General features: G+C 40.0%; 2 protein-coding genes across 23 annotated transcripts in view; both read right to left on the reverse strand.

The window, feature by feature from the left end:
* The window catches only part of CFAP298 (cilia and flagella associated protein 298), a 17,724-nt gene extending 12,637 nt beyond the window's left edge, over positions 1-5,087 (reverse strand). The window contains exons 1-4 of one of the 7 annotated variants that reach the window (XM_054048110.1): positions 4,999-5,087; positions 4,294-4,434; positions 2,451-2,618; positions 1,023-1,090 (exon numbers count right to left, since the gene is read on the reverse strand). In XM_054048110.1, coding sequence (XP_053904085.1) covers positions 1,023-1,090; positions 2,451-2,618; positions 4,294-4,432 — 375 coding nt within the window. In that variant the 5' untranslated portion in view covers positions 4,433-4,434; positions 4,999-5,087. The other 6 variants (XM_054048119.1, XM_054048127.1, XM_054048135.1 and 3 more) reach the window with 6 other exon arrangements.
* Positions 5,088-8,301: 3,214 nt separating this feature from the next.
* Positions 8,302-115,108, reverse strand: SYNJ1 (synaptojanin 1). Of its 16 annotated transcripts, none has more exons than XM_054048259.1 (33): positions 115,040-115,108; positions 113,397-113,542; positions 91,348-91,434; positions 89,256-89,523; positions 85,592-85,817; positions 82,566-82,649; positions 81,786-81,847; positions 80,888-80,984; positions 77,658-77,827; positions 75,906-75,987; positions 72,281-72,433; positions 68,770-68,926; positions 67,510-67,533; positions 60,420-60,611; positions 60,207-60,291; positions 56,674-56,814; positions 56,029-56,221; positions 54,720-54,878; positions 51,441-51,597; positions 50,928-51,045; positions 50,584-50,799; positions 48,202-48,280; positions 45,713-45,872; positions 43,010-43,222; positions 41,347-41,484; positions 40,673-40,711; positions 32,454-32,501; positions 30,684-30,722; positions 30,514-30,584; positions 25,004-25,112; positions 22,085-22,308; positions 13,604-13,627; positions 11,350-11,433 (listed from the first exon to the last, which is right to left on the reverse strand). In XM_054048259.1, the coding sequence occupies exons 2-32, from the start codon at positions 113,518-113,520 to the stop codon at positions 13,607-13,609; spliced, it is 3,936 nt and encodes a 1,311-aa protein (XP_053904234.1). In that variant the 5' UTR covers positions 113,521-113,542; positions 115,040-115,108; the 3' UTR covers positions 11,350-11,433; positions 13,604-13,606. The 16 variants fall into 16 exon arrangements, with proteins under 16 accessions (XP_053904143.1, XP_053904122.1, XP_053904207.1 ...); XM_054048250.1 differs by having other exon boundaries at positions 68,770-68,935; XM_054048168.1 differs by lacking the exon at positions 13,604-13,627 and having other exon boundaries at positions 8,302-11,433.
* Between the last annotated feature and the right edge of the window lie 6,194 nt (positions 115,109-121,302).

Raw genomic sequence — 121,302 nt, forward strand, 5'->3', positions numbered from 1 at the left:
TATCAGATATGACTTCACACCAGAGACCAAAAAAAATCCACAGGATTCATTGACACCCAAGTCTGAAGAAATAATGCAGCACTAATGCCACTATAGATGTAGAATAGCCCCCAACCTAAAACAAGTACCAATTAGCATGTTCATTTTAAACCTAATGGGACTAAAAAACAGTAATATAAATTCCCATTGTTTGCAACATTTCTCCGTCAGCTTATGTATTTTAGAAGAATTTCAAAGAGCCACGGTTTACAAGGAAAAGTATACGAATAAAAAGTCATTACTGCATTTGTGCTTCTATGTCAAACAAGTAGTGTGTCAACATAAAATATACACCTATTTTTAAAGTGGAATTGAATAATTTAGGCCTCAATCCTGCAAAGACATACGAGTATGTCTAGTTCCATTGAACTCAATGTGACTACACACGATTAAATTTAAGCATGTGGGTAAGCTCTGGAAGGATTGGGGCTTAAATCATCTATGATAACATAGGACTGGAAGGAACCCTGGGTCGTCGAGTCCAATTCCTTGTTATTGCAGACCACCTCATTTCAATTACTTTAACATTTACTCAATTATATGTAAAACTACAGCACACTACATTAATGAGCAATAGGTATTTTAATCTACACATTTCTGAATGTAGTTAATTTTTCATTAGAAAACTTGACAAGCATTCACTCAAAGAATGTATCAATAACAAATAAAAAATGAAGAGCATGTGGGTGGAATGAAATGTGGTTTAATCATTTAATGCAAAATTTGTGATGCCAGCATTCACTCAGAGTTTAATATCTGATCCTGTAACTCTCTGAAAAAAAATCTTGCCACAAGTCATTAAGAAAATGATTAATAGGAGTTCCACAGTTTTTATCAGACTATTCAAATTATTTCACATTGCAACTGGAAATTACTGTCCTTTGCACTCAAATGAAAAATTAATCAGTTATTTTTGACAAACAGAAGAGCCATGTAGCATCCATAACATTTTTGAAAGATTCAGTGTCACTTTAAAATCTTACCTTAGATATTTGTGCTTTAGCTTCCTCTACTGTCTTTTTTAAAACTTCTTTCATTTTTTCATTTGGAGCTTAAAAACAATAGATGCATCTTTAATACAATACATTAACATTTTTTGCTATAAAAATCTGCCTAAATATGCCACATATTATCATCTACTGTAAGCAAGTTAATTTAAAAACTACTAAATCACAAATCCAGAAGGCATCCTACTTAGTTTCACTCTATTTATAAGTCTACAAATTCATAATCAAGTTTCTTGATTGTACTCTAAAAACACTATTTTACAATTGAGGGCAAGATTTATGACATGCACCCAGAAGGTCACTTTGATAGGGCTTTGCCTTTTAAATTGTCTTGTTATACTGAAACATCATGTAAAGCTTGACTCTCCTGTATTAGCTCTGGCTCATATTGTATGTATTATTTTCTGTCAGTCTCTACTGTGTAAAATCCTGAGCTATGCTTTTATGGGAACTAGAGCTTTGAATTTCTTGACCTTTAATGTTAAATGTGGTTACTTTAAAAAACAGAAAAAGAAACAAAAATACAAATAAAAACAAAAGGGTCAGTCATTGCGCCTTCCTTCTGTTAAAGGTCATTATGGTGTTGGGCATAGAAACTGAGAACAAGGAAATGGTCTCTTCTGTGATCTCAATGATTACACTGCTGGCACCTTGGCAGTGAGAAAACGAGGAGGAAGCTGCCTGATTTCAATGAAGGTAGATGAGGGAAAAGGAGAGAAAAGAGAGGGGGAAATCTTCGTTAAATAAGGCCCGAGGCCATTTAATGAATGAGGAGAAAAAGAAATCTTAAATAACTATCCATTCACTAAATGAGGCTGGGGTCCTGTGGAAAAAATAGTATGTGATCATGTTATTAATAGCTATATCTAGGGGCTGAATAATCGTTGCACAGGCAACCTTAATTCTGAAATTTCCTAATTTGTGAGTACTTGACTTTGCAACCCTATTGTTCTTTTAACAATTTTTGTATGATGTTATCTAAAATATATGTTGAGGAAAAGCAGTATAGTGTTATTTATTCTTGATTAATATCAGCATTAAGTCAAGAATAAATCCAAGACCTGATGTGGCAAGTCCCATTTCTTGTGAGATTGCAGCCAAACAAGTAGTTTCTATGGGTTTAATTGCTGCCTAATACTACTTGAACTGCTTTTATAAATAACTTTATAATTATGTACTTTACAGGAAATGGACTGGCTGACAGATATTCCAATTGGCATAATTTTAACTATATACTAACATCTACTTGTTTTTCTCTTATTTAAGAGTTTTGAGATTAAATTATAGGTTTGTTGTTATGAATTCAACAGCATTTAGTCAAAATATCAAATAATTTTAAGTTCCTCAAGAAACTATGTCTTAGTTATGCTCATGCATATCTCTGTATGTTTAAGATGCAGTTACCATGTCCATTCCTTCGTCCAATTTCATCCTTTTTAAAGACACTTCCACCACTTGGTACACATTTATCTGCCCATTCATCCTTTAATTTCAAATCTTCAATCTGTTCATCTGCCAGTCCTTGCATATTAGGAGGCAAGAAGACACCATGTTCTGCCAGTTCCTCCATTTCTTAAAAAACAAGGTCAGAATTTAGAAGCAGAAAACAATGTTACGTCAAAGGCATTTATTTGAACAACAGGCTAAGTTTCAGCTTTTAGAAAGCTGCAGAGGGACTTTTGTAAGCACATATACAGTAGTGCCACCTGCTGTTTTGCTGCCACCACCTTTTTCTAGTGATAATTCCTAAATCTCCTTTGCTTAATTTCACATTTTTTGAGTAGTTAAACGAACAAATTTGAAAAATGGCACAACTATACTTTATTATAATATACAGTTTAATAATTTTTTTTAAAATCTGATGCGGGAAGAGAATCTAAAACACCAAAGTATTGAAATTTGGTTTTGCCAACTTTTAGACTTCATGCTTGTGGAAAATGTTGTTGCATTATGATATCCTGATTTTTATATTGAAATGCTGTCTCTACGTTAAGTCAGGCCTGAGAAGTTTTGAGAACTGTTTTAATGACTGTAATGTAACGAGGCATCAAAATAATATACATTGAAAAAAGAAACTGGTTTTAACCCTACTTTGAAATACCAAAAAGCAACACAGAACCTATGACTGACAACAGAATTACGCCAGCTAAGAGAAACGCATACAAATGGGTACAAGCACTGATCCAGAAGCTAGAAGTGAGGACAGCACATGGCTGCTGTTCCCTACTCATTAAGGAGCATGGATGGCAAAGATAAATGGAAGCTGCTTGTTCCTCTGGCCTGGCCAAAGTATCATCATCAGCGACTACCATGAGGGTCCCTTTCTGTGGTTAATTTTTAAGCTGCCTGAAAAATAGAAATCCCTTTTAATGAAAAACAGTTTAAAACAAAACAAAACTGCCCTGAATCAGGATGAAACATCAAAAATGCAAAAAATGTCCAGGATGGGTTTTTTGACAAAAAATTCATTTCGGAAGAGCCAGGGAGTTCAGTCCTCCCCATATGCTCTGGGGTCAAAGAAGCTGTCTCTCCAGCTCCCAAAGCTATGGGGGGGATGGGGAGGGAGGAGAGGGTGGAAAAGAAACCGAGCCCCTCATTTTGATTTTCAGCAAAACCTGACATTTTCCTGCCAAAAATTTCAATTTTTTTGTTTTGAAAATCATTCCGATGAAAATTTTTGATCAGCTCTACTCTGTTCCCAGGTCTGCCACTGGCTTCCTGTATGACCTTCGCCAACTTAAAAAGAACAGGAGTACTTGTGACACCTTAGAGACTAACATTTATTTGAGCATAAGCTTTCGTGGGCTACAGCCCATTTCTTTGGATGCATAGAATGGAACACACAGAAAGAAGATATTTATACATACAGAGAACATGAAAAGGTGGGAGTAGCCATACCAACTGTAAGAGACCAATCAATTGAGATGAGCTATCATCAGCAGGAGAGAGAAAATAAATCTTTGAAGTGATAATCAAGATAACCCATAGAAGGTGTGAGGATATTTTAACATGGGGAAATAGATTCAATTAGTGTAATGACCCAACCATTCCCAGTCTCTCTTCAAACTAAGCCAACTTAGTTACACTCTCTGTGCCTCAGTTCCCCAACTGTGACATGAGGATAGCAGTACTTGCCTACTGCACATTAATAGCTATGAGGCTTTCAGATACTGTGGTAATGGGGACACATACGTACAAAAGATAGAATTCCCTGGTCGCTTGTGTGGTGTATGGATTTGGCTAGTACCTGAGCAAATACGCTGCACTTTGAGTCTGCTATTGTAGATCCTGGTGACTTGCTGCGTTAAGTCTTCCATGGAGATGCTGCATGTTGTTTCCAGCAGGAATTGGCTCTCGTCGCCACGCTTCACATGGAGCTGAACCATTTCTGCAGAAACAGAAAGGAGATGGGAGTTGCTGGCTCCAATCTCCTGTCAGATCAAACAGAGAGAGAGAGATCAGGGCAAAAGCACTGAGAACCAGGCAATGGTGTGCTACCAACATTTTAACAAGGGACAAGCAACTTCCCTGCTAGCTGTAGCCAGGAGTGGGGAGGAGGACGAGGGAGGGAAATCTATTAGTTTTATGATTAAACAAAAATGTTCTTGTCACAATCAAGAAGTGCTGCAGGTGCGTATGGGGGGGGGGGGGACTCTATGGGAGCCCGTGGGGTGCCGCGTGCGGGCAGCCGGGGCCCATAGGGGTGCGGGAGGGGGGGGGTAGGGGGGCGCACTTCACGGTGCACGGGAGGGGGGTTACCCGGCCTGGCTCCTCCCCAACCTCTCACCCGTCCCGGGGCCCGGGACTCGCTCCGCAGCGGCACGAACCGGCCGCGTGTCCGATCCGCCTCTCCGCAGCAACAACCGCCGCGTCCCTAGAAACCAACCGCCGGGAAGGAGGAGGGGGCGGGGCGGTGCTTTGACCCCGGGGGAGTGGAGGGGGGGGGGCGCACCTCGGGAGCCTCCGCGAACGGTGGGGCCAGGCCGGCTCCGCACCTCAGCGCATGCGCCGGGGAGCGCGCCCGCCCCGGAATCACCGCCGCCAGGAGGCGGGGCCGCGTCGCGAAGCCGAGCAGAGCTGGTTCTTAAAGGGCCAGTCCCGGCCAGGCAGAGCGCGGAGGCAAAAGTCAGCAGCGGCAGGAACCAGCCCCGCCCGCCGGGGCGAAGGGGAGGCCCGGCCCGGCCCAGGCCCCTCGGGCCCCCAAAATACTCCGGCCCAGATCCCCCAAGCCCGGCACGGCGACCTCCCGCTGCACCAGCCCCACGCGGGGGGATCTGCTCCCCCAGCCCAGGTCCCCCGTGTCCTCTGCCCCGACACCCCGGGCCCTGCAGCCCCTCCCCACATGCTCCTGCCCTGGGGGCTCCCCAGCCCCAAACCCCGCTACCCCTCCCTCCGGGGAACATCCGTTATCCCAGAGCACCCAGGGACGCTGCCCTAAAGTCCCGCCCCGTGCCCGGACCTGCGATATACCCCAAACCTAGCAGCCGCCTCCAGCCACTGCGCTGCCCAGCGCCCGCCCGCTCTCCCCGCGCCCGACACGGCCCCGCATGTAGCAGCAGTGCTCGGGCACCCTCCCTGCTGTGCCCCTTTCAGAGCCTGATGTCTTCCGCACCCCCACCTTTCACCGCACCTAACTACTTGCTTACAAAATCAGACATACAAAAGTGTCAAGCCTCCCGTTACTGAAAAACTGCTTACTTTTTCAGTTTTACCATATAATTATAAAATACATCAATTGGAATAAAAAATATACTTCCATTTCAGTGTGATACTTGAGCTTGTTTTTCATTTCTGAGCCCGGTCGTTCTGGGAGGCAGTGAAGCAAGAGCAACAATTAAAGGTTTTTTTCCACATTGCGTCTATTCCTGTAGCCTAGGGGTTCCCCAACTGGGGGTCAGTCTCAACCCCCAACCCTCAATTCACCTCCAGCATTTATAATAGTGTTAAATATTAAAAAGTGTTTTTAATTTAGAAAGGGGGTTGCACTCACAGGCTTGCTGTGTGAAAGGGGTCACCACTACAAACGTTTGAGAACCACTGCATCTAGCCTGTTGTAAAACGAGGCAAATACTGTATTTAAATCAGTTGCTGTACTCCTGGCAGACCTCTGCACATCCCCAAGGGTACACACCTCTGGTTCAGAACCACCGCCCTGTGGCACCTGTGCACATCTACCTAAGAGGTAGCCAAGCCATGATGATTGTCAGTGGGGTTTGGGGTGTTGTGTTCACGGCCACTGCTCAAGCCACAGCCTGGGGCAGTGGAGGAGGCACCACCCTACTGCTAAATACCACCCACAAGCAGCACAGCAAATCCATGTGGAGTTAGTGTGTTCACAATTGGTATTTAGTGTGTGTGTATATATATATATATATATATATATATATATATAAATAAAATATGTATGCTCTTGCATACTTTGAGGGGTGTGATGCCCCAAGCACCCCAGCGACAAACTGCCCCAACAGGACAGGGGTCCCATCAGCCCAGGCTAGAACAGACACCTTGTCTAGAAGTTGCCTGTGTTGCTAACCTTGGCTGCATTACCAACTCTTGGGATTTTATCATGGGTCTTGGGATAGTGGGTGTTTAGCTTAAAGGCCCAGGGACCACAGCCAGGGCTGAAGCAGCAGTGGAGTGGACAGAACCTTTGGCTGCATCTACTACACTGGGAATTGTCAGCTCTTTGGCCCCTGCTAGTTTAATAGCAGCACTACCAATAGTGGAATGACTGGTGTAGACCACACCACTGACATTTTTATTTCTCTATGCAGCATGTGATGACACTGTGGGGAAGAAACACTAGAGTCCTGGCTACAGTAGTACTTTTACTAGTATAAGACAAGTGTGAATATAAAGCCTTTTGCGATATCATTTTTTCTTGATGTTTAATAAAAGATGTCAATACTTTTTAAAATGGCAGAAGGAAGCCCAGACAGCATGGTACTGGTAATAGTCAAGAGGGTAATTTCAGGGGTTTCTCTTTTTGCATGCATGTAGTATAAGGTGAGAGTTACCCTGCCTATAGTGGGCAGGGATGGGGAGTTGCCTCAAAACATAGAAAGGAATAGAACTCTAAAGAAATAGCACATCTCCTAGTGCCCTCAACACACCAGTCATGGCTGCAGCCATCCAAAGTGATTGTACAGCAGCCAGTCTCAATCTAGCTATGACAGGGATCAATGCCCATTCACTGTGAATAGACAGCGGATCCTGGTGGGAAAAATATCTACTTCTAATGCACTCCACACCAAAATAGCTGCACCTCTAACATAATTTACAAAACCTGGGAGAGGGTGCCTATCTGATCCAAAATCATTGCAAATTTGGGCACTTATTTTATACTTCCAGATCTATTAAGTTACCATATGTTTTAAAAGGACCCTACTAATTCAGAAAAGTAGATTTTAAAGTTATCAATTCAAGCTGAATCGGAAATGTAAGAGAATGGAAGAATGATTTGGTGGTGAAGGGGTCGTTTAGTGAGGGCAGTGGCTGTTCCTCCTCATTCAGAAGTAGAGGCAACAGCAGCAATGGAAGCTGCTTGTCCTCTGGCCCAGCTAAAAAGCAGCAACAGGAGGGATCGCTGTGTGGGTCTCTGTTTGTGGTCGACATTATCCTTTAATTTAGGAGAGGAAGGACAGTCCTGTGGTTAGGGTTTTAACCTGGGACTTCGGAGACTGGTCTTAATGTACAGCGCTACTTAATGTACAGGGAAGGGTCTTGCGGCCTGCAGCATGCAGGGGGTCAGACCAGATGATCATAATGGTCCCTTCTGACCTTAATGTCTATGAGTCTATGAGTCTATGAGCTCCCGCAGCACAGCTGAGCCACAATAGTACTTTAGTGAGATGCTACTATGCCAATGGGAGAGCTTTTCCCACTGGGGTAGTTAATCCACCTTCCTGAGAGATGGTAGTTATGTTGACAGGAGAAGCTCTCTTAACATACTGCTGTCTACACAGAGGGTTAGGTTGAGATAACTACGACACTCAGGGGTGTGGAATTTTCACACCTCTGAGCAAAGTAGTTTTAAGTCAGTGTAGACCTGGCCTGAGATCCAACTCTCTGCTTTGCCTGTGATCTTGGTCCAGTTACTTACTCTCTGTGCCTCTGTTCTCCAATTGTGAAATGGAGATAACAGTACCTCACAGGGGTACTGTGAGAATAAATGCATTACAGATCATGAGGCACTCACATATAGTGATAATAGGGGCCATGTAAGTACCTAAAATAAAAGAGAATCAAGATAAACTAAACTTCTTAAAGACAGGTGTATTTACTTCAATAATACATCACTGTATTTCACAGGATAGATACGGAATGTTGTATGCCACTGAGTTTTAATACTGCAGTTTTGTAAAGTATACAGTCATAAATATTGTGTGCCACAAGCAGTAAAATTGTAACACATTAACAGAGCAATTTACTACAGGGAACACAATTCATGAAAATACGTTTAGCATTTCTAATTTTACTTCTCAGTATTTTAGTACTTTTGGTAGTAATTATTTCCAGTAATACACATTACAGTGGTTAGCTATTTGTACTATATATTTTAGCATCTTTTTGTGCAGTGTTTTGTCAAACTCCTTAATCCCATACAAGTGTTGAGGTGCTGCATATTAAGTACATTTTAGACAGCAGTTTGTAAGCACTGTAATTAAATATTCATCAAGGAACATATTCATCACAAAACTGCAATTTGCACAAGCAAAGTTTCCAAAACAAAATTGTTTTGCTAATGTAAGACTGTATACCAAAACCACCAATCACATAGATGTTAATAGCCACAGTTTAAACTAGTTAATTCACATATTGAAGCACAAAGTTTAATCACAGGTACTGTGTTTAAAATTTACAAGAACTTTTTAATGACCTGAACAGAAGAAAAGCACAATATAAAACTCACTACTGTAACTTCTATCCAACAGCATCTCCTAATTATACTGTTAAAGGAAGAATGGATTATTTCTGGAGTATTTTGATAGTATTAGAGAATTTAGAAGTACTATTGTCATATTCTTTTGCTGCTATAAATGTAATGCTAGTAAACTATGATTCACTTACAAAGGGTGCAGAAATAGCATAATTTGTTTGCTAATAAGCCAGTAAGTGCAGGTGTGTGTGGTGGCTCACCCCCAATACATCTCATAATAAAATTTTGATTCATTCCATTTTTGATGAATGTACACAACTTTTTTATATAAAAGTCATGTTATAAAAGATACTGTGAATGGTAAGGAACATTACCATTTCTTTAGCATACATAAGTGTTGCTAAAGAAATCGGTGTTATTTTAAACTCCTTCAAGATACCAAAATACCACATTTTATGTAAATACCGTGAACTCCAGAAAACCATAGAAACAGGACCAGTTGCATGTTTACAGTATCCTATGTGAAAAGATGTAACCTCCACTGACTTCAAAGCAGCACAACAAATGTGGCCTTTACAACCTCTGGGGGAGGGAAGAATGCTGATAGAACAATACCGTTCAGCTCAGAGGGTTGCTGCTCTCCTGCTTTCTCTGCTGAAGGCAAGGTTTTGAAAATATAGCAGTTAGTAGAGAGGGACAAAACTGGGCACAATGGTGCCGAGAACACACTCCTGAAGTCACAGCATAATTGCTTATTTCCTCACCCAGATCCTTACAGAGGACGAGAAACTCTTCTGGAATGACTGGGACACAAAAATGAGATAGCAGGAGATAAACTAATTGAAATACATTGCTCTCCATTGAGGGAGCCGGTTTTTAAAAATCAAAGCAAAAGATGAAAAATGGGATTTATTTTTTAAGGGTGAAGAGAGACTTTTGTAATATCAGTAGTTTCCAATTTCTGGAAAAAAAAAAGCCTTTAAGAGAGTGATGAATAAATGAATGAAATTGAATACTAAATAGCTATTTTAAGTTTAATCAACAAATGGTGGAAATTACTAGACACAAAAGTCAATAAATTTAATTTACTATATTAGTACATGAGGTCTTGTTTGTATTTTGAAAGTAACTATTTTAATTTGTGCCTCAAATTTAAATATAATTAAGCCTTACTAATCTCCATAACCTCTGTTATAAATTACTTTCTAAATAGTACCTGTCCACATTCAATATTTTGATTAAACTTTGGCTGGTCTTTGGTAAATATTCATAAATATCAGTTACCAAACTGTAAAAAGGGACTGGAAGGGTCTAACATCTGGAAGTCTCTTGAGCATTTTGAATTTCCTCTGAGGAAGAGAAAGGAAACTGCTTCATAAACAAAAACTAATTTCCAAGAGTGTTATACATTCTATTAGGATTAACTAATCCTTTCAATATGATTACATCTAAATTTATAGTAATTGTGGACATTCTTTTGTGCACTACCATATATACATATTCAAAATTTGTACACAAACAGTGGTTGCTATGAATAGAGTTAAGATTCAGTGCATTTGACAATGAATATTGCACATGGAATAAATTCAATGCCCAATTATTCTTTTGGATACACCTAGCAACAAACTTAAAATCTCTTGTATTTTAGAATGTCTATCTTTCTGTAAAATCTTGTGTTGGTGACACTTTAGGTGCCAACAAAGCAAAAGGATCTGCAGGGGATATGGTCTGGGTTATTCTTGATGGTACAGGAGGTGCAGGTGGTCTTCTTGCTGGCAGCGTATAGAAGGAATCAGTAGAATTCCAGTCATTATCAAAGGTAAAGTCTGAGCCAGGAAATATATTTGGTTCAATGCCCACTAAATCTGGAAAACCAGTAGGTTTCCTGGAACTGACTCTCTTGAATTCTGTAACACATTCAGAGGACGTCTTTAGTTTTACACTGGAATCCTCCTCTTCCTCAAATGTTACCCATCCTTTTGGTTTTGCATTTTTCACTATTGAAGATTTACTTTGCAAACAAAACTTGTCTTCAAAAGCACTGATAGAGAACATAGGCTTGCCTTTACTAGGATTTGGAGGATTTAGAGAGGGGAAAGGGTTATAAGCAGCAGGTCCTTCTATTAAAAGCTGTGAAGTTACTTCAGGTTCTTGGGTTTCAGTTCTAAATGGGTTTCCAGCATTAACAGTTCTTTCAGTGAAAGGATTTGTGCTGTTCAGTCTGGTAGCCAATGAATTTGGAGAGCTGCGTACATGTTCCTGGGATTTGCTATAGGCTGGATTAGGAGGCATTGCTGGCATGCAATTTACAGTATCCAAAGTGTTAACATTGCTTTGTGTTGCACAAGGCAACCAAGTCAACTCCTTTTGGTTTAAAGTTGGAACAGGTGATATTCGAACAGATGTCTGAACCTTTGATGCAGCAAGCAGATTAAATGACAGATCTTCAAAAGGGTCATTGTTTAACTGTGTTTCAAGTTTAATGCCATAGACTCCATTTGCGTTAATCTGTAAAGAAAACAAGGTGTTCAGTAGTAGCATTTCAGTTTGCTTTTAAGATCTTTATACTATCTCCCATTTCTCATTTGTTCCTATGGCAAGAGTAGAAGCTTTGGGGCTTAAACAGAAGCTTCAATGCAGTTTAGTTATAATATATACAATGTACACATAGTAATGATGATTATTTGTTTTCTAGGCAACATTCTTTTAAAAATCCCATTTGCCAAGTGCACAAAGACAAATACCTCCTTAGTTCTTGTAAATATAAAAGTTTGACTCTTATTTGCTGATGCAACTTGAATACATTTCATGCACCTATCTGAATCAGACAAAGCACTACTACTGTACATCACATTTAATAAATTATAAAAATTACACTTTACCATTTGAAGAACTGGGGCAAATATGGTATATTCTAAACAACTGATAACACAGCACAGAAAAGGTTTTAAGTGCTGTGGGATCATTCTTTATTCACAATTTATAAAAAAGGGTGATGTTATTAATATTTAAATATCACAATGAATGGAAAATTAGTGTTAGTAGTATATATTTGACTTTTAAAAAGCCTAAATTAAGGCATTCATTTCTCTGCACATGAAGTGATGATCACCAGCCTTTAAAAAAAAAAACAGAAAATTTATTTTAAATAGCAAGTTTTAATTGTTTAGAATATGACCAAACGAGAATAATAAAAATTTTCTCCATGCAACTTCCTCATCTTTTAAAAACTTATGAAAAAACATTCCTACTTTTATAATTTCCTTGGGTGACCAAGGGTGTGCAGTATAACCTTCACATTCTCTCTAACACTATCTAAAAAAGCTCAAATTATGCTCCATAATTAACTAACGTGAAGGAATTATGTTCAAGGTAAAATATTTGTTGAGATTCTCAAATTCATAAGCAACTCAAACTTTTAACATAGCTGTGTCTGCCTTAATTTGGAATTTTCAACCTGAAAATTCTTTTGTTAGTGAAAGTTTTGTTGAACTAGGACACTAACTGCAACCATCAACTAAAATTTAGCTTACAAAGAATCTACATTTGTTTATCTCACAATCTGAGTTATTTATTTACTATAATTACTTTCAGGCTGTTCTGACTCTTGAGAACTGTTTTATAAAGCAACATACTCGGTAGGCAGCAATGTACAATTATGGGATCATGTGCTTTATAAGGCTAAGGCCTACTCTACTATTAAAAGTTTTGCCAGTATAGCTGCACCAGCAGCTTCTGCCAGGATAGCTTATCCCATTTAGGCAAGCAAAAGAAGCTATACCAGCAAAAGCGCTTTTAGACTAGAGCTTTTGCCAGCATAGAAATTTTGCAGACAAATCACACCTCAGCTGACACTGCTCTGCCTGCAAATGTTTCTAGTGTAGATCTGGCCTAATACAGATATCAATCTGTAATTAAAAAATAATGCATCATGAACTACACTACATAAATTGCAGGAGTAATTTGGGAAAAAATAGCATTAGACTATATACATTTAATAATTTTCATGGGGAATGTAGAAAAAAGGTAAAGCTAACTATAAAAGATGAATGTAAGCAGTCAACTACAGTTCAACATAGGTCTGCTTGAATCCCATGTTGATCAGGCAAGTAATTTAATTTTATGATGTCCAAAATCAACAACAACACAATTACTCTTTAATTTTAACTACAAATATTTAAGTAATGTTGCTCAGAGGTCTTCAAAACAAATTCTCGTCTATCACTGATTCACATATAAGGACTGAATTTTTTATATTGAGGCAAGGAGTATATTTTACTTCCCAGGATAGAAAAGGTAAAATCTGTTTCTCATGAAAAGACACTTTCTGAAAGCTTCATCAAGTCTAAATTTGAGGTAATGGTACACGTTACTTCAAAGATCTATTTTGCCCTACAAAATAAACAAGTTGTGTAAGGCTTTAATTGGTTCATAAAAGATGATGAAGTCAAATTTTCACTATAGTGCTAGCAAATACAGCTAAGAGACTCCTTCTGTCAATATTCATCTATTAAGAAAGGAAAAAGCAAACTTTATGGCATGACAGTTATTTTAGTATGTGGACAAGTGGTTTTTAATGTGGATGAGACTGCAGATGTATGAAGCAAAAAAAGACTCATACATCTTTTCTGCTAGAAGAGATGGAGATCACATACAAGATTGGTAAGTAGTCAGGTACCTGTTACCCTGATGGTTGCTCCTGCTTGTGAAAGAAAAAAAAGACATCAAAGGAAAAAATTAGAGGAAAAATCCAAGGTACCTCACCAACCTCAATAATCCTCATTATCCAAAATGTTTTAAATACTATATTACGTGTGAAGAAAAATATGTCTGATGTTCTGTATACAACAGATACAAGATGAGAATTATCAGTGGACTTAATACCCTTAATACCCTGAATTTTAAAATTTTGTTGAAGTAGAACTTCAACTGGAGCATAAGATTTTATAAATTTGATCATGAAAGCTCAACAACATATTATCACATGCTATGGAGCAGTCTATGATTATTTTAAAAGACCTTTTCCAAGCACTTAGTCCACGTAGTTCATTTTGCAAGAGAGGGCCTATAGCATTTAAATCTCACATTCTATCAGAAAATGTCATTTTACATTTAAAATGATCAGTTTTACTTTAGTTCTAAAGGTACTTTTTTATATTGCAACATTTTCATTACCCCTATAATTATAGAACCCATGCAATTCATATTTTTACAGTAGTTTATTTTATAAAGACAACAGGAGTTTTAAGGTTTTCAAATGCACAAAAAATCAGTAATCTTTAATCAGAGAGTGGGTGAGGTTTTTACCCACAAAAGCTTATGCCCAAATAAATCTGTTAGTCTTTAAGGTGCCACCAGACTCCTTGTTGTTTTTGTAGATACAGACTAACACGGCTACCCCCTTGATACTTTCAAAAGGCTTGAACTTCAACTTAATATTTTCAATCCTAAACTCCTTTCAGAAGACTATATGTTGATAAATAAAGGGGATAGCCATGGTTTCCATTCTATAATTAAATTCTACAAAGAGAAGAAAAATGAAAGATGAGAACAATAACTTAAGATCGAAATAGACATCTGAATTTTCCCTTGTGATTAATACAGATAAAACTTTAGAATAAGATTCGGTAAGGACATTCACTGCACATATTTCACAAAGAATGTCAAGTTTTAAACTACATCAGAAAAGTTAAAAATATGGCTTTTGAAAATGATGTTTCAGAATCAATATTTAATCAGAACATTTAATACATTCTGCAGTACTTCTTGTGGCAGCTCAGGTGCCTCTATCACAATTTCATATCTACTTCTGAATACAGAATTGCAGAAGCTCTGATGTTCTGAGACATTTGTTTAACCATTTAAGTATATTTGTAGTCTATACATGTTGTGAAATGGAGATAAACTGTCATAACTACTATGAAAAAAAACAAAAAACAAAAAACACAACAACCTTCCGAAGTGTGATAATCAAGTTTTGGTTATTTTTAAAACTATTTTTTTGTTATAAGTTTCCATCAGAAAAAAAAATTAGCAGCCAAAGGTGCACAATGCAAGGAGTGATTCAGAGGCAGGGAGACGTGCAGGAGAAGGAAGAGGAAAGGTGGTATTTATAGGCTTTCAAGTACAATTTAAAATCTTTAACCCATCAAAGACCCATGCAGCCCCCGTCTAAAGCATGAATAGGGATCAATTTAAGCACATGCTTAAGTGCTTTTAAAGTTGACACAATCTTTGATGTGAAAAAAATACCTAGAATGTTGGCATAAATGTAAAGGATCAATTTCTTGTTCCATAGAAAATTTCTTCTAAAAAAATGTTTCAATGCCTATTTGTTGATTTTCAGTCCAAGTAAGCAGTCCAGCAGCTGAGAATTACTGTACATTTAAGAGACCAAATTCACTGCTGGTGTAAGTGGACACAAGTACACTGATACCTTTAAGGCAGTGGAGAATTTGGTTCAATATCTGGTTACCTGGAAGCAAAGTCCCTAATTGCTAACATTGATCTTTAGTATGTTATAGCTTAGGGAAGAATTTCAGCCTTTTGTGCATACACAATGTACTGCAAATGTGCTTTTAATTTTTGTGTGTGTAAGAAATGTCTAAAAAGAGAAGGTTACTCACCTTGTGCAGTGACTGAGGTTCTTCGAAATGGCTGTCCCTCTGGGTGCTCCACTTTAGGTGTCTTGGCGGCCTGTGCTTCTAGTCGGAGACTTTGGGTTGGCTGAGCTCAGGCCGCCCCGAGTGGCTACCCCAGGCGTGCAGCCAACCGCCACCCAGTTCCTCCTCTACCCCCAGAGGATCGGGTTGAAACTCTGAAGCAGAGGGGAGGAGGACGGGTAGTGGAGCACCCACAGGGACAACCATCTTGAAGAACCTCAGTTACTGCACAAGGTGAGTAACCTTCTCTTCTTCAAATAGTGTCCCTGTGGGTGCTCCACTTCATGTGACTGAAGAGCAGTGCCCCTTGGTGGAGAGGAGGGGCTTCAGAGTTGATTTATGTATGGTGGAGAGCACTACAGACTGAAGTGAGCATCTGCAGCTAACTGCTGTTCCAGGGCATAATGTTTGGTGAAAGTATGGGGTGATGCCCAGGTAGCTGCTTTACAAATATCAGCGATGGATACATGTTTGAGAAAGGCTATGAATGTGGACATAGCTCTAGTGGAGTGTGTGCGAAGTCCAGAAGGAGCTTGCAAATTGTAATTTTGGTAACATAGCTTGATACAATTAGAGATCCATTTAGAAAGTCTCTTGTTTGGAAATGGTTTGGCCTCTTGATCGTTCTGTTGTGATACAAATATAGCCTGGACGATTTTCTGAATGTTTTTGTTCTCTCTACATAGAGCACAAGCACTCTGTGGATGTCTACCATGTGAAGGGATGCCTCCATGTTGTAGGCATGTGGCTTGGGGAAGAATACAAGTAAGTAAAAGGGTTCATTGAGATGGAAGAGGGAGACAACCTTGGGTATGAATTTAGGTGTGGGCGTAGGATTACTTTGTCCTTGTGGAAAGTGGTATAAGGTGGGTGAGCCATTAGGGCACCCAACTCTCCCACCCTTCGTGCTGACATGATAGGTACTAAGAAGGCAACCTTCGTGTATAAGTGTAGGAACAAGCAGGTCGCTAGTGGTTCAAAGGGTTTGCCCATGAGGGCATGGAGAACCAGGTCGAGGTCCCACACAGGGGTCAGGTCCCTTAATCTGGGATGAGTGTTCTCAATACCTTTGAGAAAATGCTTAGTCAGTGGATGGGTGAAGACCATGAGTCTGTTCACCTTGTCGTGAAAGGCGGTAATTAGGCTGATAAGTGCACTTTCAGTGAGCTAGTTGAGAGGTCTGATTTTTTGAGTGTCAATATGAACTCGAGGATAGTGGGTAACGGGGCCAATTGTGGAATGATCTGCTTGTCTCAGCACCAAATGGAGAATCTTTGCCACTTGTGTGCGTATATTTTTCGTGTGAAGAGACGTCGGCTGTTAAGTAGAATGTCTTGGACCTCCTTGGAGCAGCATGTTTCAAGTTCTGTCATCCCTGGATTAGCCATGCTTTAAGACAAAGTGTTGGGATGTTGGGGTGACTGAGGTGTCCTGCATCCTGTATCAGTAGGTGAGGCAGAAGGGGAAGGGTTCATGATCTGACAGACATCTGGGTCAGGTATGAGAAACATGTTTGTCTGGGCCATGTTGGTGTAATCAAGATGACCCTGGCTTTGTCTTGTCTGTTCTTGTGTAGGACATGACTCAACAGGGAGATCGGGGAGAAGGCATACAGGAGTGGGGCCCCCCATTTGATGAGGAAGGCATCTCCAAGAGATTTGTGTCCCGGTCCCACTCGGGAGCAGTATTGTGGGCATTTGGCATTGTGGCGAAGAGGTCTAACGAGGGGAATCCCCATTGTCAGAATATAGTTCGCAGAGTTTGTGGGTCAAGTTCCCACTCGTGCATCTGTGAGAAGTTCCTGCTGAGGTCATCTGCTGTGGCATTCTGGTTTCCAGGTAGTTAGGATGCCGTGATGTCTACGTTGTTGGAAATGCACCATTGCCAGAGGTGGACTGCTTCTGTGCAGAGCAGGTAAGATAGGGCCCCTCCTCGACGATATATATAAAACATAATCGCCAAGTTGTCCGTGAGAATCAGTTTACTTGTGGATCGGGGGAGAAAGTGATGTCAGGCGTTTCAAACTGCTTGGAGCTCCTGTAGGGACCATTGGCCCTGGATGGTACTGTCGGCCAAGTGTGCCCCACATCCTACCAGAGAGGCGTCCGTGGTGATAGTGACTGATGGGGTTTCCCTTTCAAAGGGAACACCTGAGTGGACGTTTGTTTTGTCCACCATGTCAGTAAGTCTTGCACTCTGCTGGGCATTGTAAGCCATCTGTTGATCGAGTGTCTGTGACAAATGTATACAGTGCATAGCCAGGTTTGTAGACATCTCATATGCAGCCTGGCATGTTTCACGACAAATGTCGTAGCCGACATGTGTCCTAGAAGTTGTAGGCATGTTCTGGCAGACATTTGTGGACTGTGTCTTACTGTTGTGATTAGGTTTGTTAAGGCAAGAAACCGTTGTTGGGGTAGCCGTGCTGATGTCATGACACAGTTGAGGTGTGCCCCTATAAAGTCCAGTTGTTAGACTGGGGTCAGGGTGGATTTCTGTAGGTTGATTTGTAACCCTGGGTTTGTAAATAGGGTTAGAGTGGCGTGAACTGCCTTGTTGTATATTGGTGCTTTTAACAGGCAGTCTTCTAGATAGGAGAATATGGTCACACCCTGCTTGCAAAGATGTGCTGCTGCCACAGCCAGTACTTTGGAAAAAACCTTTGGAGTCGTAGAGAGGCCAAAGGGAAGTACTTTGTATTGATAGTGTAGGTTGCCACGAGTGAATTGTAAGAATCTCCTGTGCGCTGGGTGGATATTGACGTGAAAATAAGCATCCTGTAGGTTGAGGGCTGAGAGCCAATCTCCTTTCTCCAATGCTGGAATTATGGTTGCTAGGGTTACCATTTTGAAGCACTGTGTTCTCACGAACTTGTTCAGTTTGCGGAGGTCCAGAATGGGCCTCTATCCACCTGTTTTCTTGGGAGTGATAAAGTAATGCGAGTAGAACCCCTAACCCCTGTGCTGAATCGGTACTGGTTCCACAGCACCTAATTGTAGGAGATGGTGTAGTTCCTGCTGTAACAGGTGCTCATGAGATGGGTCCCTGAAGAGGGATGGAGAAGGTGGTGGGTAGGTAGAATGGAAAGAAAGGGGATGGAATAGCCCTTCTGTATAATCTCCAGAACCCACTTGTCTGCGGTGATGGTTCTCCAGACTGGGTAAAAAAAGAGCGTAAGGCGGTCCCCAAATGGGCTGGAAATTAGAGGTGACTCTGGGATTGGAGAATGTGGGGCTCGTGTGTCCTCAACCAAACACTTCAAAACGTTTGCCTAAAAGTGGATGGCTGAGATGTAGACGACTGGTCCTGCATTTGACGGTGTGTTGTCTAGAGCTGCTTGCGGAGTTGATCATAATGTCGTTGAAGCTGAGTGTGTGTATGGGGAAGGACGGAATCGTTGGTTGTAGAATCTGCCCTGTTTCTTTTTGTTTGCAGGGATATAGATACCAAGCATCTTTAATGTTGCACGGGAGTCCTTCAGGGTGTGTAAGGATACGTCTGTGCTCTCTGCAAACAATTTTTGCCCCTCAAAAGGTAAGTCCTCTACTGTCGTCTGGACCTCTCTGGGGAAGGTCTCCATGAAGCCCTCCACATGACAACGGATGTGGCAATTGAGTGAGCCACCGTGTCAGCAGAATCCAGAGAAGCCTGCAGGGCAGTTCTGGCGATGAGGACGCCTTCTGCTATATTGGCTTTATATTGTTCTTTTTTGTCAGGTGGGATGTGTTCAATAAAAGTTGACACCTGAGAAAAAAAATATTGCATGTGTACTTGGCCAGTAATGCAGAGTAGTTGCTATGCGAAACTGGAAGGTTGACAATGAATAGGCTTTCTTGCTGAAGAGGTCTAGGCATTTCCAATTTTTATCATAGGGGGTGGGTTTGGTTTGATGTTGCCCCCTTTGATTAACTGCCTCTACCACCAATGAGTTTGGAGTAGGATTGGTAAAGAAGAACTCAGCTCCTTTAGCTGGCATGTAGTACTTCTTGTCAGATCGCTTACAAGAAGGTGGGGCCGTGGCTGAAGTCTGCCTATGGTTTTTGCTGCATCCATGACGGCAGCATTAATAGGCAGTGCTATCTTGGCTGACGGAGAAGCTTACAATATATCTGTCAGCTTGTGTTGAGTCTCTGGTAACTCAGCCAGTGGGATGTCTAATGAATCTGCTACTTTTTTAAACAAATCATGAAAAGATTTAAAGTCATCTCCCAATGTGGGGGGAGGTGGCATTATTGTGTCATCGGAGACGAAGTCAGGATGTGAGTAGGTGAGAGGGTGTCACCCTCCAGCCTGTCTGCAGATTCTTCAGCTTCCTCCTCCAGCAGTTCTGGGGAAGCCCGAGGAGATGGTGGAGGCAATTGCTGTGTCCTGGATCTGGATGGATTAGATGGCTGGGTTTTCTGGGTTCTGTATAATGCTCAGGAGTCCCAGTATGCCCACTGCGGCAGGAAGGCCATGGGAGGGGGCCCACCATTGTGAGGTTGCCAACACACGCCCTGTTGCTGAGCGGGTTTAAGAGAGAGGTGGTGAGATATGCCCACTCCTGTCTCCACTTCCTCCTCTTCATCACTGGAGAGAGGAGGGGCCGAACCAGCAGGTGTATTGATAACGCTTGGCCCTGACCTGGCCGGGGTGCCATCGGTGCCAAAGAGTGGAATTCCCAGGGTGGAAGCAATGAGGAGGTCCGCATGGCTGACAAACTGCTGCAGTACCGGGATACTCGATGCCGGCACTGCAGGCAAGCTCAGGCTGGGAGGAACCAGTGTTGTCGGTGCCGCAGACCTGTCGCTATAAGGCTGCGTTTTGCTGCTGTGAGAGAGATTGCACAGGGTCTTTCGCTTCTTGGTATTGGACGGTCCAGGTGCATTGTGCTCTGGGTGCTGTTGGTACTGCCGCAGTTTTTGTGGTCGGGGATGCCTTTCTTTTTAGGCGAATCTCAGTCTGGCGAGGAGTGAGACCGCTTGTTTGTGGCTTTGCTAGGACCAGGGTCCTTAGCAGCCATTTTTGAAGAGGACCCCATATCTGAGGCAGGTTGCAGGGATCTCTCCATCATTCAAAGTTTTAATTGGAAGTCCTTGGCCTTTCCTGTCTGTGCTGTGAGTTTCTTGCAGTGGAGACACTTCTGAGTCTGTGTCCCCCCCCTGGGCAACGGACACACTGTGAGTGGCTGTCTGTCACTGGTATTGAGAGTCTGCAGGTCAGACAGTGCTTGAAACCTGGCGAGCCAGGCACCTCCGAGACTAGCTGAATAAAGAATAGGAATAGTCCCAAGTCTAATGCTTCTTCAGGGACTATCCGCCTGAGGCAGGGAGAAAAAAAGGACAGGTTTTTGTTTTAAATGGGAAACGAAAGAAAAATGAAGGAAGGTTAGCAATGAGGGAATTTAAACTGAGAAAAGGGCAGAGAATAAAGGAATATGAAAGTAGATAAGGGCGCTGCTGTAGTTCCAACCGAAATTAAGGGTGGTAGAGAAGGAACTGGGTGGCGGTTGCCTGCGTGCCTGGGGTAGCCGTTTGGAGTGGCACAAGACGCCTGTCGCGTGTGCGCAGCCAACCAGCGCACTGCTACCAAAAGTCTCCGACTAGAAGCGCAGGGCGCCAAGACACCTAAAGTGGAGCACCCACAGGGACACTCCTGGAAGAACTATTGCTTTTCTTAAACAAAGGGTTTGTTTTTAAATAAATACTTTAGCTAGTACACAGAACAGAGCATTCAATGTTACTGAATTAAAATGTCAAATTATTTTGGAGTATTGTATATTTTAATGAACACCAGGAAATAAACAGAATAAATGTACTTAGTTAAAATTAGGACTCAGCATTCCAACCTTGAAATGAATTAGCTCCAGTACGAAGCTCCAAGTATTTCTGTGCAAGATTTAAATAGATACTTTTTCTTAAGAGATCTCTCTTAAGTTGCCCAGTCTGTAAGTTATGGATTTGTGTTATTGTGAAATGTATTCAATTTTAGAATACACATTTTTCATCTAAGGTATAAGATTATAATTCTATTGTTACATGACACGATGTAAGAACATGTACACCTCTACCCCGATACAACACGACCCGATATAACACGAATTCGGATATAACGCGGTAAAGCAGCGCTCCGGGGGGGCGGGGCTGCACACTCCAGTGGATCAAAGCAAGTTCGATATAACGCGGTTTCACCTATAACGTGGTAAGATTTTTTGGCTCCCGAGGATAGCGTTATATCGAGGTAGAGGTGTAATTTATATTTTAGGTAACTGTTTCAAAATTAAAAATTCTCAAGAAATTAAAAAAATTATATTCAGGGTTTAAATCTTCAGTCTACAAGGACAATATAGAATCACCTAAGGTTATCTTACTGCCATGTTATCCTTTTGTGCGTAAATATCCTAAGTTTAATCATTAATGGTACTTTTTTTTGTTCTGGGGCTTTCCCGTGATCTGTGATGTTAAGGCATGGTAGGCTGTGTTAAGGCACAACACTAAAAGATTCAGTTGTACACTTACTTGCTGTTGTGAAGGAACCGATTCTGAAGGCAAGCTGTGGGATGACCTGCTCCGAGGAGGCGGTTGTGGTGGTGCTTCCAGATTCTGTGGAGAAGTTGTCTGAGAGGTATGCATCATCATAGGTATAAGAGGCTCTTGCATTTTTTGAACAGATGGTGGCTGAATGGTGGGTTGAAGAGGAACTACAGCCTGAGGTTTTAGTGGTTCAGGAAGCAATGGCGACCCTACAAATACATTTACAATGCATTTTATTATAAATATATTCTGGATGTTTTCTCCATAAAAATGATTAATAAAACAGGTATCTAGGTAACTAAGGTCAAACATAAAATATATTTTGAAAATCACTGTTGTACAGATGCATACGCTGAACAATACATATTTAAGACAGTTCTATGACAGTTTTATCAGTCAGTTTAGGATGGAAGCTGAAGGTGGTCCCTTTGAAAGTCAATTGGTCGTGTGCTCCTAAATCACCTAGGTGATTTGAAAATCCAAAGAGAACACTAGCGGTGCAGCCATCATGAGCACCAGGCCACCACAACACACAATTTGTTACATATTCCTCTTGGCACATTAAAAGTTACTTGTGAAATATAACTAACGCAGGAGGTAGTACTTTGTCCAGGGCAAAATGAGGGAGCCCACTCCTGTATTTTCCACTCTATGCATCAGATGAAGTGGGTTCTAGCTCACAAAAGCTTATGCCCAGATAAATTTGTTAGTCTCTAAGGTGCCACAAGGACTCCTCATTGTTTTTGCTGATACAGACCAACACGGCTACCACTCCTAAACCTATCACTTCTTAAGTACAGTAGCTCCTCACTTAAAGTCGTCCCGGTTAATGTTGTTTCATTGTTATGTTGCTGATCAATTAGGGAACATGCTCATTTAAAGCTGTACAATGCTCCCTTCTAACGTCGTTTGGCAGTCGCCTTCTTTGTCCACTGCTTGCAGGAAGAGCAGCCTGTTGCAGCTAGCTGGTGGTGGCTTGGAACCAGGGTGGACCGGCAGCCCCCATCAGCTCCCCGCTCCCCTAAGTACCCTGTGCAGCAGCTGCCCAGCAGGCTAGCAATTGCAGCTGTCCCTCCCCCCACTGCCATGTGCTGCTCCTGCCCTCTGCCTTGGAGATGCTCCCCGAGACTCCTGCTTGCTGTGCGGGAGGAGGGGGGGGGAGGAGAGGGAGAAGGGGGCAAATGTTAGTGTGTCCTCCTCCCCCCTGCACCCCACTTATCCCATCTTCCATAGAGCAGGGGGGACACACGACAGGGCTCTGGATGGAGGGAGCTTCTAGCAGCAGCTGTGGTCTCAGCAAGCTGATCTAATTAACAAGGCAGTGGGGAAATGTGCATCTCTCTCTTTCTCACAGGGTGTGTCTCTCTGTCCCTGATGCTATCTCCCCTCCCTCTATTCCTGCTGCCTTGTAGAGTGTGAGAGTTAACCCTTGAGGGCTCAGCCAATTGCTAGTTCATCATTTAGCAGTAAGACATTCCCTTGGAAATATCCCACCCTCTGACTCCTCCACCTCAACCAAGCTTCACAATCATCATCACTGTGTACCAGGATTAAATTGTTTGTTTAAAAGTAAGTGTGTGTGTGGGGGGGGAATTCCCTGGAACCTAACCCCCGATTTACATTAATTCTTATGGGGAAATTGGATTCGCTTATCGTGTCGCATTTTTCAGGAGCATAACTACAACGTTAAGTGAGGAGTTATTGTTGTTTCCCTCTAAAAGCACATTACACTTGAGGCTCCATGATCTACACTGGCTGCTAGTTTATTTCTAAGTGCAGTTTAAGGCACTGGCTGCTGACTTAGATTATTCCATGCATTATGGAATAATGAATAAGGCTAAGTTTTAGTCACAGATATTTTTAGTAAACATCATGGACAGGTCATGGGCAGTCAACAAAAATTCATGGCCCATGACCTGTCCATGATGTTTACTAAAAATACCCATGATTAAAAATTGGGGGGGGGGGGGGGACCTTCCTGGAGGCCCCACAGGTACTGGGGAGAGTGGCATGCGACCCGGAACCCCTGCGGATGCTGGGGGAGTGCATGGCAGTGGCACGGGACTCCTGCGGGTGCTGGGGGGGAAGGGGTGTGTTGGCGGGGCCAGCAGTCTCCCTAACTGGCTCCACACCTCCTCCCACCCCCCAGCAGCAGCAGAGTTTGGGTGGGGGGGGGAGAAGGGGGAGGCAGGGGGCTGGGGCATGGGACGGGGTGAGGCAGGCTCTAGGCAACGTCCCAGAAGCAGTGGCATCCCCCTCGCTCAACTCCGTCCTAGGCGGAGACGTGGCCAGGAAACTCTGCACACTGTCTCCACCTGCAGGCATCACCCCCACAGCTCCCATTGGCCGCAGTTCCCGGCCAATGGGAGCTGCGAAGCCAGCACTCTGGGCAGAGGGGGCGCACAGAGTTGCCTGGCCACATCTCCACCTAGGACGGAGCTGAGTGAGGGGAATGCCGTCGCTTCCAGGGAGCCCTGCAGGTAAGCGCCACCCAGAGCCCGCCTCACCCCATCCTGTGCCTGCCCCCAACTCTGCTGCTGGAGGAGGGGGGCACAGTGGCCCAAGACTGCCCCAGCAGCAGCCCGTGTGACTGGCACAGGGGCTGCCTGAGCTGCCTCTGAGCCAGGCGCACCGGCAGCTGCAGAAATCCCGGAAGTCACGAAAAGTCATGGAATCCGTGACTTCCGTGACCTTCATGACAAACTTGCAGCCTTAATTACGAGGAACGGCCATACATGATTACATGCAAGAATCTTCATTTTCACAGAAAACTGATGGCTTTTTCAGTTGGAAGCAAGTCAAAGGTAAAGGTGGGCAGATTTGGATAGGGTAATAAGGCAGCCAACCTAGATTTGCCATTAAACAGTACACTACATTTCCTTTTCTTCTAAAGTATAGTATTACCTCTTGGTGGTTCAGCTGGCTTGGTTTGGGTTTCAGGTGTTGGCCTCCCCACAGATGGACGGACATGGCTTTGTGGTGCACTAATAACTCCAGCTCGGGGTGGAATAGTCTGAAATAATAATTGGTAAAAATAAAATACTTAAGCTATACTTCTGGAATTGAAGTGATCTCCTGCTGATTTTTTTTGTATTGCAGCAGTGCCAAGGGCCCCTAGTCAGACCAGAGGCCCTGCTGTTCTCAGAACTGTACAAACACATAACAAAAAGACAACAAGGAGTCTGGTGGCACCTTAAAGACTAACAGATTTATTTGGGCATAAGCTTTCGTGAGTAAAAACCTCACTTCTTCGGATGAGGTTTTTACTCACGAAAGCTTATGCCCAAATAAATCTGTTAGTCTTTAAGGTGCCACCAGACTCCTTGTTGTTTTTGTAGATACAGACTAACACGGCTACCCCCTGATACTTAACAAAAAGACAGTCTTTTACCCAGAGAAGTGGGAGTACATAGGTGGCTTCCAACTTTTGTTCAGCGGTCTCAAGAAATATATGTTCATGTCATTCTGAAAGTAGTAGTAGTTTATCAGAATTGGTAAACTGTTAATAAAATTTTGGTGGAGTTGAAAACTACTCAGAGGTCATTTCTAATCAGAAGCGAAGGATTACTGCAGGATGGGAATGAAGAATCACCATTTTCCGGACTCAAAGATACTCTGGGATGGAAAAGACCTAACAGTCAATCACTGTAAACCATTTATACAGCACTATAAAAGTTTACCAAGCCCTTTACAAACCCCCGTTATAATGCATTCCATGCCCCGAAGACCTGTGATGTGCAGTACAGAAAATGTTATGCTTGACATGGGACTTATTCTTTAGAACCCATGTTTGCAAATCTTACATGTGGGTATTCTGGCTCCAGGCAGGATGGAGACATTCTGCCTAACCAAAGAGCGCCAGTAAATATGTTGGCTATTGGATATCCTTTTTTGATGAACTTGTAGAGCAGAGCATTAAAGGAAAAATATGAAACTATTCCAAAGAGGAATATAATTTGAAAGAACACACATGCCTATAAACTGCGTGTAGCGTGAGTCAAGCTGCCAAGAATGGAAACCAGAAGAAACCGAATGATCACGTAAAGCAAATGTTTTCTGTCCCCAGTTTATCCATTGTTGCCAATCCTACTATGAGATTTAACAGCAGTGAGAATATCCCAGGGATTTTTTTGGAACAAAACTTATACATATAATTCTTCTTACAAACTGTTTCTTAAAAAAAAAAAAAAAAAAAAAAAAAAGAAGCAATCACCCTTGATCTGGCCTAATACTAGATTTACAAGACAATGTTTAATGGCCGTGGTCCAGTATACCTGGGTTAAATCCATCTAGTGACTTTTAAATGCTTTAAGCTATCAAGCATCAAAAAAAACGTATAGCTTTCTTCCTTTTGACTGCCAAGCGGCTAAACAAAAACACAAACAAAAAAAAACCAACCAACCAAGGTAGTTTTAAGAAACAAGTTTTGTTAGAATAAAATCCATCCCAAGAAACATGCCCACTTTTCCTTTGGAGGTTTAGGAACTGGATATTTAGGACAATAGGATTATATTCCAAGATTTATAAAAGAAGTTGTTTTCCTTAGGAAACCTATACAGGCTCCTCTGAATCGGAATAGAATAGAAATAAAGGCTGAAGCAGTCCTTCAAACCCCTCAGTGTTCATGGAATAAGCAATAATAGGACACCGTGGTGTCTCTAATTCTGAAAGTCTTCTGGCAGAAATAACTGCTGCCAGAAAGGCTGTGTAAGGCAAGGAAAATAAGGAAATTGAGCTCTGAGATTTGAATGATTAGTGGGTTAGGGCTTTAAGAAATCCTTCACATACAGTTAGGAAGGGATGAGATTTGGTTTGTTTTACTGAATTATGCTGGCAATTGCCACGATGTGGACCTTCTAGGAACTGGCTTTTAGCCCCAAATTTAATTTTTTGAAAAAGTGGTACAAAATGTTGATTTTGATCTGATTTATTCATCTAACAGCAATGGTTGAATTAAAGCCATTTCCTGGAATAGGAACTATTGGTGGAATCTTTGCTGGATGCCAGCCCGTTTTAACAACTTCTTTGGAGTATCCCTTTTTGGTTAGTAATGGCAACGGTCTCATGTCAGCTCCAGAAAAGGGACAGGAAAAGATTTTTCCCATGGCTCAAACTGTGTCTGTTTCCTAAGAAATGAAAACAGCCAGTTTAACACTTCTGGTGTAATAATGAAGGCCAGATTGTTGAAAAATTACCTCAAAACGCTTGCACTAGTCAGGTCTGAGGCAGCAGGAAAGTTGATTCAGTAGTAGTTGTCTAGGAACAACAACTGAAGATTGAAAATAACCTCTGCTTTCTCTTGGCAGGGTCTTTGCTCTCTCACTAGCTAAGGTGGTATGAAGTGCGTCCACAATGAGGTATCTACACTTCTGGTTTTGTGGAGGATAGATGACTCAGATTCAACTTTATGGCTAGCAAGGACTTTTCCTCAATGATTTCTCCCAAACACATCTTCCTCCTGGTCAGCAGCTAGGCCATCAAGCCACGTGGATTGAGGAGATCTCAGAACTGATTATCTCCTGCCTAGGACTTGGTGATCTAACTTAAGTGCTGACTTGGTGGTAGGCTATTGAGTTCTTGTGCTGTATTGATAATGGAAGAAAACTTTGGAGCTATTTGCAGTAGAGGCAAAAATTCCCTTCAGTACCTCCTAAGAGGAGATCTATGCAGGCTAAGGTCATGTCTACATAGTAGGGTAATGCGCACTACAGGGGTGTGATCTCTAAAGAGCACTAACATATTGAACCTTAATTGGTCTATGTAAACTCTGCAGGTATACACTAATAGTTCTCTAGAGCTCTTTAACATAGTGCTGTTTCAAACAATACTATCTAAAAATTCCCTGGTGCGCACCAGCAGAGTCTACGCGGACCAATTAATGCACAACATATGAGTGTGCTTTAGAAGTCACACTCCCACAGTGTGCATTGTCCTACCATGCAGACATGACCTAAGCAGTCTCTCAGGACTGTTAGCCTTGACCTCTGTCTTGTCAGTCATTTTGGGAGCCTATCCAAGGAGGAGCACTGCTGAGGTGCCTTAGAGAAGGGCGACAACATTCTCTAATAGCCAGTGAAAGGCCAAGGAGTCAATTTAGAAATTTAAGTAAATTTTCAATTTTGCTGCCTTTTGTTTTGTTCAGATAATTTCTTGGATACTTATAGCATTTTAAGAAGACAGAGCTTAACTCCAAAGCTAAAAAGTGATTGGTCTGGATCTGCCTCTCTCCTCGTCAGTTCACTAGGAAACAGAATGTACTGGCAGACACAGATACAAAAAAAACAACAACATCTTAACCCCGTATATCTTCAAGCATTTTGTAAATGGCTCTTTTGGTGGAATTCCCTACAACTTCCTTTAGAAGACCAAAATATAGCCTAAGTGATTTTTATTTTCAAAAATATTTCCTTATATTTAGCCTAAATTCCGTTTAACAAGTTTATTCCATAGCTGCTTTCTTTCACAAATTGATGGGCACTTAATGCCTCAAACACACACAAAAATATTCCATCTAGAATATGCTACTGCAGTTTATTTTCCTCTGAAATGGCTATTGTGATTGCAGTGAGGAACAAACAGAAGGAGCAGAGATCTCCTAAGCAACAGAGCTCCCATTTTTCATGCAAATGTCCTAATAAATACAAGCCTTCCACAACCCAGTAAATACTATACAGGTTCTTCCTAGGATATTTTGCAAAGCATTGTGAGAAGCATCAGCAAAGCTTTAAACAATTATCTCCGATATTTGTAGACAGTTCTCACCTCTTAGTAGTCTTTTTAACAAAATGTATATGTTGTGGCAAGGCACCTCCTTTGCCTTGTTGGGCTCAGCATTTCCCCCCTTTGTCAGGGTTGGGGGGTTGTGGTGGAAGGACCTGGAGTAAATCAGTTCCACTAAGGAAGATTTTATTCTTCACTTGGGTATTCCCCCCTCCGCCACCCCGCCAATATTTACAAGGCCCAGGGAGTAGTACTCTTCAGCCAAACCAAAGAAACAAATTCACAACAGAACAAGGGAATACCTTTCCCTGTTCCCTCTCTGGGATGTTGCCTTGTGATGCTGGGTGCCAGTTCTTCCCCAAACAGGCAATTAGCTTGGTTGCTGGGAGGAGAGAAGCTTTCCACCCAGGAGAAGTCTTTTCTCCCTGCTGCAGGTTCTCTCTCATCTCTCCACCTCTCTCTCACCAGAAGAGGGGTTTTTAAAGGTCACAAGCAGCCCTTAATTGGACTCAGGCTTCCCTAGTTGACCTGAGGTAGCTTCTTTTCAGCTCATGGAGAAAAGGGTCTTTACCATTCTAGTATGGATTCCACCACTCTCAGAGCTGTGCAGTCTGACTTTGCCACAATATCCAATGCCTTTTAATTTTTTCCCATAGGCAACTCTTGGAAAAAGTATTTGCCAACTCACTGCTGGTGAATGCAACAGAGCAGTCAAGTCCCTCTCACAATTAGGAGGCTTCTGGGGCAGGTGGGAAGAAATAAAGAGTTTGCAAGTATTCATTTTCCCTTCTAGGAGCCAGAGATGTGGGTGGCTTCAAATTTATCTGAAACCCACTACCCAGCAGTGATATAAATAGTGGAGCCCTGAAGACCACCAGCTATGGGCTGAGATTCACCCTTGAATGTCAGTTGTTGCTCCAACAACAATTTTTCGTATCAGCCTTTGGTTAGCAAGTTTAGTCCTTTGACTAGTAGCTGTCAAGCTTGCCTGCTCATAGGTCTTTCCATCCAATTTTGATAATATTAGTTGCCCTTTTCTTGACCCTCTCTCTATTTTGTGATTTCTTACTTGTAGAAAAGTACCCAAACTACTGAAAACTGTACGCAGTATTTCAATTTGTTCACACTAACACTGCACAAAGAGGAACTAAAGGATACTGTACATTCAACCGAGTCCTTCACAGTTATACAAAGATCCCAGGCAAAGTGTTAAGGTTGATTAAAATCAAGGTACAACCACCATTATACATCAATTAATTGTAGACTTCAGAATGCACATAAGCACTGATGATAAATCCTATCCTTCCAAATCATCTCATTTTAAACAAGATTATAAAACATACAAAATAACTATAAAGTGTCTGAGTCTGCTTCAAACATTGAGTTGTTATTTAAAAGTGGCCATAAAGCACAATCACTTTTATTTGATAAAGTTTTATCTATACTTTGCATGTGTAAATTACTATACAAGGTCCAAGGCAATACACAATCAGCTCAAAATCTTTATTGGTGTATTTACAGTCTGAACACAGCATGAATATGATTTAAGATGGTGTCTCCTCACACAACTTGTAAGATATCCACTCAATTTTACATATCTCTCATCCATAACACCATTCCTAAGAAAACCTCTCAACTAACTAATACAGTGTAAAAACTTCAAAAGGAAAATTATTTAAAGTTTGAACGCCTACCGGTCTGGCTGCACTATATCCAGCAGTTCCTGTGCTTGTGAATCCGGCTGGAGGTGGAGGCTGACTACGAACTGTAACAAAGCCATTAGAGACCATTGATTTAGGACATATTTCTAAGTTGAAATTTTCTGTAATATAATTAATGCAAAACAAACATTTATCTGTATTACCTAAGTTATCTTTTCTTTGTGTTCCAGGGCTTTTTTGAACTTTGAAGCATGAAGAAAAATCAGTCACAAATGAGATTTTCATTGACAGATCAGGTGCAAACTGATATTACGCAATAATGGTATGTTATCACTAACAGAAATGGGAACAATAGGATTGCATTAGTGATGAAAAAAACCTTTGTGTGAGATCTTTCTGCAGATATTGCCTATGTTATTGATATTAGGGTTAAGATTGCCTCTGTTAGAGGGAAGTTGCTGTACTGTGTAGCATATTCTGCAGCAAAGGCAGCTATATGTTCAAAAAGGAGGAGTTTCAGGAAGAGAAGCTGATTCAAAAACATGGTCTCAAAGTCTGTCTGTAACTGTACATTGTTCAGTGAGTTAAAGAATTCATGTACAAATTCCTGGCTAGAACTTCCTCCTGTTATTAGACACAACATTTTGACAATGAGGTCAACATCTGAATGACGATTCTGATGATCAGCCTTGAACGCAACACTCAAATTATGAAGTGCAAAATATGTATTAAAAAAAAAAAATTTCTTTCCAACTGACACAAACACACACCTCTGAATGCCTCAGGAAGGGAGAGAGGCTCACTAGTGACAGATCTACTGCCTATTAATCATGAAGGTCCCAGTTAGAATGTCAGCTGTGGTAACTTGAAGGATGCCGAATAATGGGTGTGTCTAATCTCAAGACAGGCAGCTCTTAATTGGTTAAATTTGCTCTAATTGGCAGATAATTCTGCTCTCAATGGCTATGTCTACACTAGCACTTTTGTTGGTAAAACTTATGCTGCTCAGGGGTGTAGAAACCCCACCCCCACCCCCCAAACAACATAAGTGACACTGTGTTAGCAGCACTATGTTGGTGGGAGACATGCTACCGCCACTTGTTGGGGGTGGGTTTAATTATGTGGACAGGAAGCTCTCTCCCATCGGCACAGAGTGGCTACACAGGAGATCTGACAGCAGCACAGCTGCAGCGGTACAGCTATGCTGCTGTAAGCTCTCTAGTGTAGACATGGCCTTAGGGAATGTCTACATTAGAGCTGGAAGGTGTAATTTCCAGTTGGAGTAGACATATCCATGCTAACTCCAATTAAGCTAGCACGCTAAAGATTGAATATAGCCATGGCGGTACAGGGGAGGGTCTAGCTGTATCGACTACGAGCCCATTCGAAACAACAGGCATTTACGCGGGGTAGCTAGCCCCTCCCACTGCAGCAATACTCTATTTTCAGTGTGCTAAAATATTTTAGTGAAAATTACTCCCTTGAAATTACACGACATTCAGTTCTTTGTTTAAAAGGGAAAGAGAAAAAAAAGAACTTGCTAGAGCCCTGCTTTAGTCACAGATAAAATATTTTTTATTCCTAAATCTTCTGCCTAGAACACATACCTAGAGCACCTATTTAAAAGATTTCACCTTAACCCACCCCTGCACACATACACATACCCTTCTGAATTATTTTAAACAATTCTGAGATTAAATCTTGAAAGTTTTCATTACCATGGTTTAATTTTTTCACTTAATCTTTCATGAATGAATTTTGACTCACAACGTAAAGTTGCAAGCAACCAACAAATGCAAGTAATTAAATAGAAAACAGGCTGGAAAAATATACTGTAGAAGGATAAAAGTTTAGGAGTTACACAACAAACTGATGGACTTAAACAGCAAGAATGTCTTTAAGCAGCGAGGACACTAATGTCATTCAGATATTAATTTAAAGATTCATTTCTACCATGCAAAAATCATTGTTACCTTCTATTTCTCTCCTAGCTACCCCAGGACTGGGAGGAGCTCCAAGACCTTTTCAGAGAAAGAAGAGAAGCTGTATATTGCATAAGGAAAGCAGAAGACTGAAAAGAGGCAGAAATATACAGGACATAACATACAAAAGAGCTTTCATATTTAAGGAATTTTTAAGTGGCCTAACCATATTGCACTCTTACCACTTGCAGCAGCACAAGAAAGTCACACTAATTGGAAATAACTCAACAATTCAGTTAATGTTTAGAAATATTACATGGCTTCAGTTTTACATTTTTGTTGAAGAGAATTAAAATTTCTGCTATATTCACTGCCTAAAAATTTTGTTAAGGCATAATTAAAGTTGACTGGCAGAGCCTTGCACTCTTCCAAAATATCTTAATTATATTATACTGCTATAGTTATGTGGGAGTAATTATACCGTAATAAAGTCACTTTTACTCTGGAATAAAGTGTCCACACAGAGGGTTAGTTCTGCCCATCAATTTCTCTATGTAGATGAGCCCAATGTTTCAGCCTGGGCTGCCCTATACTAAGCAGACATGAGGAATGACTAAGTACATGTGATATTTTACCAGGTATATAGTGTTCTTTAAAACTATATTCTTTCATTCATTTGTATGCACACCAACTGACCTTCATTGTATTAGGGGCAGCTATATCTTGCAGTAGATTCCCACAGTTCACACTAAAGTATGAGGAGAGGTGTGGCTATGCCCAAAGGCCTGAGGGACTCTTGTTTCTATTCTGAGTTATTTGGATTGTGAAAATAGTAGTCTGGTGGCACACAACACCGCACTACAAGACAGACCCAAGTGCAGGGGATGTTCCAGAGGTAATCCTTAGAATATGGATAAAGGGATGGTAACATCTGGGACCTATAGAGTGATTTGTGCAGAGTAAATATTATATTATTATTACCTAGCTCTTATATAGTCCTTTTCATTAGTAGATCTCAGTGGTCAAGTAGAGGCCAGGCAGAGTCAGCTAGTCTTCACTAAGACTGCCTTAAATGCAACTTTTGCCTTAGTGAAGCCACACACTGATGATTTCTCCTCCGTACCCATATGCTGTATTCCCAGAGCGTTCCATAGCATCTGGAAGGACAGAGTGCTACAAAAATTTGCCAGGAGCAGGTTGGAGACTCACTCAAAGTGGGCATTGCTAACGTTGTGGGTGGGACTTGTGTGTAACTTCATCCTGTATTTACTCGTTTTCAGAGGTTTAAGTATAGGTGCACTCAGTATTCTGAAAGGGGACAAGGCACTGCTACCAACCATAACTCTGTGTTAAGGAAGTGAATTTCCCTTATTTTTTTGAGGAAGGTGTGGTAGAGAGGAGAGCATGATTGGGGAGCAAAAGGAGGCTTCCTGGGAACATCTCACTGCCACTCAGCTACCAGTTCTGTTCTTCCTGTACCCCCTCCATGCCTTCAGCAAGGGAGTGAGGAAGGCAGTAACTGATGGGCTCTGAACACATCTACCAGTTGGAGGCAGAAAGGAGAAGCGGAAGGAAGCCCCAGACTCCATATTCTACCTCAGGGGCTAGTGTAGGAGGAAGAGATTCTGCACAATCTTCCTCACTGCAGAGGTGTGAACTGATTCGTTCATCTACTTGAGTATTCTCCTCCCCCCTCTCCCAATGTTTACCTCAGCTCCCAGTGTGGAATACAAGTTTTCAAAACAATCTCACTGTGCATGCGAGTTTTAGGGCAATTTGAATTAAAATCAGCTCCCTATGGGAGGTTGTATTTGAGAAACCTTTGGACTAAATAACACCAAATTTACAGCAAGTATACCCGACTCTGTTCTGGCATACCAATAGACATATGGATTTTAAAACACTGAAAATTAAAAGATCATAATGTGGGGTTCCCAATATATGGTTCCCCTGGATCAAATGACCCCAGCTTCCACCACTAATGCTACCCTTGATGTTAATAGTTAACGTTACATCAGGATTTCTATTTTAACAATAGTGAAAAAGCTCTACAAAAATTCTGTCTTTTGGGTTACAGTATCACTTTTCACTTTTATTGTAGTTTATGCACTTCTTGATTTTTTTTTTTTTAAATAGTGTGTGGAGGAAAATACCATTTGACATTTCCTTTGACAGTCTTAAAAAGAGCCTTGTGACTGAAATTCTTCTAGCGTCTCACATTTCCTTCACAGCCCTGTTTCCAAGGAACAAACCTTTAAGGAGTGAAACTGATAGGTGTAATCCATTGTTTGTGTATACTGGATGAATTATTTCTGATAGAATGTTGAAATTTGTTTTGTGTTTATTTTTCACAATAAACAAATTACTGTTTTGATTAATGACAGTATTCTGGTACCACATTAGTCAATGTCCACTTTCCACTAGTCCTTAGAAGAGGGTTTTTTTGGGTTTCTTTAAGCTTGTTTAAGTTTGTTTCCCAACATTTAAAAAATTTATTTTGTCCAGCGTGAAGATTATTCTCCCCATCTTTCTCTCTTCCAGTTACCAGACTGGCTGCCCCCACAATTCCTTCATTGTATAGTTGCCCCCAGTGTGAGCCTACTGGCACAGTAGCAGTCCCAACACTCTGGTCATAACATTGGGAGCACTACTATCCTAGCACAGCAACAGCAGATACAGCCAAATTATGGAAGCGCCAGTCCCTAGTCTATAGTTAAGGCTGAGTTGAGTTTTACACTTAAATTACAGCACTTACTCTTGAGTACTGAATTATTTTTCTGAGACTTAACAAGCAAATCTGTTAATTAGAGTGAAATTTTTTTTAAAAAGTGTTCCTTTCAGAAATTTAGCACCCTATGGCAAAACTTTTTTTAAATTAATCATCTTTTTTGCCATTTTTCTTCATTACTGAAAATTTCTTCAGTAAAGGATGCAGAATTTTGTTTTTTGTTTTAAACAGAATTCCACAAAGAATTACTTATTTTCAAAATGATTGCCATGTCCTAATGCATCCAGACAACCTTAACTCTGCCCCACAGACATACCAGAAGGGGGAAATTAAAAAAAAAAAAAAAAAATTGAATAGGTCTTTGAAATCGGTTTAGCCTAATCTGGGAGTACAAACATTATGCACTGATCCTTAACTGTCTGGTTATTTCATGACATCACCACAAGGTGGAGTAAAGGTTGTGTGGGTATATAAATTGCGTATCTTCATACCTTAATGTGTTTGTATTTCTTTTAAGGTAAGCCTTAACTATACATTTCCTGGTTTTATAATATGTGTTTTTGGGATAATAACAATGTCCCTGTAACGTATTCACTCTACATTACTGGTACATACTCTCAAACTTAACTCCATTTTAACAATAGTTTTTAAACTGACAAAGGCAACTTTTAGCCGTTTGTACAGTTAAACAGAAATATTCTCTGTACAGAACTTGGTATTGCTAAAGGAAAAATATTATACAATGGTGACAAGTCACAATCATTAACTTTCTTCATATTCTGTAAGAAATTACTTAATGTGTTTCTAAACCATAAATATGTAAGGCACTACAAAATATGCTAACTGAATCCTGAATTCCAAACAACTGAAAGCTAATTTTATTTATTAAATTATTATTATAAAGGTACCCAATGACAATCATAGCTTGAATGATCAGGCAAACGCATTATTCATTTGCAAATATCTAAAAGCTGAAGACAAAAAAAACCCTTGAGTTCTAGCTTACTCCTAATACAGATGCAAGACATAATTACACTGTGGGAAAGCTTAGAGTCCCACGAGGAGTCTTCAAAGCTTACAGCGGCACAAGAAGGAGTGCCACAGACCCTGAAGATGTAAAGTGCCTGAGATAAAAGGTTAAAAAAAAAAACCAAAAACATTATTATGGGCAAAACTATCACATAAGGTGTCTATGTTTAAAATGATGTTAAGGATTCAACTTACATGCATACTAGTACATCAATTTATAATTAAAGAGGACATGAAAGCTATCCTTAACTCGCACCAGTGTATGTGTTGCATGGGTCTATGAACAGAATTTGATATTTATTGTATACCAAGTGCTGCAACATTTTTTACAGTATGTAGTACCACCTACACCATGCATTATAAATATAGATCAGATCCAAACAGCTTACGTTCTAAACAAACGAAATGAGACACAGGATAACAGTTTAAGGAGAGGTGTCACAGGATTGGACAATGATGGAAGAAAGGAGGAATGGCTCGAAGAGATGACTTTATGAAGGATTGGAAAGAAGATACAGAGGATGCCTATTCCAAGTGTATGGAGCAGCAAGGCATAAGGCATGAAGCTGTGCATGGGAAGTAGAGAAGGGATGAGTAAGGTAGAAAGAATGAGATGAATGTATGGCCAGGATGGGAAATGAAAGATAGCATGACAATTTTAATTTACTAGTTACAGAAGAATGAAATAATAATTTGCAATGCTCATTGAGTGACACACTAGTTTTTTCACAGCTTAGGCTGAAGGTAGGATAGAGAGGATTCTGTCATTGTACAGAAAAATACTTGGCAAGGGCATATGATGCAAGCAAACCATATAATAATATGCAGAAAGTGCAACATTAGCTGCTTTCTAAAATTGTAATTATTTTAACTAACACCAAAATGGTTCATCTTAAACTACAGATTACCAAATGCTGGCAAATCTGGATTTTGACAGCTTGACTGATGCACCATAAACACGCTTTCTTATACCTATCTAAACTTGAGAAATTGAGAAAGGGTTTGTGTTCTACAATGTTCTAACTTAAAATATACATGTAGAGATAATTGTGAATAATAGATCTGTAAACACACACACAGAAGTTAATTGTGTGCATATACAAGTTATAGCCATGTGATGAATTGCACAGCCACATGCAATTTTAATATGCCTTTAGCCACCTCCACCTGTTCAATAATCCATTTCCCCATTATTTATTCTAACATTCCAAATCCAGGAAAAGTTTCAAACAGCTGCCATTTAAAAAAAATAAAATAAATCAAACTGCCACAGAAATGCTTCCTTGTCCTCCCCACTCAAATGTATTTAAGTGCTACGTACATCTATGGCTCAATACAATAAAAATACGAGTTGTTAACTTATGTACTGTGTACAACATTTATCCTGTTTTGTAAGACTCACCAAAAGTCTGCAGTTTTATTTTTCTGGAACATGTGCCTTCTTGCAAGCAGGTACATGTTAACTAACTCTCACTCAAGAATCTCTTGTGGAAGTAACGGGAAATTTAAAAATAAGTGACACACATAGTATGTTCACGCATATATGAATACCCAGAATTACCTTCCAATTCAGTTATTTTATACCTGAAGTTCTGAAATCAAGTTTAAGTAGCTATCTTCATAAGAACATAAGAATGGTCATAATGTGTCAGACCAATAGTCCATCTAGCCCAGTATCCTGTCTTCCAACAGTGGCCAGTGTCAGATGCTTCAGAGGGAATGAACAGAACAGAGCAATTATCAAGTGATCCCATCCCTGTCGCTCGCTCAATCCCAACTTCTGGTAGTCAGAGGCTAGTGACATGCAGAGCACGGGGTTGCATCCCTGACTGTCCTGCCTATTAGGCATGATGGATCTAGCCCCCATGAACGGATCTAATTCTTTTCTGAAACCAGTTACATTTTTGGCCTTCACAACAGCCCCTGGCAATGAGTTCCACAGGCTGAATGTGCATTGTATGAAGAAATATTTCTTTTTGTTTGTTTTAAACCTGCTGCCTATTCATTTCATTGGGTGACCCCTGGTTCTTGTGTTATGTGAAGGGGTAAATAACACTTCCATATTTGCTTTCTCCACGCCATGATTTTATAGATCTCTATCATATCCCCTCTTCGTCGTCTCTTTTCTAAGTTGAACTGTTCCAGTCTTCTTAATTTCTCCTCATATGGAAGCTCATATGGATGCCTTTCTCTGTACCTTTTCCAACTCTAATATATATATTTTTTTCAAATGGGGTGACCAAAACTACACATAGTATTCAAGGTTGTGGGTGTACCATGGATTTATGTAGTGGCATTATGATATTTGCTGTTTTATTATCTCTTTCCTAATGATTCCCAACACTGTTAGCTTTTTTGACTGCCGCTGCACATTGAGCAGATGTTCTCAGAGAACTATCCAAAATGACTCCAAGATCTTTTTTTTTTTAGTGGTAACAGCTAATTTAGACCTCATCATTTTATATGTATAGTTGTGTTTTCCCCATGTGCATTACTTTGGATTTATCAATACTGAATTCCATCTACCATTTTGTTAGCCCAGTCATGTTGGTTAGTGAGATCCCTTTGTAATTTTTCACAGTCTGCTTTGGACCGAACTATCTTGAGTAATTTTGTATCATCTGCAAACTTTGCTACCTCATTGTTTACCCATTTTTCCAGATCATTTATAAATATATTGAACAGCACTTGTCCCAATACAGAGTATTGGGGGACCCCGCTATTTACCTTTCTACACTGTGAAAGTTGACCATTTATTCCTACCCTTTGCTTCCTATCTTTTAACCAGTTACAGATCCATGAGAGGACCTCCCTTTTAATCCCAGGATTGCTTACTTTGCTTAAGAGCCTTAGATGAGGGACCTTGTCAGAGACATACTTCAAGTTTCTGAATTCTAAGTCCACTGAATCATCCTTATCCACATGCTTTTTGACACCCTCAAAGAATTTTAATAGATTGGTGAGGCATGATTTCCATTTACAAAAGCCATGTTGACTCCCCCGCCCCGCAACATATCGTGTTCATTTAAGTGTCTGATATTTCTGTTCTTTACCACAGTTTCCACCAATTTACTTGGTACTGAAGTTAGGCTTACTGGCATGTAACTGCCAGGATTACCTCTGGAGCCTTTTTTAAAAATCGGCATTACATAAGCTATCCTCCAGTCACCTGGTACAGAGACTGATTTAAGCGACAGGTTACATACCACAGTTAGTAGCGCTGCAATTTCATATTTTAGTTCCTTCAGAACTCTTGGATGAATACCATCTGATCCTGGTGACTTATTACTGTTTAATTTATCAATTTGTACCAAAACCTCCTCTATTGACACCTCAATCTGTGACAGTTCCCTTTTTGTTACCAAAAAAGAATGGCTCAGGTGTGGGAATCTCCCCCAATTCCTCTGCAGTGAAGACCGATGCAAAGAATTCATATAGCTTCTCCGCAAAGGCTTCGCTACCTTAAGTGCTCTTTTAGCATCTTGATCATCCAGTGGCTCCACTGATTGTTTGGCAGGCTTCTTGCGTCTGATGTACTTAAAAATATTTTGTTGTTAATTTTTGTGTCTTTTGCTAGTTACTCTTCAAATTCTTTTTTGGCCTCCCTAATTATCCTTTTTCACACTTGGCTTGCAAGAGTTTATACTCCCTTCTATTTTCCTCAGTAAGACCTGACTTCCAATTTTTAAAAGATTTTTTTTGTCTCTCTCTCTCTCTCTGCCTCTTTCAGTCTGTTATTTAGCCCTGGTGCCTTTTTTTGGCCCTTGTACTTTTTCCCCCCCTCCTTTCCCTTTTTTAGTTTGTCTCTCTATAATGGTGTTTTTAAAAAAGTTTTCATGCATTTCACTCTTGTGACTGTTCCTTCTAATTTCCATTTAACTTTGTTTTTTACAGTAACTTTTTTTAAATAATATAAAACTAAACAATTTTCTCTACTGATTTTTCTACCTTAAAACCACAAGAGAAGGTATTGTGGATGAACTAGTCTTAATCTGTGAAATGTTACTACCTACCTGAATGACTATCAGTTAACCACAATCATCCTTTTTACCATGTTCCTCATGGAGAAAAACATCTGGTCTGAAGTTAAGACAGCTTTATATTTTTAAAAAGTGTGTTGCGCATACTGACTACGTTTAAATTATGAAGGTCAGGACCAATTTTAACTGACATGACTATAGCATGTAAATAACTGTTGAAAAAATATTGTCATGCTCCTTATTTACACATCGAGTAGTAGTAGCTGCTGTCCAGAACTTACTGACTCCTAAGATTAAACTGTAATTCTAGAGAGAGGATAGAGTTTAAGGGCTCAGAAAAGAAAAAGATATATTGCTTTTTAAAAGGAATTATTTTTTTAAAGTAACTGAATATATGCCACAACACATATATCAACTTCTGCCTTTAGGAAGCATCAGATTAAATATTCTCAGGATAAATATACTGTTATATTAATAGCCATAGATGTTTTGCTATTTATTAGTCATGTTTGAAAACACAATTATATTATTACCTCCAAATTCTTTTCTAGCAGGTGCAGGACTCCTACCCCCTTATAGTATATAAGAAATGTACGCAGCATTAAAGAATAAATAAATCAGTATAAAAAAGGGGAGAAAAAAAGAATGAGAAAGTTACAAACATCAAGAGTCACTTTGATTAGTTGTTACATGGCTCATATATGCTCTCTCAACATCCAGTTTATCTTAATGCTCCACTACTTATACTTCCAATTTATCTAAATATACTTTTCCCTAAAGTGATTAACTTTACTATATTAAACATATATATGCAATCTGTACTTACTCAAAAGTTAACAGGAATATCATTAACATTTGAATTAAATTAGTGAAATCAAAATATTAAGAATTAGTTTTTAAAGAAACATTAAAATGCCATAGATAATGAAAATGTTAAATACAAACATCCATTGGAAGCCGATATTCCTTACTCGAAATAATTAGCATAATTGTGTATTAAAAAGTAATCATAAAAAGTAGCTGTGATATGTAAAATCTAGCTGAAAAATTCCATTTTTTAAAATTAGTTAAACGGATCTAATATATTTTGTAAAGAAAAGGTCAGTAAGGCAACTGGTCAAATAAATAAATAAATAAAATCACACAGACTTAAATAAAACTGTACATCAAAAGATTGCCCATTGTGTGGTATACATCACTGCATTACCTGATGGTGGGGGTGGTCTCTGTGGTGGAGCAGGCCGTGTAGGTGGTGCCACTGGGCGAGGGGGAGGAAGACGTTTAGGCTCTAAGCTCTGAGTAGACTCTTTCTGTTGTGTAATTGGTTGAAAATCAACTGGAGAACCTGATCAAGAAAATCAGCACCTATTTAATGACCTTGTTAAAAAAAAAAAAGCGCTAAAGATTTTCTATTGAAAAGTTTTTTGTAAAGGTTTCTGTCAATACCACCAACTATGGATACACACACTGTGATCGTGTTGCATTGTCATGTGGCATCGAAGTTTCTGGGAAGCAAGAATAAGAGAAATGGACTTTGGTGAGAGTCTGAATTAATTCACAAGTTGATTAGGAATGATATCTGACAAAAAGTTTGACCATTACGTGTTTTCTGGGTACCTTAAGGGTTCTTATAAATCACATTTCATCAAATACATTTCCATTCTATTTCAACCCAGGCTTTCTTTATTTGCTTATTTCCTTGGAGAAAGGGAAATTTTAAAGGCAATTTGGAGGGTATTCTGTCAGATAAGCATGATCACTGTAAAAAAGTACTTCCCATTACAGTGACACAAACAAACTGTTTAAAAATGAATTTGTGTGGCAATGTTTTTTAAAGTGCCAAAATATCATTACAGGTCCCTATTCCCATTCTTATCACTAAGATAAAGCTGTTTAAACTGAAAATCATATACACAAAGCTCCTTCTCCTACCAGTTGAAGTTAAGTCATGCAACAATCTTGCCTTGTATCATAATGGTACAAATTCACTTTTCACTGAAATGAGATGCATCTAATCCAGGGGTTCAACATATCTTTTGGTGGCCTCAGAGTGCTACCCCCAACTCTTGCTGGTGGCCGCTCTGAGAATTTTTCCTAACACACTTAATTAACTTTAGGAAAAACAAATAAATATGCACATATACATGTCCAGATCATTGTAATTTATTTATGTATGTTTTTTTGCAGACTCAATAATAAAAATAATGTACAGTTGTCTCTATTCTTTACTGGATGTAAACAGAATAGAAAAAAAAATAAGGTACTTTGCATGTTTTTTTTTCTTTTTTTCTTTTTTAAAGATTGCTAGTTAGTAAGTCTGCTACTGTGAAAAGTGATATTTGTTAATATCACTTTTCACAGCAGACTTACTCAGCCTTGGCATGCTGGGGGACAAATTAAGCCCTGGATGAGGAGGTGGGTAAGGAGGAATGAGGGCCAGGGGTGATGGGGTCTGGAGGAGACAGCGGGGGTTGAGGTGATGGCGGGGGGGAGGGGGGTGAGTCCAGGGATGGAGTCTAAAACCCTGTGGCTGGGGGACCCCTGCAGGCAGCCCCAGGGGAGGAGCCGCTGCTTTGCTGTCCACCTCAATAACAGCCAGGAGGCTGTGGCCACATTTGAGAAATGTTTATCTAATCAGTGTGGTTAAAATAAATGAGGATTATACTGATACACCATGTCACAGGGTTCTTCACTGGAGGTATAAAACAGATTACTTCACTTATTCTAGTTACCTACAACTTGACCTTGAATATATGTAACCCTGATAAAATACCTACTAACTAGTTTAATATTTACTATATTCTTCAAGGTCAAGTTGTAGGTAACTAGAATGAGATACTGTTGTCTGACTTATGTAATATGATGCATACTTTGTGAGGATATAGGTGGTCCAGGAGTTCTTGTAGGTGCTCGACTTGGTCTAACTGGAAGGGTGGGTAGCGGTCCATCTGACAACGTGGGTGATTGGCAGGGACTGGAACGAGGTGAAGAGCCCGGTGAGGTTCCAAGACCAGAACTTGTACCAGGCTGTAGATGTTGAGGAAAAATTTCTTCCACTTCAGTACTATAGTCATCAATATCACCTAGAAAAACAGAAAAAAGCATATAAAGTAAAGGGATCTACAAATTTTTGTCCCATCCACACTGACTCCAGGCATGGAAGTCATTTATTGTGATGTCTACTTTTCATAATGAAATCATCAAAATCCTACGTTTCAAAGAATTAACTAACTACTGAAAGATCCTTTCTACATGATTCTTATACGATACAACCGTTCATATGAAGAATGTAGGCATACCCAGAGCAGCTGGAAATACTCAAACTCTGTGCATATTGAAAATGCTAAGTACAAAAGGAAAATCACAGTATCTAAAAATCTTGATTTTGTACAAAGCCTATCCTTTCAGATGGCCATCAGAGAAGAGCAGGTTCTGCTCATAAAATACAAATAAAGATTTCTTCAGTAAACATTTTAATTAGGTATGTACTTAAAGGACCGAGAAGCTAATTGTGAAACATATATCTAACTGGGGAATAAGTAATTCTATAGTCCAAAGGTTCCTAAAAATAGGAGCCCATGTTCCAAAACAAATGAATAATTCCTACTCAGAAAAATATATCAAGTGAGCTGGAAATGAGAAAAGCTTGCTGAGTTCTGGGAAATATTTTCACCAGATATATTAGTCATACCTCAAAGATAAGTAAAATAATTATATAGCTATGATTTTTCTTTCTGAAGATACTGCTAGATAACAGAGGTCCCTGCACTCCTTCCATCATATAGGAGAGACTTTGAAGTGCCTTCATGTCCCTGTGGGACATTGCAACAGGTGTCTGAGGTCTTAAACTTTTTTTTTTTTAATAAAGTGTATGAATCTTTTCAATAGTATGTTCTACATAGAACTTTACAGTAATTAGGAAGCTTAAATAGTGTAGAACACAGCTGTCTATTTACAAAGCAGTGCTTCATGCAAAGAACTCATACCAGTACTAGGAGATCTGCACTTGCTCTTCATTAATTTCCGGGTGGAATTTAAGATGGCATTTTTAATCAATAAAAGCTGTAAATGGTTTGGGCACAATACCATGTGATATACTACAGCAAATGCCTCCCTGCCAGAATCCCACCCATACCCTGTGTGACAGGGCTATCTCGCAAACACCAGGCTAAATCATAGTGTTCCATATGGAAGGCAGCTTTTACAGGTTCTTTGGAGGGCGAATTATGCCCCACCTGTTCTAAGCCAGCCAGAGGCAGAGTATGTGGCAGCAAGCCGGAGAAGGGAGCATGGCCAGCACAAGCTCTGCTGCAGCTCTGAAATATCTCTAGAAACTGCCAATGAAGGCAATATCCCTTACTTATCAGAATTGTTGGAGACACTGGGCTGCAGAAATGTATTCTTCTTTGTATTAATACTTAAACAGTACCCACCCACCCCACGTAGCTCCAGTGTCTAAACTCTGTGGGCCAAGCAACAGAATAGATCTTTGTTTAGGAAACCAGTAATGATATAAATCCACAAAGACAGTAGAATCTATTAAATTACTTCAAAGGTCTGGAAAGAAAAAATACGGTATTGAAATTGAGAGAGTCTAAAAAACGAACAGACCAATTAACGAAAGAAAAATGGAGATCAACTCAGTTCTACTGTTCAAGACTCATCCAATTCTCTGGTAAAATCTCTTCATTGACCATGATAAACAAAAAGCTGTATTAACAACTTTGAGTTGTCAAACAAACAAACTGCAGCCAGAGAATACAACTCACAGTCAGTTAGGGAATATGAATACAGATGATGAAATCATGTGCGTTCAGCTCTTTTTGACATACTCAACTTCTTCAGTCAGTATAGGAAGGTCTGGAAGTCTTCTACTTCCCCTCTAGCACATTCAAAAATTGCCAATCCTGCTTGACCAATTCTCTTTCTTGTAGCTTGAGTGAAACCTCAGGATATCAGTACAGTTACCTGAAGTCTTCCTCTTCAGTACAGTACCTTCTTAGCCGTAACAAATCTTTTCCTGAGCTACCACAACGTGCTCACTGCAACTAATGCAGTGGATCGTTGTCTGGACAGCAGGAAAGTGAGCCTGGGGCTCCGTTAAATGTCCCTACTGCATTTGGGTTACGAAGGCGGGAAAAGTGAGCAGACTAACCCGAGCAGCATCAAGGGGAGAACTGGAAATGGCTGAACCTGGTGAGGGCACTGACCCACCATATGGACTGGGGGAAGGGAGAGGTATTTATACCCTATATATTCTGAAAGGAATTCACGCTCTCTCCTCAGTCATTGATCTGCACCACTCACCCTCCCTCTCATGTGAACAATACCCAGCAAATCTAGAAAAAAAAATGGTGGCAAATTAATCAAAGCCACTAGCACAGATACAGTGCAAACTGAAACCAAAACTAACATTACTGTGCAAGCTATGCATACGTTGCTGGAGAGTCTCTGATTTTTAAATTGATCACCTTTGGATTGTTTGGCATAAAGTTAAAATAAATCTATACATCTCTTAAACAATTTAATTAAGTAATATATCTAGGAAGGAAAGAAGTTAATTTGATTCAGACCTTCCATATCATAGTCTGCAGAAACCTCAGCATCTTCACAAAGCAAAGTGGAACTGGTCGATGAAGGCAATCCAACCATCTTCTCTAGATTCATCTCCTCTTCCAAACTTCTGATCCAGTCTGAGTTTTTCAAGTTAATGTTTATGATCCTTCCTAAAAGCTGAATTTCCACATGATAAAAAAAGACATACTCCAAGTACAAAAATTAACAACTAGGCACTAAAAATCAGGGATCTAAATAAAAAAAAAAAATACAGAAACACAAAAAGCACATTCTGCTATACAGATTATGATGCACAAGCCTCTACGTTTTTCAGGATTTCTGTGACAAAACAATGATTTTTGGCGCTTTTTATGAAAAGGCATGATCTTTTTCATTCTAATCTTCCTATTACACAGCAAGTGTGTTCCAAGAGTTTTGACCGATTTATTTCTTTTTTTGACATTTTGACATCTTCACTTGCTTTTTAACTATTAATTACAACTATTTAATACTTTTCTAATTAAAAATAAATGTAAAACTATTGTCTGCATTTTAAAAAAATTAAAGTATGACTTTTGCATTCTTCACTCTAACAAAAGAATTATTTTCCCTTTTTTTTTTTGTCATGACAGTCAGCCTTAATTATGAGCTAAGCAAATCGTGATGATTCTGTAATATGGACTGATACAATGTTAGGATTCAATCCTGCAATCTGACCCATGAATTGAACTCCTACTCCCTGTGTGGAGCCTCAGTGACTTCAAAGTTGTAAGAGTCTACCTGTGAAGATCAGATTACAAGATCAAAGTCTTATTAGGGATCTAGCCAATTCCAAATCTGAATAGAAGTTACTATGTACCACAGATGAAATCCTCGTCCCAGTGAAATCAATGGCAAAATTCCCAACAACTTTAATAGGGTCAGGATTGCTGAGAGCCTGTTCAAACTGTGAACCCTGTATATAATGGAAACCACTTCAAGCCAGGGGGTGCTGCAGCACCGCCCAAACTCCTAGTTCCAGCACCTATGCACAGAAGTGCTAAATTTTCGATTAATATACTCTACCATAAAAATGAGAGCCTAGTCCACACTGTAGTCTCAGGACACTTACATTTGTTTTTTAAGCAAATAATCAAAAGGAAAGTATCAAACCAGTAAAAAACACCCCTCATTTTTTTGCATCCTTAGAACTATAAAAAAGTGAACTCATTTGCAGAAAAATAAATATTAATAGAAGTGATGTTATCCTAGATTTTAAGGCCAGAGAGATAATTATGATCATCTAGTCCAGGGGTGGGCAAACTTTTTGGCCTGAGAGTTGCATTGGTTTTCATAAATTGTATGGAGGGCCCGTGGCCCAGCCCCCCTCCTATCTGCCCCTCCCCCGGAACTCCTGTCCCATCCAACCCCCCGTGTTCCCTGACAGCCCCTCTGGGACCCCTGCCCCATCCACACACCCCCGCTCCCTGTCCCCTGACCGCCCCCGGAACCCCTGCCTGACTGCCGCCTGCCACCCCATCCAACCGCCCCATCCTTCCTGACTGTCCCGTGGGACCCCTGCCCCCATTCAACCCCATCTCCCCTCTCCCCCCAACAACCACCCTGGACTCCCCTGCCCTCTATCCAACCCCCCCTGCTCCCTGCCCCCTTACCGCATTGCCTGGAGCACTGGTAGCTGGTGTTGCTATGGCCGCGCCGCCCAGCTGGAACTGGGCCACGTTGCCTCCACCACCGCTGCCACCACGCAGCACAGAGCACCGGGTCAGGCCGGGCTCTGCAACTGCGATGCCCCAGGAGCTCACAGCCCCGCCGCCCAGAGCATTGCGCCAGTGGCGCAGCGAGCGAGCTGAGGCTGCGGGGGAGAGGGGACAGCAAGGAAGGAGCCGGGGGCTAGCCTCCCGGGCCAGGAGCTCGGGGGCCGGGCAGGACGGTCCCGTGGGCCATAGTTTGCCCCACCCCTGATCTAGTCTGATCTCCTCCATACACAAGCCAAAGAACCTCATCCATATGGCCTTGGATCTACTTAGATACAGGCACTTTTACAACTGGTATAGCAGCTTAAATTACTAAACACGGGTAACAATGACTTCAAATGAGTTCTGCCTGCTTCTGCTAGGACTAAATATGGCCCCATATTTACACTAAGGTTCCAGTTCAGCAAAGAACCTAAAGCCGGGCTTAAGTTCATATCTATTAAGCAAAGCATAAAGTATGTACTTGAATCCCATAGAAGTAAATGGGATTGAAGTACATAAATGCTTGGCAGAAGTTGCACATTAACAAGTTGTTCTCCTGCTAATGCTGCTTATTTGCAAAATGCAGTTTACCACAGTTAAATTGCTGAGTGATAATGAAATAAAATTCAAAAGGAGAGCGTATGTTACAAATCTACATGCTGAGTGTTAATCTGCTAAGAGACATTTATCTAGAAAACCTGAAAACCACACAGTGCTTAAAGAATTACAATTTAGCAAACTACAGATAATTTCAGTAATTTGTACTTTACCTCAGTACCATTCAGATCCAGAGCGCTCAAAGCGGAGCTTCCTTCCAAAAACGTTACCCACATTTTGTCTTCTACAAACCTTCAAAGTACATTGACAGATAATGTTGAAATGAGAAAATATGATTGAACTACTTTGTTATCTATCATCTATTGACTATCTTATAAACCTTCATAAATAAAATAAAAATAATCAAGGCAAAAATAAATTAAAATTTTCCATTTTAAAAATAAGCCTGTTTATTTGGTTCATAGTTTCCATAATCTGTTATTACTTTAAACCAGAAGACAAAAGACAGTACAAATGAAAATTATACAGTACAATTTTTATTTCCCTCTTAGGAAACACTGCTGTGGCACATTATTAGATATCTGCCTAAAGTACTCAAAGTTAAATCATATTGTGGCATATGTCAAATCATATCTGTCTGTATGAGTACAGTATATTAGATGCAATTTTCTTTGCTTTATTTTTATATATAAAGTTTGGTTTTACTATCTAATCATCAAAGCCTTTTCCTTACATATATCTTGGGTTTTATGCCATATAAGAACAAATAAGACCCTATAAGAAAGAAGGGAGGGCATGAGGGCTTGAACCTGCAAGGTGTTGAATTCCTTCCACTCCTCCTACTGGATTAATGGAAGGGCTCTCAGCACCTTGCAGGATCTGATTACAGCGCTGGTCCTACAAGCTACTCCACATGATTTCAATGGGGACTAGGGTGACCAGGTGTCTGGTTTTTGATAGGAACACCCAGTAGAAAAGGGATCCTGATGGCTCTTGTCAGCACTGCTGACCAGGCCATTGACTCTCTGGTTGATGGCACCGCGCAGCAGGGCTGGCAGGCTTCCTCCTAGCCTTTGCGGCCAGCACACCTCTCGGCCCGCACCGTTTCCTGCAGCCCCCATTGGCCTGGAGCGGTGAACTGCAGCCAGTGGGAGCTGCGATCGGCCGAACCTGCGGATGCAGCAGGTAAACAAACCGGCCTGGTCTGCCAGGGGCTTTCCCTGAACAAGCAGCGGACCGGCTTTGAGAACCACTGCTTTAGAACCACTTAAATTTTTCTGGTATGTGAAAGTATGGGTGACAGGGTGAGTAGCAACCTTTCCCAGCGTTGAGATTAATAAAGTTGCAGCCTCCTGCTTAAAATCCATCCGTGTCTGTCCTCGTTCACTGATGTATTCAGATCAATATATACATGGTAAGGTTACAAAAGGAAATGACCATAAGACTAGGTTATGTAAGGCTCATGAATTTCCCTTTCAGCTGTCCCCATTGATAAAGCATTACTACTAAGCTGGACAGCTTCTCTGGCTACTGATAAATTAGTTGCCACCAAAGATGCATCCAGGTAGCCAACAGATAACTGAGCAGGGAACATGACAAATCCACCCTCCACCAGTGGGCAGTGGATAGAAACGAAAAGGAGAAAGCAAAAAACAGAAGACAAGAGAAGAGTCAGAAATAAGGACTCCTCTAGATCTTTTAAGTCTCACTTCCCTGTCAACAGCCATGATTTTGGTTTCCTTCTTCATTTTAGGTTTGTGTCAAGATGCCACTTGAAGTCAAACTGACCTGTTTGAGGACTCATTATTTAACAAGATTAAAATTACAAACTGATTTTTTTCTACTCTGTATCTTCTATTTCCCTTTATATTCAGTTTCGTAAGAATTGATGTTTTTATCATCTGCCACTTGTCCCAGAGACTACAGATGGACTTAGTTGCTTATCAGTTTTCACCACATTTGTCCCCACTGTCAAATTATTGACTTTTGCTAGATCCTATTTTAAAATTGTATCTTTTCAACCCTTTGAACCCTGAAGATGAATGGAATTGTTCTTAGCATAATGCAATGAAATCACCACAAATCTCTATTCCTTCGTCCATGCCACTCAGCAAGAGCTCTTTTCTCCTTTCTTAGATCCTTCTATGCACACCAATGTCCCCATCTATTTCCCCTTGGCTGCTGGGAAGTTTTCCTGCACAGAACCTATCTAGGCGCATATTTAAATTCCGCTCCCAAGTCATGATATGGCCCACCCTCCACTGGCCAGATACCAAATTAGTTTCCAAAAGGTTAATATTTTGAAATTGAGTTTAAGGGAGGGGTAAAAAATAGAACCCACTACCAATTTTTTGCTTTACAATTTTTTTCACCCATTCTGGATGGAGAATGGAATAAGGCACTTTATAAAAAAACCCACTAATATTGATTGCTCTCATCATTGGCCACAATTTAAACAGACAGAATTGAGAAAAAGTCTAAATTCAAACAATGAAGTAAATAAGAACACAAATGCATCCTAAGAAAGTCAGTTTAGAAAGTTGATAAATAATAATAAAGAGTATTGGTTAAATGGTAAATAGAAGTGTTCTAACCTTATAAGTATAACTTCACCATAGGCTGCAAACTTCTGAAGAAGTTCATCAATCAAGTTATCATCAAAATAGTTTTCTTCTGGTGAAGAGCTTTTGATGGAAACCATTACAGTACCATCAGGCGGTCCCTGCACAGCAATCACCTCCTTATAAATTTTCTGTCTCTCTTCTGCCTCAACTTCAAATATATCTATGTCAATCAATGCAACAACAGGCCTTAAAGAAATATACATACATATATATGAAAAGTTAGAAAACATCAGAGTGCCTGAGGAACACAATAATAAAGCAAAAGCATTACATTTTAGATGGCTAAAGAGTAATACAGAAAGTAAAGTTTAAACCTATGATCAGACGTTTTCAGCTCTGCTCTTCCATAGTGCAATAAAGTACCAGGATTCCATGTGTAAAGGATATTACTTTCATCCTGAAAACTAGCATTCAGAAGATCCAGGTCTTCAGCTATAATAAGCATAAAAGAAAACAAAAAACAAGAGTGACCGCATGGACAGGCTTAAAAAAAAAAAAATATAGATATTAAACCAAACTGAAAACAGGATGGGGAAAATTGGAGGCTCTTTTACTTTACACAAATGAACTCTGACTACTGAGTTGAACTCTGGCTACTGCCATGCAACATTACAACAGTACACACAAAAAACAAGGGCAGGCATGTAAAGAAGAGCGAGGGCTATGTATACTTTCTTGTTGAAACGATCTAACAAAATGAACAATTACTTTTTTCTGTTGTGAATTCAGTAGTAATCCTGAAATATTTAGGAATTATAGTAGCTTTCCAGCAGTATTCATAAGTAATTTAATTTCATATTGAATTAAACTTATGTAAACTCTCAAACCTGATCTGTCAAATGGCCATTTTCTTCTTCTCCAAAGAATCCGATCTGTCCATGCTGGTGTGCGACATTTTTCACTGGTGTCATAGTCATCAGAAAACAAGTCATATTTGTATGTAGGTGCAAAAGTTATCTTTCCCTCTAAAAATCCCCTAAAGATCTGCATAAACAAAGACATTCTGAGTTATATTAAAAGACAAAAATGGGAAATCATTGTGGAAAACTTCCTGAAACTAATCAAAATTCTGTCTTCTTTCAACAATAGGAAAAACATGAGCCCAAGCGTGTCTCTCAGAAGAATGTGAATCCATCTTCATATTCTAACTTTTGAATGCATCCTGCATCAGCCATCGTCTAAGCATTTGTCTATACGGCACAGCAAAGCATACCAGAGGGGTGTGATTCGTAAAGCCACTAATGTGCTGCGCCCTAACTCCCCATGTAGACTCTGCTGGCACTGTCTAAAAAGGTATGTAGTTTGCAGTAATGTAGTCTGGTATGAAATAGAACTACCTCAGCGTGAACTAGGTACCTTTTAGAGCAGGGGTCTCAAACATGCGGGCTGCATGCGGCCTGCGGGGTTCTTTCGTACAGCCCGCCAAGCTCCCCATGCCCTCCCGCCTACCCTGTGGCGCCGCGAGCCCCACACCACTCCCTGAAGCAGCTGGAACTACGTCTCTGCAGCCCCGGGCGGGGGTGGGGGGAAAACAGCAGAGGGCTCCATGCTCTCGCTTCCAGGCACTGCCCCCCGCAGCTCCCATTGGCCGGGAACGGGGAACTGCGGCCAATGGGAGCTTTGGGGGAGGTACCTGGAGGAGCAAGAGCAGCACATGGTGCCCCCCCGCCCCCCCCCAGGACTTCCGCTCTGCTCCGCACCAGGAAGCAACTGAGCGGGACCAAGGCGGGCAGGCAGGCAGGGAGCCTGCCCTGGTCACAGTGTTCAGTGCTGCCACCCCGGAGCCGCTCTAGGTAAGCGGCGCCGGGCCGGAGCCCACACTCCACACCCCCCTGTTCGGAGCCCCCTGCCACATCCTCCCACACCCCAACCCCCTGCCCTGAGCCCCCTGCCACACCCTGCACCCCAACCCCCTGCTGCACCCCTCACCCCTCCTGAACCCCAACTCCCTGCCCTGAGCCCCCTACCACACCCTGCACCCCAACTCCCTGCTGCACCCCTCACCCCTCCTGCACCCCACACCCCAATTCCCTGCCCTGAGCCCCCGTCGTACCCTGCACACCTCCTGCACCTCAACTCCCTGCCCTGAGCCCCCATCACACCCCGCACCCCTCCTTCACCCCAATCCCCTGCCCTGAGCCCCCTGCCACACCCTGCACCCCAACCCCCTGCAGCACCCCTCACCCCTCCTGTACCCCACACCCCAATTCCCTGCCCTGAGCCCCCTGCCGTACCCTGCACCTCAACTCCCTGCCCTGAGCCCCCATCACACCCTGCACCCCTCCAGTACCCCCTGGGGGCAGGGAAGGGGCAGGGAAGGGGCCTCATGGAAGGGGTGGAGTGGGGGCAGGGGCGAGGGCAGCAAGGGGTGGGTGTCAGTGATGCGGCCCTCGGGCCAATGCACTAGTCCTCATGCGGCCCTCATGGTCATTTGAGTTTGAGACCTCTGTTTTAAAGAGTGTGCCAGCAGGGTCTATATGGGACAATTAGACCACAACATGCTAGCGCATTCTACAAATCACATCCTTGTGTTGCACTTTGCTGGCGCTGTATGAACAAATACTAGGACTAGACACTGATCTACATAGATTGGTCTATTCCACTATAGCAACATCTATATTTCTAAGCAGAAATGTTTACATCAGAGGTGCTTGCCTGGACAGAAGATGCATCCCATCAATGTCTCCCAACAAGTTACTAAAAACAAAAATGTCTTAAAAATGTCTACAGGGAAGAGACATGGAAGAGCAGAAGTACAATAAGTGCAAAAGAAGATAATGCTGTTGTATTATTGATCAAAGCACAAAAATATGAGAAATTCTGAGAATTCTGCGAAATCTGTCAAGAGTGCCTATAGAATTTAGGAGCATAGGTCCTATTAAACATCACTAAATCTCTTAGGCACTTTTCAAATTCTCCCCAATAACAAGTAAGACCAATTAGTCTGCTTCCCTGAAAGGCAGAGAAGCTTTCTCACTGGTGACATGTATGCTACATAAGCAAGAACTCTGAGTCAACTGCTACTTTGAACTTGGTTTTGCGTTTGGCAATCTCAATAAAATTAAAGGAACCCTGAGATATGTATCTAACTTTGATCCCCTAGCCAAAGGCTGACCTCATAAATACAGCATTTGCCTGTTTTTCTTGTTTTGAAGGGACACAATCAACTTGAAATCTAGTTAATTTAAAAAAACAAAACAAAGCCTAATTTAAATAGTTTCTGCTACTTTGCATACCTTTAAATTTCCCTGAGGATTTTTGTTTTTATAATATTCCTTTATAAAATGTTTCTCTCTCCACTGTTGCTGTGTGAAAGACCTACACAAATAAGGGAAAGCTAACTCCGGTAAAGGAGAAACTACTTATAAATACAGTGTTGCCAAGCACATAAAATAAACTAAAAAAAAAATAGAAAAAATATTTGTCTCTAATGTTTCAACTATAGTATGCATTGATACTTTAACGATTGGGATAAAACACTTTCACACAGGAGTATGATTTTTACATTGCCAGTGTCCATTTAACTATGACATGCTAAAAAAAGTTGATGTCAGAAGCCTTGCTACAATAAATCCCCTAAAATCTTTTTGTTCCTAAATAAAGACATGCTTTGATTTGAAGCTGCTATCAGTGTCTATTTGCTCGTTACTAAGTAGGTGATAGCAAATATATTCATTCTATTAACATAATTTGAATGTGACAAGTGGTGTTACCAAAAGAAAGTCTTTACTATGCTCTCTTAAAAATCCAGTGCTGTGACAACTGCATTTGATAACCTTTACTGTTTTCTCTTTAATATGCTCCAAACACTATTCACTGGATGACAATGAAGTTTCTCTTTTATAAGGGACATCAAAAATCTCATTCTCAAAGCTAGTCATTGTAGTTGCACTACTAACTATTTTTTCAGAACAACTGATACAAACATCCTACTGATTGTTTTTCCACTCCACCCTATTCCAGACTGGTGACTGGACAAAAGTGACAAGTTAACAATGCAATGCAGAAACAATCTTGCACAAGTACCCCACCATGAAGTGGCTTTAATAAGAGTTACAATATGAAAAATAAAGGTCTCTTAAATGCAACATTTTCTAAACAGTTACCTGTCCAGCATTTTTCTGGTTGACAAGTTGATCTCCTGTAATAAGGGAATCCCAATTCTGCTGGCGAATTAACTCCTTCACTTCCTCATTAGGAAGATCTATACGATAGTTAAAATCGCCGCACCAAAATATATAGTCATGGGAAAAGAGGAGCCTTCCCTGAAAAATAAATACACATTGAAATTAAAAACAACCATGTGACAGAAATCTACATCTAGATGCGTGAGTAATACTTTATGAGCCTTTTCAATCTTAAAAATCAATGTAATTTCTAGCTGCATATGTGTTTTCTGGTGGGGTGGGTGAAATACACATCTGTGGATACTAATCATCTGGATGGAGCCATATGATAACCAGACACACAGTCTCATGTGCAGAACATTAATGAAAGAAAAAAATATTTCACGAGATGACAGTCATATTTATGCAAGAGTTATCTGAACCGGATTTTAACAGATTTGATCATTCTGCTCTGGTTTCAAAAGGTGCTATAATGAGAAACCTGAACTCTGCCTCACAAAAGGGTTTTTAAGAAGAACAAAGAGCCACTTCCCTGGGATCATTTGGCATACTAAGATGAAATGCTGAGAGAAAGGCAGCTTTGCTGTTCAGGGTAGATTGTAGACTTTTCAGCGATAAAAGATCGTTAGGTGTCAAACAATATTTTGTAACAAAGCCAGGGGCCAATCTAGCAAATAATTAACTAGGTGAGTCTCTTTTGTACCTCTCTTTTTGGAGTTTGATTTTTCCCCACTCTCTTTATATAATTTGCCAATCTAGTCTGCTTTCAATTTAAGACAACCTGATTCAGGTCTTGGAAATTGTCAGAGGAGACAATACATGTTTGAGCATCTTGTAGGGAAAATGAAACATGACCATCTCATAGGGCTGAAATAGGAGAAAGCTGAGGGGGAAGGAACCCTCTCTTCAAACAATGCCACAGAAAACTAGCGAAGGCTAATTTGGGCATGATACTAATACTAAGTAGTAGGCACAGTTATAAATCTAAACTATAATTAGTGATCACTGCTTGGATTTTTTTTTTTTTTTTTACACAGTTTAGAATTCAACAAAACATTTTTTCAATTTGTTCAAATTTCCAACTATTTACTTTATGTTTAAAATTTCTGTAGGATGTAAGGCAGAGTACACCATGCTAAAGTTTTAGGAGTAATGCTCTTGGATTGTTAGCAGATTAGCTTTGTTAGACTCATTTTAAAAATTAAAGTATCACACACTCTCAGCAGCTGCCCTAATGGCCTTAAGGATTTTTCTTTTATTATGGAATCTGAACAGCATTGTTGCTTACCATTGGGAAACTGAGTTTTCGGGCTATTTCTATGTAGTCTTCGTTTCTCTCTTTGACTTGTGATTGCCCTGCAGCAAAGTGACTACAGACAAAGCAAAGACTGGACGTATGAAACAACATTCGAATTGCTACTGCACCTTTATTGCCAGTAGCTCCTCCCATACCAGTCTTTACAGTATCAACAGCAACATCCCTAAAAAATAATGTAAATGTTTACTATTAAACCTTAAATCAATGACAAAATTTAGCAGCCATTAGTGACATTCAAAAAGGGCTCTAACGGTCACTGAATGAAACTGGAGAAGTACAAAATAATGACAGGGTGTTGGATGTTTACATCATTTCATCATCAGTAATATGATCATCGCATTGCAATACAGTGTTTTAAAGACATCAACTGTTTTTGAGCAGATAAGGCATGGATATATGGATGCTTTCCAAGTCTTACAGGCAAGGTACAAGATTTCCGAATTTAAGATTACAGCATTTAAGCAACTACTTTTAACTGGAAATGCAACAGCTTTTCTTAAGTGCTGGTGTCAAGCCATACACACACTTTGCAAACCACTTGTGTTGGGTTTTATTTTGCAGCATAAAGCAGTCTGGCAAGCATACCAATTTTAGTATAGTTGTCTGCTCACTGACCTGATAAAAGGAGCATGCTGGGGTCTGATGAATACAAAGAGACAGACGCCCACCAATTGCTCAGAAGCCAGCAGCACATATTTGTTATCTCTTGAGATGGTCTTCTGCAGTTCAGCAGCCCACAGCTTCTGATTGGTTGTGCTACCAGTGTGATAAAAAAGCAGTTAAAAAATAAAAAAAGACACCTACATATCTACAGTGTGTTGCATTTAAAGGATATTGTATAAAACAATGAAGTAGGCAAAAGAGAGATTGTCAATGGTCTTGAAGGGCAGGACAAGAAATGTAACTTGATGTGGGAAATAATGAAGGGATTTGAATACTGATTAGACATGGTTACAGTGGTGAACAAAGTGGATGACATTTGCAGCTACATTTTGTACAGAATGAGGGGGAGGCAAAGTGCAAGTCCAGTAGGCCACCCTGGTTCCAAGCCCCCCACCAGCTAGCTCCAATGGGCTACTCTTTCTGCAAGCAGTGGACAAAGCAGGCAATTGCCAAACAACATTATAAGGGAGCATTGCACAACTTTAAATGAGCATGTTCTTTAATTGATCAACAACGTAACAAAACAACGTTAACCAGGACGACTTTAAGTGAGGAGTTACTGTATCAAATACATCTCACATTGCCTAAAAATAATGATAAGGCACATTCTGGACCTGCATAATGATGTCGCTCTCTTTTTATTTGTCAGCAACCAAATGGTCCAAGAAAGGATCAAACAAATCCCAGACACAGAAATTGTACTGGGTAATCACTGCCTAACAATTTGCAACAGTGAGTACAGAGCACCATGTCCGATTCTGAACTCAGCTACACCACTGTAAATGTGCGGTTACTCCATTTACTTCAGTTTAACTGCTTTCCCCCTCGAGGCAATGACTGGAAAGCATTTTCTTTATGCAACCAAAAACCTTGGCTCTCATTCCAGATGCAACACAAACCCAATGCTGTAGTAGCCAACTGAACAGAAATAGAGATTATAATGCTTCTAGAAGAGATCATACGGAACCCTCTTTTAAAGCCATGTCCATTGAGGAGGGCACAATCACTCTTGCATGACATCTTACATCAGATACCCTAGTCACTCACATCCCACCCCTAAACTGCCTCAGTTCCTTCTCCTGAACCACAAGTAGTGATGACTTGTAGAACTCCAAGCTAGAGATGAAGATGGGCAGGAAATGCGAATGCACAGAGGCAGCTCTCAAAGAGCAGCAGTTACTGGTAACTGGTAAATAACTTTTTTTTTTTTAAACTTCTAGGCTGTGCACTCTCTGATGAACAGTGGGCAAGGAGTTCTTAGTGAAATATGGACTGTAGCACCACTATCCCAAAATGGGCACTGGAGCGTGATGTCAAGTCTGTGGAATAATACATGTTGAAGGTATATACTAAACTCCAAGTTGCTGCCCTACCAACCTCCAATGTTGGAAGATGCCTAAAAAAGCCCTGGAGGCAGCAGTTGCCATATGCAGTGGACCCTTAATCCTGCAGGCACTAGATCTCTAGTTATATTGTAAAAGAGCTTATGTGCTTCCTAATTCACTAGAACAGTTTCTGGATTGAGGTAAATTCTCCGTTGCATCTTTCCTCATCTGCTGAAAGTAACCTGTTTGACTTTCCAAAGGATTTTGTGTTCTCAGGGTAAAAGCTATGAATGGAGTCTAAGGAAGAACACAGGATGGGAAGGACTTTGAAAAAGTGAAGGGAAGATACCACTTCATCTTTGTAGACTACTACATACAGTAGACTGGCCATTAGAGCTCTTAGCTCACTAACTCTCCTTGCTGAGGTAATGGCAACAAATGAAAGCGGTCTTTAAGGAAAGTTGTTCTTGGGAGGCTCCATCGCCTCGTTAGAAGTAGATTCTAGTCCCAAGAAGTGGAAGATTCCTTTGTAGGAGGAAAGGCAACTAACAAGTTCCCTTAAGAATCTGACAGCTGTAAGGTGAGAAACTCAATGTTCCTTTTAACATGCTGGTGGCATGCAGATATAGTTGTTTGATGGACTTTCAAGGAACAGGCAGAGGGTCCTTCAAACTTTATCTGCTTCACCTAATCTAGAATCACAGGTGGAAAAAGGAAGACAATCCTCAGAGAACACCGTCCCTGAACTCCCACCAGTTCAACCGCAACAGCACTTGCATCAAGACAGTGGAGCCTCCTTTCCAGCCTGTCTCTATTTGGGGCATGGAGTTGAGTTACCCAATGCTGCAGAAGTCTCACATGCAGCCGGTGATAGAAATGACATGTGTCAATGCCACTAGCTCCAGGAGGCTTCGAAAGAAGCAAATGGTCTGCTTTGGAAACCTTTTCAGAATGACACGGGCCTGCTGGATGCAGAGGAATCCGTTTCCAGAAGGAATGCTTTGGCTTGTGATAAGGCCAGCATTACACCAAGAAACATTATCCTCAGAGTGAGTCAAAGAGGAATTTCTTCCAGTTCATTGGAAGACCTAGAGGGAGGGATAGCTCAGTGGTTTGAACATTGGCCTGCTAAACCCAGGGCTGTGAGTTCAATCCTTGAGGGGGCCATTTAGGGATTTGGGGCAAAAATCCATCTGGGGATTGGTCCTACTTTGAGCAGGGGGTTGGGGTAGATGACCTCGAGGTCCCTTCTAACCCTGATATTCTATGATTCTATAAGAGAACAGGCTGTTGTCGAGGGTGGTGATGGCTGCTATCAATCCCAGTTCTGACTTTACTCATCAACCTATCATGCAATAGAGTGTGACTATCCAAGGCAGTGAACATGTGCAGCTGGTTCTGGGATTGAAGGTGGGCATAACGTGCACTTCTTAAAACTCTTTTTAGCATCCATGCTGACGACCATAGTCCCAGTGCTGGGGAGAACTCAAAGAACTTGGAAAAATATAATTCCCTACTAACCTACACTAGGAAAACTATATACAAGAAATAAAATAGCTAAATGCAAACTAGGAATAGCCCAGGACATGACCAAGAGTCCCTTCTGCTCTCTGCCGTGGTGAAGAAACAGCCAGGCTGAAGGAATGTGCTTTCTTGTATAAAATAGAGCATCTGACATACGTCCTGCCTAGTGTCCTCGCACCCCCTCTGACAGCGCTTCGAAAGAGGGTTCCACATGCTCACATTAGGAGCTGCTGTCCCAGAAGTGGGAATGTACAAAAACTCTGAAAGAAGAATAATTTTTCTGGGATAAAACTGCCTCAACAGCACTATAGGAAGAAACAAAGACTTAGGGCTGGTAAGGGTACAATTCTAGATATGTACTTGTATTGACTATTTGGATCTGTGAGAGCATATTGGATTTGGCCTAGTGGTCACTGCTTTCCATTTTTTTGGGGGGGGGGGGGGGGGGGGGGAGAGAAGTACAGGTCTTTTGGAAGATTGTCACTGTACCAGTTGCCTCTACCAAAGTTATTTAAATTAATCACAGGTGTTCTAAAATGCTATAATTTTCCTAAGATGTAATGTAATATTTACTAAAACTTGTAACTTTATACTTGTACCAGATGAACAATATTTGTATATAATGATACCACTTACCTTGCATTCACAATGTTTCCTGCATTTAACTCAACCATTTCTTCAAATCCAATGGCAAATATGTCAATAGGTTTGCTTCTTCGATCTGCATTTAAGTATTAAAAAAATGCTATTTGTTCTTCACAATTATCTTTATAATCAAGACCTTGTATCCCAATTTTTATTTCTAATGATCAAAAGGTTTCAAGCAAATCAAGAGAATATATATCCTACCTTGGAATTCATGGATACCAGCTAACTTTGGTGCATCTAGAAGCCAGTCAGTGAGTGTTTGATTTTTAAATGCAATGCTTCGAAATTGCTTCCCACCATTGACATTCCATGTTCCAACACATACTCGAATTTTTTTGGGCTTTGAATACTTATAAAAATTTTCACACATACCCTTTAGCGTTTTTACAGATGCTATAAAAAAGGTTTAAAAAAATGCATTAGCCAGCATAAGAAGACTTTCACAAAATTCAACAGAACAAGATCCTAGAAGAGACATTTCTCTTCTTAAAACAAAATGCAACTAATCCATGCACATGCATGCAGAAAATTATCAGCTTTGAAAGCAAACTGCAGTGTATTGAAAGAGTGATGTACTTCACAATGGAAAATAAGAATGTTACTTGTCTGGGCAGGATGCCGACAAAGCAAAACTGGAGTAATTTATAAATGTTTTAGAGTTAAATTCTTAACTTTTCTAAGAAAGAAAATACATAAAGATAGATATTTCTAAAACTGTTTAGAAAATTATCACTGTTGCACTGTCTCTAATCTGAATGATCTGTCTCAGTGGAAATCAACATTTTTAATGATTCATCCCAACATGAAGTCCTCTCTGATTATGTTGATTAATAAATGAAATTCAGTTCCTGTTTAAATGCTCACAAAAGACGACATTCAGGTTTGTTAATTTGTATCACTTAATTTGTATCACTGATTAAATGTGGAGAGTTTAAATAAATAAATCTATACAAATAGTTTATCTTACCTATCATTTTAATAGAATTGTTTATTTTGGTTAGACACTTCTAAATTAATCATACACAGTAATAGAAATTTACAAATCTGAGTGTGTGTGTGTGTGTGTGAGAGAGAGAGAGATGGGAGATGAATTCCCAAATTCCAACTCTGTATCAGACGAGGAAAGTTTCACCAATGGGTAAGGGCACTAGTCTAGGACTTGGAGAAACTGGGATCTTCACGCTGTCTGGACTCTGAGGGGCAAAGATTCCTAAACATAATCAAGAGACCCCCATGGTGCTTGGCATGGGTCAGCCGTAAAGGACATATGGAGCTGATTACTACAGCAGCTCATATTACCTTTTAAAATCTAAGACTAACTTATTTGTGTGTATGTTTCCTGTTTTAACCTTGTAAATAACTTATTTATTTTCCTAGTTAATAAACCTTAATTTATAACAGGACTGGCTATAGACATTGTCTTTGGGAAGAGATCTGAGAACAAACAACCTGGGGTAAGTGACCGGTCCTTTGGGACTGGGAGTAACTATAACACTACTGTGATTTTTGGTGTAAAGTGACCATCTATAACATAGTCCTGGGTGGCAAGATATACTCGAATGCCCATGGGGACTGTCTGTGACTCCTTGGTAAGACTGTTTAGGAGTTTACACTTCTTACTAGATTGGGGGAAATCTAATTATAGAACAGAAGAGCCAGTTTGGGGTGTCTGCTCTATTTTTTGACAGTCTCCCTGAAGTTGGCACTTATCGTCGTGAGCCACTCATGACAGCGTGACAGTGAGATGTTCTGATACCACGGTATTGGGGGACTAAGTTTCTTACATATATCAGTAATGTGACAGCTTCCTGTTAGATTAATTATATATGAAGATACACTTTTAGAGTGAACAATACCTCTCCCTAATTAGATTAAAGATCCAAATATTTTTATATTAACATTGCAGTTTTCCTTTAACCAGTGAGAAAAAAATGCAATAGATTAACAGCAAGTCTTATGTGCATTATGCTTTACCAACTAATAATTATTTTACATATTTGTAACACCATCATCCTGGTGCATGTGTGCTATCAAAATTACAAAAAGCAAACAGCCTGATTGTATTTTTCCCTTAGCCTTGTACTCCATTGAGAAACAGCGGGCAACCGATCACAATATATTTATTCAGAGATCGGACTAGGTCAGCTCATGGCAGTTTGGCGAGCTAGTATTTATTTACTTTTTAAGCTACCATCTTTGTTCCAGAATCTCAGCTTTCAAATTGGGAGAGAAAAAAAAAAAAACCCTCAGTAAATGTCTAGCCCTTATAGTTTGGAAGAAAATCTTCAAAATGTCAACGGAGTGTAAACCAATATAGTTTATAGAGTTTAACTATTTCACTGCTGATTAAAACATTAAAAAAGGAGAGGGATGATCACCATTATGCAAGATGTGCCCAATGTACTTAACTGACATCTCCTCTGGGTACCACAGATGGGTGATACTTGGGAGAATACCACCGATTTCCTTCCCCAACCTGGGCTGTTGGGGCCAACAAACCAGAGGGAGGAATGGAGCCTTAGGTATTTGAGCTCACCTAGGGGGAGCCAAACAGAGACTAGTGGAACATCCATACCCCATCAAGGGAAAGCCAAGTTAAGGAGCCCAACAGATGCCAGAGAAGTATCCAAATCCCACTGAAGGGAAGCCAAGCAAAACATCTGAGACTCTCTGAGGGAAAACCAGGCCCAAGAAGCTTAGCAGAGCCAATGAGAGTATCCAAACCCCAAAGAGGATGAGACCAACCAAAGGAACCCATCAATGTATGCACGGTCATATTCTGAACATCTGCACAACCTACTGCAAGTGGTAACAAGTGGCCATATTTTGGAAAAGTACCACAATTCTCTCATCTATTCAACTCAAATTTGCATCCTTATTTACAGTGGCTATTTTAGATTTTAAAAAAAGCAGTGCTCTGATACCACATAGCTTTTTAAAAGTGTCACAAAATTAAATTTTTGATCACTTAGCCCTTGATTTTGCAAGGAGCCCCTTTTGGCATATCTTCTTACAGGACTGAGGTTTAATTTTTCAGGAGATTGCTAGCAGCATGCTCAATACAGGCATAAAATCAACAATGTTTTAAACCAGAAAGATTTCTAAACCACATGACTGTTGTCCTAAATTGAAATATATGAAAAGAAAAACAAATAAAAAATGTGAGATTGTGCCTCTCATTCCCAAAAAATTTAATGAACCCATTATCTTTCATAGCTCCCTATCAACATTATCTCCTTCCATTTTTTTCTCCATTCAATAAAAATGTCTTTTATTCCATCACTCCACAAACCCAGTAGCTACCTTTCAAATTATATCTCAGAAAAGAAAAAGTAATTTAGCTGCAGTGTATGTTCTGGAGATATTTTAGAGTATTTTTTTTTTTTTTACTTATTTATTTTTTAAAAATATATAAGATATACTTGGTATTTTAAAAGGGGAATAAGAGAGTTTTAGTGGTCTCATTTAGACATACTAAATAAAAAGTTAAGTGGCTGCAATGAGCACTAATAAAAAACCTCACAAAGCTAATAGGAAGTCTGGGGAGGGAGGGGGAGGCAAGGAACCTACATGTTTAGAGCTCCAATTGTACTCTGTTTACATGCTTAACTATAAGTTAACAGCAAAAAGCTTTTAATATTTAAGTACTGTTTAAATAATTTAATCTACAGAGCAATAAATTCTTGATTAAGTTCTCTTTAGGGTTATCCTGGGTTCTTTCCAAAAATCCTATCCCTGTAATCCTCATTATTTTAAAGCCTCAGGCAACAGCCACCATCCTCTAGGCATAGTTCAATAGGATGCCTTGCAGAATCTGTCAAGAGGTCTGTGAACAACAAATGTTTTTGGTTTGCTGGCAATTACGAAAAATAAAAAATAATTTTGGGTCAAACTAAACTTTCATTTGGACAAAATTGAAAAACCATTTTAAAACTGACTTTAAAAAAGTACCCAAAGTAAAAACGTTTTGTGTTTACTTTTTGTAAATAAAATGTTTCATTTTTTTGGTTCAAATTGACTTTTTAATTAATTAAAATAAAATTAAAGGATTTTTTGAAATCCCCTCACCCCCCAACCAAAACAATTGGACAAAACCAACTTGAGCCTTCAAAATGTTTTGGTATCACCCAATCTACATTTTTTACGAGTTTGATAAAAAAAATTTGGCCAGCTCTACCTATCAATGCCCCGCAGGCGGCCAAAGGGTCACTGCTGAACAATACTATGGACTCTTCCACTGGTTAGGTCTACAATCTCTCCTCACCAAGGGACTAAGGGCATGTGGAGCTGGATACTCCACTGAAGCCACTGACTTCAACTGGTGTTGGATCAAGCCCTGTAAGATTAAGGCCCAGAAATTGTTGTACAAAATAAATGTCCAACAAAAGTTTGACATCTCTGCGGGTGAGTAATTTGTTTTAAAGAAGTGGTCTAAATTGTCTCATAATATATACAACAGATTAAGAATGGCACAACTTTATTATATTTATATTGCTTGCAAAACAGTAGAAAGTGGCTTTCAGCTAAAAATGAGTATACACCTCTACCTCGACAGAACGCTGTCCTCGGGAGCCAAAAAACTCTTACTGTGTTATAGGTGAAACCACGTTATATCAAACTTGGTTTGATCCGCCGGAGTGTGCAGCCCCGTCCCCCTGGAGTGCTGCTTTCCCGCATTATATCCGAATTCGTGTTATATCGGGTCACGTTATATCAGGGTAGAAGTGTACTAGCAAATCATTCAAAACAACTACAATCTAAGGATTTAAAAAAATTAAAAAAAGAATCCAACCTTTTTATTCCCTGCACCTACCTAATCAAATATACTATTGTGTGTTCCCTCTTCCTTCTCCTCAGAATGTTGCAAAAGAGTCTTACTTTCATAATCCACAAAGACATTTTTAAAAAATTCTGATCTGTTAATTTACAGGCAAACCATCACAACCATGAATCAAGGTATTTTGGTGATTTAAATGATAAGACATGGGCTTGATTATGTAGTTCTCTCTCAAGCCAAGTCAGTGGGAGTTTTGACAATATAACGGCTGCAGCACCAGGTCTTTATTCCGTACTTTACATATAGTAGCATTTTGCATTACTATCCATTAATTCTTGCATTTCCTAAATGTTGAGTTCTTGATTTTGCAACCTTAACATTCTTTTAATGTGGATTTTTTAAAATTTTATTTGAGTTCTTAAAAAGAGGGGAAAAAAGTCATGTGCAACTGTAATGACCCCTACCATGCATATCCGTGCAAATGAGCTACAGGAGCGGGGGAGGGGTAGCTCAGTGGTTTGAGCATTGGCTGCTAAACCCAGGGTTGTGAATTCAATCCTTGAGGGGCCACTTAGGGATCTGGGGCAAAATCAGGACTTGGTCCTGCTAGTGAAGGCAGGGAGCTGGACTCAATGACCTTTCGGGGTCCCTTCCAGTTCTATGAGATAGGTATATCTCCATATATTAGGAGCAGCTGGATTAGCTTTGGAACAGTAGTAGGCCGTTGTCTGTGTATCAAGTACTGGAGAATACTGACTGCTACTAAACATTAAGGGTATGTCTACACTGCAATAAAATACCCATAGCTGGCCAGTGTCAGGTGACTTGGGCTCATGGGGTTTGGGCTGCAGGGCTATAAAATTGCAGAGTGGACAACTGGGCTTGGGCTGGAGCCCAGGGTCTGGAGCCCAGGGTCTGGAGCCCTACCACCTGGTTGGGATGATTTAGTTGGGAATTGGTCCTGCTTTGAGCAGGGGGTTGGACTAGATGACGTCCTGAGGTCCCTTCCAATTCTGTGATTCACCTTATAGTGTCCCAGAGCCCAGGCTCCAGCCCAAGCCTGAATGTTTACACTACTATTTTATAGCCCAAGCCTCATGAGCCAGAGTCAGCTGACACGGGCCAGCCACGGGTGTTTTACCGAAGTACAGACATCACCTGTTTATATATTCAGGGGTAGCATACCCAAGTGAATTCACAATATTTCTTCCATGCAGAAACAGTACTGTGGTAGAAATAAGTAAGCACTTTATATGGTAATCGTACCAGTCAACAACATGTCTTGTACAACATACTAACATGACGACTGCATTTAGGTAGTTAATGAACAAGATGACTGTACGTACACTTCCACCTCCAGGGTCAGGTTCTTGAGGCTGGGCAGAGTTACAAGACCCATTGGAACCTTCAGTTCCCATAAATATATTTTCTGCCTCTCTCTTATATTCTGCAAATGATTCACTGTGTAAAACTATGCAAGTCACTTAGGGCTTGTCCACACAAAGACTCAGTGTAAAGCCAGCTAGGGTATGAAGTTACATCTTACTAGCCTGCTGCGCATTACTGGCCATGTGAACCCTAATACTATACATTAAAAGTTCCATAGGGTGCTTTGACTTATAGTTGCTTCATCAATAAGTCAAATTCCACTAGGAAACTTTTAGTGCATGATAGCGAGGTCCACATGGCAATAGGATCCACAGCAGGCTAGTGCGCTCTACGTTTACCTCCCAGCTTGCTGTACGCCAAGTGTCTGTATGGACGTGCTGAATGTCTCTTGTGCCTCAGATTTCCCATCAGTAAAACAAGAATAATACTGAAGGGAGTTGTGAGGCTTAATGTTTGTAAAACATTAATTAATGTTTGTAAAATGTTTTGTGTTTTATCCTTCAGATAAAAGACATCATATATTTAAGTACAATATATTATTGTTAAACAGTAGGGTTCTACGCCTTAGTGTAATGTAGAACAAAGTTGTGCCTGACATAGTGGAGAGATTGGGTAACCAATTAGATCTTTACCTATTACACATTCTGAACTTCGTTAATTGTGTGCAAGAACACAAAACCAGTAAGAAGAGATATTCTCTAAAAGCAAGTTAGCCTAAGTTACCGTACTTAAAACTGTGACTCTTCTAAAGATATTGCTATTGTATATTACTCCTTATCCTAGCTGAAATATTGGTTTTGACTAAAACCAAAAAAATTCCTTTGCGACTTGAAAGAAACAGTCTCTGACAGATATCCATTAAATTTGTCATCACACTCCCAAACAAATTAAATATGTTTTATTTCCCCTTTCCCCATCAGCTTTCCTCCTATTACACAACCATCCCCAACTTTGTGGTAGGTACATAAGTGCAGATTCCAAAATATCTGAAGGCAAAGCAGATTTGGTCTCTTGCTTAAATTACACAAACAGAGAATGAGTGAATTCTTAAGCAGGAACCCAAGAGAAAGCTAGGGAAGAACAATAATTACTCAGATGTTTCTGGCTTAATTTACTATACTATACCTGATTGCAATGACTGCTCTGAAACTATGGATGCAGCAAGAAGAAAACAAGAAGAAATTAGTAAACAATTATGCTTTAAAAACTGTAGTGCTATGAGACTATGCTCTGAAATATAACTTTTGTAACAATTTTTTTGGCTTTATCAGTTCAAGCATATCTTTATGTGTGCTATAAAATCCTGACACTCGCATCTAGATGTTTAAAAAGCTCTACGATGGTCATTAATTAATGTTCCTATTCCTGGTGAACCCTTTAATTTAAAATGATTTTCCATGATGGCCAGGTAACCCTATTGTTAATAGGCCGCATGATCATGCAAAAAAATCCACATTTGATGAACAGGGACTCTCTTGTTCCTTGGGCTACCAGCATCTATGTGCACTGAACAGACAGCTTGCATTCAGCAGCGGGATTGAGAAGAAATGAGCAGAGTCAATCCAGAACAACAGTCAGTTTCAGAGTGACACTGAATTGCTCTAGGAGACTCATCTAACACTCCTCAGATGCACGGAAGATTGCAATGATACGGAGTCTTGTTGTGTGTCAACCAGGGCAAAAAAGAGGGGGCCGAGGGGTGAAGACTTTCAGGGCTTCAAGCAGTAAATAAACCATCCAGAGTTATAACTTTAATTTTCCCCTAATCTCTGCACTATTTTAATTGTTCAATGAAATGCCTTAGAAAACTGACATTGCGATAAACACTAGTATTCTGAAATAAAACTTGACTGTAAAGAGATTTTTCCGAACCCTTAACAAAATGTATTGGGAATATATTTTCATACTGTGAATTCCCTTCACTATGAATATGACATGTCAGATGAAGACATCCAGCTCCCAATTGGGAAAAATAAGGTAGAAAGTTTTACTAAACCAGGAATTTTGGTTTCTCAAATTAGATATGTAATTACTTGGGTTTCTAATTGCTATAAAACAAAGTTTGAGATAAATAATTACATCTATAAGCGGTCTATTAAAAGTACAGTACTTGTCTGACAAAGCTAGTTATTTTCTAAAAATGTAGTTTACAAATATTTATCCCTTGTACCATCCCACCTCTACAACTAGCCACACCACATAAATAGCACAGAAATCATCACTGCAGGGTAGCCTGGCAATATTAGCAAAGCATAAGAATCTATATTTTTAAATAAGCAGATTATATGACATTTATACTTTTAAATAATGCTTAGAAACAGAATCTGCGTAATTTTATTAGCAACAAGAGTTATCAGATAGAGTAAAATCCTGAAATACACATACCACGTAAACTGCTGGTGGTTAAGAGAGCCCGTGCTTTATCTGCTAAATCACTATTTAGGGTATTCCCCAATAACAAAACATCAATGGCCTCCTGCTTGGAGCTATCAAAAAAGTTATTTTGAATTGTTCTGGTCACAGAACGAGCACCATCCTTCAGCTTTCCAGCCTGTTAGGGAGGAAGATAATAAAATATTTTACATTGGAAATATAAAACACTGGCAACACTCATTCACATATTTTGAAATTTCAATTTCTAATTTTTACAATCAGTGAGTTGATTTACTTTAAATGCTAAAATAACTCCAACTTCTGGGTTTACTGTAATATGTCATTTTTTTCCTTCCGCAAAAGTCACAAGACAATTCTGAGATGTCAAGGTACATTTAATAACCAAATTATTCCAGTAAAAGAGGAGAGAAGAACATTAGTTTTACCTAATTTCTTGGTCTTAAAAAAAAAAAAATTCACACAGTGCAATGTTTAGACCACGCTACGGAATTTTGGGCTTTTCCCCAAATAGTGGGAGATGAACAAGCACATATATAAATAAAAGAATGTTTTGGTTTCATATATATATATATAAAAACTACATACACACACACACACAAATATATGCATTCATAATTAATATTATGAAATATCTATGTTTAACTATGGGGCTGTTTAATTGCAGCAGACACATTTGGGCTAAGGCTGGAGCCTGAGCCTGAACATCTACATCACAATTAAACAGCCCAAGCCCGAGTCAGCTGACATGAGATGATGATATAATCACATCATGAATGCCTGATATTTCATTCAGTGGTATATGCACAGTCAGTACTGCATGTAGACTATATTTCTTCATGGATGTTGCATGGGATTATATTCTCTACAGAATTGTAAATTTATGGCTTGAATTGTTTGTAAAGGACACTTCAGTGCATACAATAGTTAAAAACAAAGCTTTAAGAAAGCTCAAAATCATCCCACTATTTAGGTCTGTGGAGCATAATACAAAATAGCAAAAAAAGCTATTCTGTTGTCAAGGTTAGAAGGAAGTTAACCAGAATCATGGTTTTTAAAAATTTTGGATGAAGTGTTCTTGTGGTAAAGTTTCTTCACTCTTTTACTGTATTTTTTTTTTAATAAGAGGCTGTTTACTTTCTATCAGACAATGTACACAATGTATGACATGATCTAAAAAACACTCACCATTCACATTTCAGGCAATTAATTGAAAGGAACCCAGAGAAAGCAAAAGAAAGAGTAGTTAAGGTGTTAGATGTAAATGAATACAATAGTCCTTAAAGCTAGATTCTTCTATATATAAATATACTGTATATTTATACATTTCAATTTAAAGGTAGAATCTTTTCATATCTTAAATGTGATTTTTTTAAAAACTTTTAAGCACTCTTGGACCTGGAAGAATCAAAATTATATATAGACGACAACTATACAGATTACAAACAAGCTTTGAGAAATTAGGATAGAAACCTACCAGCAATATTTTTAGGTATATTAACAATATGCCCCTGAAGCAGATGATAGTTCATGCGGGATCTAGATGTGTTACCAAAAATAATGTCATATATTGCATATATTGCAGGGCTTTGTGAGTATTACTGTTTCTTTTAGAACAGATGGACCTTTTCCAGGTAGAATGAGCTGTACCTGACCAAAGAGTACTTTTGAACTAGCAAAGAAGGTTAACAGTTGTACAAGGAATATTTATAAATTGCAAACAGGAACAAGATATAGTGTGCCTAAATAGAAACCTGCAAAGTGAATGAAATGCTAAATAATCAGAAGCATGACAGGGAAGCATTAATTTAATTGAACAAACAAACATATAAGCCCTAAGGAGAGGAAAAAAAGTCAGGAAACAGGGAGAAACCCTTAAGTTTCCAGGGTCTGGCTCACACTGCTAGCACAGAAAATAGAATTAAAAATAATGGGCCAAATTCTACCCTCAGAGGAACACAAACAATTCCCAAATCAATGGGACTTGCATGTACCAATCTAAAGGCAGAATCTGATCCATCAGTTAACTAATTTTTATGGAGCCTATTGCCATTGACAGCTACATGTGAACAGGATTTCTGACATTATGGATTAACTGAAGTATGGTGGAAAAACAAAATAGTTAAATAAGGTCTAAATATTAATGACACAATGAAGATGGAAATGGAGATCTGAGAGACAAAGAAGAGTATTCTTGTACATGAAGAATTGCATGAGAGTGAAAAAGGATATATTGGAGGGATTAAGAGAAGGATATAATTTTTATGGTGCAACATTTGCTATATATCACCGGATAAGAAAAAGAAAGAAAAAAAACATTTGTGAAAAGAAAAAGATAGCATTAGGTATTTGAACAACTTGTGTATTAACTGGGACAAAACAGGCTGAAGAAATAAAATGAACAATATGCTGGGAAACAGCACAGAATTGCATATTACAAGACAGAGGAAACTAGAAAAGGAATTGTTTGGTTGTTTTTTTTCTCCCAGTAACCAGAAAACTAGAAAGGTACAGCTGAAGGAACATGAACTATGATCTAGCCCAGGGATCTCAAACTCAAATCACCACGAGGGCCACATAAGGACTAGCACATTAGCCCGAGGGCTGCATCACTGACAACTTTTCATATAAAGATATAAATACCCACCCCGCCCTGCCCCCATTCCAACCCCTTCCCCGAAGTCCCCACCCCAACTCCGCCCCCTCCCTGCCCCTATTCCAACCTCTTCCCCAAATCCTCGCCTCTGCCCCGCCTCTTCTCCGCCTCCTCCCCCGAGCACGTGGCTCCCCGCTCCTCCCCCCTCCCTCCTGGAAAGTGCTAAGTGCCGCCAAACAGCAGTTTGGTGGCAGGAAGCGCCTGGAGGTAGGCAAAGAAGTGGGGATGTGGCGCGCTGGGGGCCAAAGGGGGCGGTGGGGGAGGGGACCTTGGTGGCCACAGGAAATAACTCCAGGAGGTGAGGGGGGCAGGGAGCTTGACAGACGGTAGCAAATAACTCCGCAGGCGGCCACATGTTTGAGACCCCTGATCTAGCCAAATTAACATGGTAAATAGAAGAAATAAGACAAGACCAACCAGAGTAAACACAAGAATTATTACTTTCTTTCAATGTGTTCAACTGAAAGTTGATATGCTAGATGAAATTAATGCAATTGAAGGAAACGGCCCAGAGAGGAAACAAACTATGCAAAGAAACTAGTGTGGATTGAACATATATCTTCTGATGCTGCAATGTGAATTGACCAGTGGGTCTTCTCTGAGCCTTTCCAGGCTCTAAAGAGGGTACTAACCAGGAATAGGGGGAAAATTCAAAAACTGGGAAAGATGTTACCGAAACACTGTTTGTTAATTGGGACTTTTTTATTTTAATTCGATTTTATCTTTTTTTGATTACACCATTATTTTTTTACAAAAGTACATTTGATAAAGGAAAACCCTCACAACATGGTAAAATGAAACACTCACTTCAAATACTGCTAAATGTTTATTATTAAAAAGTGCTTTTACCTTAGCCTTTCCTTCAAGAGCTCCAGTTCCTGCATATATTTTACTGACAGAATCACCATTTAATGACCACATGGACCGGAAAACTTCCTGGAAGCGAGTAACCAGCTGAGGCTTCTCAGCTAAACCTAAAACCTCCAGTTGTTTTGTTAGCATCTGCAACAGTTCAAGAGAAGGCTCATGAAGTGAATACACTAAAATATATATTGTCAAATTCTCCCTTCAAAAAAGCATTTACTTTAACTCTGTATTCCGGAGAAAATGACACTATATCACATTAAACTCTTTCACAGCAGCATAACATTAAACATAACATTAAAACATTGAAAGACCACCTATATCGAATTAACTATTTTTGGGTTGACTTTTTTAATATCATAACCTTATTTTTTATTTCCAGGTCTTTAATTCTTCATTAGTATTCAAATAGAGTTTACTCTACATTCTTCCTATCAGAGCCTCAGCTAAGTCTCAGAGTATCACTGACCTTTCCCAACAGCATGCAATGGATGTAGAGCTCTGTGATACTCAAATGAGTAAGGCAGCAATGTCTTTTGTGCTTCACTTTATCTTCCCTCAAAATTCTACTAATAGAGTCAAGAAACAATTTTCAAATCACTATTGGCAGGATGTTAATTTATCAAGTAAGCTTTATAAGTTACAGTTGCATTAGTTCAAAACAGGAGGTATGAGACATATGTCCCATAGGCAGATCTAGCTCCTAGGATCTTTTCTTCCAGACAGCCTTCTCAAAGGCATCTATCTGCCAGGTGTAGCTGAAAAGGTCTTGGAAGAAGCTGGAGATAAAGTGGGAGGAGATCTGCCTGACTTGGCCCTAGCAGCAATTTTTATAGTCACCACTGCCACCTCCACAATGCCACACATAAAAGGCTCAGGGGAACAGAGATTTCCCTTGCTCTCCAGTCCCTGATGTAGTCACTGAACCCTACTGCAACAGACTCAGCTGGATATCTACTTCCTCTTGTACCCAGCTGCTGTTACCCAATCCCAGGCTTGGGGAAGCAGCTCCTTTTATGTTCTCTTCCTCACTCATTGCCCATTCCAAAAAGGAGGAGGGGGGAAATTTTCCAAATTGTGGGGGAGAAAGAACTCCTGGAGATAACAAAAGGGTGTGGGGGAAGGAGGTTGAGAAAAGAGTAGAGAGAAATTCCCAAAGAAGCAGGGAGAGCAATAAATGGGGTAGGACAAATCCCCAGGAGAAGGGAGAGGAAGAATCTTCAAAGGGACAGAATTATGCCAACTCTTGCAATTTTATCATGAGTCTCATGATATCTGGTATTTTTATAAAAGTCCCAGTTTCTGGAGTTATACAATCACATGGGAATTTCTCTCTTTCTTTCCTTTCTTTTTTTTAAATGATTCTAGCCCTTATGGTTATGGATATAAGCTTGAAAACAAACATTAAATGTTCAAAAAACAGAAGGCAAATAAGTTTTTTTTTTTTTTGAAATTTCATAATTTTTTGGCCTTACTTGTGATTTTTGAACACCTACGGTTGGCAATGCTATGAAGGATGCAAGGAGAAAAAGAGATTTGGGGAAGAATCCTAAAGTGGTATGGTTAGGATGAAGGGAGAAGAGAAATGTCCGAAGTGGGGCAGGGGTTGGAGAAAACGGAGGGAAAAAAAAAACGCTACAATGTGGCTATAGAAACACAGGGAACTAGAGATAAACTAATTGGAAGAGGAAAAAACAGGCTTCCTACTTAAAAAAATAGTGCATGTATTTCATTTAAATACAATTAAAGGGGCTCATTCAGCAGTTGGACACTACTGAAAAAACTGCCTCTTGCTGGTGAACTTTATATTCCCAGCTCATGAATTTTAACTGAAATGGTAATGTGACCCTCACCACAGAATGAGTTGGACATTCCTGCTGTAATGAAATTAGTGACTTTACTCCAGATTTACACTGGTATAAGAGAAAAAAATGTAGACCTGTAAATATAAAATTGCTATATATTTTGATTCAAGTGAGTGTCAGGTGTCTGTTTGCTACAAAACAGACAACTGAAATGCACATAAAACATGAGAAATGATTATTCAGTGCAGGTCATCCTAGCTCACCCAACTAGACTACTTCAGAACCTGCGTATCAGTCTACCATGAACTGTCAAGCTCAAAACTATGATGGACACAGATTTAGGATCAAAAGGATCTTCTTTAAGGTTACAATCTCGGTATCTTTTCCATGACAAGATCAATATGGGATAGATATATGGATGAACGAATACTTAATCAAATCATTTTTACAGTACACACCGTGAATTAAGTCATACAGAGAGGAAGAATTCCAAAACCAACCAAGATTAATATATATTAACAACAGACCCTAGCTGGCCTTTTTTACCCTTTATTCTCTGAGTTCTATAAAATGAAAATTATAATAATTCCCTGCAGTACAGGCAGCTGAAACTCTACAAAACCTTAGATCTTTCAAGCTTTGGTTAAATTCACCATTTACCTATGTATGAGACAGGTTAACAGTGAAGAAAACAAAAAATCAGATAAAGTTTCAATTCAGTGGACTATTTGACTACAACAACATCATTGTACAGACAAACTATTATAATCAAAGCTCTATGTATTTGGCAGACAATTTGATTTAAATTTTGCTTCAAAGTCACTGGATTCTACAGCTTTCGATTGAAAATTCTGCAGAATTTTCATATAAATGTTAAAATTGGAGGGTTTTATTGAATTAGAAGAAAAAATAAATATCTTAAGTAAAGTAGTCTTGTTTATTTTTATATTAATTTAGTTTCAGTGTCCACTCATTTCTATTTTTAAATATGCTGCAGGTTTTCATGTTTAGGTTTCAGAATTAATAATTTATTAAGATGAGTGGAGCACACCAAATCCCTCAAAGATATTGTTTCAGGCTCACAGATATCACTGCATCAGTTTACATTCAGTTCATCTTTTCAAGCTTTGCTTTATAACCTTGAGTACTGGAAACATCTTTTTTTTTTTTTTAAATATTAAAGCTGATATCCTGGAGCACAATTTACAGAAAAGACTGAATTCTAGAGTGAATTGACAGCCACAGATTTGGGGCATAGCTGGGGGCCCAACTGTAACACTCTCTATGTAATCCAAAACTCATGGACTAATGAGGTTTCCTAGACAGCAGTACTGGTAACCATTTAGGACAGTAGCATGTGCACCAAAGACCTTTATCCACAGTGCTTACTATAAGTTCAATTTGAGGAATCTTAGTTGAACTCACAGTAAGTGCTATGAGTAAAGTGCTTTTGTGCGGGACTGTAACGCTACTCCTCCTTTGGAACTGCAAGCCTGAAACTGAAAGGAAAAACAGATGGACATACAAAGAAAGGGAAATACATCAGTGGTAGCGGTTCAAATATACTTTCCTTAAAACTGGTATACCACAATTTTTGTACTAAGAATTGTGAGCTACCAAGATATGTTAGCCCACTGAACTACAGGGCCATGCTACAAATCAGATTTTAACTCATAACTTAAGCATATTGTAATTAATCTTCCCTATTAACAATTATGGTAATTTTGTCATTCAAGTATTACAGAAGCATCAGAATCAATCAGTGGTTGCAAGTTCTACATCAAGAATCTACATTATTTTCCTACCTCTAAGCCAAAGAAAGCCTGCACACTGTTTGTTCTATCCAGACAGTCCAAGCAGTTTGTCCTGATAGTACCACTTTGATATCTGTGCCAAGTACAACAAAATAAAGAGAACCACTGAAATAACTCAGTAAGACAAAGAACATCAACAAAGGACACCAAGATCTCAAAGAGACTAGTAAATCAAGGCACTGTAATTGCAATGTTATTGTTATAAAAATACATTTATAATGTTGGCAGCTATAGATCCACCAATAGCAACAAGACTGGCATCTCTTTACACAAGAGCAATTTATCTCCAGCAAATAAAACGAAGTCTTCCTTCAATTTTTTGGTGTGGTCCTTGTTTTCTGAAGTGTAATGCTGGAATGAACTCTCTCTTTCTAGACAACCCAGGAAATACAACATGCATTTTCTAGGTATTTCATGGGTACTCACTTCTAGTTAAAATAAACTATATATAAAAGAAAACAAAAGTTAGAAAACAAAGCATTAGGAAAGTGCCCTGATTTGCTGAAATTAAAGTACGACTGTAGTAAACAGTAAATGTAGTAAAACTGCATCCAGTACATTATTTCAACACTATCTTTGGGAAAAAACAACTATAGAAATGTGGTTGACACAATAAAAGACTAAAGAAAAATGAAGTGACTTATTGTCTGTACTAGATTAACAATTTACCTATTGAAAAGAGATAAAACAAATAGGATAAATAGATTTTAAAAAGTTATAGCAAAACTTTAAAAAATTTGTATACCTACTGCAAGTTATAACTTAACGTGTCTTATCTCTGTTGTACTCCCTTACCTTCTATATTTGTCAGCTTCTTAATAGTTATTTAACACAAATTATTTTTTTTTATCAATTTTGTTTATCTTTAATAAAAGAAAAAACTAAAACAATATTTTGGTAAAACTGGAAAAATGCATCTCAGGAGGTCAAAATAAAGAGGATATTAACAAATCTAATTTGTCAGGACAGAAAGAGAGAAAGAAGAAAAAAAACCAGGGCTGTTTGTTTTTCCAAGAGGACAACCTAATAAAATTATTTTTACCCACACATCACAATTAAGACAGACTTCTAATTCCAGTTCTCTCAATGGCAAAAATTATAGTTTTTTAAAAAAGAAACTCTCAAACTGATATGGCTTTAAGGCTAATAAGATATTAAAATGTGATCGTGTGGTGGAGTAGATTTTATTCAGTAAAAAAAAAAAAAAAAAGTCAATTTTTGTGGACAGCCGTCTACAACCACATGGGAAACCCAGGCTCAGAAATAATTTAGGGGAATTAGTCCCATTGGCTGACAGCACTTAGACTGAATGGCAAACAGCTATGTTCCATCACCAAAGATAATTTAGACAGTGTTAGTACCAGCAACAGGGAAAACTGGTTCTGCTTTCCCTGTCAAAAGTTACTTCCTTATCCTAATAAGGTACAAGGAAGATTGAATTAAATAAGCCAAAATGGTGAGTTCAAAACAAAGACTTTAATCTAATACCAGTATGAACTTAGTATCACCCTAGACTTTTAGAGACTATTCAGGAACAAGAAAACATGGCATACATTTATATATAAACACAAAATAACTGGTTCGTATTTCAGTCTCAGGTCACCATCCTAGATAAATGAAAACATTCTGTCTTCACACAAACAACCAGAAATATTTTTCTTCTATATTTGTGACTAAAAGTGAAAAATTAAATTACGATCGTATTCTGATTGTAGGAAAGTTACAGAAGTCATATAGTCAAACCTTTGAACTTCCTTTCCATCGAAATAAAAAAATCCACATTCTAAGAATTTTTGGACTTGAGGTTTAAGCACGCTGTGAAGTTTTTCTGCCTTTCCGCCTTTAACCATTTGATGATAGTCAAAGTTCACCATTTTGATATCAATAGCATGTTCAGAGGCTTTCAAGTGGCTCTGATATCAGGAAAGAAAGAGGAAAAAGTATAAATATACCAAGCAACAAACAGGGTGTTAGATTAGTATAAGCCAAATATGCCACCAATGTTAAGAAAGTTATTAACTCCATTTGTTCAGTATCTTTATCATTATCACTTTTTCTACTAAAATGAGACATACTTTATTATATACTAATCCAAATCATTTTAATAAAATATAAACCAAGACTCTAAATTATTACAACTGAATTTGTTTTTTAATTGCCAAAACCAGAAGCAGATTTACATTCTACCTTCTACTTTAAAATCATTAAAGCAATGTAAGTATTGCAATCTTCTTCCACAGTTTAAGGTGTTAGTAAGCTCATCAACCATGGCAGGAAAAAAAACAAAAAACCAAAAAAACATATGTTGACAAGTTCTCTAGTTTTAGAACTGATGGTCGCAAATAGTGTCCCAGGGACCAGTGACGGTCTGTGGGGAGCTGGTTGGTCACATGGTGCCTACTCTCCTTGTTTTCAGCTGTTAAATTACATTTAAAAAATCCAGCTGAAGTACATTAACTGATTTCCTAATATTATTTTTGCATGCAAACAGTTGCTGTAGTTGCCACATGTTATGTGATCACAAAAAGATGGGGAGGAAGCCTGTAGGATTGCAAACGTGAGAGTATGAGTCCAAGAGATGCACTCTATTAAGATGGGACCCATACTGAAGTTTGAGATCCCCTACCATAGACTGTTTATTTGCAGCTTAATTCTATACATAGCTTATTTGTCATCTTAAATTGCCAATCTGCTCTGAAAAATGACTTTGTATAAGTGGCATTGAGGGGGAATTCCATGTTTTCGTCTCAATGCCTTCTGAGCAAATTTGCTCTCTTTACAAGTAAAACAATGGCCTTTTTTTTCCAAATGTACCAGCCTGAAAATTCATCCTAAACTCTGAAAGTCATCCTGGGTTCTTTCCTGCCCACACATCACCACTAAAGAATAAAGAGTCTGCAAACCAAATTGTGATCTCAGTTACATTTGGACAACTCTACTGTTCTAATGGAGTTCAGAAGTTTAACCAAGACAATGTTAAATTTTGCTCATTGGAACTTAGTTAATAGTATTAGCCAAGAACATGCAGTGGCAGTCAAAAAAGAAAACAGAACGTTAGGAACCATTAGGAAAGGGATAGATAATAAGACAGAAAACATCATAATGCCACTCTATAAATCCAGGGCACACCCACCCCTTGTATACTGTGTGTAGTTCTGGTCACCCCATCTCAAAAATGATACATTAGAATTGGAACAAGTACAGAGAAGGGCAACAAAAATCATTGGGAATAAGGAACAGCTTCTATATGAGGAGAAAGTAAAAGGGACTGGGATTGTTCAGCCTGGAAAAGAGATGACTAAATTGTCTGTGTGAAGTTGTTCAAAAGTTTGGAATGTTAAAAGTCGTGCTCATAAAGTAGTCAAAGATAAATGTAATTTTTTCAGAAGTGAAAATATACTTGCAACAATTTTAATTAAAAATGTCCATTTTGAGATCACAGCTGGTGACAGTATACTAATTAAATGGGACATCATTTCCAGCACTGTTAATATGCAAGTCCATGGTAGAAGTAGTGAATGAATACTATAGTTGCCATCTTACGTAAATAATGGCTTTATCAGAAGAAAATTTGTTTCTCCTTTTTAAACTTATTCAAAATTCAATGCCTATGATTTTTAAATCAATATAAATGTATCCTGGTAATACTGGGAAACAAACAAAACGGAAACAATAGACATTTAAATGAAGAGCATCTGTGGCTAGGAGAAACCTAGGCAGAATAAAAATAAAGACTATCAAAATTCTTCTTATGTGGGGTATCTACAGAACACCAATTGAGTCCAAGAACACATTTCCCCCACAGCACACTACTGAGGTGAATTTCACAGTTTTATGCTGTTCCCTGAAACATGGCATTGATACTGTTAAATATCAGACTAGACTGATCATTTGTCTGTTCCACTAAGGCAGCTCCTGCATTCCTTACAATTCTCTCTAAGAGTACTGTGTAAAAAAGGATGATGAAAATAAACTTTACACTGTATTAAGAGCATCTTATATTAAAATTAGATTAAAAAATAACTCAAGTGACATTCACAATGAAATAAAATTTTCTGTACCCCAGACACACAATATTGTCATCTTTAGCTTAGTTTTCTTTTTATTGGAATTTCTATCCTGGTATTATTTGAAGGTTAAATATATTTTATAAGTATAACTGAGCATCTTACAGGTGATTTCACAGTCTAAATTGGTAATACAAAATAATTTATTTACAAATTAATTGTAAGTAATTAGAAAATGATCTCGGCTGGGAAAAAAAAGATAATATGATAGAAACTGGACTGATATTACAGGCTATTCTCTAATTAATTAGAATCCAGGAGAATCTTTATTCAACTATATAACTCGGTAGCAAGAAATCTTGAGACTGGCCAATTACAATCAAAATGCTGGTCTTCTGAATAAGTTTTAAAAGTTTAAATTTCAATTAAACTATTAAATTATTTTTAAGTTCAAGAAGTCCTTTTCTCTACAGTCTAAAAATACATCCAGGAATTACTAGAGCAGTATTTTGGAAAAAAAAATTGTTTACCTGAAGCACACTCAGTATTAAATACCAAAACATCTGTTGCTTATATACCTATATGCCTATCATTAGAATGCAGAAGTTATTTCCTTTAGACATAAACAAGTATTGAGGGAAGATAATTTACAATTTATTATCAACGGCCTGCCATATTCCAGTTATAATTTTTAAAAAGAATGCTTATTTTGACTAACATGCTCAGACATATTAATTGTCATTAAAACGATTTTAAAATCCATTTCATTGTATATATCCTAAGAAATGCCTCCGTGAGCTTTTAGGATCCTGTATTGAGCAAAATGGGTACAGATTTATTTTAACAACAAGCAGTTACTCTAGTGTACAACATATCTGCTTCATTCTCTAATGACTATTTAACACCCGCCTAAGGCATAAGCCAATTCTGAGAACATACAGGGCATGAGATAATCATAATACTTACCTGGAAGGCTTTGCTAAGCATGTGCTCCCCTTCTTTTGCCCCAAGTAAATTTACAATAATTTGCTTGCCATATACACTTTTAAGTGTTCGGAAATGCCTATTAACAGAAGAAAAAAAAATCCTCACTCACCTTTTGGCTAATAACAAGGTAATATAATCAGCATCTTCTCTTAATCAACCCCATCTGAATGAAATACTAGAGTACAGTGTCCATTTATTATGGCAGCCATTTTATTGAAATACATCCCAAGTGATACCAAGTGACAATTGACTGTTATTTATTTAACACCATTAATCTGGGCTTGAATAGGGACTGGGAGTGGCTGGCTCATTACAGAAGCAGCTTTTCCTCTCCTGGAATTGACACCTCCTCATCTATTATTGGGAGTGGACTACATCCACCCTGATTGAATTGGCCCTGTCAACACTGGTTCTCCACTTGCGAAGTAACTCCCTGCTCTCCATGTGTCAGTATATAATGCCTGCATCTGTAACTTTCACTCTATGCATCCGAAGAAGTGAGGTTTTTACCCACGAAAGCTTATGCCCAAATAAATCTGTTAGTCTTTAAGGTGCCACCAGACTCCTTGTTGTTTTTGTTATTTATTTAGTTCAATGGTAGCAAAAATTCTACTTAAGAGGAAACATTTGGCTAATACCAAGAAGTTACATGGAGTTTAACCAAGCATTGTTACATACAGTATGAAATGAAAGTCTAAAGTCCAATTTTAATACAGAAGTTGCCAAATAAAGATTACAAGATGAAATATTAAGCAGATGAATAGCCCACTGAACTTCAAAAGGACTACTCACATGGTTTGCTGAATTACAGCTTTAAAATCAGTAAAACTATCTGATCAGAACAGCATATTAAGAAAAATGCAAGCCACTATTTCACCTGTCAAAAGCCGGTGCATTTGCTTCAAATCCCCTTGACATTCTGACACGATGGGATCCCACCTTTGACAAGAAGAGTACATTAAGTTACATAGCCAAACACACACAAACAAACAAAAAATTCAACTATCTGCTCTCCAAAACCCATTTAAATCCTATTTCTGTCATACGTTATTCCTTCCATAATATGTGCTTCTTTCTATTGGTTTCATTAATGTTAGTTTTCTGAAGAACACCTTTTTGACACAACCTCTTGAACCTTGTCATGTAACTACACTTCTAGCTTTTTTGTTTAGGGATACGCAAGCCTTCTGTGACTCTGTTATGGTATACTTATACAGCTGCCATGCTACATCTAAGAATTTTTAAATGTCCTAATTTTTTATTTTAGTGTCACAGTACTAGATTTTCGTACAATTCCTCTCCCAAGGATGTTGAACTTAATTATACTGTAGTCACTATTACTTAGTGTCTCACCCATAGTTACTCCTTGCACAGACTCCTTTGTATTATTTATGACTAAATCAAGAGTAGCCTCTCCGCTTGTGTGCTCCAGAACAACCTGTTCCAAGAAGCAATCGTTAAAAATCAAAGAATTCAAAACTTCTAGGCCAAAAGAAACTAAGCATTAGAGATAGTGTGCTCAGGTCCCATAGGAAGTAGTGTCTTCAACAGCAATACCGCCAGTCCGTTAAGCAGCAAAAGTCTCTCTCCCAAAGAATTTCATCCAGAGCTCAGCCAAAAAGACAACAGTGCCTCAACTTTTATCTTAACTACTTACCTGCAGACCAGGTTGCTCCCAAAATAATGGAACAGATCCACGAATTTGTATGAAGGAAGACACACAGTCATCTAGGAATATCACCTGTTGAGAAAAAGCAGTACTGTAATTTTACTGGGGAATTGCAGAAACAAAGCAGTCGTTTTTGCATTATCTAAACATAGTGAATAAAATACAACTATGTCATAGTATAAGCAGGAGTAACAATATTTGTTATTTTTAAAAATTCATATTAAATTACCTGTGTGTCTCGTGCCTCAGAATGCACAACTTGAATAAATAAATATTCAATAGTAAGAAGATACAATATACCTCAGGGACAAGTTTATTGTGGTTTTAGAAAGAGGGTATTTTTCTTTTTAAATTAAGTCCTGCTCCAAGTTCTCCTAAAAAGTGTTTCCCTGTAAAGATTTCTTTAAGACGGCAAGGCAGACTATATTTAAAACTTTTTCATTTCACATCCACTTTTTAATATATATTTTGGTAACATTTAGACAAAAATCATAGAGAAGACTTAAATGGGATTGTGTGTAAGAGAAATAAAATGGAAAACTTAAGAATCCTGTAAAACAGACAAAAATATTTAACCTGATTCTCTTAATTTAGTTTCTAGAAACCCTTTCATGTTTATCTTTAAAACTTTCCATAAGGCTCTTTCAAAGTTTGTGTAGAAGCTTTGATTTCTCTTTCAGTATTTAATATTCACTCTTGTTACATAAGTAAATGTTTTCTTATTTCTTAAGTTCTTAGATAACAAGAGTTAAATTTGGGACTTAGGATGGTTTAGTTACTTTATTTCCATTATGAGATGCATGTTTTTAAAATATATTAACTCATTACTTGACAATGTCAACTCCAAGATTTCCTCAAAGTCAGGGTCGGTCGGCTCTAGGCACTAGCAAAGCAAGCAGTTGCTTGGGGCGGCAGATTTGCAAGGGGCGCAAGAATCCAGCATGGGAGCTAAGAACCAACAGGGCCCCTGGGAGCTGTAGTTCCTTGGTTAGCTCCCTGCCTATAGATCCAGCCCTGGAGCAGGGAAAGAACTACATTTCCCAGCATTCCCTTGGCCACTAGCAACAGGAAGGGGTGTGGGAAAGGTGTATGGAACTGAAATCTGCAGCTTGCTGTGAATGGTAGGAACAGAGCCAGCTCTAGGTTTTTTGCTGCTCCCCCCCGCCCTGGGCTCCCCCCGCCCACACCCCCTGCTGCCCCAACTCTGGCCCCCACCTGCTGCCCCAGCTCTGGGCTCTCCCCCCACTCGCAACTCCTGCTGCCCCAGCCCCGGGCTCTTTCCCGCCGCATCCCGGCCGCCCCAGCTCTGGCCCCCATCTGCACCTCCTGCCATCCCAGCCTTGGGCTGACCCCCGCCCCACACCCCCTGCAGCCCCAGCTCTGGCCCCCACCTGCACTCCCCTGCTCCCCCAGCCCTAGGCTCTTCCCCCCAACCCCCTGCCACCTCAGCTCTGGGCTCTTCCCCAAAGAAGGAACTGGGGGGACTAAATGGACGGTGCACCTCTCTATCTGAAGCCTAGCAAGGGAGGTACGTGGATCCCACTAGAATTTAAAATGAAAAGTAAGGGAGGGGAGGCTCTGGACCTGGGCAGCTTTAGATACAGTACCAGGCACGTAGGAGGATTTACACTTCTGAGCCATGGAAGCAGAAATTGACTTTTCCTCTCCAGATATAGCTAATATTCAGAAAGGGAATCTAGCACCTGCTTTCCAGATTTGAACACCTCAAAATTCAGGAGTGCTCAAGCTCAGTTTGGGCAGCTGTTACTTCATTTCCCCCAAATCAAATCTACTGATCCACTGTAACTTGCTGTAGAAAAAGTAGAATAAATTGAGCAAGAAATGCTTCCCAGTGGTTATTAGGACTGGAATTGCTATTTTCAACAGCCATTGCTTTTTTTTTTTTTTTTTTTTTAAGTTTTTTTTTTAAGTTTAGTTTTATTTGTTTAAAAGAAAGACCATGATAGTGCATTCCCCATAGAAACAAAGAATGGAACAAAAGAATAATAAAGGCACCTCAACTTTTCTTCATTTATGTAGGACAGTCTTATAATGTGCATCCAGATATCCTCCAATCACACAAGCTGAAAATTGTTCCACTTTACTGCAGTTCTGTAACCATATGGGAACCAATCCTGTCTGTGTTCTGTGCGCATCCAAAATTCCTGCTGAATGACCTGCCCTGGGAGTGAGTTACCAGTGACCCAGGGCTGGGGCAGCAGGAGGGTGCAGTTGGGAGGGGGAGAGCTCAGGGCTGGGGTGGGGGGCAGCCAAAAAATTTTTTGCTTGGGGCAGCAAAAAACCTAGAGCCGGCCCTGCTCAAAGTGCTAATATTTAGCCTGAGGTTAAAAATAATAAATTTCAAATGTTATAAAAATGAACTGCAATTTAATCATCTAATAAGTAGCTTACTGAAAAATATAGTTCAAGAAACCTGACTGCATACTGACCCCAATCCTGCACCTGGGTGAAACTATCAAAATGAATGGGGCTCTGCACAAGCACAGAGATTTACCCAGATATGACCTACCCACATGTATACAATTGCAGGATCAAGCTCTTCATAACAATGCAATCAAAAGTACCAACCACAGAATAATCTATAATTTCATGCATTACAGTATAGTAATAGTTCCAAATACACCGCTACCCTGATACAACGGGACCCGATATAGATACTTGATATAACATGGTAAAGCAGTGCTCGGGGTGGGGGGGAGGGGGGCGCGCAGGGCTGCACACGCCGGCGGATCAAAGCAAGTTCGATATAACACGGTTTCACCTATAACGCGGTAAGATTTTTTGGCTCCCTAGGACAGCGTTATATCGAGGTAGAGGGGTATAGGGGAAAATCCTCAGTGTACATTGACTTAGCTTCACTGACTGCAAAAGAAGAACACCAGCATACATTAGCTCTGGTTCTGGCCTACCTGGAGCAAAAAGCTGTAAGTTGTTTACTATCATTATACTGAGTGCAGACAGATGGGCAATATAGTTATAATAATACAGCATACCTGTTCTGTTTCAACAAAATTAGCAACATGACCATCATCATTTGTTCCCCGGACGTTAAACCTGGTCCCAGCTCGTTCACAGCTTAGTCGTGAAATGAGGCAAGCCTTTGCCTGTTTGTGAGCTGCATAAATTGTTCTAATCTCTACTCCTCCACACATGAGACGCAATAACCAGTCATCACAGTTCACACCATAGTGTTTAAGATGCAAATGCAGGGATTGGTTCCTATCAGAAACAGAAGGGACTCAAATTAATGACAATTAGAGAGAAATAAAATGGCTCATTTTGTTTAGGCAACTGCTGTCTTATTTCTGAAACTCCATACTCAATATAAGGAATGTCAAGAGGAAAGCTTTCCATAAACATGCACAGTTTCATCCACAACTCCTATTTAAATATATTTGACATAGCAAAACCTTCTAGACAGTAGCTTAGATGTCTGTAGGACAAAAATTGTCTGTAGTGAATTTTAATGGACATAAAAACTGACAACCTAGAATCTTTTGTTAATAGTGCAGATTCCCCTATCCCTTCCTACTAATGTGAAAACCATGGATTAGAGAATAGAGTTTTCATGGTCAGTCAGTCTCAGAGAAAATAAAACCAGAATGTCAACGATGGGGCTATTTTGTGTGTCATGTGTGACCCACGAACTCATTTCATATAGGCCACTCTATAACCAACTGGTACACTGCTAAACAGGACAGAATTTGGACTGGCTACAAACTGAAAAAAAAAAACCACTCTGTGTACACATTTAACAATTTCTTGGGACAGTTTCCCACCCCCAAAAAGCTTATTTTAAAACCGTGGAACATGTTACCATGTCAGAGATCCTGTATTGCAAGAATAATTCAACAGTCTTCTAGGAGTGTCATCAGTATTTGGGACATCTCAGTTTTGTTCAAATGATGTTCGCTTAAGCTAACAGTGCTTGTTTTCTTTGAAGCACCCCATGACCATTGTCAGTTCACTGCGAATTAGTCAACACTACAGCCTAATGATAAACTCATTGATCCAAACAATGGGATGGGTGATCATGAAGTGTAATCCAGGTTGTTAAACCACTGGTTATGGGATTTTGTAATAGGTATACAAGTAAAAAATTATAACTTTGGTGTTATTATTGTGTAATGTATGAAATATAAAACTAAGTGAATTCAGTTTTTGTTACTCCTTTAGTCATACTCTGGGTAATGTTTAGTGTTAACTACAGGTAACAAAAACATAATGTAATTACAGTAGTAAGTGTTTCATAAACAATAGTATAGACACTAAGAATCCTCATAAAACAAAATATCTAAAGTAGTATTTTAAATTACTAATATGACTGTCACAACGGTAATATTAGCAGCATTTCATTAGTTAATTCAAACAACTTTTTTTATACTGTGAAGCGGGGTTAGTATGAGAGAAAAGGTAAAGGGGTAATAATTCAGAGTGCTGACATGTAACATCACATTCACAATGTTCTAAAATTAAGTACAATGCAAATGAAAAAAGCATAAACTAGATAGTCTGTGAGCCAACTGGAAGCACTTTAAAAAGAAATTGTCAGTATCTGGTAAATAAGATTATAGTTTGCAGCTAGTGTTTGGCTTTTGTACTCCTTTTGAGTGAGAGATTCACTTATGAAAAGAGGGGAAGTTTATCGAATAGGAAAAAAAGATATGGTCAGTAAGACAGCTTGTTCTCAGAATATTTTATTGTAACCACAAATAATTTCTTAAGAACTTCTCTTAACACTCTCAGTACATTAGTGGTTTATTTTTAGGTTAGTTGCTTATTTTAATAGTGTCTCCATTGTTTTTCAAAATACATACCTAACTTTTAGCAAGCATTCCAGAGAAATTTACAAGTATTTATTAATGAAACCTCAAAAATTCTGTGGGTTGGGTATGTATTATTTTGCAATACAGTACAAAGATATGCTCTGTTGAAATAGGAGATTGGGAAAGTAAACAACATTTTTCTTCGTGGAATCTGACAAATGGATTTCTATACAAAATTCTTGGCAAGATTAAAATGTGTATACAGAATATTACTTTTTAAAACTGATTTTTAGTGTTTAGTTTTCTTGATATGCAAATCTGGGTCATTTAATCTATTTCACATTGTAACTAGTGATTTATTGGCTAGCTACTGAAGGCATAAAAAGCAGACGATTTAAATTTAAAAAAAAAATGAAAGTTAAGGATGCACAGAAAATTTAAAGCTAAATTGATTTGAATAGCCTTAAGTTACTAGCCTATTCAAATAGCCAATACCCATTTCCTGGGGTATTGGCACGCAAAGATAAGAATTCTACTGGAAACATTCCTGACCCATCTCCTCAAAGCCCAGAATCCTCCCCCCCACCCTGGTTGTGTATGCTTGACTTCATACTACAACTCTACCTTGTCATCCCTCTATCCCCACTTCCCACGAATAAGTGGCAAAGGGTAGGACAGAACTGGCACAAAAACAGAGCTGCTCTAGGCTCAAGGTGCCACGTCAGTGGAAAAGTTACAGCAGGTGGGAAACAAGTAGCTTTTCACCTCTTCTAATGTACATGTACATCAACGGGGCAGTGTTAAGTCTTTCAGTAGTTGTAGGAGGGTTACCTATCTTCACTAAGCATGAGAAATTGAAGGAAGGAAGGAAGGCTAAAGGCAGGGGAGAAGAGAAACTGGAGCAGAACCTCACCTAAGAATCATAAGAACAAGTATACTAACCTTCAAAAGTTTTAAGATTTACTCTTAAGAGTTGTAATACTGTCCATATTTCTCACGATTGGCACTAATTGACCCATTTGTTTGCAGTCTCAGCAGAAAAAAGCAGTAGTACTTGTTTTATCAAGAATTACATATATAAAAAAGCCACATACAATTTATTTAAAACTACCTTCTACAAGGAAGGACACAATGTAGTTAACTGTGTAATAAACAGCTGCAAACAAAGAGTGAAAGCAACATGTAGTTTCCAAACAACAGAGGGAGCATCACAGTTTTAGGGCTTGTCTACACTGGCAATGTTAAAGCGCTGCCCCGACAGTGCTTTAACGTGACTTGTTTGGTCGTAGTGCTGGGAGAGAGCCCTCCCAGCACTCAAAAAAACCCACCTCCACGAGGGGCATAGCACCCACTGGGTGGTGCACTGTCTACACTGGCATGTTACAGCGCTGAAACTTGATGTGCTCAGCGGGGTGTTTTTTCACACCCCTGAGAAAGAAAGTTGCAGCACTTTAAAGTACCAGCGTAGACAAGCCCTTAGAAACAACAGTGCTCAAAAGTAAGAAATGCCCTTTGGAATCTCCCAGCCAATACCAGTTTTCTATAGAAAAGCAATGATACATTTTATAGAGGTTCAATTAGTTTCTTCGGGCAACACAAAAAGCAAAATGTTACATCATTGTGACAAGCGTTTTGATCAAAGTACAGTATTGTCTGTTTTCACAACTTGATCTTTGAGTGAAGACAACACCCCAAACTGTGTCTGATTGTTATCACAGAAAATGTTCAAACTCACTTTTATAGGAGTCTGAAATAAAACATGGAATTATATATGAGTGCAGTTTTAACAATCAAGATTTGCAGAACAGAGTCAATGATCAAAACTTGCCATAGATCAATATGTACACGCATTACATTACATCAGGCCTGGCAAAATGTATTATCAACTCACCAGAAAAATCTATTGTCAGTGGTGCGTTCTTGCATGCTACGGTGAGCATTAAGACTAAGATCTAAACTGACCCCAGTAGCAGACCATGCAAAATAAAAATTTCCTGAGTTCAAAACTTTGCGCACTTCTGAAATACGATCTTCATCTGAAGGGTCACTTCGTAATGATATGAATTCAGTGGAAGTAACTCGAAAAACTTCAGATTCTTGAATCTTTCCCACAGACATACATCCTGTGACTAGAACCAGATAATGTAACAAAGTGTCTCCTGTAAAACCAGAAATATAGTTGAGTGATGAATTCTAATTACAAATATTTTAAAGATAACAAGGGAACTCATCAGTGATTTTCAGCCTTTTCCCCCCTGTCCTAAACCCAATTTGCCATTTCAATATAGCCAATGGTTACATCCACCAAGCTTAGTTCTATAGCTCTGGAAAATGTACTTACCGTATATATTCATTCATAAGCCGAATTTTTTTAGTACAAAAAGGGAAGCACCAGAGAAGGGGGTCGGCTTATGAACGGGTATAGAGAGGGAGAGGTGGGACACAGCCCCTCCCCCCAACAGAGGGAGCAAGGAGAGGCAGCACAGCCAGCAGAGACAGAAGGGAAGAGGTGGGGCCAGAGTCTCTCTGCTTCTGGCCACACTGCTCTCCCCCCAGCCTCTAGAGCAGCTGCAGCTTCGGGGCTGGCAGGCTGAAGCTGTGCCGCTCGGCTAGGGTTACCATATTTTAAGCCTCCAAAAGGAGGACACTCCACGGGGCCCGGCCGCCAGCCCGCCCCCAACTCCGCCCCTTCCCCTGCTTCCCACAAATATTTGATTCGCTGGAAGCCTGAAGCAGGTAAGGGGAGTGTGGGGGGAGGAGACGCGGCCCAGTCTGGACCCCCCCCGCGTCTCCAGCCTGGGTCAGCCCGCCCAGCACTGCCGGTCCAGCTCCCGAACCCCCGGCCCGGCCGGCCCCCGAGCCCCCATGTCCCGATTTCCCCCCGGACGGGGATTTGGAGCCCAAAAAGCTGGACATGTCCGGGAAAATCCGGACATATGGTAACCCTACGCTCGGCCTCACCCCGCAGAGCAGACTGTACCCGTGCCGCCCGGCCCAGTCCACTGGAACACGCTGCGGCTGCGCCACCAGGTCTGGCTTGCCGGAGCAGGCTGCGGCCATGCCGCCCAGCCTGCTGGAGCAGCTCCAGCCTGGCCAGAGACATCCTCCCCTGGCTCTTCCCAGATAAGGTGGGGAGTGTGGGGATCCTGGGCTAGGGGTGGGGGGTGGTCCCAGGGGTTACTCCCCTGACTCCCAGCTTCTCCCCCCCAAAAAAATTTCCCCATCAGTTGCTGTCCTGGCCCATCAGGGTAAGCCGCTGGCGTGCCGGGACACTTTGTTTACTTAGGTTTACCTCTGTGCCTGCAGACGCTCGAAGTAAACAAACCATCTCGGCCCGCCAGCGGCTTATCCTGATGGCCCAGGAGCCAAAGTTTGCTGACCTCTGAATTATAGGGTCAGCTTATGAACAGGTTATAAAATTTTTCCTGTTTTACTTATCCATCTTGGGGGGGTCGGCTTATAAACAAACCAGCTCATGATCGAGTATATACGGTACTCTTAATTTTTAACCAAGGCAATTCCTTTTGGTATTCTATTTTGCATGAATATTTTGACATAGCAATACGATAACTTTACAAGTCATAAAACAACTATATACTATATCTAGTTTTGGGTTAAGTATTAACTTTGTTCATTAAACAGTGAAAATCGAATTCAGAGGCAGTACAGTGAACCTTGCTGGGCAGGTGATATTGGAAGATATTGGTGTTCTCTTCTTGAACAAGTATACCATGCACCCCTAATTTGTGAGCTCTCAACTTCTCCTATGGAAGTCAAGGGATTGCAAACACGGGGAGTGTATTACTGAAAGCAAGAGGGGTGTGAAAGTGCAAGTTATTTGTGTTTACTCTTTGTTTCTAGTAATACAACATGCACAGTACAAAAACTAAAGAAAGCATAATCCTTGTCCTGAAGATCTTACAGGGACAGAGAGGCTCTCTCCAATTAATAAATCACTTTTTTTCATTTTTTTTTAAACTCACCCAGATTTAACCTTAATACACCTAAAAGTCCATATGCATCCATTACTTTGGAGTATGTGCTCTTGATTGCCTCTTTCTCTGCAGATGCTATAAAAAAAAAAAAAAAAAAAAAAAAAAGAAAGTCACTATTCTAAAAAAAACCCTTTTGACTTAACAGTGTAGTTCTGAAAATAGTTCCATTCTGAACTGGAAATTTAAGAAAATACAACAATAATGCTTAAGGTATCTGAAGCTCTTAGAAAGTTACAACATTCATTCAATTATGTCACTATTCCTAAGGACTCCTAGCAGCATTAGTGACATTTTAAAATAGCAGCCGCTCTGTCTTCTGGGGATTACAATAGATTTTACTTGTGTTGCTATGTGAAGATGAACAACATGCCTCCTATCTTTGCTAAGCTTTAGCAAGTCAGTGCTTAAAATAGTGAACACTGCCAAATTTTAAGACTTACTTATAGAAAAGTCAACCTTGAACCAAGACACAAAAGGGGGAAAAAAATAGAAAGAGTGAAGAACTACAGTCTTTCAGTTACTGCTGTTACTCAAATACCAGACCAAAGCACCCGTTCCCATCCTATCACCTAGAGAAATTGCTTCTGTTTTCTGATGACCTAAAATGGAAAAAGCAGGAAGAAACAGAACTAGCACCAGTGGCAGAAAAAACAGGCCAGTAGACTCAAGACAACGAATTTCTTCAAAAATACACCACCGTCACTTCGCTGCCATCGAAGCAGCAGTCACACCCTGAAGAAGTTTCAAACCCACTCAACTGCATAATCATAGACTTACAGAAACAAAGGGGTGGAAGGGTCCTTGAGAAGTCATCTAGTCCAGCCCCTTCCCTGCTCTCCCCCCACCTCGAGACAGGACAAAGTATACCTACACCATCTCGGACAGATGTCTAACCTGTTCTTTAGAAGTCTCCAATGACAGGGATTCCACAACCTCCCTTGATAAGCTATTCCAGTACTTAACTGTAGTTAGAAATTTTTTCCTAATTGTAGCCTGATTTAGGGTGTACTAATAATATTAATTTGGATAATATGGGAATTTGAATTATTAATTTTATTTTTTATCATCATCATCATCAACAACTAATAATAGTATGGGTTTTAGGCTTGTTAATTTGTTTGATTAGAAGAGAAAAGTTTTTGTTCTAAATTAGGCTTTACAGAATTTACAAAGGACCCTCTGGGGTATGACAGGAAGCTTACACTGACACAGATATAGCCTTAAAGACTTTTATTAAAATTAATAATAGTAAGTAAATGGTAAAATATTTAGTTACAAAGTTACAACTGCACTACGGCTATTAAAAGATGTATATGCTAATATAGTATTATATGCAACAAAGCTTTGGTTAATATACTTACACCCTTTTTTGATAACCTGGTGGTAAGAGAGACAGGACCAGCCTTGCAGCTTAGGTTTTTTAATTTTGAGTGAGGGATGCAGTGCTTAGAAAAATTTAATGCTAAGAGCTATTAAAACTAAATTAGGGTTTACTTGACTAACAAACTTAAAATTAAAACCTAATAAACAAAACTTAGGGAAACCAAGCTTAGCCTAGTTTTTTTGAAACTTAAAGTTTAAGAAGAAGTATAGCCTACTAATACTAGTAGTAGTTGTAAATAGATAGACTAGATAGAGAGATAGAGTAGAAATAGAATGTAAGTGAGAATGATAGAGCGGAGTGCTTTAGCGAAGTGGGTTACCTTTTTTATAGGGCACAAATGACTTTTTTTTTTAAATGCCCAAATTTTATTTCTTACCCACAAAATGTTAGGGTACGCTTACTTTTTAATTTAGTATGTATGTGTGTATTGATGACATCTTATGTGCGAAGATAAGTTTTTTTGTGGAGTACCTGTTAAGTTAGTGGATACAACATTGAAAAAACCCCATGCCATTCTTTATTGTTTATTGGTTTAGATAAAAGGTTATAGACATAGGCGTGGCTACTTATTTATTTAGGTAACAAGCTATAGATTAACTTTGCTTTTTGAGTAAAAGGTTTTAATATAAATATGCTAACTTTGCCTTAGCTTAACACACAGGATATGGCCTGTAGGTTCTTGCATTACAGCCAAACTTACTTTATAAATATAAATTTATAAACCTATTACAATAAACCAAATACTTAAACAATAAGAAAAGATATATATATGCAAGCAAGCAGGTTAGTTCTATAGGCTACAAGCTCCCGTTTGATGGGGTGGTTTGCACCAATGAACCCCGTCACACAGGTAGGATGTAGGTGGTTAAGTATTTGTGGGGACAGCTTTAACGCCATTTTTATAAAGATGATAGGCTGGGTTAGACTGAATAATAGTATTTTTTTTTTTTGTAGTTTGCACAGAACAGTGTTTGTTTTAAACACGTTACACCTACAGATGTACTGAGGCTTTTTTTTTTTTAGAGCCACGTTTGTGGCACTTTTTAAGTTTGAGTTGCAATGTGACAGTCCACCAGGGGAGGTGCATTAATGCATTTTTTATAGATGGATGTTTTTGGAGGTGACCTATAGAACAGACAGCAGTCAATTGCCTGTACACATTTTTGTTTGGATTAAATACTGGTAACAAGACCGTACATGAGACATACAAAGATTGTGCCATTATACAATTTTTTTTTTAAAGAAAACAACTGTTTTGGTTGGGGTGAGGTGTTACAGATTTTATTTTTTTATAGTACCCACTGACAAATGCTGGCATGAATTTAAACATGTGGATTGGGTTGTTTTTTTAAGCTTTTGAAAACACTTGGGACAGTACCAACTTAATAGTTGCTTATTTTTAATTACGTTAGGAACCTTTTTTAATTTTAAGTATTGTAATGCATTAGTGATTGCATTAACGACATATTTTTCATATGCAGAGCATATTTTTTTAATGTTGATTTTTGTGCTTATTGTTTAAAATGATTAGCTGATTAATTTTACATTGGGTATTATTAAACAGTTGGTTATGTTATGCATATTATAAACAGTAAATTGCTTTTTTTGTGTATAAGTTTTGGGTTGAGTATAATAGTTTGGTTTTTTTGTGTTAGTATGTTTTGTTTTACGTGCTCAGGCAATTGAGCACGACCATGTTGTTTGGTTTTATGGGACTGTAACAGTTTAGTTTTAAATTTGTGATTTTGGGATAGTTTTACCCTTAGAGCAACAATAAGGTAGTAAATTAGAAATATTAATGTTTATTTTATGGTTGCAATTTGCTGGGCTTTAGTTGTTGCGATTTTGTTGGATGCTGTTTACTTACTTTTTGAGGAGGAGATTGCGGATTAGTATGATAGATTTTGTTTTTATTGCACATGCCTTTTGTTATTTTAATTTTATACTGCTGAACTGAGTTTATCGGTGATTCGGAAAGATTCGATTTATTGCTTACACTGCCCATGTTTCGGTGATTTATACAACAACATTACTTGTTTTTAAACTTAGGGATTTATTAATTATTATTATTATTATTATTAGGGTTTTTTTAAGTAAGCCTTTGCCTTTTGTTTGGATTTTTTTAATTTGGCTGTTACCTGCAAGTGGATTTGATTTAAATGTTTTTGCAGATTTTGCAGGTAGGTATTTATTTTTATTTTTTTTAAATTGACTGCCACTAGTGTGCCAAATTAAATGTTTTGGTAATTGCATTGGTTGGCCTGTTATTTCTTTATAGGGTATTTTATTAGTAGATGCAGCCGGTGTTGCTTTTAATGCCATTAAAATTAGAGGCATGAGAGTGTTTTAGTGATGTTTATTGGCATTAACTAGTTTTTTTTAACATTAGTTTTATTGTTTGATTGGTTTATTTTACCATTTTTAATGACTGTGGTTTGTACGGGATGTGTAGTTTTTGCGGGACTTTTATTAATTTAAGATAGCTCCTAAAGAACTCTTCAATTAAATGTGATTTTTGGTTTGATTTTACCTTTGCAGGGATTTTTTATTGAGAGAAGACTTGCTTTATTAAGACCTTGGCGGTGGCTTTTGCAGTATTGGCCTTAAGAGGAAATGTCTTTACCCACTTTGAAAAAGGATTGACCACTAATAGGTATTGGTTACCTCTTTGAGTTCTTGGCAAAGGACCTACAAAGTTAATCTGCAAAGTCATTTAAGGACCTTTATACACCTGAGATTTTAATGGCGCATATTTTTTGTACAAAGGATTTACTGTTAGCGACCCTTTTTTTTTGGTTTTGGAAATCTTTAAGATTACTTTTACTATGTTTTTATTTGATTTTTGCATTTTTATTAAATTTGGTATGAGGTTTACCTTGATGGTAATGACTAGAACCAACAACAAAGAAATGATACCTATTAACAGAAACTGTTTTTTGGATTAATGGTTGGAAAGGCTTTTGTTCTTTGTTTTTTTTTTAGATTTAATTGATTAAGATTGGGACACATATGTGGCTTCCCTTGGTATAGTAGGGGAGTTGGTAACAAAGATGGTGTTTTAATAGGTTTCACTGCAATATTGTTTGTTTTTGCAGCAGTAATGCCCCGTGGGCTAGGCGAGCATTTGAGACTTGCCCATTTTTTACCCTATTGGACAGTAAGACCTGAAAGGGAGTGTGCGAGCAGTGTAATATGATTGGACTGAGGCCAATTAGAAAAGTGTTGTATGGCCCAACTGGTTGCCAATAGGTACTTTTTATAATTGTTATACTTAAGTTTAATTGATGACATTAAACTTGAGGCACAGGCCACAGGTTTGATTTTTTTTTATGCCATTTTTGTGAAGCCACAGCCGCTAACGCATTAATACTTACCACTAACTTTAGATAATACAGTCAAACCTTGCAATAACGCGCCCCGCGATAACGCGAATTCAGATATAACGCGATCATAAGTTGGCTCCCCTTTAAGGCTACAATACTGTTCACATTTTGCCGGAATACTTTTTTTTACAACATCTATAAATAAACCGCGTTCTTCCGGTCTTATAGGATAAAGTGACTCGTGGCCATTGCAGGCCCATTGCACTTAGTTCTCGGGTTGTACATGTGTATGGTGTTTACCTATAAATTTGTTATTAATTTCCTATATTTTTAAAAATATTTTACCGTTATGGATACGCCAGTTCACAAACACAAGTCGTTTTCTGCCCAAGAGAAACTGTATGCCCTGGATCAACTAAAGAAGGGCAAACAACAAACTCAGCTTGCTAGAGATCTAGGAATTCGCGAATCCACTCTGCGAGGGTGGAAAAAAGAAGAAAAGCTCCGAAGCCTACCCTGCATTCTTGAAGAGGAAACTGGTTTACAGCGTAAAAAGGTCAAGTTTGCTAATGACGAAAGCCTAGATTCAGCCTTGTATCAATGGTTTGTCCAGGCTCACTCAGAAGAAGTTCCCATTTCTGGCCCTATTCTGAAAGCTCAAGCAGAGAAATTTGATCACCTTATCAATGGAAATGAATCCAAATTTAAGTCGAGTAATGTCTGGCTAGACACTATAAGCCAAGTTCTTTTGTCTGGGGAAATCCGCTCAGCTGATAAAGAGGCTGCCAATTCCAACCCAATTGAGCTTAAAAAGTTGCTGGAGGAAAGTTGCTACACAGCTGATCAAGTTTACAACTGCGACAAGACTGATTTATGCTCTAAAATGTTACCCAATCGCACCTTTGCAATCAGGACTGATGGTCACAAACGAGAAGGCTTTAAGCAGAGGAAGGACCGAGTCACTCTCTTGTTTTGCGTCAACAAGTCTGGCAGCCACCAAGTCAGACCTCTGATGATCAGAAAAGCGAGGTCTCCCAGATGTTTTCATCATGTTAATATGAAGGCCATTCCCTTTGAATACACCAACAGCAAGAATGCATGGATAATAGCTCCATATTTAAAGACTGGTTCCATAAAACTTTTGTGCCAGCCATTCGGGCTCATTTGTGAAAACTCAAGCAGGAGGAAAAAGCTATCCTCCTGCTGGATAATTGCCCTACCCACCCCTCAGCGGAAAATCTTGTCAGTCGTGACGGCAAGATTAAAGTCTCTTATCTCTCTTAGATATTAAAGTATCTAAGAATACTACTTCAGAAATCCAGCTACTGGACCAAGGCATCATATCGGTATTTAAGCAAAACTATCGTCGCGAAATGATCAAGCGGACGGTAGCGGAAAACAACTACTCCGTCGACACATCACTAGCATCACTCAACTTGAAAAAAGTCTGTCACCTCGGCGGGAAAGCCTGGGATGCTATCTCTGCACGTTGCATTGAACAATGCTGGATAAAGGGTCTTGGTCCAGCTTTTCCACCATTTACACACAATGTGTAATGACGAGCCTGAATTTACAAGATTCATTGAAGATGACGTGTGTTTAGCCAAAGAAGCACTCAGAGAATATGAGTACAGTCATCATGATATCAACTGGTTTTCAGAAGATGACATCTGCCCCATATATGAACAGATGACGACAATGTTGCAAATGTCAGTGGGAAGAATGAAGCTGCACCACTAGAGCCCGAAACCAGTGGCGCTAATGACAACAACGACGGCACCTCAACTCCCCCACCAAAAGTGTCCGAGGCAGTAAAGCACCTAGAAGCCAGTTTGCGGTGGCTGGAAACTCAAGACGTGGACAGCGTCAAAATCCTCCAACTCAGAAGCATACTTGACTTTACTAGAAGCCAACAGTCCGCGACAAATAAGCAAACCACACTAGATAGCTTTTTTAAGAAGTGATGAAATTTAAAATTATGGAGTCATGCAACCAGATTGACTTTGCACTCTGCGCAATGATTAGTATAGTCGATTTCACATTTCTTTTATGTACATGTAATTAAATTACTACTTTTCTGTTTAAAACACGCTGGGATAACTGTTTTTTTTTTTTTTTTTTTTTACAAGATTAAACTGACCGGCTTGAAATGGTAAATTTTCATAACCCTGGTATAAAGCGACCCCGCATTTAGCACGATCGAATTTTTTGGACCCCAATTATTGCGTTATAGCAGGGTTTCACTGTAGGGTATTTTAGGATTTGGAGTGATTAACAATGGCCTGTTTTAGCTGGGATACTGCTTTTGTGTGTTGCTTAGTAAATTTTATTGGATACTTTTTTTTTTTTTTTTTTAAAAGCGAACTACAAGCTACGAGCAGACATTTAACAGCTTTTTTTTTTTTAAACCAGTTTAGCTTTTTTTGTGCTTTGTTTTTACATTAAATACATTACTTACAAAACCCCCTGGGTTACAATACTTAGAGATTATTTTATCAACAGCTATTTTTTAGCTGTTCTAAACCTTTTTTATGTTTTTGAATGCATTTTTTGGCAACGTTTTTTAAAACCATACTGCTGGTAACTTTAACAGACTTTACTTTTGCCCTTACTTTACTTACCTTAACATGTAACATAGAACTTATTGAATTTTAACAGTTTACTAGCTTATGTAATAAAACTATAATGAACCCTTTGCTGTTTTACTTTCAGAGGGGTAGCCGTGTTAGTCTGAATCTGTAAAAAGCAACAGAGGGTCCTGTGGCACCTTTAAGACTAACAGAAGTATTGGGAGCATAAGCTTTCGTGGGTAAGAACGGAAGTGAGGTTCTGTTAGTCTTAAAGGTGCCACAGGACCCTCTGTTGCTGTTTTACTTTGTAACTGAAAACGTTTCTTTACAGAAACAACAGGAAACAATACCCCAAACCAGTTTTACACCTAGTTTAATACGTTTTAAGTAAATGATAGAGGGGTGGAGGAGCGTTTTCTTCCCCCCCACCCCCCGATGGCTTGTAGCTGATCGAGAGGTTTTTTTTTTTTCTTTTTTTCTTTTTTTTTTTTGTGGTTGGGACCTGCCAAACAGCTGGGGAGCGGAGGCAGATGGATTAGAGGTGTAGCCTTGGAGAGTTGTGGGGACTGAAGAACTGTACAAGTTCTGAGTTATTGCGGCCTTTTGGCGGCAATTAATACATAGATTTATTAACTTCCCCGCCACCACTTGGTGTGGGTTATTGGGCCCAATGCTACTGCTTATATTTTATTGGTACCATTCGTTACAACTTCCACCTCCAGCAAAGCCCCTTAAATGCGCGTATCACATTAAATAGCAAACACTGTTACTTTATCTTGCAAGATTAAATTTTAGACCTTATGAGTAAAACTTTAAGCTAAACCACAATACAGAAGAGGAAATACTGGGCTTTCTGCCAAGCCGCAGCCACAGGAAATTAGGTTTTTGCGTTCTTAAGAGTGAATAAAACACGCAATCTTGCTCTTCAACTCTCTGTAGCTTTAACTTTTTACTTATGTTTTAGGTGAGATTCTCAGGGGTTTAAGGATGCGTGGAATCCCTGAAAATTTCTGTCATACACTTTTTGAGACTCGTAGCTGACTTGCCAGTCTCTAGACCGATTTAGGATGTACTAATATTAATGTGGATAATACGGGAATTTCATTTATTAAGTTAATTTTATTTTTTTTAATTAATAATATTAATAATAATGATCATATTAATAGCATGGGTTTTAGGCTTGCCAATTTGTTTGATTAGAAGATAAAAGTTTTTGTCCCGAATTAGGCTTCACAGAATTTACAAATATAAATTTATAAACCTATTACAATAAACCAAATACTTAAACTATATATTATATATATGCAAGCAAGTAGGTTAGTTCTATAGGCTTCATAATAGGTAAACTAAACCTCCCATGCTGCAGATTAAGCTGATTACTTCTTGTCCTGCCTTCAGTGGATATGGAGAATAATTCATCACTGTCCTCTTTATAACATCCCTTAACATATTTGAAGATTTACCGCACCGCCTCGTTGTTCTTTTTTCAAGACTAAACATACCCAGTTTTTTTAACTTTTCCTCATAGGTCAGGTTTTCTAAACCTTTTATCATTTCTGTTGCTCTCCTCTGGACTCTCTCCAATTTGACCACACCTTTCTTAAAGTGTGGTGCCCAAAATTGGACAATACTCCAGCTCAGGCTTTACCAGCACCAAGTAGAGTAGAACAATTACCTCCCGTGTCTTACATAATGACACTCCTGTTAATACACCCCAGAATATTACCTTTTTTGCAACTGCTTCAAATTGCTGACTTGGTCAATTTGTGATCCACTATCACCCTCAGATTCTTTTCAGCTAGACTGCTGCCTAACCAGTTATTCCTGATTTTGTATTTGTGCATTTGATTTTTTCTTCCCAAGGGTAGTACTTTGCACTTGTCTTTACTGAATTTCATCTTGTTGATTTCAGATTTATCAAGGTTGTTTTGAATTTTAATCTTGTGCTCCGAAGTGTTTGCAACCCCCTCCCAGTTTTGTGTCATTCGCAGGTTACATAAACGTACTTTCAACACCACTAAACAGATCATTAACAAAAAAGTTGACTAATACCAAATCCAGGACCCCATTAGACATTTCCTCCCAGTTTGACAGCAAGCCATTGATAACTACACTTTGAGTATGGTCTTTCACCCAGTTATGCACCCACTTTATAGTAAAGTAATCTAAACCACATTTTCCTAGATTGTTTAGGAGAATGTCATGTGGGACTGTGTCAAATTAAAATCTTACTAAATCAAGATACATCATATCTACTGCTTCCCCCCCATCCACTAGGTAAGTAACCCTGTCAAACAAGGAAATTAATTTGGTTTGGCATTATTTGTTCTTGACAAATCCATGCTGGTTATTACTTATTACCCTATTATCCACTAGTTACTTACAAACTGATTGTTTAATAATTTGTTCCAGTATCATTCCAAGTACCAACCAGGACTGAATGGTCTATAATTCCCCAAGTCCTCATTGTTCTGCTTTTTAAAGCTAGGTACTAGGTTCGCCCTTCTCCAGTTCTCTGGAACCTTACCTTGCCATGGGTTCTCTACCATACCTGCTAACAGTTCCAAGATTGCTTCAGCTAGTTCCTTAAGTACCTAGGGTGATTGCTACAGGGCCCTGACTTGAATTCATATAACTTTAACCTGTTCTTTCCCTGTGCTGGCCTGTGTTCCTTCCCCCTTGTTAATATTAATTGTGTTAAGCATCTGGTCACAATTAACCTTTTTAGTGAAGACTGAAGCAAAAAGGACATTAAACACCTCAGCCTTTTTGAGATTTGTTGTTGTTAGCGCTCCTTTTCCCATTAAGTAGTGGACCTACACCTTCATTAATTTTTCCTCTTGCTCCTAATGTATTTACAGAACCTCTTATTGCTTTTTTATGTCCCTTGCTAGGTGTAACTCATTCTCTGTTAGCTTTTCTGATTTGGTCCCTACATGCTTGCGCTATTCTTTTGTACTCCTCCTTAGCAATTTGTCTATATTTCCAATTTTTGTGGGATTCCCTTTTGATCTTCCCGCCATTAAAGAGCTTCAGGTAGAGCCATATTGGCCTGTTACTATTCCTCCTATCTTTCCTATGAATCAGGATAGTTTGCTGTGGTACCTTTAATATGGTCTTTTTGAGAAACTGCTAGCTGTCCTGAACTACTTTTTCCCTTAGATTTTCTTCCATTGAATCTTACCTACCAGTTCTCTGAGCTTCTTAAAGTCTGCCTTTTTAAAAAAAAAAAGTTTGTCTTTATTTTGCTGCTCTCACACTTTCCTTTCCTTAGAATCATGAAATCCATCATTTTCATCCAAATTGCATCCTACGTTCAATTTTGCAACCAATTCCTCCCTGGTTAGTCAGAATCAAGTGTAAAATGACCGGCCCCCTGGTTATTCTTCTACCTTCTGATACAAGTTTCAGAGTGGTAGCCGTGTTAGTCTGTATCAGCAAAAACAACGAGGAGTCCTTGTGGCACCTTAGAGACTAACGAATTTATTTGGGCATAAGCTTTGCCACCAGGACTCCTTGCTGTTTCTTCTGATACAAAAAGTTGTCCCCAATACATTCTTTGAATGTATTGGAGACTGTGTTTTGCGGTATTACCTAACCAACTAGGGTGACCAGATAGCAAGTGTAAAAAAATCAGGACAGGGATGGGGAGTAATAGGTGCCTATATAAGAAAAAGCCCCCAAAATTGGGACTGTCCCTATAAAATCAGGACTTCTGGTCACCCTATAAACCAACAGATGTCTGGGTAGTTAAGAGACCTGGTAGTGATGGGTGACTCTTATTTGGGATATTTCTATTATTTGTTTTAGAAATGCCTCATCCACCTCCTTCTCCTGATTTGGTGGGTTATAGTAGACCCTTACCATCATGCCACCTCTGTTTTCCACCCTCATCTGGCTTTCATCTTCACCCAGAGACTTTCAACTGGTTTGCCTCACCTCCTTCTAGACTTTTAAACAAGTTTATATTATTCTACAGACTGTATGGACTACCCCAAACTGAAGGGACATAAGTAGGAAATAGCTCAGGGCAGTAAACTTCGACTCTGCTGGAAGAACCCTGCCGTAGTTGCTCCACACAGGGTCTTGGGCTGGGCCGCATTAGAGAGCGAGGGCCAGGGTCTCCTTACCACTTCCCCTTAAGAGCTGAAGCCCAGATGCAAGTGGACACCAGAAGATTCCTGGCCAAAGATCAGGAACCACAACCACCTGGTCAGGGAACCAAGGGGCTGGATATCATGTGTGCTACGCAATAGGCCACTGGGCCCACAGAACAGCCTACAGCAACTCCTCACTTAAAGTCGTCCCAGCTAACATTGTTTCGTTGCTGATCAATTAGGGAACATGCTTAAAGTTGCACAATGCTCCCACATAACGTTGTTTCGCAGCCGCCTGTTTTGTCCACTGCTTGCAGAAAGAGCTGCCCTTTGGAGCTAGCTGGTGGGGGCTTAGAATCAGGGTGGACCGGCAGCCCCCATCAGCTCCCCGCTCCCCTAAGTTACCTGTGCAGCAGCCACCCAGCAGGCTGTCAATTGCCGGCAGTTCAGATGTCCCTCCCCCCACTGCTGTGTGCTGCTCCTGCCCTCTGCCTTGGAGCTGCTCCCAGGAGCCTCCTGCTTGCTGTGCGAGGGAGGGAAGGAGAAGAAGGGGGCTAATGTCAGGGTGTCCTCCTCCCCCCTGCTACTGCCCTCACTTACCCCATTTCCATAGAGCGGGGGAGGGTGGGGACACAACAGGGCTCAGGACGGAGGGAGCATGCTGGCAGCAGGGGCTGTCTCAACTTGCTCAACTTAGAGTGGAGTCAGCGTAAAGGGGCAATACGCATCTCTCTCTCTCTCTCACACACACAGGGTGCGTGTCTGTCTGCTATGCTGTCTCCCCTCCCTCCATTTGTGCTGCTTTGTAGATTGTGAGGCTACATTAACAACATGTTAACCCTTGAGGGCTCAGCTGTTCTAGTTCATTGTTTAGCAGTAAGGCATTCCCTGGTAAATATCCCACCCTCTGACTTCACCACCTCAACCAAGCTTCACAATCATCATTGCTGTGTACAGTATTAAATTGTTTAAAACATGATATATATATATTCATTCATTCTTTAGGGAGAGAGTGAATTTGTCTGGTGAAAAAAATATTTCCCTGGAACCTAAACCCCCCCCATTCACATTAACCTTAGGGGGAAATTGGATTTGCTTAACATCATTTTGCTTAAAGTCACATTTTTCAGGAACATAACTACAACATTAAGCTAGGAGTTACTATATTACAGTTTACAAATACACAACTTATTTCCATGCAATTTGTTGGGCGTAAAGAGTATGACACTGCACTCTATATGATTTTATGAAAATATGCTAATGAGTGTGAATATAATGTAACTGGAATATGCTTCATGCAAAAGGTCTCTTGTAAGGGATCATTACAAAGCTTATAATCTACTGAGTGTGGTCATCTTATTTGTATGTATGTATCATTCTTGTATCTGAAACTAGAAATATGAAATATAACTCCGAGGGCCTATTGTATTTATGCAAAGTGTGGGCCATTAATGGTGGTTTGGAATCTTGATGGCTCCCATTAACCAGGACAATTGACTGTAGATGGCTCTGTTTACTTGTAAGTCTTCCTGTATACCTGGGTGCTGGCAAGTGGGTAATGAAGTCTTACAGTGACATGTGATCATGTCACTTCAACTGGAATCCATCTTTAACCTGGTGCTTTTCCATTTAGAAGGCAGGACGGGAACCAAGAGAGGGACAAAGGATTCCCGCCTTGTGCAAAAGATATATATGGGGGTGGAACAGACCAAAGGAGGCTGCAGTCATTTGAAATCCTCTAGCTACCACCTAAGCTGGAACAAGTACTGTACCAGGGGAAAGGATTGTGCCCAAACTAGGAAGGCGTCTAGTCTGTGATAGAAGCTTATTGAAACATCTGAGGGTGAGATTTTAATCTGTTTTCAGTTTTCTTACTGTATTAGACTTAGACTTGCGTGTTTTATTTTATTTTGCTTGGTAATTCACTTTGTTCTTCTGTTATTACTGGGAACCACTTCAATCCTACTTTTTGTATTTAATCAAAATCACCCTTTATTAATTAACCCAGAGTATGTATTAATACCTGAGGGGGGGCAAACAGCTGTGCATACCTCTCTATCAGTGTCACAGAGGGCGAACAATTTATGAGTTTACCCTGTAAAAGCTTTATATAGGGTAAAATAGATTTATTTCGGGTTTGGAGCCCATTGGGAGTTGGGTATCATAGAATAACAGGGTTGGAAGGGACCTCAGGAGGTCATCTAGTCCAACCCCCTGCTCAAAGTAGGACCAGTTCCCAACTAAATCATCCCAGCCAGGGCTTTGTCAAGCCTGACCTTAAAAACCTCTAAGGAAGGAGATTCCACCACCTCCCGAGGTAACCCATTCCAGTGCTTCACCACCCTCCTAGTGAAAAAGTTTTTCCTAATATCCAACCTAAACCTCCCCCACTGCAACTTGAGACCATTACTCCTTGTTCTGTCATCTGGTACCACTGAGAACAGTCTAGATCCATCCCCTTTGAAACCCCCTTTCAGGTAGTTGAAAACAGCTATCAAATCCCCCCTCATTCTTCTCTTCTGCAGACTAAACAATCCCAGTTCCCTCAGCCTCGCCTCATAAGTCATGTGCTCCAGCCCCCTAATCATTTTTGTTGCCCTCTGCTGGACTCAAAATTGCAGGAAAAATATATTTATGTCACCCATAGCTTCGCAGTACACAGATTCCTCACCTGTATTACTTATTTAATTCATCCCTCAAAAGAAACATTTTTCTTCCTTTCTGAATAGTTCCACTCAAGTCTGAGGGGAAAATCCATTAATGCTAAGTATTTCTCTTCCTCTTGGCTGCATCTATAATTTAATCCCTCTAAACTGTAGCTACAAAATGAATCTGGATTAATGGAGCTGCCAGATAGATTTTGAATCTGAAGTTATTGTCTTTGAGTCATCCCTGTTTCATTAGGTCACTTGTCCCGATTAAATAATTTTAATAGTCTTGTTTGAGTCCTAATAATTTGAAATTATGTCTCAATTTAAGAAGAACTAACTCCATCTTTCTTCCTCATGTTTTGTACAATGTACAACACAGATCTGAGCCCTTCCCTCCAAAAATAAAACGGCATGATTAGTTACTTATAGGAGTTTTCTACTCTTCTTCCCTTCCTGATTAACAGAACATCTATTGGAAAAATAAAATTTCTACAAGTCATCTATAATTATTATCCTGGTTATGGTGCAAATGCTTTGTCAAAAAGAAGCATCTTGCAGCATAATATGAAGAGTATCAATTAGTCTGATATCTTCCAGATAATCATTCTACAGTTGACCCCCTTGACTGAGAATGTTTTATCTTTCAAGTGCTTTGTCCTGGGCTTTGCAAGCAGCTCTGTCCAAGGAAAGTGTAGCTGTCATGGCTAGTCATGAATAGAGATGGTCGCTAAAGTTGCTGGATCAAAATCTTTTGAAGCTTTGGAGGTGAGGATCTGGCCTTGAACTGAAAACAGAAGAGAAATAGAATCCAATTCCAGACCTAAACCTTCATTTTTTATTCTCTCTTTTGAAGCCTTCTTCTTACACATTTTGAGGAACTGCTGATGTGTGGGTATGTATGTATGTATGTATGTATGTATGTATATATATATATATATATATATATATATATATATATATATTTTTCCCCCAGAAATAGCAGCAATTGTGCTCTCTTTATCTTTGGGGGAAATTATGCAATGCACTACCACTCCAAATCTCCAATCACAAGGAAGGAATAAGCAAAAGCTCTCCATTCCAATCCAGAAGCCTCCAGATGTTACACACACAGTGCAAGCAAGGGAAACAGAAGAAAGAACAGTCTTTCATTGCAAGAGTGTCTGCAGAAAAAGCTTCCTAAATAGCTGGAAAGTGTAGCCGAAACAACTAGCAGGTGCAGCCAAATCAAAAGCACATTTAAATCCACTACAGCATCAACTCAAACTACAGAAAGCACACACTATACTTTTGCTGGGTGCTGAAGACAAAGTAACTTTTTGTAGAATTCATAGCAGGCATCACTGCAGAATAAATTGTAAGAAAAGTATTTTTCCTCATAATCCCAATTTATGATATATTAAACATATATACATGGTTGTGGCTTGGATTTAAAATGCACAGAAGTAGGAAATGCAGTTTTATGTTCTCCACAAGTCCATTAACAACCATAACTCTTGGGCATATGTAGTGTCAATGATACACTACACATTCAAATGAAATGTACTGAGTCTTAGAAGAAATTTACAAGCTCCAGTAATACCAGCCTCACAGTACACTGCATCTTCCAGGACACAGGTTTTGAAATTTGAACTTGGACCAGAAGAAAGGTATGCAAACCTACTGGACCCCCTTAAATGCCATCTTAACAGAAGCCTATCCCCCTCCCATTTGGAAAGGAAGAAAACCTTAAAAGACTCAGAAACTTTTCAGTTGGGCGCTCTATGCTAGCATTAAAATTTCATACACTGACTGCGTAATGTTCAGTGCAAGTTGTTTCTGCATTGAATGTGTGATTTAAGACAACACATTCAAATAAACAGTCGAGGGGAAAACGTAAAAGGGGAAACAGGTAATGGGAATGGTTTGGAACAGTTATTGTTGCACAACAAAAGGAATGCAGTTCAAGAGTCATATGTCTGAAGTGTTGAACTTATGTATTACTTGTAACAAGTTATTATCATTGAAAAATTAGAGAAAACATATTTCCTTTGTGCATTTAACAGTCCCGCGTGTCTAGTCAGTTTCATTTTCTAGGTCATTCATTACTATGAAGCTATCACACTCTCCTATACTGCTCTGCAGGGAGCCCAAAACATGCTCTCTAAGGTTCCCCAAGATGGGTTCTCAACCTTTTTATTTCTGAGGCCCTACCCCCAACATATTATTAAAACTCCAGAGCTGTGGACCCCTGGTTGAGAGCTGCTGCTCTAAGACAGTGCTTTAAACCTTTTTCCATTTGGGAACCCCTACAAAATTTCAGAAGGAGGTGCAGACACTTTGGAAATCTTAGACAGTCTGCAGACCCCCAGAGGTCTGTGAACCACAGGTTGAAAACCATTGCTCTCAGAACTTTAGCAGTAAATGTCAGCATATCTACAGCTCCTGCATTCAGAGTTTTGTTGGAAGCTGCTATATAATTATATCCCATTTAGTAAACAAAAGCACCTATACATTTCAATTTTTTAAAGTAAGAGTTCTCATGAAATATTTATGCACTATAGAGAGAGCAGCAGTTATCTGGTCAGGAAGATGACTTCCCTCCCAGCACCTCTATAGTGAATTAACAAGGGGAGTGAGTGGGAGGCTCTCTCCACTCTTCAGTTGCCTGCAATGAGCAAAAGAGGACTTTCTACCACTGTAGGGCTCTATGAAATCCACATTAACGAGAACACGGACTGAATTGTAGAATCAAAACAACAACATGGAATCCAGGCTCTTTCCAGCACTAGGACCGCAGTGACAGGTGAGCAGGGCAGGCTGCACAACTGAGCTACATGCAGTTGCTGGAGGTAAGAGACCAACATGCGCGGGGAGGAAGTTTCAGGGGGCTAGGGCCATGAGGCAATGTACATTTTCAGGGAGAAGGGCCAGCATCTGGGATTTAAGGGCAGTTTCTGAGAACTCAGTTCCTTGTGGTGTCAGTTTCACGTCAGGAGTTGCAGGTCCCAGGCAGAACCTAGCTACACAACAAAACATTGATCAGCACAACAAGCAACCACCTCTCATCCCTCACCAGAACTGTGTGAACAGTGGTTGGTGTTTCTGCGCAGCTCTCAACGTGAGCCCACCGGATCTTTACACTTACTGGAAGGTTATGAAGGGATGAGTGCCTAAAGGAGCAGAGCTTACCCTACCTTATGTCCTCTTCCCTGTCAGCTCTGTAGACACAGAGAGAAGCTCAGTAAATATAAAAATCTACTTACAGACAAGAGGGAATCACTTTCTGAGAAAAACACTAAAAGGCTAATCACATTGTACCACAATGGAGATGTCTGCCGGAGATGGCAAAAATAGTGACATTTTAAGTTTGTGAATTTATAATGCTACTCAGTAATAAAGTACTGATTTGATAGTTTGAAATTATTTAATCAAATCTTAAATTAATTTAAGCATTTCTTCAGCATATAGGAAGCTTGAAAGTATGGAGTTTAATTTAAAATGGCAACAAGGACTGCTGCAAGGATGAATTATTTTATGTTTAGTACATTTTATGTAATTATTCAAATATGAATACAGTTAAATTTGACACTGCAAGAGGCTGGTGCACAGTGGCCTCAACCACCTCTGCAGAATGCACAGAACCCTGCTGTAGTTATGGGCAATTTTAATCGTCACCACATGCAATGGGGCTAAGCAGCAAACAGCATGGCAGGCGAAGAACTGACACACTGGACGTCGGCAAATGATATACTCCTCCTTTTTGATGCAAAACAGTGCGTCACTTTCCCCTCTGCAAGATGGGGTAGACAACATTGCCCTGACCGGTCATTCATCTCTAAAGATGATACAGGCACACCAATACCTGTATCGCAGATGGTCTTCAGTGAATTCCAGAACAGCCAGCACAGACCAATACTGAACCATATTGGCATTCAAATCCCAGTTCTCTACTCAAATCCAGCACTGCGCTGGAACGTCAAAGAAGCAGACTGGGTCACTTTTACTATAACCGTGGACAACACAATCTCCAACAGTTCCCCAATACCAAAGACTTTTGACCGTTTTATTGCACTCAATCTCCACCACAAAGAACATCCCCCAGGGACTCAAATCATTGCAGCCCAGCAAGGAGTGTACAGAGCGCCAAAAGCTCTGTGACGTTCCCCCGGTGTTATCTGGACCAGAGATCTGCTAGGTCACTCCAATCCTCGACTCTGGAAGCCAGCCTTACCCCGCTCTGCTGTAAGAGCCCCCACTCCCAGGCTGTTCACACACAGCCTCTAGCACGTAAGCTGCTCCCAGCTACGTGAGTGGACACTCTTGGCCAGCTGCTGCTTGGATTGTGCAACCGAATGACACTAGCCAATCTCGCCGGTCCCAGACACAACCCCAGGAACCTCTGTCTTGCAGCGTCCAGTTATGACCGCTGGACGCTGCACGCTTATAAGAGTTTGTCAATTTAACAAAGAAATGGATATGTACCAGGCTTGTTATCCCAAGGGGAGTCTCTGACAGCTTCAAACCAAATGCACTGCTTCAGGTAGAATAAACAAACAAATTTATTAACTACAAAGATAGATTTTAAGTGATTATAAGTCAAAGCTCAACAAGTCAGATTTGGTCAAATAATAAAAGCAAAACGCATTCTAAGCTGATCTTAACAGTTTCAGTTTACAAACTTAAATGCTTCTCACCACAGACTGGCTGTCTGTGCTTCAGCCAGGCTCTCCCATTTGATCAGCTCTTCAGTCACTTGGTGGTGGTGTCTGTAGATCGATGTGGGAGAGAGCAAGAGAGAAAGAGAGAGCACGCGCGCATGGCAAATTTCTCTCCTTTTTATCATGTCTTTTCTTCCCTCTTGGCTTTGCCCCCCAACCCTCTTTCAGAGTCAGGTAAGCATTACCTCGTTGTAGTCCCAAACTGACTAAGGGAAGGGGGGTGACTCACTCGAGAGTCCAATAGATCCTTTGTTGCTGCCTAGGCCATGTCCTTTGTTCCTGTGAGGCTGGGCTTGTCCCATACATGGCCCTGATGAGGCGTGACCTGCCCCTCTGCTCCTGGAGAGTTTTTCCTGGGCCTCTGCTCCTGGAGAGTTTTTGCCTGCGCATGTTTTAAGCCATGAGGACACATTTTCAGTCTCATAACTATATACATAAAATTACAAACTATAACAACAATGCTCAGTGCATCATGAGCCTTCCAAAGACACTCAATATGACAAACTTTGCATTGGATACCACACAACCATATTATAGGGATGAACATGGGGGTACAGGGTGTTCCCCAGAGGTACAGAGCAACACAAACTCCTCCACAAATATGATGATTCTAGAGACCTAGAAATTTGAAAGGTCCTCCTGGCATCACTGGATCCAGCAAGGCAGAAACGGTGGCTTGAATGCGTAGGTCTAAACTTCACATACTTGAGCAGACATGCCTAGAACTTGCTGAGGCTGCAAATCCTCACATGCCACTAGGTTGCAGATGAAAGCCAATGCTCTCACTCCTAAAGTTTTGTGGACATCAAAACAGCCAGTGAACAAACAGTATCGCAGACAAGTCCAGCATTGACTTTAGCAGGAGACATCCACATGCCCTCCAGCATTCCAATGGTCTGGACCATTCACAGGTAAGAAGATTGATGCAAGAAATTGGGAAAAGCAGCAGGGAAAGATGGTGTCCATCCTGAGTCCACTGGCATGGAAATAGCTGATACAACTTTTCACCAACATCCTGAAGACCAGTGAAATCCCCGTGTGTGGAGAAAAGCCAAGCTTATTGCACTCCTAAAGTCTGGAAGACCTGCAGATCACCCTTCTAGTTACAGGTTAATCTCCCTCTTGAGGATCACCTACACGGTGATGTGATTAGATAGGATTCTAAACCAAATCAGGCCCAACTGGTTGCAAACCAACTCAAGCAGCAAGCTGGACCACACAGAAGTTGCGGTGACCAGGTCCTGGCCCTCACTATAAACATCAAAGCTATATACCAATGAAAACTCAAAGACCAGTACTGCTTTCATCCATCTGTCAGCAGGATATGACAGTCTGGAAGGGTCGTCTGCTACTGAAGCTGGCCAAAGAGATCCCCTGTGTGCAGATTTTCAGGCTGCTGAACACCTCAGTATACCCCTCAGAAGTCAAGCCAGTAAGATGCTCACTTTGAATAATGGGTTATCACAAGGCTCTGTACTTGCTCCAACACTCTTCAATGTATACATGAGCGATATGCCTGAAATGATAGCGCAGAAGTTTGTGTATTCTGATGATTTGGCATTCGCAATTCAGGCCCATAGCTTTAAAGAATTTGAAGTGACCCTTACATCTGACCTTAAGATCATGGAGGCAACTTGCAGCTGAGACCAAATGCGAGCAAATAGGTAGTCTCTTCTTTCTACCTTGACAACATCACACAAAATACTAACTGTTGAGTTTTGTGGTGAAACTGTGCATTATGACCCAAAGCAAACATATCTCAATGTCATTCTTAACCACACACTCACCTTTCATGACTACCGTTAAAAAGTAGCCTCTAAAGCAAAGACTCACAAACATTATTCAGAAGTTAGTGGGAACAAGCTGGGGATCAACTGCCCTTGTGCTACAAACATTGGCTTTGGTCCTGGCATACTCAGTTGCAGAGTACTGTGCACCGGCGTGGACGAGACGCTTCCATACCAAACTTGTGGATAGGCAGCCGAATCATCACGGGAACTCTACACCTCTACCATGGCTTTCAATTTAGCAAACATCAAATCTCCAGTTATCCATCAAGATATAGCCACAGCACAAGAACTTAAATGCACCAAAAACTACCCAGACCTTCCCATCTTGCAGATTATGGAGAACAACATACCCCAACAATGCCTGAAATCATGAAAACTTATGACCATCTCATGTCTATGGATGCGGCCTAGAAACGGCAAAGCATCTGGACCCCATCTACCATTCCAACCAAGCTTATTGTTAATGACCCAACAAGCCCTCCCGGTTTCAACCTGCCACGCAGACTTTGGACCACATTGAGCTTCACCTGAACAAACCATGGAAGATACAACTACTTGATGCACAAGTGTAAAATCAAAGACTCATTTTCATGCAACTGCGGTGAGAACATCCAAACCATCAAACACATCATAATTCAGCACCCCAAACATGGATTCAAAGGTGAATTGGATGATACCCACCACACCACAGAAGAGGCCTTGAAATGGCTTATAGACCTACAACTGCATCTATCAAATGTCACTCTGCAGATGCCAAATGCTCATGAGAGATTAAATGATTCAAAAACAATCAGTGAATATTTTCATGTGAAAATTACACTAATCATTTTATATAGTCTTCACTGAATATTTATAGAAGTGACTGCTATGTAAAAATACCTTTCTTCAAAAAATTTTTACTTACTGGTAATCTAAGATGTACTGCATATATGCATGTTTGTGATTTCTTAACAGGCCTCAGAAATGGAAATGGACAATATATTATTATAGAAAGTAACAAGACAAAACAATAATACAAACAAAACTGAAGATTAAGAAATGAAAACCATCAGAGATAACAAATAAATTTAGAAAACAGAAATGAGAAATATGGAATTTTTGTGAGGAAATACAGTTGATTAGTTGGAAAAATAACTGCATGGCACTCACAGAGGAAGAGGAATTTGTATTAAGATGAACAAAATATAACTAGGAGTAATGGAATTAAATAAATACAGGAAAAATGTAGGATAAAATGTCAGGCAACACAAACTTTGACAGTAAAGTCATTTAAACTGTAGAATTCTCTCTTAAGCAGGTAGAAAAACCTTGCCATTTTACTCATTTTAAAGTAGACTGAACACTAGTTACTGTGTAAAAGAGAATAATCTAACACCGGGAAAAGAACAGACTAAGTGATGTAACAAGTCATCTTCATCTTCTGTAAGTTAAGTAACAATAAATATAAATAAAAATATAGTTGATAGAATGCATTTTCATGTCAGTCAACTTTTCACATTGTACTTAATAAAACATATTGACTTACAGAGGACAGCCACAGCTCCAGACTCAAACAAGAGGCACTCTTCCTTATTTCTGGTTTCCACTATCACACTGAATGGAGGTGGATCCAGTTTGTGGTAGACCCGATATCCTTTGCTGAAAGCCATTTTTCCTTTATCAGAGGCAGCCCTGTCCAAAACAAGACTATGTTAGTGAAAGCTTCTGTACCTTCAGGGTTCTCACTGCAAAGCAGCCCCAATTCTTATCCTCACTCAGGTATTTTAAGAGAGTATCTAATTGGGGGTTGGGTGAAGACATGACATGTCATGAGGAAGACAGACAGAACCCACACAAGGGCTGAATGATTTAGGATAAAGCTCAGTTTGCTTAGAAAAATGTATTCAAGGGATATTTATAGACAAGCATTACAGTGAGTTGGTTTTTAGAACATACGCACTTAAATAAGCAACTTTTAAAAGAGCTCATTTGCAAATTTCACCAAGTTAAATAATGTTTGTGAAATAGTTTGTTAACAGATTATGATTTCTTGGATGAGAGAGAGTCATTGACAAACAGATCACACTGAGCAAAAAGAGTGACAGCTACCTAATGATGAAAGTAGGTGACTGGAAGCCCAGATAGAGCTAGGTAAAAATGGAACATATTAGTGACTCTGACCAAAGGGACACTGTCAATAGTTTAAGCCCAAAAGCTGTTTATTTTTACAAAACTTAGTAGTGACAGAAATGTTTTTGGTACTACTGTCCTTTTAATGGATACAGGTTTTTGTTGTGGTTTGTTTGGATTTAAACCTTCCTCTCAATCATTACAACACTAGGCTAGTGAAATTGACTAGAAACCAGAAGATAAGACTCCCTAAGGAGACTATAAATAAAAATGAACTCAGAGTCATTTGGCTAATTTTAATCACACAAAACAATAAAAACAAAAAGGATAGGGGGAAAAGTACAAAAGAGGAAAAGCAAGTAAAATAAAGAACACTATTATAGCAATCTAACGTGTTGTTAGTAACAAGGGCAAGGCCTTTTTAAAACATCTGGGTTACCTTTTATCCTAGCAATACGGCCTGAGCCTCTCCATTTCTCAATTCCCTTCTCTAGAAAGGGCCCGATATTTACCTGTCTCCTCACGGGGAGGGGGCGCAGCGGGCACAGAGCGCTCTGCCATGCTCGGATTATTCCCCGCCTAGGGCCAGACGCCGCAGAGGACGAACTGCAGCGCCGGAGCGGCGGGGAGGGGAAGGGCGAGACACGGGCGAGGTCACCCCGGGCGCGGCTCCCTCGGGGCTCCCTGGGATAATGCCCGGGGGCCGTGCGTGGTGAACAGCTCACGCGGGGGGGGGGGGGGGAAGGGCGCAGAAGCCCCCCCAAGGCAGGGACAAGCAAACCCGAGAGCTGGGAGACAAGCGGCCCTGCCCCTCCCCTGGGGACGGACAGACAAACCCAAACACCTCCCCCCCCCCCCAGACGGACGGACAGACCGACAGGCCGTGTGGGTGCCGCTGATTCTCAATGATCCACCATCTTGTGCAGCTGCTGCGGCGCCGCTTCCCTGAGCCCCGCGCCGGTCGCACCCGGTGCTGAGCAGAGCAGAGCAGCGCAGCCTCCCCCCTGCCCCGGGCCGCAGTGACACCGTCCCCGTCCCCCGCAGGCCCCGGCCCCTCACCGGCTACGCCGCCACCTCCAGGGGCGCCTCCTGCTACTGCAGCTGCTGCCGGCGACAGCGGCTACCTCACTTCCGCTCTGGTCCGACCATCTCTTCCGCATTGCGCCGCCCGGGGCCGGAAGTTGGGGGGGCGAGGAGGGAGAGCTGAGCTGCGCGTGGCGCTGGGTGCGCGAGGCAGTGAGACGGGGCCGTTGCTGTCACGTATATAAGCGCTCACGAGTGTCCAAGCGGAGCGGCGCGCGAGACCCCCGCATCCTTGCGAAGTGTGGCGCGTCCCACCCCTGCCTCGGCCGGGGGGTAGAGTGTCGGCGCCGCCCCATGGCTCGCGCTGGGACCCTCAGGGGGCCGGGGTGTCGCCGCGGGCCGACACGGGGGAGGGGAATATGAGTTAAATTTGTGTCTAAAATGAGCGACCATGCCGGGAACCCGCCCCCGCGGGCCGGCTGAGCCCCGAGGGGAGTGGGAGTGGGAGTGGTCGGGGCTGGGCGGTATTAGCCCAGCCTAGGGTTGGGGGTTGAGGCCTGCAGGGGCTGGGGAACCCGCCCGACCAAGAGGAGCCTAGTGCAGTGTTGCCAGCGCTTCTGATTGTGAAACCCCATCTCCTGGGATTGGGGAGAATCTGCTTTTCTTAAACAAACCACCATCAACTACGTGGCTGTCTAGTGTGTGTTGGGGGGTTGCTTGCTGTGTGCCCAGCTTGTTTTGTCTGTTTGAAGGACCAAGTGCTATGGCTGGCGGTTGGAAGCGGTGAGCTTGTAAACTAGGTTTGAAATCTAGAAGCCTCTGTTCATTGGCTGAGCCTTAGTCAGTGGTCGAGGCTGTCAGGAAGGCCTGGGCTTTATAAAGCCGTGAGCAAGCAACCAGGGGCGGCTAACAGGGAGTTTGGAAGGGGACAAGGTACACTTGCCATTCTTCAAACCAAACTATAATCAAAACTTCTTGTTTTAAACAAAAACCCTTTCATTAACCTAGGTAGCTGTGGGACAGAATGCAGGTAGAAGCCCAGCAGCAGAGTGAGGGCTAGCCTGTTCATTGCGCTCAGTGTAGCATGTATAATTACCTGCCCTATGGGTGGGTGGTGTATGTGTGCATTTGGTGCATGGAGCTCCTAGCCCTCAGAGACCACTTACGGGCTTTGGAGACCAGGGTGGCGGAACTGTAGGACCTAAGGGAAGCAGAGAGGTATGTTGATGAGGCTTTCTGGGACACTAGATTTGTCCCACCTCCGGTCAGACAGCCCCTGCACTGTTAAGGAGGATGAAAGGCTCAGGGAAGGAGAGTGGTCAACGGGAGCAGAGGGAAACCTTCCCATAGTTGGGACCCTCCTTCCAAATGATGTTGGGGTATCCTCTCACACTGAGGTTACCTCTCTGGGGAAGAGAACTCCAGTCATTAGGAAAAGGCAGGTGTTAGTAATGGGAGATTTGATCATTAGAAATGTAGATAGCTGGGTTTCTGATGACGGGGGGAACCATATGGTGACTTGTCTGCCTGGTGCGAAGGTTGCAGCTCTCTCGAGGCATCTAGATAGACTTATGTGTAGTGCTGGGGAGGAGCCGGTGGTTGTGGTACATGTAGGTACCAATGACATAGGGAAGGGTAGGAGAGATGTCCTGGAGGCCAAATTTAGGCTGCTAGGAAAGAGACTGAAATCCAGGATCTCTATGGTGGCATTCTCAGAAATGCTTCCAGTTCCACATGCAGGGCCAGGTAGGCAGGTAGAGCTTCAGACTCTCAATGCATAGTGAGATGATGGTGTAGAGAGGAGGGGTTTAGATTTATTAGGAACTGGAGAAACTTTTGAATGGGGGAGCCTATACAGGAAGGATGGGCTCCACCTAAACCAAAGTGGATCCAGACTGCTGGCACTTAACATTTAAAAAGGTTGCAGAGCAGTTTTTAAACTAAGAGATGGGGGAAAGCCGATTGCTGCAGAGGAGCATGTGGATCGGACAGAGACTTCTCTTGGAGGAGAGTCTATTAATTGAGATTCTCTAGATTTTAGTCAGGAGGAGAAGATGGAAAAGGATAAAGTATGGGCCAGATCAGACAAGAAACATTCACATAAAAAAGAATCTGACATATCAAAAAAGGGCAGACATATAAACCCCAACTATACATACAATATGATGGAGGCTAATTTAGCTACAACTAATCAGGGAAGAGATCTTGGAGTCATCGTGGACAGTTCTCTGAAGATGTTTACGCAGTGTGCAGCGGCAGTCAAAAAAGCAAACAGGATGTTAGGAATCATTAAAAAAGGAATAGAGAATAAGATGGAGAATATCTTATTGCCCTTATATAAATCAATGGTACGCCCACATCTTGAATACTGTGTACAGATGTGGTCTCCTCATCTCAAAAAAGATATACTGGCATTAGAAAAAGTTCAGCGAAGGGCAACTAAAATGATTAGGGATTTGGAATGGGTCACATATGAGGAGAGATTAAAGAGGCTTGGACTTTCAGCTTGGAAAAGAGGAGACTAAGGGCGGCTATGACAGAGGTATATAAAATCATGAGTGGTGTGGAGAAAGTGAATAAGGAAAAGTTATTTACTTGTTCCCATAATATCAGAACTAGGGGCCACCAAATGAAATTAATGGCAGCAGGTTTAAAACAAATAAAAGGAAGTTCTTCACACAGCACACAGTCAACCTGTCAAACTTCTTGCCTGAGGAGGTTGTGAAGGCTAGGACTCTAACAGGGTTTAAAAGAGAACTAGATAAATTCATGGTGGTTAAGTCCATTAATGGCTATTAGCCAGGATGGGTAAGGAATGGTGTCCCTAGCCTCTGTTTATCAGAGGGTGGAGATGGATGACAGGAGAGAGATCACTTGATCATTATCTGTTAGGTTCATTTCCTCCAGGGCACCTGGCATTGGCCTCTGTCGGTAGACAGGATACTGGGCTGAATGAACCTTTGGTCTGACCCAGTATGGCTGTTCTTATGTTCTTAACTGGCTGGCTGCTGAGAAAACTTGCATGGTAACTTTTTAGTAAAAGTCAAGGACAGGACAGGTCATGGGCAATAAAACAAGAATTCTGGGAAGCCCATGACCTGTCCATGACTTTTACTAAAAATAACTGACAAAACGGGGATGGGGTGGTGGGGTTCACCACTCACCACGCCACCCAGCAGCTGGGAGCTCCACCCACAGCACCCTGGGACTGAAGCAGAAAATGTCTCAGAGGTCTCTGGAAGTCATGGATTCTGTGACCTCCATGATAAAATCTTATCCTTACTTGTGGGTGATGGAAAGTTTGTCCTCTTCCCCTAATGGGGGTGATGCCCTCATGTCCAGAGTGGCCTCCCAGGGTCTGCTTCAAAGCATGTTGAAGTCAAGGGAAAGACTTTGGATCAGGCCACGTCCAACCACATTTACAATGTCCTTTAAGACCTGTTTTCCTCAAGGTCAATTGGTGGTGTGATATGTGGCTAGGGAAGGTTGGCATGCCACTTTATTAAAAAAATTAAACCACCACTATAAATTATAAGTCTATCACTGATCTCAAGCCCTGTTCCTGCAAACATTTACACATGAGTAGTCCCACTAAGATCAAAGGACTTGGAGTTAAGCACATACTTAAGTGTTTGCAGGCTGAGGGTCCCTCAGTTGTAAACTCTTCAGGGCAGAGACCATATCCACATTTTATGTGTTTGAACTGCCATTGAGCTAAATGATGTGCAGTCCTGGTTGGGGCATCTCCGTGCAGCTATGGTAATACATCAAACACTGGTCAAAATGGAGTGTGCCCTAGCAGATTTCACAGGCCAGTATCCAGCAAAGTACCTAAGCACATATTTGTAAGCATATGAGTAGTCCTACTGAAGTCAGAGTATATTGTATGTGATTTGTTGGATTGGGTTTTTAATTTGTCAACCTTTTTATTATTCATTTTGCCCTTCTTATTATTCTACTTTGATTAATGTATTTTGTACATCTTTACTCTAAATGAGAGGTTTAAAATTATAAATACAAATGTTTAAATGCCATTAAACAATCTAATAGAAACACACTAATGCGACTAACACAGTTAATGCCACTGCAGAATTTATTTCCGAGGTATGCTGGATGCAGAAAGATGCTCAACTCTTGTAACAAAACATCCATTTTACTAGACTAGCATGAGGTTCAGTTTCAGGTAAAACATGACTATCCCTCTATCTGCAGCTACAAATTTATGGAGCCTCCTATAGTTCCCATTTATCTCAAGCTTGTATCTCTCAACTATTAATTCTAAAATAGAATGATGATTAATTTGTGCACTTAAATTTAAAACCAGATTGTCATTTTAGACACTGGATTTATTCCCCAGGTTTTAGAAACATGATCGTGGGATATTTAATTTCCACTTGGGTAACTATCAAATGGACAGGTAGGGTTGTCACATTTAATTGTCTGCCTTTCAAGAAAAGAAAAATATAACTTCAAAATTTATATCATGCAGCAACATTAGGTAGTTAGATGAGGTTAAAGTCTTCATATAAAAGCATTGTTACATCATAGCAGCACGTTTCCATGCAGGTTCCCTAAAATAATTTTGAGGCTCTAACATTCTGAAAGATTCAGTGGAATGAGTTTTGGGGCAAATAAGAGAGAAATCTCAGATTAAGAACTCATGCAAAGATTGGTACCTGAAAGAGAGAAAAGATCACATGCTAAATTCTCCCCTTCCCCTCCCCAAACTTTTCAGTGTCAAATTTAACTTCCTTTTATGTTATTTGGGTGCTAGGTCCTTTTCTTATTGCTAATGACTTTGCTCTTATTTTACAAAAAGGCTCCTTTTCAGAATAATCCAATAATCACTCAAGTGCTGCAGGTGGGGGAGATTAGTAATTCAACAGGACATCATCTACCCCCAGCCCCAAGTCATTACTGATTTAATAGCCCAGTAATCCTGACATTCTTCCAGTGAATTTAAAATCGAGGGTCTAATGAGCTGTGGCCACTAGAGACCCCATAAAACTTACTGGAAAATTTAGGGAGTGCAGGTTTTTCTGGCCAAATGCCAATTTGATATTTATTTACTTGGGACCTTCTTACATCCAGCTAGCAATTTTAATTGACCACTATCCTATTTAAATATGGAGATATACCTATCTTATAGAACTGGAAGGGACCTTAAAAGGTCATGGAGTCCAGCCCCATCTTCACTACCAGGACTTGGTCCTGATTTTGCCCCCATCCCTAAATAGCCCCCTTAAGGATTGAACTCTCAACCCTGGGTTTAGCAGGCTAATGCTCAAACCACTGAGCTATCTCTCACCCCTAAGCTATGGTGCTGTGCAATTATATCCCACTCTAGAGATAGCTGTATAGCATTGCTGAATGAATGATTCTTGCATAAAGCTACATAATTTATAAAGTGCTTTGAGATAAATGCTACATTAATGAAATTTTAATTTGTCACTAAAGATGCAACACTTTTAAACAAATAAGGTTCTCTCTCTAGCTGAATATTGTGCTCAAGTATTTCTAAAGCTCAAATCATTTGTAGTTCTGTAAAGGTGACTGCAGTACAAATTTAAATTCCTTATTTGTCAACAGAAAATCAATATTATGGGAGCTTCTGCACTTATCCTCCAGATACAGCAACTTTAATCTCAAAAGGTCCTCCTCAAGATATGAAAAAAGTTCCATCTCCATTCAGTCCTTCCTCTCTCTGCTACAACAATGAAGGTGGCAAGTGTAATATGGATAACAGGAAACTGGATTGAGACCCTAGAATTCATTTCATATAGGCCATTAGCTGGCAGTGAAAACCATCCGAATGTAGCAACTTGATCACTACCAACATGGGGCACAAGCAGCCCCTTAAATGATAAATAGCTGGATTTCAGTGTTTTACATTTGGCAATAAATTCTATGATTTTCTTAAAATCGCCACAAATTATGAAAAAAAAGTATAAAAGCATGCGGTTGTTTCACTGCCTCCTCCAGCAACAGAAATTGAACGTAGTACTTGTTTCTACACCCTTCACTAACTAAACTTAAAAGTTTGGTATAGTTTTAAATATTTAATTCCTACATGCATCTTAAGAAACAAGGTTAGAATTACCTTTACTCCTTTTGTTTTGCCTTTTTAGCATGCCACCACAAACTGATGTTCATTAAAGATGTAAATTAGCTATAGTTAACTATATTTTTCTCAAAGAAAATGTTTAATAAATATATATTGATAAACTGCCATTTTATAATCTGACAATCTATTAAGAAAAATCACTCTACTGTAATGAAAAAGCAGGTATGTGTATGTC

The sequence above is a fragment of the Malaclemys terrapin genome, chromosome 1, assembly GCF_027887155.1.
Source record: "Malaclemys terrapin pileata isolate rMalTer1 chromosome 1, rMalTer1.hap1, whole genome shotgun sequence".
Lineage (NCBI taxonomy): Eukaryota > Metazoa > Chordata > Testudines > Emydidae > Malaclemys > Malaclemys terrapin.

Excerpts from the sequence above, each read along its gene's own strand:
- SYNJ1 (XM_054048147.1), bottom strand. The coding sequence starts at position 113,520 with ATGGCTTTCAGCAAAGGATATCGGGTCTACCACAAACTGGATCCACCT. Across the intron at positions 51,046-51,440 it reads ATGGCCATTTGACAGATCAG|CTGAAGACCTGGATCTTCTG; the intron begins GTTTGAGAGTTT and ends TGCTTATTATAG. Across the intron at positions 32,502-40,672 it reads TGCTAGAAAAGAATTTGGAG|GTCTTGGAGCTCCTCCCAGT; the intron begins GTAATAATATAA and ends TTCTCTGAAAAG.